This window comes from Trachurus japonicus, chromosome 2, assembly GCF_045865225.1.
Source record: "Trachurus japonicus isolate A0001 chromosome 2, Traja_1.0".
In the NCBI taxonomy this organism is placed as follows: Eukaryota; Metazoa; Chordata; class Actinopteri; order Carangiformes; family Carangidae; genus Trachurus; species Trachurus japonicus.
The window spans coordinates 8,953,738-9,096,579 of record NC_140908.1 but is presented as its reverse complement, the minus strand read 5'-3'; the positions used below and the strand labels follow the sequence as shown (position 1 = coordinate 9,096,579).

General features: G+C 44.4%; 7 protein-coding genes and 1 long non-coding RNA gene across 15 annotated transcripts in view; 2 read left to right on the top strand and 6 right to left on the bottom strand.

The window, feature by feature from the left end:
• LOC146990785 (uncharacterized) overlaps positions 1-605 on the bottom strand; it is a 2,552-nt gene extending 1,947 nt beyond the window's left edge. The window contains exons 1-2 of one of the 2 annotated variants that reach the window (XR_015037942.1): positions 366-605; positions 1-238 (exon numbers count right to left, since the gene is read on the bottom strand). The exon at positions 1-238 is cut by the window's left edge and continues 74 nt beyond it. This is a non-coding gene — a long non-coding RNA (uncharacterized LOC146990785). The other variant, XR_015037941.1, reaches the window with a different exon arrangement.
• Positions 606-3,864: 3,259 nt separating this feature from the next.
• gemin8 (gem (nuclear organelle) associated protein 8) lies at positions 3,865-6,366 on the top strand. 2 transcript variants are annotated; one of them, XM_085799262.1, is made up of 4 exons: positions 3,865-3,933; positions 4,230-4,316; positions 4,614-4,944; positions 5,172-6,366. In XM_085799262.1, exons 2-4 carry the CDS (start codon positions 4,314-4,316, stop codon positions 5,429-5,431), a joined length of 594 nt encoding a protein of 197 aa, XP_085655388.1. In that variant the 5' UTR covers positions 3,865-3,933; positions 4,230-4,313; the 3' UTR covers positions 5,432-6,366. The 2 variants fall into 2 exon arrangements, with proteins under 2 accessions (XP_085655388.1, XP_085655397.1); XM_085799271.1 differs by lacking the exon at positions 3,865-3,933 and having other exon boundaries at positions 4,254-4,281; positions 4,591-4,944.
• Positions 6,367-7,118: 752 nt separating this feature from the next.
• On the top strand, positions 7,119-37,388 carry LOC146990783 (neuronal membrane glycoprotein M6-b-like). 2 transcript variants are annotated; one of them, XM_085799332.1, is made up of 7 exons: positions 7,119-7,251; positions 32,319-32,505; positions 33,164-33,323; positions 33,794-33,962; positions 35,531-35,604; positions 35,713-35,778; positions 37,142-37,388. In XM_085799332.1, the coding sequence occupies exons 1-7, from the start codon at positions 7,248-7,250 to the stop codon at positions 37,292-37,294; spliced, it is 813 nt and encodes a 270-aa protein (XP_085655458.1). In that variant the 5' UTR covers positions 7,119-7,247; the 3' UTR covers positions 37,295-37,388. The 2 variants fall into 2 exon arrangements, with proteins under 2 accessions (XP_085655458.1, XP_085655453.1); XM_085799327.1 differs by lacking the exon at positions 7,119-7,251 and adding an exon at positions 17,245-17,534.
• A 4,712-nt stretch (positions 37,389-42,100) lies between these two features.
• On the bottom strand, positions 42,101-42,824 carry LOC146990782 (ras-related protein Rab-9A-like). Its single transcript, XM_085799252.1, has one exon. It carries the CDS (start codon positions 42,736-42,738, stop codon positions 42,133-42,135), a length of 606 nt encoding a protein of 201 aa, XP_085655378.1. The 5' UTR covers positions 42,739-42,824; the 3' UTR covers positions 42,101-42,132.
• A 4,811-nt stretch (positions 42,825-47,635) lies between these two features.
• Positions 47,636-50,373, bottom strand: tceanc (transcription elongation factor A N-terminal and central domain containing). The gene is made up of 2 exons (XM_085799239.1): positions 50,161-50,373; positions 47,636-49,952 (listed from the first exon to the last, which is right to left on the bottom strand). Exon 2 carries the CDS (start codon positions 49,945-49,947, stop codon positions 48,973-48,975), a length of 975 nt encoding a protein of 324 aa, XP_085655365.1. The 5' UTR covers positions 49,948-49,952; positions 50,161-50,373; the 3' UTR covers positions 47,636-48,972.
• Positions 50,374-77,685: 27,312 nt separating this feature from the next.
• LOC146990780 (thymosin beta-12) lies at positions 77,686-80,291 on the bottom strand. Of its 2 annotated transcripts, none has more exons than XM_085799388.1 (3): positions 80,233-80,291; positions 78,808-78,932; positions 77,686-78,707 (listed from the first exon to the last, which is right to left on the bottom strand). In XM_085799388.1, coding segments are annotated over exons 2-3 (114 nt in total). In that variant the 5' UTR covers positions 78,920-78,932; positions 80,233-80,291; the 3' UTR covers positions 77,686-78,705. The 2 variants fall into 2 exon arrangements, with proteins under 2 accessions (XP_085655514.1, XP_085655504.1); XM_085799378.1 differs by having other exon boundaries at positions 77,686-78,716; positions 78,820-78,932.
• A 2,309-nt stretch (positions 80,292-82,600) lies between these two features.
• Positions 82,601-89,408, bottom strand: LOC146990779 (ribose-phosphate pyrophosphokinase 2). The gene is made up of 7 exons (XM_085799226.1): positions 89,113-89,408; positions 85,864-86,047; positions 84,619-84,717; positions 83,600-83,724; positions 83,318-83,491; positions 83,065-83,224; positions 82,601-82,694 (listed from the first exon to the last, which is right to left on the bottom strand). The coding sequence occupies exons 1-7, from the start codon at positions 89,232-89,234 to the stop codon at positions 82,602-82,604; spliced, it is 957 nt and encodes a 318-aa protein (XP_085655352.1). The 5' UTR covers positions 89,235-89,408; the 3' UTR covers position 82,601.
• A 3,907-nt stretch (positions 89,409-93,315) lies between these two features.
• LOC146990778 (histone deacetylase 4-like) lies at positions 93,316-141,455 on the bottom strand. Of its 4 annotated transcripts, XM_085799178.1 has the most exons (26): positions 141,106-141,455; positions 128,993-129,061; positions 120,631-120,974; positions 115,831-115,981; positions 114,075-114,198; positions 112,145-112,263; positions 106,410-106,538; positions 106,181-106,290; positions 105,303-105,437; positions 105,017-105,209; positions 102,847-103,070; positions 100,270-100,506; positions 99,155-99,350; positions 98,924-99,057; positions 98,705-98,807; positions 98,521-98,567; positions 98,298-98,405; positions 97,894-97,949; positions 97,508-97,595; positions 97,281-97,400; positions 97,033-97,130; positions 96,494-96,612; positions 96,216-96,349; positions 95,579-95,663; positions 94,904-95,048; positions 93,316-94,398 (listed from the first exon to the last, which is right to left on the bottom strand). In XM_085799178.1, the coding sequence occupies exons 1-26, from the start codon at positions 141,125-141,127 to the stop codon at positions 94,359-94,361; spliced, it is 3,330 nt and encodes a 1,109-aa protein (XP_085655304.1). In that variant the 5' UTR covers positions 141,128-141,455; the 3' UTR covers positions 93,316-94,358. The 4 variants fall into 4 exon arrangements, with proteins under 4 accessions (XP_085655304.1, XP_085655298.1, XP_085655320.1 ...); XM_085799172.1 differs by lacking the exon at positions 141,106-141,455 and having other exon boundaries at positions 128,993-129,107; XM_085799194.1 differs by lacking the exons at positions 128,993-129,061; positions 141,106-141,455 and adding an exon at positions 128,349-128,450.
• Positions 141,456-142,842: the final 1,387 nt, after the last annotated feature.

Here is a 142,842-nt window from a genome sequence, read left to right as displayed (position 1 = left end):
TCCGCTGGTGTTAAACCGGTCAGGTTTAGGAACACAGCCTGGGTATCTGTCATAAGTTTGAACCTGGAGTCGCATCCACTCTCAAATTTCCGTTCATGTTCATACAGCAGAAGACACTCTCGTCCCCTGCTGCTTTTTGTGCTGATCTTACATACAATCAGCGTGATGAGGTGCAACGCGGCAGTGGTGCACACTGGAGTAACATCTTGTTTTTCACTCGTGGTTTTCACAACAACCTCTGCAACCAGAGGAGATGTTTTCAACCTTTGAATCAACTGCTTGTAATTTCCTAGAGTGTAATAGAAAAGGAAAATGCAAGGAAGTGTAATTGATAATAATAATTTTTAAAAGTAGCAGTACTCTACCTTCTGTGTCAATACACAAAGACAGCGGGAGAAGCACAACGAACCACAGTTTCCACTGCTCCATAGTAGCAGAAATGTCCAGACAGCAGAACGGTACTGATGTCAGAAAACTATCAAAGGGAGGATGGAAAATGTTCACGATGAAATGGCCTGAAAAGGAAGTGACATGTCCGCTTGTATTTCCTGTTAAAACCTGTGATTGATGCCTAGTTCTCTGAAAAGCATCGTTTTCACTCAAGCACCTGGGCTTCAAATAAAAAAAGAAAGGGAAAGTGTTGACATTGTACATAAGCATGAAGAGAAAATAAAACATACCTACTCAGTGTCAACTTTCAAGAAAGGCTGATGACTTATATATTTTTATATTTCACTAGTCATAGTGAAATATATTAAATATTAGGGTGTTATGAGGCAAGAGTTGTTTGCTTCAGGAATAAATGGTATAAAAATAAATGCAAATGCTGAGCACCATAGATTAAAAAAAACAAAACATTAAACAGCGGAGTTTGAGAATGAACGCAGATAAAAACAAATGTATGTGATTTATTTGTTTGTTTTGGGGTTGAATCAAGAACTATTCATTTCGCGAATAATGTCTTTCTCGGTCCAAAGCTCAGTTCCTCAGCTGCACTGGAAACTGGCACAAAAAAAAACACCTGACAAAAACTGAAAGCACACCAGAGTCAGGAGGTCGTAGAGAAAGATATAAATAAATGGGGGTTTGCAGGATTTCAAACAGGTCCTCACAGATGCAGACTGTTTTGATATCAGCGGCCAGGACTCTGAGCTTGAAGGTGAAGGTTGAGGTTGAAATGCCGCAAAAGGTTCAAGTAAATGATATATGAAACCAGTCTGAAAGCTCCTACACCACAGTCTTCTGACAAGTATGAAAATTTTACACGGCATCGTCATTAAGCTGTGGTGTAGTTTCATTTCTGTGGTCAACCACCAATACAAAACCAAACAGTGATTAGTATAGTATACATGGTTGTCGACTGGTTACAAGCATATATGATGTGTTGTGTCTGGGGGCAGATTTGCCTGTACTCTATCTCACCCACTGCAAACCACAACTGGCACAGATCAACAAACTGAAACACAGAGACTCGATGAAACAATGACATTTCTATCATTTAGCATTGTTTACAATAAACTGCTATAACAAGAAAACAATAGAAATAAAGCGTATAGAATGTGGATTTCACTCTCTGCTGCTCATTTTTATATGCAGCTTGTTAATGCATGTGGGAACTCAATCAGTATTAGATTATGGGTTATAGCCTCCATTAGCCTGGCAAGAAACAAAACAGATATAATGTGGCTGCTCAACATGATTGCAAAGGATTCATCCTGTGGCAAGGTTCAAAGATGCTCTACTACTAAGTGTTGTCTGTGATTCTGCCAGCAGAGGGAGAAGTACAGACAATTGTCCTGCCAGGACATTAATAGGTACCATAAATGCACAATAGCAGCACATAAATCGTACCAGTAGCCATTGAAATAATTAAAAAAAAAAAAAACAACCTTTGTGGATTGATACTCCCGGTGTAAAAGTAACTTCTCACTAATGCAATTTTCAAAATTTGTCAGACTGCACAGATAAATAAAGAATGAAACGTGTATTGCACGTTGTGAGTTGTGAAAAATACCATGAGTATGAGATGTAGACCGACCGACATGTCATTAAAAGATCGAAAAACAAAAATATAAATAAAAATTGTGTGTTTGTAGTTGTTCACATACTGTTCTGCCCAGGGTGGGTGTAGATCTTGATATCACCATCACCTGGAGACAATCCGGGTCCTCGCCATCTTTAAAACCGCTACAGAACAGAACAGAAGAGAAAAAGTGGTTATGAATATATTAGGGCTTTAATACGTCTTGGTATAAGTGTAAATCAAGACATTCATATCATGTACTGAGTAAGATTTACATGTAAATCTACATGGAAAAATGTTTACACCCCAACATGGGGTTGGACTCAAGGAAGCCATTAATGATTTACATGTGAAATCCATGAAAAGGAGAAAATACCTCATTTATTTTTACCCGGATTTTACAGTATTAATGCATCCACTCAGACAACACAGAGGGGGAAATGTGTTTTCAAAAGCCACATCTGTCTTTTCGCATTTCCTCTGAAAGCTTTGCAGCCTCAAGCCAACGTGTGACCCAGATATACAGTCAAACATGTGTCACCACTCAACTCTGCCCAACTATTCTCTTTTACTCCACCTTTCCTTGAATATGACAATGTCCTCATTCACATTAGACTTGCAAATAAAAGATGTAGTTTGTTGGGATATAAGACCCTGACAATGGCAATATCTTCAAATCTAATCAATCAAATCAAATAAACTTTATTTGTCCCACCATGGGAAATTTGTCTTGGGCAAGGGAGTTATGACAGCTGCCATGTAGGCTACATGCAAAACATCCATCTTGTTTGTCAGTTATGTGGAGTGCAATTGACACACAGAAAATATGACCTTTACCCAAACTCCAGTCTTTATGATTGACATAAAATGACACTGCACCATTAGGCTAACAGTTTAAAACAGTTTTCTGTGTTTTTTTTTTGTTTCTATCTCCTCTCTATCTCTTTCTCTTTTTCCTTCCTTCTCTTTCTCCACTGCACTTAATCCTCACTTCACTCTTATTTAATCCTAAATAGTGCAAAATACCTTGGTGAAGATATTGCCATTGCTTGCCTCATTTTTGTATTTCCTTGTTAAACATAATTAATTAGTTTCCCCAGTCACCCTCCTCCACCTCCTTCTGCTTTCTTCCTATCCTGTCTCCCTTCTGACCCTTACCCTGCAGGAATTTCTTCTTTTTTAAAAAAAAATTCCTAATATGCAATTTCTAAATTATGTTACAATCAACCTCACACCTGTTGAACAAATCACATACGCACATTATGTAATAAAAAATATGTCCTACTACATTTATAGGCGAATGTAGAAGCAAGCACCTGACTGTTGGCCCTAGGTAACCCCACCTCTGACTCTCACCTGGATCATCCTTATCCTCCTCCTGGCTGGAAAAGACGTTTGTGTTGATGTTGTGGAGGGTCCATTTGATGGTTGAGTTTGTGAACACATCGAGGTTTTCCCACATGGTGTTTGTTTTCGTCCTCTTCTTTGTTTTAAAACAAGCTGACAGGTAATTAGCTGTAGAAGAAAGGTGGTAGAGTAGTTAGCTAGTAGCTCCCGCTTGTGGACGAAGACGAACACGACGCAAGACTTCCAGCTGCTATGGTAACCCAAAACGGGAAGGTGAACGTCGCGTAAAGTTATGTAAAATTCAGTTTTGTTTAATGATAAACCCAGGGTCCCCTTTATTAATTTTAATTTTTTATTTTTTTTACTTACTTCGAGGCATTTTCCGCTGAGAATAATGTAACTTTTCAGTCGGACGTGGATGTCTGCGCAGTGTACACAAGATGGCGCCACCTCGCTGGCAGTTTTTTTTTTCTTTCTTTCTGTGAGCTCAAAGGCTGCTGGGAGTTTTTTTCTCCAGGAAGCATCATGGGAACATAAACAACCAGTCATCCGGCGAAACAGAGGTGCATGTTTTCTAACAACCGGCATTCTCCTTGTAAACAAAACATCTTATTCTTTCAATGTATGAACTTTGTGTTTATGTGTTTATTTGTGCGATGTTGTTTATTGTGTAGCTCGGTGAAAAACATCTGCTTTTGTGTTTTTTTAAGCTGTCAGCAGCAGCATGTGCTCTCGTGGTTCTTCACCCACTAACAGCCATAAAGGGCTAATACCATGGCTAATGTAGTCGGACTTTAACCTATTTTTAATTAGTTGGTTGTCAGTTTAGCTTTATTTTTCTGTTGATTTGTCCATACAGGTTTGCAGACGGTTGGACGTTAGCTGTTAGCAGTTAGCAGCAGGGAGATCTACTTAAGTTACAGAGGTGCAGGCAGCTCCAAACATGGTAAGTGAATTATGATGAATTGAGTTTTCAGCAAGTAATGATGCATTAAAACTGCACAGGAACTTATTATCTAGTTACTTAACCACAGTCTTGTAGTTTTAACAGAAAGATTCAGGAAATCCTTCATTCCTGCTGCCATCAAAATGCACAGTGCCTTTTTTCAGTGCACAAAAGTGCTCAGTAAACCTCAATATTGATCTAAAACCAGCAGATTTCTCATAAAAAATAATTGCAAAGAGAGAGAGATTTCAAATAATGTTAAACTAAGCTTAACAATATGATCTTTGTCATTGGCAGGAGGACATAAGCGCAGTGATGTCCTGGTTTTCCAGCCCCGTGTACAGCCGCTATTGGCAGCACTACCAGCAGGCTATGGCCTGGCACCAGAGGCACAGGCGTGCGTACCGAAAGGCCCTGGAGGCCGCCTACGGCCCCAGCTACTGCCAGGAGCAGCATCCCAGCAGGCACCGGCGCTACACAGACTGGCAGGCCAGAGAGAACGACAGCGAGGACGAGGGCGAGGAGAGCAGCTCGGACAGCGAGATAGAGTGTGACGTCAGCAACATGGAGATCAGCGAGGAGCTGCGGCAGTACTTCGCCCAGACGGAGAAACACAGAGAGGAGCTGAGTAAGAGAATATTGGTTGTAGGTGTTGAGATACACAAGAGGGTTGCGAGGTTAAAAGTTTGTCATCAATGTCTTGGATACAACTGAAGTCTCCAGCTTCACTTGATCAGTAAACATTTGTCCTGCCTTGGGATGCACAGTTGTAGTTAAATGCAATGTTATATATAAAAAAAAGACACAAAGGGAGGAGACTGTGTCTAAAAATAATCTGTTTTCCTGTTCCTCCAGAGAAGCAGCAGCAGATGGAGGCCGAGCAGCAGGACAGCTACGTGCCGGCCGACCAGGACTTGCACACCGTCTCCTGGCGAAGCACCTTGGCTCCTCCCTCGGAGCGGCCCGGCGAGAGACGAGGGGCCGAGATGAAAAAGCTGTATGGGGAAGATGCGGCCAAGATTCTTGCCATGGAGGCGGCAATGCAGCTCACATTCGACAGAAACTGTGACCTGAAGCAGCCAAAGTACTGGCCTGTTATCCCACTGAAGCTGTAACAGCTTTTGCGCAGGGCTGAGTTTGGAGGAGATCCCTGCCCTGATCTCTGGGAGAGACGGCAGCTTTGTCGTGTAATGGATTGTGGCTGATGAAGCTGCTGATGTGGAACTAATGGTTTGGGTTAGCTGAGGGTTAGAAGTTATTTTAAGCACTAAAAAGTTGCATAAATTAGCCGAGGTTCAGCTAAGCCAGACACTGACCTGTCAGCTGCTGCAGCAAGTGGAAACTTATGGTTGTGATGGAACGTAAAATGTTTTTAATTTACTGCATTTAAGCAGAAGCACAAAGCACTGCCCCAGATTTCTAGTAGTTTTCTCAGCCCTATATGTTTTTAGGATAAAAACCTCAAAGTAAAAGTCAGCTCAGAGTCAGAGGTACAGTAAAACTGCCCTGCAGGGTGATGTAAATGATTTTTAGCAACATGTGCCTGGCTGTTTCCTCCTGATCTGTTTTTGTTTACCCTCCAGCTCTGTTGATGTTTCATGCAGCAGTAGCTCCTCTTTATGTCTGTCATCTTGGTTTAACCGCAGAAACATTTTCCCAATTCAGAAGCGTTGCTGCACGGCTGCCTGCTTCTGATCTCCCACTTTTCAACATGCACAGTGATTTGTTGTTGTTGACTCTAAACTGTGGCTCTCTGACTCTGACATTTCATGGAGTTCAAAGCCGTTTGTGTGTGGATTATCAGGAGGGTGTCGACTATTCTCTTTTATATCTTGTGCCTGCACCCTTTTTTATTTTGGATTTAGGGCTGTATATTTTAATATAAGTTCTGTTTATAATAAAGTATTACATGTTTGGATAAAACTGTTGTCAGCTCTGAATCCTTAGTTACCTCTTTGTGTAATGTGCTCTTGATTACATAACTGCTGCTGCATCTAAAAACTGGGCCAATATTGTTTTTTTAATGAAGTTAAACATTAATTCGTAAGCTTTTTGGAAAACATGTCTCACTCAGGTCAACACTTGATTTGCCTGCAGTGCGCTGGGCAGAAATGTATCTCGGCTCAAAGAGAGTGATATGAAGCTTTTGTGGTGTGTAAGGACAAGTGAGGACACTGACAAGCAAATGTGAGCGCGGCAGCTTTACTTGTGCATAAAAGAGGACACTGTGGTGAACAGGGTGAGGCTCACATGGTATTTTCATCTGAGGTCACTGCCCTTCTGACCCTGTGAAATGAGGTCATGGCATGTGATTTGTATTTTTATTTCATGAAAAATAGGTCAGACTGATGCTTGTGCTCACAAATCTAACAGGTTTATCTGTTGTAAACCAACATCGCAGACTCATTGGATGTTAGTGAGGATGCATCTTACCTCCTGCACATATATTTACAGTAGTGAGAGAGAGACTAAAAGCATATTTGGTATCAATTAACTGTATTCTGCACAAAATACCAGGAAATACAATGTATTAGCAGCACAGAGGAGTAGAAATACCAAAATAAAAGCACTGCAAAGGGAAACTCAAAGAGCTCAAAGGAATAAAAACATAAAATCTGAACACTGACAATTGAAATTACTTGTAAACATTAGAAACAAATAAAATACTATTGCTCTGCCACTGAGTACAAATAAGGACACTTGTTTTGTGTGTGTTTGGATTATTGAAGTGTGATCCATTTCTAGCCCCGGTCGTGACGTCACTCCTCGCCCTCCAACCCCCCCCCTCGCTCTTCTGTTTCTCAAACAGGACGTCCAGTTGTTTGCATGCAGCCCCCCTCCAGACAACCTGTGGACAGCATCTGGGAGTTGGAGCTCATTTCTTCCCCCCTCGCCTTCTGACTCAGGGCCAGTTTCCACAGGAGCTGAACAATGGGTACGTGAAGTCATCCTCATTACATTTTCCTCTCTCGCTTTTTTTGTTTTTTCCTTTTTTTTAATCTAACACTGATGAAAAGGAAGCGCAGCATTTAAAGGCCTGTGCTTGTCTCTCTCCTCCTCATTTGGATGCTGTCTTTTCCGGGTGCGTAAACGCTCCGTGCGGCGCAGGGGGAGGCTGCATGCCGTCGCTGCCTGCGGTTGCCTCCACTTTGCATGTGTCTGCTAATCAGTTTAAAGGCTCAAAACGAACAGAGTGTGGCAACTTTCACCCTGCGTTTCTGTTGGTCAAGTGATGGCAAAGAGAGAGCGCGTGAGTGAGAGAGGGAGGGAGGAGGTTATGGGCTATTAGTTATGGCCATAATGAGAAAGTTGAATATATAAATGAAGAGTGCAAGATGATCTGTGCAGGCTGCAGAAAAAGCACATTTCAGTGCATTTTTTCCTACCTGATTTCTTTGTGTGCACGTGTTTGTGTTTGTGTGCTTTGCATGTCAGTGGTCTGAACAGGGTTTAAAGATTTTCAAGATTAAGACATGAGTCAAGTCTTAACAAGGGATGAGGAACTTCTTTTCAAAATATGTGCATACTTTTTGCATGCTTTCTTACATTTGTAACATTACCTCAAAATATCTTTTTTTTAAAAAAGCAGTTTTAGTGGTCAATCATGTGAGAATATTTTCAATGTGGTAATATGTGAGCTCGCCTGACTGCAGCTGAACCATAAGGACTCACCTCGTTCCTGCCCATGTCAACTCCTCATGTGAGAGTTGGTGTTGATTGGATTAACAGGGAATGATCCGCTCCCTCACTGTGGATTACACAAGGCTGGACAAGCTTGAAACACGGAAGACAATTGCTGTTGTGTTCACAGGCGGATGTGTGACGCAGGGAGCGGGAGTGTTTTTGCCGCCGGGGAGAAGTTTTAATTCATTAAAGGAGATAAAACTTTTAAAGTTTGGGCAAAGAGCAGCACTGGATATCATTCAGAGACACAAAACCAAGTACAGGGGAGATGATGTGTAATGTATATTAAACACATATTAACTCATTGGTGCACACAGCAGTTCTTGCATGTAAAGAAATAACCAGCTCAGGCCTGGTTCCTCCTGTGTAAATGAGAAAGCTCTTTGTGTCGGACGCCGTTTCAAAACTTTTCTGTGATGTCTGTGATCAGAGAGGACAGAACACTGGTTCCCAGTTTGTTTTGGGAAGCTGTAACCAGACCAGAATGTCTGGGCAGAAGTTCAGCACCGTCTGTGCCACCGTTTCACTGAAGGCTGACCTGAGGCCAGTTAGCATTCATTCTGATCTCATTAGGCCACTGATGCAAAAGGCGCCAACTTTCTCAAGCATTTCTCTGTGTATCCATTCCTGTTCTCCTCATACCCTCCTCCACTACATCTCTTTCTCTCTCTCTCCCATTCACAACATCTGTTTCCAATAAGGCAGCAGGACTGTTTATCGCCTTCAGGCCGGTGAGAAGTTGAGAACAGACAGGATGTAGCCAAGTGACATGATTTACTGCGATGGGGGGACCAGAGCCATTTTTCTGCAGGGAGCCATCGTAAACTTCTCTTTCCTCCAGCTCCAGCGCTTCTTTGCCTCTTGTTCCCCCAAACTGCTACTTTTGTCTCATCATCGTCAGCATCATCATCCCATCTTTCATCTGCATCTGCTTCTCTCATCATCTCCCCGCTCATTGTCTTCATCATTATTCTTTCCATTTCCCCTCTCTCTCTCTCTCTCTCCCTCCCCCCCACGCGTCCTCCTTCATGAATTCGCTCTTTGTGCTCCCCCCTTTTTTCTTTTTCCTTTTTTTCCCCCTCTCTCTCTCTCTCTCGCTGCAGTTTGTCTCTGCTTGTATGTGGAAATTCATATCCTCTTGCATCCTCTCCTGTGGATTTGCTGTGCGACGATCTGCAGAATAGATTCTGAATGTAGCAGCCATCATGCAGATAGACTTCAAAGGCTGCAGATTGTTTTATTCTGAAGGAATAAATGATCAATCAGCTGGGTGAGGGGGTAGTGCAACGATCCACTGACCTGATTAAAAGAACAGCGCACCAATACTTACACTACAGTCCTGTTATAATAATTGTCTGATGGGCTACTGCTGAACACAACTGCTTCGATTTTTATATTGAGTTTGGAGAAGATTTTGATCCTTAAAGCCTGAAAAACTCACTGCTGACTCAATGCACAGTCCCCAGGATTAACTGAATGATTGATTCATTGACTTAAGGTTGTGTATCTGTCAGTAAATAAGGAGAAGACTGTGCAATATGCAAGAAACCCCATCCAAAAGCAAAGGGAAGGCTTTGTGCATCCAGATATGATGATATGTGACATAATTGCTTGGCTAATTAGTGAACCACTGTTACAGGCAGCTAACATCATAGTTAGCTGCTATGCTCTCCTGGCTTTTTATTCTGGGGTTTTGTATCCAGCATGGCTTAATTCAACAGAATTATTGAAGACAGAGATAATCAACTCCACCTCCTGTCTCATAACCAAAAAATAAAAAAATAAAAAAACATTCCTCTGCTTCCGGCTAGAGTGATTCACAGTTTTTATATTTCCAACATTAATCTCCTCTTTGAGAGAATGTCAGCTTTGAGTTTTTTTTATAATTTCTCTGCAACAGGCAGAAGTCTTTGCTTCCCTGCCTGCGTCAGCTCCAACCTCTGCAGCATCTGTGCTTCATCTGCTCATTAGTCACTGAATTGATTTGTCTGGTTTTTTTTACTCATCTCTTTCATGGTTTAAACTATATCACAGCCCTTTCCTTTGCTTTTTTTTTGATTGTCAGAATGGCTGTTTTGTAATGTTTGGAAAGGTTTTGTCTTGTGCTATTGTGCCATTGATTCATCCCTGACTGAAACCTGTGCACTTTTTTTTTTTTCCCTGCATGTATTTGAATCGTACATCCACTCCTCACACCCACATTGCAACCTCATATATGCTTTCATATCTAGGCTGCAGTCCAATTCCCCTTCCCCTTCCCCTCGTACTGCATGTGAGCATTTTAAGCTCAGCCCAGGGGCTGCTCTGATGTGTCCGAATCAGACGTCGTTGAGAGGACCTGTTGCCATGGCGACGCAGCGATGCACAAGATGCTCCGAGCCAGGCATCCTTACGAAAAAAAAAAAAAACCCGGCCGGCACATGGCGGACCGTCGTGCATCTGATCACACAAGCCCACGCAGGCAGAAAATAGGCAATACATAAATATATCTATATATTTATATATGCACACACACACACACACACATGACCCACAGACAGTAGTGAACTGTCGCTCTCCCTCACCTCCTACTGCTGCTCTACCACCTCTGCAGTGATGCTGATGATGATGATGATGGTGATGTGCCCACCCCGCCTTGCATTTCCTCCACACAGTGACTCATGGTGTGCTTGCATACTGTAGATAGAGGCTTTATTATCCCACACTGCTGCCGGCGAGTGCTGCCGTTCAGTTCAGTTCACTACAGTACAGTTAGGTCACAGGTGCAGCAGCTCCTGAGTCACATGACTTCTGAATCTGCAGAGGTCACAGGTCACATGATGCATGTGGAGCAGGGTGAGGGTACATATATGTCGTCGGGATGGCGAGGACAACGTAACACCATGTGGAGCAGACTGCGGTCCAAATCTGGGCCAGCGGGATTAGCGGCTCGTCGGATAAATTGCTGGACAGAGGGGTGGGGGGTGGGGGGATGGGTGTGTAGGCATGTGTGTGTGTGTGTGTGTGTGTGGAGGTGTGTGTAGGTTAAGCCATTTGTATAAGTACTGTCAGGAAGTCAGATATTGACAATATGGAAAGATACATCTCTCACTTCGATGTGCTTCATACTTTCAGTGCAGGGTGTGCGTTCAGTCGGGGCTTAAGGGTTTGTGTGTGTGTGTGTGTGTCGGTGTGTGAGAGAGGCCGAAACAGAAACACTGCTGATCAAATCATCCCTAAAACCACAAAGCATAACTTTGCACGTGCAGGTGTTTGAGGCCGCGCAGATGCCACATGATGATGATGATGAGGATGATGAATAAGCACGTTGGAATTCGTTTGCTTGAATTTGCATCAGCGCTGCCTCCGCGTCTGCTTTGTGTTACAGATGTCACAGAGATACAGAGTGAATGAAAGAGGAAAAGAAAGAAAAAAAAATCCTCCTCTAACAGAGAAATCTCATTCTGCATTTCTTTGGTATGTTCCTTTAAATCTCCAAATCACAATCAGACTGACTGTAACTAGGTAAAATTTCCCAATACGCTTACTTTAGATTGTTCGAGATTAACCTTCGTCAGCATTGAATGGTTCCGTTCAGGGATGAGAGGCAAGCGTCTCCTTGGTGACTGGCGGTTGAGGGCGGGGTGGGTGGGGTAGTGGGGGGAGAGAGAGGTGGGGGAAACTGGGTCATCATCACCCCCACAGATTAACAGCCCGGATCTGGGCACACACACACACACAAACTCTCTGGTGCACAAAATGCACAAACAAACACAATTGTGCTCATTATCTCTTTGGAGAAATTAGTAGAAGTTAACAGGTGAGAGACGAGACGAGGCAAAGTGCAGCACTCTCTGCCAAAGGTTTCCCTTTTAGAGGAAGCCAGAAGCCCATTAAAATGGCAAGGATTAGACTAACGCAACAGCGGGAGGCTCATAAAGCCGCCGCTGAGACACTCTGCTTGTTCCAGTGTGTGTTTACATACATCTTTGTATGTCCATGTGATGGCCTGACTTCAGCATCTCTGATAAAACACTGTATTTGACTAATGGAGGCAGATAAATCAACACCTGAACAGGCTGAAACATACAGCTGTGATGCCTCAACTGTTGCACGCAGGAGAAAGTTGGACTCCTGTAAGAAATAAAAAACGTACAGAATGAACCCTTTCTCCATAATATACAAGTATGCTCTGCTTTTCTTTTTCAAGGCTGCATGCTTTTCATGCTTTCAGCTGCACTCACGATTGCAGACGATGAATAGGAGACTGTTGGACTGTGTGTGTGACGTAGTGAAGTTAAGATAGCAGCAGTTAGCCAGGACAGGTGCAGCAGCAACAAGCATTGAGATTTCAGTTCTCAAAGTGCCACTCTGTGACCTCGAACCCCAGCGTTAGACAGAGCCCGACACGAATAGCTTTGAGCAGCGCGGCAGTGATTTCCCCAAGGCGTGGGACAGCAGATACCGTTTAGGTCGCGGCGAGGTCAACCTCTGGGATCAGAGCTCAGAGCCTGATAGTCGGTGTCAGCGCTCGACGAAAGAGATGCAAAACGGTCTTGAGCGGCGTGTCAGGGAGGCAGTTATGAAGTCGATCCGACCCCTGTAGCGAGGCTGGAGGATCACAGGAGAAAAAAAAGGAGACGACGGAAACAGTAACTATCATTTAAATAAGGTTAGTGCTGCTGGATGTTACATATCCTGCAGCTTTTAGGGAATGTATGAACCAGTAGCTTGAACACCACTAGGTAATGCATTGATGCACTTTGCAACAGGGAGTCTGCAGCCGTGTTAACAGGCTCTGTGAGGCTTGAGATAAATGCTAACATGCTTACACTAACACAGCTAACAGGCTGATGTTAAGCAGGTATGTTTGCGCTAAATACCAAGTAGAGCTGAGGCTGATGGGAGCATCTTGTTTGTCTTCGGCTCCATTCACAGGACACAACTTAGCCTACTCATGTATTCAGGGCCGGCCCCTGGCATAAACACTCTATGCGGTTGTTTAGGGCCACAGCCGTTAGGTGGGGGGCCACATGATCAGAAAAGTACCGGGGTTCATTCAAGTCATTTAAACATCCTGAGGTCTGCACGCACGCTAGTATATGTAATTTGAAGTCAATATTCAGCTTCTTTTATCTCACATTTGAGACATTTTGTGAAAATAGAATGGCAGAATGACAACATTTGTGCTCAAAAAACAATCTTACAAAATTTCATTTTAGACTTGTTTTCTACACTTATATATTACTGTATTCATATCCTATTTCAAGCACCAAAACAGTTCATTCTCATGACTGAAGGTGTGTTTTCACAAGGGATTTGAAATTTTTCAAAAAGCAGACCTCAAATTTCCAGCATTTGGCCTAAATTATTTCTTTCTACAGTGTTCTAGGACAAATTGGCCTCAGTGTGCTTACAGCGGAGGTTCTAATATTTAGACATAAAACACTTGAGTATTGTTACATCTGCAAGTATCTTAAAAAGATCAATTTAAGAAAATATGTAAAAGTCGAGAAAATGGCCTCAAACCTCAGAGGGCATAAACATGTCTGTATTCAGTTTTAACCAGTGATTTGGTGTTTGCGCTTAGAGTGGGCCACAAACAAAAATCTTGTTTAGGGGGCCACCAAAATCCTAGGGCCGGCCCTGCATGTATTGACAGCCCTCTCTGACTGCCCACAGGAGGATTCACCCTTTATTTTTTCTTTTCCAGGCAGCAACACAGAAAGCTTGAAACACACAGGCTGCATGTCAACAACCATCGCCTGCAGCGGCACTGAGACCGCTGCTGTTGACATGCTGGAGTCCAAATCATTTCAGTGACGACACATTGATTAGATTTCTTTCCGTCTGTCTTATTAATTTGCTTTTCTGTTTTCTGGCTCTCGGCGGATTCGAGCTGCTACGAGGGCCACGTGAGAAGTTCTCCAGGAACTGATAGCATCGCTAAAAAAGATCTGAATCAGTGCAACCGGGCCTACTGGCGGTGTTGCACGTCTCCATGGTAACAGCAGAGCCTGTATCACTCTGAGATCTGAGAGCTCGGATGTTGAGGATGTGACCATCACGAGAGTTTTAGCTTGATGTGGAAATTGAAGTTTGAAATCGATTTAAAGCCAGTTGGGACGTCTTCTTTTCAGAGGTGTCCAGAGACGGTTGTGTCCTCTTTACTTCTCCTTCTTCTCTCGCATTAAATCCACTTCCACATCCATCTAATGACATGAAGGAGTTGCAATGTCCTCATTAGGCCGGGACGACCCCATTCGGGCTGCACTCTTTCTTCTCTGTCTCGCTGTAATGAGGGAAGACAAGCATTCAGCAGACTCTCCCTTTAATTGAAGCCAAGAGTTGTGCGGGCAGATAGGAAAGTTTTTTTTTTTTGGAGCCGAGCCGGAGCGCAGCAATTTGGTTTTTAGAATCAGCCGGAGCGCACGGGTCAGCTCTGAACATGAGGCTTCGAAATGTGACAGAAAGTTTGGATTGGACGCACACGCGCACACACAAAAACACACAATCTGGGTTTATGTTTGGTGTCCTGTGCCTCAATCTGTTGTCATTCATTTCTGAATAATAACACTCCACACAGATGCAGTCATATAGCTGAAGGGGATTAGATATGAATACACAACCCTCACTCCCACCACTTAACACACGCACCACACAGTTTACATTCCTTTAATATGAGGGGGTGTGCAAAGCTAAATCATTTTTCTGGCCCTCAGTTTCAGAGCTAAATAAGGCAAGTGTGCGTTTATGTGTGTGTGTGTGTGTCTTTATAAAAAAGTGCTGCTATTGTGCTTGCAGGTGTGGCGTTTCCTTCGGGGATGTGCTTTCCCACCATTTATTTGTTAGTCAAACAGTCTGGTGACTGCTCTGATATCTTTGCACACAAGTTATTGGTGTATACTGTACTGAGGACCACACACACACACACACAAGCACACAGACACGCACACAATTGCAATTCAGCTTTGTTGTGCAGTGAAAGAATTTGGGGAGAAAATCCCACATGGAATTACAACTTGAAGAGACTGTGTGCTGTGTTGCGTTGCGTTTTTTCGTCAGCAGCGACTTTCTGACGCCTCTGGAACGCTGCATTAGCAGGAGGTTTGGGCCCGAGCCCGAGCAGTGTGTTTTGGGAGTGTGTGTGGGACAGGGGGTTGGGGGGGGAGGAGGGGGGGTGATGGTGAAGAGCGCCAGGGAGCACTGTATCTCATCTTCTGGACAAGTCCTTAATCTGTGTGACCCAGCAAGGGATTATGGGAATTCTGGGAGGAAAAACGGGGCTTGAAACTCAAACTTGGAGCCTGATAACTAACAATTTGGAGCGTGTGGAGATTTTCTTTTTTATAGCGTAAGAATTATGTCATTAGAAAACAAACTCATGTTGGTTTCCTTTACAGCATTAACACAATCACTATACTATATTATACAATCATAAATGGCCAATTAAGTTCTGATAAGCGGCAGAATCCTTCCTGCTCTATGTAAATGTGTGTGTGAGAATGAGTAATGGTGGATTTAAGGGGTCATAAAGGCCAGATAACAGCTGTATGAAGGCAGACGATATTAGAAACTGTAGCCTATGTCCGCAACAGAGAATTGAAAACAAAGAAACACTTCCATCTAGTCCCTCGTGTTTTTAAAGGTCCTATTCCCCTTTTTAAATTCTTTCATATCCTCTCAGACAGATTCATTTTCTATACAGGATCGTCAGCCACAACCCAGGTGACAGTGTTCATTCAGCGAGGCGGCTTTTGTGTTGGTCATTTGCCGCCGCACTGGATCAGGTTTCCTCGTGGCTCAGTATCAAAGAGACATCTAAATGTCAAAAAGTCAGCGTGATGGGCGACCCTCTTTGATTCACCAGCATATGGTGCAGAGTGGGTGTTAATTTCAGCCCTCGGGGTAGAGGGACCCACTAAATGTCATATATGTCATGTTAGCTGTTCTGGTGTCTGATGAAAACATTAGGGGCTTGTTGGGGTGGAGGGGGGGGTCACTATTGTCTGGTGTGTGTGTGTGGGTGTGAAGGGGGGTTCCTAGACTGTTGTGCGGGCTGAGCTTTGTCTAAAACAGGGCCACGTGGACCTGAATTAAAACCTTATTTAAGAGGATTCAGGGCAGATGGCGTCCCATTGTTTGAGGATGTGTTTATTATTAGAAAACGGGGTTTATCCCACCCCACCCCACGCCACCTCTTCTCTTCTCTGGATAAACACACCACACCCACTTTTAACCATTTCTCAGGGGTTCCAGGTCTCACCTTGGTTGAGATCCCATTGGTGTACAAGACCCTATGGCTCAGCCAATCGGCGTCCTCGGAGGGCGAACAAAGGCTCCCCTCTTAAGTAAAGCCTGGCACATGGCTGTTTAGCAGTAAAGACGCTCTGATTGGTCAAATGTGATCCAATCAAAGCTCAAATCAGTTTAAGTGAAGCTGTTTTTCCACAACAGAGGAAAGTGTACCAGATCAAAACAACAGACTGAGTTATTTATTTATTTTTTTTCACTATTCCAGTGGGAATAAAAGCTTTGGACATGAGTGTTGGATCACACACTGCAACATCACTCACTGACTCACAGTGAACATCATCATCCAGTAACACAACACTGAGTGGCTGCTTAAAATAACCAAGTGTTAATTAACTCATGAGTGTTGATTTTTTTAAAATATTATTCTCAAGTTCAACTTAAATTCAGGCCAGTTTGATGTGGAAAGAAGCCAAAAACCACGCTCACTTCTTTCCCAGCTCCTCACCCACATTCATACTTTTATCTTAATACTTACACTCTCTTACAGCCCACCACCCACCCCTCCACTCTGCTCTTCATCTCCCTCCTTTCCTCCCTCACTCTCTCTTGTGTCTCTCTCAACTCACCAGATGGAGAGGGGGCGGTGAGTGTGTGTGTATTTGTGCATGCATGGTTACCCATGAGTTTGCATATTTACATCCCCTGCACATTTTGTCCTTATATCCTTCTCTGCTTCACTGAGGCAAAGAATAGAGAATATATAAAAGAAAAAGATCAGAGACAGGAAACAAATGATGAACACAGCAGGATGTTGAGTGAATAAAGAAAGATCAGACAACCCTGTTCCATTTGGAGATATTTTAGAAAGTATATGACACCACCAGCACAGTTTTTCTCCACAGTTAAGAGAGGTTTTAGGGGCCAAAAAGCGTTATCTGGCATCAGCTGGGGGGCGGCTAATCCGCATGTGCGAAATAAATCCAATCTGACAGAGCGTTTGCATCTTGAAACTGGATTGTCAATATACACAGAGACAGTGTTAAGCTTCAACAGGGAGAGGAGAGAGAGAGAGAGAGAGAGGGAGAGGGAGAGGGAGGGTGTGTGCAAGAGAGAGAGAGAGCGAGAGAGAGAGAGAGAGAGAGAGAGAGCATCAAGTCACCGGGATAGGCTCCACTATTCTCACAGTGTAAGGTACAAGTGCCACAAGGAGACTATATTCCTTTACAATAATGGATGGGACAAAGCCGGCCATGGAGTCCAACGCGGAGGAGACTCAGGACGAGGGACAGGAGAGCAAAGGTAGCTACCCTCGATCATCCGCTGACATTTGCGCGTTTATGTGTCTTTTCTTTGGAGACATTTGCGTCTGCGCCAGCCCGAGCGGTTTAACCTACTTGCAATGGCTTCTCGCCTGTGCGCGACACAATAGCGGTGCATCCAACCAACCAACCAACCAACCACCCCCTCCTCACCTATAGCCTTTCGAGGGCGATTTGATTTTGAGGGGTAGGATAAGCAATAGCGGTCTTTTCAGCACAGGTGATTGGAGATTATTCCCACAAATCCACAGTGCACAATTGGCGCGTTCTGGGTTATTATCGCGCCTTCAATCGGGGGATTTGGAGGCTGATGGAGGAGGAGGAGAAGAGGGGTGGGCGGATTGTTGGCTCCGGGAAGGTGCACGGTCTGGTTTTATGGAGCATACTAATGTCAATTTGTCTTTGCGATGCTGCACCATCACGCCTAATGAGCGGCGAGATAAGGAGGCTGTGCGCTTCGCTTCGCCGTGCCGCGCTCCGTGCACGGCTGCATTGTTTCCCGTCAGGTGTGGAGGCGCCGCAGCCGCTTCGATCATCATCGTTGAAGCCCCCCTCCCTCCTCCTCCTCCTCCTCCTCCTCCTCCTCCGTCTCCCACCCTCACACAGAGGCTGGGTGTCGGATGCGTTCAGGGGCGTGATTAATCGACGGCGATGCAACATATGAACATGATCATGAAGCTGTGCGCTGCTGTGTGCATGGCCGCAGTGACCAGGTGCGTGAGATAAACAGGAGGGGAGCACTTGACGCAGAGGGATGGCCGTGTCCATCAGTCAGACATGTTGATGTGATGTGGGGTTCACACACAGACACACACACAGGTCTGGCTTTTATTAAAGCTCCTGTTCTATATAATAAAGACGACGCAGCATCAGTTTGAATGCACACAAATGCTCCTTTAATGTCGAGTCTTTGCAATGCGCATGCAAAAGCAACAATGTTTTATAATGTGCACACAAATTGGTCTCTTTATCCAAAATGACGCCAAACTGTTGCTGTCTTCTCTGCTCATCCTGGACGTGAGTGAGTGGTGTGTAGGCGTGTCTTTGTGCGTCCCTGCACTCGACGCCCGTCCAGATGTGGATGTGACTGATTTATTTGCAGCGCGTCTTGGTTGTAAAAAGACAAAAAAAAAAAAAAAAAATCCTTCATCCCTCAGTTTGGAGACAGCAGCAGTTGTCAAAGGAGCAGCTAGGCTGTTCATCACCTGCTTCAGTATGAATCCACAGCTTTCACACGGCTTCAGGTTGATGTATAGATCATGGAAACTGTGATGTGTGCTCATCATGGGTATTAAAAAAATGGGGGTAAACAAACCATGATGATGATGATGATTGGGTGTGTGTGTGTATGGGGGGGTTGACACACATTTCTTATTTACAGCTGTATTAGTCAGGAGCAGTGGTGCAGCAGATCTGGCAGAATGCCTTTTAGGCCTCTTGGCTGTTACAGAGCAGGGTAGTTGATACTGAGTTGAGTGCATGGACCTGAGGGGCTGTAGTGTACACACACACACACACACACACACATACACACTCAGCTTCACGTGTGCCAGTGTTTTAAAATGAAGTCTGAAAAGACGGATTTTGCATAAAAGGGAGTGAGACTGTATATCATATAGACTTTAAAGGCACCATTGTGAGTGTATGCGCTGAATGATGTTTGCAATCACACCGCCACAGCACTAGTTGGCGCTGTTGTTCCTGAGCCAGTGTGTGTGTGTGTGTGTGTGTAGCTACTTCAAAACGATGGCGGCTGAAATTTGAGTGGGTCATGTTCGAGCTGCAGCTGGAAAATGTTGAAACATCATGGCGATGGCGTGTGCAACCACTGTGCGATGCTACCAAATCGACAAATTTGGTAGTAAATTATAAATTTTTCATGTTGATTGTCTGGATTTTTTATCCCTGAGTCAGATTTTTATGACATCAGGATCTCAGTATCAACCCAGTGCGTCCTGCAGCAGCAGTTGGACCCTGACACACTGATATCACTGGGTCAGTGTGTGTGACGTAACGCTCAGAAGAGTGGGGTGTCCCTCAACAGTGATGTTTTAAAAAAGACATTACATCATCCTCTCCCGGGGCATGCTGCTGCTACACACAGGCCGGCGTCCGCTGAGAGCCCGTAGTAGGCAACGGAATGGAGGCCGGCCATATTTATCACTCAATGGATTCTGAATTCTTCATCACTATTTTATATGGAAGCAGTGAAATAACCAGTGCAGCATATTCAACCTCTGTTGTGCTCCAGGTGTGATGTTGTGCAACCGCATCCACCCACACCAGCACCACCGAAATAGACTGAATTTGGAGGCCGGCCCATTTGTCAGTGTAATCATTTGTGTGTGCGCCTTTGACATCTGGAATGTGACCATCAGCTTATAGCATGCATCAAGCAGCTGAAGATTTACAGAGGGGCGGGAGGGAGATGTCATGTAAGGAGATTGTGTGGGAGTGTGCCAGCAGCGTGGCCTCTTCAGCCCCACGGTGACATGCATGGTCCTCAAAGCAGATGGAGGAAGTGTCCAGTGATGGAACTAACTATAGATAAAGTCTTTAGGTGTTTATAAAGGGAGATTAATCAGAAAGAATCAAATCCCAGCCTGTCGCTATTGGGAAATTGCGCCTTAAAATGAGCCGTCAGGATTTCTGTAACTTTGTGATGTCACAACAGACCAGTCCACGCATAATTACCAACTCTTTGTATCTGATCAGTTTAAAGCACAACAATGAGAACCCCTGTATAAAGTATAACAAAGAAAAGAAGAAAGAATCAAATCCCAGCCTGTAGCTATTGGGAAATTGCGCCTTAAAATGAGCTGTCAGGATTTCTGTAACTTTGTGATGTCACAACAGACTCTATCTTATCGATTTAAAGCACAATAATGAGAACCCCTTTTGTCTTAAATGTATAAAGTATGATAAAGAAAAGAAGAAAGAATCAAATCCCAGCCTGTCGCTATTGGGAAACTGCGCCTTAAAATGAGCTGTCAGGATTTCTGTAACTTTGTGATGTCACAACAGACCAGTCTACGCATAATTACTAACTCTTTGTATCTTATCGGTTTTTGTCTTACATGTATTAAGTATGATAAAGAAATAAGAACTGTGTTTTCCTTGCACAGTTTTGCTTCTACAGCACATGAGCTGCGTTCACAGTTTTGCTGTAAAGAGCACGCTGATTAGCCGCGCTGTAATTATGGTAAACAGAGGCCATGTTCTTGATTGCACCTCTGTTGTGTCTCTCTGCACGACTTTGAGCTGAGAGTAATTACACACCAGAAAGTGAACACGCAAAACATGGGCATGGTTTATAATCCGGAGGTGCTGGGTATGGATTGATCTTTTTTGTTGATTGCTTCCTATAATCTCTAATCTGTATGTCTGTGGACGTCCGCCGTGCTCAGGACTCTGATAACGAGACATCAGCGTCGCTCTCTGAGGTGCAATTAAATCTGATTTCATTAGGATGAGACAGAGAGAGCAAGTCTCCCATGTGATGTGTTTATTTTATTTATTTTTTGTACCTTTAATGCAGCTCAGTAAAGCGGCTTTGAGTGGCGCTGAGTGCATTTCAACGTAACCTTATTGCATCTGTCTGTCCTCGCCTTTTGTTTTAAATGATCGGCCTGTTCACACACACCTTCCTCCCTCCTCTATCTCTCTGTGTGTGTGTGTGCTCTTATATAACGCGTCTCTGGCTCCCCGTCCTTGGCTATGATGTTCAGATCAGAACCGTAAGAGATTACATCACCGTCTGGAGGGGTGCAGGTTTTGTTGAATTTTCTGCATGGAAGGGCAGAGCTACCGCAGCCTCCGAAGGACAAAAAGGCTTCCTCTTAATCAGCGTGTCGACCTTTTTGTTCCCACACGGTCTAATCTGTGATAAAGATGTGGAAATATTTTCAAACATATCCCAGCTTCATCCTCATCCTCATGATCCCTGATCCAGTGCTACCCAACCTTTCAACACTCGCCAAGGGATCATAACGGATACATAGACAGGAAACTTTTTGGATATTTTTAACATTGTCAGGCTTCTGGAAATCCTTTAAAATGAAAATGAACTGTGAAGGGAGATCCTATCTTCAAGGAGTTGTAAGAGGATTTATTGGTTTCTATTAAGGGGTCAAATAGGAGTCAGAATGGTTGGGAACTACTTTATTTGAGAGTTGACAGACTGATAATGCAAAGTATTGTTTGTTGCACACACACTAGGAAGATCCAGTTTGAAACGTCTCTCAGTGTTGGTTTGTGTTGCATATAAATATCAAACTGGTTCCCTTCCCAGCCTTTCTTGCTCCCACTGTATATCAAGCGTGGCATGTTTGATGTTGTATAAAACATGTCGATCCTCCAGCTCTGGTCACCTGTGTAAGCTGAATATAAAACACATCACTGAAACATCTAAACATGCGCTACTGATGCAGACTGTTGAGTAAATATTAGACCTGGGCCAGTGGAAACTTTTGCCTGTTTATTTTTTTTTGAATGAACTTGTGCTCAGTGTTATTCTGCCTTGTAATCCACACACACACACACACACACACAGATCCTAAGAAGCTTCTTGTCCACACTGTGCAAGCAGTAAGAGTTTGCAGAGAGACGCTCGTTATTAAGCTCATGTGTATCTAATACAACTTCAGGGCAGAAACATTCATCACTTCGCCTACACACACTTATCTTCTCTTGCTCTGCTCAAGGCAAAGTTGTGTAATATCCAAATGCTTTCCACTCTTTCCTCAATGCCAGTATTAAAAAAACTGTGATGAACACAGGAAGTGGTTTGTTAATAAAACCATGTATCGCTGGATGTAATTCTTTGAGGCCCACATTTGAAGTTGACTTCCCACTTTTGGTTTTCAACCAAAACTTTAGAAACTGTGCATCAACCAGCACCAAATTTCTGTCTAGTATTTCAGAAATTCTACCCCCAGCGGAAACGCCGACTGGTGTAGTTGCTTATTTGGGCATTTTCAGCTGACAAACTATCATTGTACTGCTGCTTTCCCCTCTCACTCACACCCACACACAATTTTAATGCACAAACAGGCTTTTATTGGACTCCACAGAACCACCGCTCTCCAGTGTGGCTGTTTTTCAATGACTGCAGCTCCCACACACTGAAACTGATGCCTTCAAAGTGTTTGACCACCAAGGTGCTTATATAGACTTCACCTGATTCTGCACAGGTGTGGAAACCAGGTGGCACTCATAAAGTTAATTGCATCAGTTAGTGTTGAAGTGAAAAATATTATCCAGGGTGTGTAAATTAATCAGAGCAGGTATAAAACTGCAGAGTTAAAATTTGTAAATTTGAATTTGTAGACCGCTGATCTCATAATGGGGTCTTGCATGATGAGGTTTTGCATGTAGGAGATGTAAACCACCAAAAACTCATGACAGGTCGTTGTGTTTCAACCTGTGTTGCCCTCCAGATCTCAGTCTTCATGCACATTGAGTGATTTATTCCCACAATCTTCTGTTTTCTGTTTCCCTCTTCTCCTCTGCATCTTCTCCTGAGTCCTCTACTTATCTCTTCTCTCCCCCATACACCCACACACACACCCTTCTCCTATTCTCCTCTCACCCCTGAGGTGTGTGAGGTTGTGGGAGCATGTGAAAGCCGTCACACAGGGAGAGGCTCATGTGTTCCTCATTTGAAGCCATTTGCCCAAAGCATGCTGTCAGCCTCCATCTGGATATGCGTGTGTGTGTGCGTGCATGCATGCATGCGGGGCACTTGTGTGTGTGTGTGTGTGTGTATGTGTGTGTGCGCTGGGTTTTGTTTACGTGTCAGTGACCAGGAGTGGTTGAGGGGATTGTCTGTGTCGGCGCTTGCACTGAAGGAAAAGCTCTATTTTTGTGTGCACATGTGTGGGCGAGACCGTGTGGTGTGCTGCTGTGTGTGTATATTCAGCGCTTTCAGTCCCCACATGTGGTCACAGTTACTGTATATTTAAATCAGCTTTCTCTGGTTGCATGATCACCAAACAAACAAGCGTATCGCACCATTGTGTCTTGTTACTATTTATTGCATGTTACAAAGAGAGTTCTGTTTCAGTGATTTTTAGTGTCATCCACCTTTAAAAACCTGCCCATGGATAGGGAAATGGTCCAAACACTGCGTGAGCCTCACTTCCACAAACAGAGAATTAAAAAACATCAATAAAATGGGTGTAAAATTCAAGTAGGAAGAGTTTAAAGGGATAGTTCAACATTTTGGCAAATTGGCACATTGCCATAATCCTTATAGTTTTTAGAACGGAGGAGCAGAGCCGCGAGCTGCTCAGAGCTACGCTACGGAGGCTCATGAGTTTTCTTGGTTTCCCCTCATCAAACTCATCAAATACACAATCCAACAACTCCAAAACGCTCTGGTGGACAAGTTGTGACCTGCACATTCAGAACGTTACGAGACAGAGTTGTTTTAGAGGTAAATTCATGCAAAACAGCTGATGCACGTTCCCGTCGGGGGCAATTTTTCAGCAAGCAGTCTCTGCATTTGCCTCTAAAACAACTTGTTCCGTTATTATCTCATAGCGTGGTGAATGTGCAGGTCACAACTTGTCCACCAGAGCGTTTTGGAGTTGTTGGATTGTGTATTTGATGAGTTTGATGAGGGAAACCAAGAAATCCCATGAGCCTCTGTAGCGTAGCTCTGAGCAGCTCGCAGCTCTGCTCCGCTGTTCTAAAAATAGCTTGCACCGAAGGTAACGAACCTACTGCTATGACTATAGGGATTATGGCAATGGGCCAATTTGCCAAAATGTTGAACTGTCCCTTTAAATAAGTATTGGATCACCTTTAGTTTCATAGTTTCAGCCCTGTTTCTGAGAAATCCCATTTTGTCACTGTGCACTACAAAGACTACAGTTGCAAGTAACTTGTTTTGCACACAAGATATCACAAGACAGTAACCTGAAGGCATCGTCGCCCATCAACATGTCTGTGTCTCTGTTGTGGTTATATGAATAGCAGCAAGTGGCAGGTTGGCCCAGCAGGTCCTGTTCCTGAGTGGTGCCAACCTCCTCTGGCCTCCCTCCATCACCCACGGACGCTCAATCTGCTCTTCTTAACCGAAGCCGATGCTGATTAGCCCCTCGTCATGTTTAGCCGTGGCCGACATGGAGAGATGACTCCGCCTGGACGTTGGTGGGGTTCACGGGGTCTCACTTCTCAACCTAACAGGGGAAGAGCAATATAATCTAAACCCTCTGGTGTCTATCTTAGTGAACAGCACATTATTCAATCCCCACTGTTTTTATTTCTTATTCTTTATTTGATGAATAATAAAAGCAGAGCCAACAGTTCTTGTTACAGTAAATGAAACTCTGCAGTAACTCATATTTGAGAGTTCATGCTCAGTTGGACCCTTGTGCCAGCTTCACACGCACGCACGCACACACATGCACACATGCACGCTGGATGTTAATCGAACCCCCGAGGCTGCTGGAAAGTGAATCTTCATAATCACATCAGGGAGAGGAGGAGAGGAGGGGAGGAGGGGGGGGTGAAGGGGCCAGGGGAGGGCCACCGACTTCTTTGACATCTCAGGGAAAGCGACATTAGCCAAGTCGGTTGCGTAACCGCTGAGCCACTCAGCGCGGTGGCAGCGCACTTATAGCCACGGGGGCCATTTTACATTTTGGTGGAACAAGACTGGAGCTAATAGCGCTCGGTGCGCTCGGCTGAGCAGCTCAGGACAGGTGATCCCGCTGCTGTGGAGGAGGAAGCTTTGAGAGAGGAGAGTGCTGTTTTCCCACTCCCTTACAGCAGCAGCTCCCCATTTCTCTGAGCTGTAATTTGTTTCTCTGCATCGATGTGTGTTTGCAACAGAGAGCATCCACTCTCATGCGTGTCCCATCTGGTTTGTGTATGGTTTATTTATTTTTTCTCTCTGTACATCCTCCGTTTGTGCCTTGGGAGTTGTGTCTCTCACCCAGCTGTCAGAGATCGAGGGAACAAACATCCAGCAGCAGATCAGCAGCGGGGTACAAGAGTATCGATCCCCCAGCAGAGCGCCGATAACAGGGTTTTAGAGCCTTCCAGTCCATCACGGTCAGTTACACCGGGCCAGATGCTGACCCTGTGGCCTTCATAATGCTGCATAACCAGACAAGGGCTTCTCATAAATATAAGATTAGGGTCAGTTATGTACCGCGGGAATAAAAGAGTTCTGGTTGGGGAACAGAGGCCACTGCATCATCCTCTTACCTGAGCGCCAAGCATAGGCTACACTCTGCTCTTGATCAACGGCTCAAACAAGCCGATTACTCCAAACATTTCCCAGAATCAGCAATTGTTAACAATTTCTCCGTCCACCGAGTCCTGTTCAGGAATGTGCCACATCCAGACCCTGGTTTCTTTTGCAGCTTTTACTGTGCAACTATTGAATTAACGGATTAATCGATCGTGAAATAATTTGTTGTTTCTGCAGCTTTTCTGCAAAGAGGGATTGTTTCCTGACTGAGCCGCTGATGTTTGCCGTGTTCCCGGGTTTCCCTGTCTCGCATATCTCGTCGACTGTTGATTTAAAAACGAGACAAAAGTAGAAAAATAAAGCACCTGAGTTGTCACAGCTCAGAATTATATCCTGCCTTGTTTTGAGCATCATGACAGTGCGGTTTGATGTTTTCCTCTTGGTTTTTAAAAGCGTTTCCTCAAAGCTCAGAGGAGCGTTTTATCCTACAGCTCAAGTGCAGAGATGGAAATCTCCCCATGCTGCAGCTACACACAAAGAAATGATGGGTTGTTTTTTCAACCCAACTGCTAGGTTGAGCCTGTTGGTTAATTTAATTGGGTTATTTTCATTGAATTGGGTATTCTGAGAACACAATTCTGGGTTATTTCTGTTGGGAATGGAGTTATTAGCTGTTGAGTTGTAATTTCTATAATGTTGTGTTGGTTTGTTTTGGACTACCCAACACATTGGGTTGACGTTCGGTGGGAGGAGTTTCCTAGCAGTGTGTTTGGGAATATAAGTTTAGGTTATTTCTGTTAAATATATAATAATTGTTGTATTAAGGGAATCAACCCTTATATTTAACCCAGTGTGTGTTCTGTCCAATATTTAACCAGCGCTGGGTTGGGAAACTACCCAAATTGGGTTGTTTTTAACCCAACATTTTTAAGAGTGTATGAGGTTAGGTGTGTGTGTGTTTGTGTGTGTGTGTGTGTGTGTTGTCGTCTGCTGCCATCAAACAGATGGGGCTTCTGTTTTATCTCAACCAGAGGAGCTGCAGCCATCCATCCATCCATCCATCCATCCATCCATCTCTCCCTCCTTCACTTTCCCACACCTTTCTCTCTCTCTGATGTCCTCCTCAACTCTTGTGGGAATCTACCCATAATGCACTGTGAGGAAATTGCCCCATAATGAATACAGCACTTCTAAATTGGAGTACAGCCGCGGGCAGGGAGCAGACCGGCCGCTGAAATATTCACAAAGCTTTATTAACGCTGTTATTCCTGGCAGATGCACTGGGCGTCCTAACAGTTGGCGATAATCACGCTGTGCCACTGAGTTTTACAGTTTACAGCAAATCATTAACTATCAGCACAGTCGATGTGATCTCTCTCTCTCTCTGTCCTCTGTTTAAACCCCCTTTATAGCCATGGCAGCGAGGAAATCAATTCCACCAGGTTATTACACCACTGAAATACTGGCAGCATCTACTGCTACTAAAAGACAAGTATTTTGAGTCACTAGTACATTACTTCACAATGCTCTACTTAGATCCTTCAGTGATAATAATGACGTCTGTGACGCAGCAGGATTATTTTATAGGGAAACGCTCCTCAAAGGAAGTCGTGGGCGTCAGGTGATTGACAGGAAACGGAGGGTAATCACAAAAGATGTCAGCAGCTGGTGACAGGTTTTGTCTCCAGAGAAAGATATGTACTCCACAGCCTGCAGCACGCCTCATTCATCCAATCACAGAGCCTGAAACGCTCTCCAATCCAATAAAAAAAGACCTGAAATATGAATGCATGGATTATCTGCAGCTTTTTTTATTATATATGACAATCATTCACCATTCACTTCTGCCTTAATCAACATTATTATCTTTGTCTGACAGTGCATGGGCTGTAACTATGCATGCATTAATGGAGTGAATTTGAAGACTTAAATGCATCATATTGTGAGGCATCTTGACAATAGACGTTTCTGTGGCAGGCAGCAAGTGGTATGAATTCTTTACTTCGACCTCCAGATATAAAAAAAAGAAAGAAAAACGCCTCTTTCCTCGCTCTGTTCCCCTTTCATGTCAAATAATACAATTTGTGTTTGACCCACTTCCTAAAAACCTGAGCAGAGAAACATGGATGGAGCCTCCTACTTCCGTTTTTTTTTTCTTTTTCTTCCAGTCGATGCTTCATTTATTTTCACGTTTTGATCTTAGTTTGTTGTTTTTGGCTCAAATCTTTTGCACCGATGTTTGGGCCACGATCACGGTTGCATCACTCCACATCGGTGCATGCATGTGTGTGTGTGAGTGAGAGTGTGTGTGTGTGTGTGTGTGTGTGTGTGTGTTAAAGCAGCAGCAGCGAAGGACTACGCTACTGCTGAACTGGGTCGTGGGTAACACGTTGCTATGGCAACTGCTATTTGCCGGCCCTGGGGCCAAGCGCTGCTTTTTCGCTTACACTTTCTCTGTCTTCTTCTTCTTCGTCTCTTTGGTTCCCTCCTCTTCTTTCTGCTCTTCCCTCTGTTCTTCTGCTCGCTCTCTATCGATCTCTCTCTCTCGAGTCGCTCATTCACCTCTTGCTTTTCTTTTTCCTCGCTCATCCTCCTGGCTTATGGCTTCATTCCTTCTTACATTTCCTTCATCTCCCACCCTCATCCCCCTCTTATGTCTTTATATGTGGGGGAAAAAAAGAGAAAAAGAGCAAGCGGCTATCATCATTCTTAACCCTCATGTTGTCCTCCTGGGTCACGGAAGGAAGGACAAAGGGAAGGAAGGAAGGAAGGAAGGAAGGAAGGAAGGAAGGAAGGAAGGAAGGAAGGAAGGAAGGAAGGAAGGAAGGAAGGAAGGAAGGACGAAGAGAAAGAAGGGAGGAAAGAAGGAACGGAAAAACTAAGTAAAGACAGATGAGGGAGGGAACAAATTGGGTCAAAGAGGAAGGAAGAAGTAAGGACGAAAGGGAAGGAAGGATGGGAGGAAGGGAAAGGGATTGTGGAAAGAAGGAAGGGAAAAGGGAAGGAAAGATAGATGGAGGGAGGGAACAGATTGGGTCAATTGGATCAAAAAGGAAGGAAGAATTAAGGATGAAGGAAAGGAAGGAAGGAAGGAAGGGAGAAAGGATTGTGGAGAGAAGGAAGGAAGGAAGGAAGGAAGGAAGGAAGGAAGGAAGGAAGGAAGGAAGGAAGGATTGTGGAGAGAAGGAAGGAAGGAAAGAAGGAAGGGGAAAAGGATTGTGGAGAGAAGGAAGGAAGGAAGGAAGGGAGGGAGGGAAAAAGGATTGTGGAGAGAAGGAAGGAAGGAAGGAAGGAAGGAAGGAAGGAAGGAAGGAAGGAAGGAAGGAAGGAAGGAAGGAAGGAAGGAAGGAAAAAAGGATTGTGGAGAGAAGGAAGGAAGGAGGAAGGGAACAGATTGGGTCAATTTGACCCAGAAGGACAACAGGAGGGTTAAGCTTAAGTCACCTACAGCTCCTTAATGTAAGGAACATTTCTCAGTTCATCTGGAAGGCCGACAACGTCCACCATGATGTTGATGCTTCATTGCATTGCCCTGTGAAATCATTTCCACCTTCACACACGGTCTGTAACATGTTCCCACAGACTGATGCATGGCCCTGCATGGCTGTGAGATCGTGGAGATGATATACGACCCAGCGTTGTAACAGGGGCTCGACATATTGTCTCAGCGATTAACTCCAGCTGGCTCACACACTGTAAGTACAGCGCGGGCGACGGGCGTGCAGTCATATTTCAAAAGCAGGAGCAGCGGAGAAGAAGAAAAGCAGGGCAAAGGCGGAGATGGAGGTATAGCGAGAGGCATTGAGGTATAAAATGAGAGCGATGGGCCGACCTCAGTGTGTCACCTAAATTCTACCCTAATGAATAGCCCATTGATTTCCATTAGGACTGGCTGGAGATGACTGCTCCGGCCTGTCTGTTTCCCATTAGCGCACTTTAAAAACTGAGCTTGACAAACAGTCATAGCCGGAGGGCCGACCGGATGAGGATGTTTAAAAGGAACCTATGGATTCGTCCGTGAAGCTGCATGGGTCCACGGAGAAGAAAGAGTTAACAGAAGAGTTGATAGGACCGTTAAATGCCAGGCATGCAGGCTGGGAATTTGTCTCAAAGTCAGGTTGAAGATAATCGTTGAACTCCAAGAAGATCAAGATGGAAATTCATGATTTGCATGTGAAAAAAGCAGCTTTATCCCGTCGCCCTGACAGGTTTTGTTCTTTTCTCTGCATAAAAAAGAAAAGACAGGAAGACTAACCTACTAAATAACCTGTTGAGGTTGACCTTTTACAGCAGGATGGAGTGTCAGAGCGGAGCTGCTTTAAAAACAGCCTCCCGGTCATTATTGACCCGAAGGCCCCCCCGCCCTCCTCCTCCTCCTCCTCCTCTGCCTGGCCTGTTTCTCGGCTCAGGATTTTAGAGCCACGCAGTCTTATCAGCTCCACCTCTCCATCAGCCTGCCTCCTTCATTATCATTAATAGGATTTGGATCTATTATGCAACTCCGCTGCATTACGCAAGGCCGAGTCTTCATCAGCAGCAGCAGTAGCAACGCTGTGTCTTAGATTTATCGCTTCTTCTTTTTTCTCCACTCAGACTTGTGTGTGTGTGTGTGGGGGGGTTTTCAATATGCGCCGGCACGTGAACCTTCACTAAGGTCAGCAGGTTCACACTATTGCTCCATACACAGTGTTCACATTTACATACCAGACTGGGGAGTATGTTGCAAGTTCATTAAATTGAACCCACTGAAGTCAGCATGTTAACCAGCCAAGCCAACCTCAGCCTGTCTGATAGCGACTCACTGGTGCAGCCCAAGCACCACCAGTTAAAGATAATATTGCAACGACAAAAAAAAGCTTCACATGTTCAAGTTTTGTTGAATTAAAAACACGATTTCAGTGCAGTGAGTTGTAATTTTTCCTCCAGCGGTGATTCTATTGATGTCTCCTCTTCCCCCTCAGGGAGGCTGGAATCAATCGGCTCTTTTAGGATCATCAATAACAGCTGTCCACGGGCTTGTAACACGACCTGGCCTGAGCGGTCGATTTCAAAAACAGCTGGGAGTTCAGTAGTAGGCGAGGGTTTTCATTTCAGAATAAAATGACTTTCCTGTTGTGCTTCGATGAGGTTGTGGAGTAGTGCGAATGTGTGTGTGTGTGTGGTTTAATTGCTTTCTGGGGAAGGATAGCACCTCACGTCATCGTCCGTCAGACTCTGCTGTGTGAGCGTGATGTTAATGGTAGCTGTCAGCGCGGCCTGTGTGGATGTTAGAGCGAATCCCATGTCCTCATAGGATCGACTGTCATACACAGTATATATCATAAAGGACCATTGCCACCACCACCAAGTGTGTGTTGCTCTTTAATGCTCGTTTTAACTTGAGAAGCAGCGGTTGCAGACATGTAGACATTTTAAACAACACACATAATGCTGTTCATTCGACAAACTTATCGACATGAAATAATTATGCTTCAGAGTTGCCAATTGGAGCAGGTTGTCATGGAAACAGCAAAGTGGCACACACACACACAAGACGATTCATTTCGCCTTTTTTTTTTCCCTGAGTAACTTCCGGCTTTGCCAGAGGAGCTATTTTTAACAGGCATTATATAAGACGCAATTCTGGTGCTCAATACAATGTGTGTGTATATATGTGTGTTTTTCCCCCTCCTCTTTATTCCTCTGGACCGTGATGGGAGCAGGATGCAGCGTGCAGGCGTGCACTCTCCCGTACCTGCACATCTTATGCACAGAAACAGAAGTCACAGGGGCAGCTACATGGCTGCAGTACATGGAAAACAGAGTTACTAATTCATCATCATCATCACCACTGTGTAGAGAAGGATTCTTTTGGAGTTAAACTGTTCAGATTTGTCTGTTTTTAATCATAAAAACCACTAATAAATCAAGCACATGTCTCTCTCAGTAAGTGCCACTTAAATGTAATTTCTCCAGTGCCCCAGAAAATGGCTGGAGTCATTTATTTTGAAATGATTTATTCAGCATTAGGTCTTAACTTATTCATGCAATCTGGTTGAAAGAATGAATAAAAACTTTTGAAATTCCTTTTGCTTTAACGACAAAAAAGAGAGCACGTTTGGAGCGGGGCGTAGGACGGATGCGAGCATGTGGCGCAGCTTTCCATGTAATATTCAGCAGCCCCAGCTGAGCTCAAAGTGAAGGCGCGCTAACTGTGAAAGATGCTATGATTAGCCTCTCGACACGCCTGACAGGGAGAAGTGTTGTACTTCTCTTGTAGACTCGCAGGGACGAGCGTGACGCTCCCCCAAACAGCTTCCCGCAGGTTTTCCACGCGGCGGTGATCAAACAGCAGTGGACAAAGTGTTGCACCAGTGTGTCATCACCACAGCTGATTGAGCCACTTTGCGAGGAAGTCACGTTGCAGAGCGCGGGCCGGGCCGTTCGCCATTTTTCTCCCCGCTTTCAGATCTGACCTAGATTGTTTTCCTGCATCTCTCTTCAATTATTTTTAGCTAAATGCAACAGGAAACTGTTTCCCAGCTGTGAGTGAATCCGTCCTCTCTCTGTCTCCCCGTGCAGGATGCTTCGAGTGCTGCATCAAGTGTCTGGGCGGGGTGCCCTACGCCTCCCTCGTGGCCACCATCCTCTGCTTCTCAGGCGTGGCCCTGTTCTGCGGCTGCGGCCACGTGGCGCTCACCGGCACCTTGACCATGCTGGAGAACCATTTCTCCAGGGTCACCACCGACCACGCCACCCTCACCCTGGTGTAAGTTCAAAAACACTAGTGTACGTACTGGTTCTACTGTAGAGATGGGATTTATGGCTCTTTGAGGGGAGCCGGATCTTGGTGAGCCGTTCCTTTCAAAGAGCCGTTCAAAAAACTGGCTCATTTGACTGATTTTTATATTTATTAAGTTTTAAGAAGCCAGCCTGGTGGTTACTCATTTTATCTTGGAAATAATGGGGTGAGATTTGGAACAAAATAATATAAAATTAGATATCCCACTAATATCTGAGTTTGAATTATTCTGAAATATTGATTATAACCTCATTTGATATGTGTGGACTAGATTTTAACGTCTGAAATGGATTCATTGTAAATATTAAGACCGTTGTTCTATGTAGTTTTTACCTGTTGGAGGGCTGCATAGCGGCGCATTGAGGAAATAAAATAGACCAGCTGTGCAAAACAACAACGCCCGCGCGGGTGCACGCCACTTATGTGGCCGGTGGAGCAGCTTCAATTGACTGCTATGAACACACAGAGATGTAAAAAAAAAAAAGAACGGTTCCCAGCTGCGAGTCGGTTCCCATCGTTCATGTTAACGAGCCGTTCAATAGAATCGGTTCGTTCGTGAACGTCACAACACTATTCTACTGGTTTGCTGTCATGGCTCAGCTTTTGAACCTCTCCCCTCCTCCAGGATCCAGATCTTTCAGTACATCATCTACGGCATCGCCTCCTTCTTCTTCGTCTACGCCATCATCCTGCTGGCCGAGGGATTCTACACCACCAGCGCCGTCAAGAAGGAGCTGCAGAGCGACTTCAAGACCACCGTCTGCGGACGCTGCATCACCGCCTTTGTATGTCAATACACACTCACGTACAGTGCACAAGCAAGCTGACCCAGTTCACTCCTAATGAAAGCCTGTGAATGAGATGCAATTACTCTGATGTGCATTTTATAACGTTCTTGCTTAAAATAGAGTTTACAGGCTCAAAATGAACAAAACTGTCATCAATTAATGCTCTACACGCCCGGACAAGAGTCATCTTGAAAGTGTTGCAGAGGCACACACCTCCAAACATGCACGGACACACACATACGACACAGAGAAACACAAACACACTAACGCTGAGATCCCACTCCAGCCTTGAGGGGAACTCTGGCACAGTTTGTCCTTTCTACCCTGATTACTCTAATTGCTGCAGATGTCCAGTAGCATTAGCAGTGGATGTGTGCGTGGTGGTCTTTAAGGAATAATATTAACCTACTTCTCAAACTATGGGGACAAAGTAAGGGGCTGACAAAAGAATCTAAATCTCTCCTCAGTTCATGTTCCTGACCTACATCCTCGCTCTGGCCTTCCTTGCCATCTTCGGCTTCACGGCGATCCCTGTGTTCCTCTTCTTCAACATGTGGACTACCTGCGCCGCCATGAAGTCTCCCGACGCCAACATCACCTCTCCTGACTCCATCTGTGTGGACGTCAGACAGTATGGTAATTAACACACACACATACACAAATCCAAATACCTTCGGTTTCAGAAAAGAGGAGCACGACGAGGCTTTAATGTGGAGGCCCAGAGCGCTCATATGCAAATAGACACAAAAGAATGCAAATTCTCAGGCACGTGTGCTGCAGGTTGCAGTGCACTGAACTCTCAGGGCCACCGCTCTTTAAGCAACTCTCAGAATGACCTGCAAAAACGGGCGTGTCGGACTTAAAGGGATAGTTCAACATTTTGGCAAAGACTGCTTGATGAAAAACTGCCCCCGACGGGAACGCACATCAGTGGTTTTGCATGAATTTACCTCGAAAACAACTCTTTGGAGTTGCTGGATTGTGTATTTGATGAGTTTGATGAGGGAAACCAAGAAATCCCATTAATTTCCGTAGCGTAGCTCTGAGCAGCTCGCAGCTCTGCGTTCTAAAAATAGCTTGCACCGACAATTAAAAGGTAACAAATCTACTCCTAAGACTAGGGATTATGGCAATGGGCCAATTTGCCAAAATGTTGAACTATCCCTTTAATTATAAAATTATTTGCTTGAAAGATGAAGCAAAACCAATGGATAACAAATGTGTTCCCGTTGCAACATGTTGCATGTCCCCGGTGCGTTTCGATTTGGAGCTAGAGCAGACAGGATCAAGTCGCAGGCTGTGTTACACGTCCTTGAAGTTTAACAGAAATTCCTCTGATCAAGGGAGAGTGAGCTCAAATGCGCCGGCTGGCCTCGGCAATAAAAGCTTTTAAGTTTGCACATAAAAAAAAACCCAGCGTGCTGCTTCTTCTCACACATGCGGGCGGCCCAGACTCACCTGCAGCGGAGCAAAGCATAAAGAAGAAGCCATCAGAAGCTTTAACGCTCTCCAGCTTCATCTGCAGCTGCTTTAAATGTCATTTTCTATACGACAAGAGGTCAACAAACACATTTAGATTATTGAGCCTGATTGGATCTGTATGAAAATCCACCTTCCTGCAGTATTACAGCACAGCAACGCTCTCTTGTGATTGCATATCTGCTTATCTGTTTGATGGCCTATAATGTACATGATGTGACCCACATTTGAAAGACAGCTGGCCCGCTCGCAAAAGTAGGATGAGACTCACATATGCTTCACTGGCAGTCAAGCTCAGTATGAAATATTAACCCCAATTACTGGTGGTCGTTAAATGATCGTCAGCAGCAAGCTGATTCATCAAGGATGTGTTGTTGTTTTTTAATCGCTGAAAGAGTCAAATTTATTATAACTTTAAGAATTATAATATTGAGAGGAATTTATACAAGGCAGGAACAGCGAGTTAAAAGAGGTGAAAGTCGAAAACTTCACAGCCTGTGAAATTTGTTTTGACAGTGAAGAAGTGATTCAAAATAATGACCCATATTTTTCCATGTAGGAGAGGCTCAGAGGCTCGGACAGCAGCAGCAGAAGCCGTGTTTCCTTTAATCTTTATCCGAGCCTAATTCATAAAGCCTTCAATCATACAGTCAGTCTCGGGGGAGGAAAAAAGCTTCTTGTCTCAGGCGAGAGAGCAGTGACGTTTCATCTCTCTGATCCTGCAGGTATTATTCCCTGGAACGCCACACCAGGAAAAGCTTGTGGATCCACACTGGGAGACATCTGTAACACAAGCGAGGTGAGAGGAGACTGACTTGACCTTCTTTCTTTTCTTTTCTTGTCTTGTCTTTTATTTTTTTATTATCTCCTGACCCCTGAGCTAATTTCTCCTCTCATCCTCCCTCAGTTCTACCTGTCCTACCACCTCTACATCGTTGCTTTAGCGGGCGCCGGAGCCACCGTCATCGCACTGGTAAGCTCGACACGATCGCACTGATGTGAAATGTGCTGCTCAAAATATGCACGTTGCTATGCCACTCTGATCTGTTGCTGTAGCAACCCTGCCTCTCACATTTATTCACCATGCCACAGTATGGGTTGAAATCTCATATGAGGGTCAGTGTTTTGGCTCTGAGAGGTAACACTAACTCAGATTATAGTATCAACAATCAAAGATAAAGAAGCGTGTGTCCATGCAAGGTGGACATGTCCTTCACTGGTTTGTTTCGGAGACATAAAATGTGAATTTTCATCTTCGCAATTTGAGATACGGCTCATTTTGTGCGCTGCAGCATTTATTATTTAGATCAACTGTTTGTTTGTCCTCTCTCCTTGGCTTCATTTAAACTGTGCTGCACTCCCCTTGTTCCTCCCACCACAGTTGAGTCCACTCATCACTAATTAGACCTGCAGCCTGTGGCCATAACGAGCCCAGCTCCATTCTCTGCACTGAATATGAATTTATTGTAATAATAAGTGTAATGTCATATTATTTGTTTAAAGCTCTTTGGGTATCATCAAAAGTGCGATATAAATCCAATCCATAATACAAGTCCCATGATAATTATCACAGTTACCCATCGCTCTGTGGAGATTTATAACCTCTGACATCTTGTTGTTTTGATTTTCTGGCCCACAACGTCACTGATTTGGTTCAGTCTGACTACTCTCACTGTACCCCACCTGTCCTGCACAAAACAGAACTGAAAGAGAGTGAATTATAATTATTACAGTATCAGTTAGTTACCTTTAATTGTCGGTGCAAGTTGTTTTTAGAATGGTGGAGCAGAGCCGTGAGCTGCTCAGAGCTACGCTACAGAGGCTAATGGGATTTCTTGGTTTCCCTCATCAAATACACAGTCAAACAACTCCACAACGCTCTGGTGGACAAGTTGTGACCTGCACATTCACCACGCTATGAGATAATAACAGAACGTTACGAGACAGAGTTGTTTTAGAGGTAAATTCATGCAAAACCGCTGATGCGTGTTCCCATCGGGGGCAGTTTTTTGGCAAGCAGTCTCTGCATTTACCTCTAAAACAACTCTGTCTCGTAATGTTCTGTTATTATCTCATAGCGTGGTGAATGTGCAGGTCACCCAGAGCGTTTTGGAGTTGCTTGATTGTGTAGCTTGCGGCTCTGCTCCGATGTTCTAAAAATAGCTTGCACCGACAATTAAAGGTAACGTATCTACTCCTAAAACTATAGGGATTATGGCAATGAGCCAATTTGCCAAAATGTTGAAATTGCATTGACTTTCCTAACTGCAACAAACTACAACAGCATCCTCCTCTGGTTCCTATATGAGATGAAGCAAACCTCTGTTTCTCTTCAGATCCACTACCTGATGATCTTGGCGGCCAACTGGGCCTACCTGAAGAGCGCCGTCTCCACGCACGAGTACCAGGACATCAAGACCAAGGACGACCAGGACCTGGAGGCCGAAGCGCGCTCCAAGGACGGCCAGAACTCCTCCTCCTACTCATAAAAGGACAAGAGATCCTCTTCCGCCGCCTGCCACCCCATCTCCGCTCCACACCTCAACCACCCACTCACCCCCACTCCCACCCAGCGCCCACCCCCCTCCCCTTCTGTTAAAACAAACCACCTCGGTCATGTTTGATAGCCCCCCCCCCCCCCCTCTTCCCCAGCCTCCTGATTCTCCATCCTCTTCCCTTCCCCGATGTTGATTAAGAGTAGTGGGGGGTGTTCCCGCACCAGAGGGGAAGAGAATCGAGGGTCAGGAGAGGCGGAGAAAGGCCCAGACGGGGGGCAGATGTTTCAGAACGGGAGAGCTCGCCCCGCCCCGCCGGGGTCGAGCTCAGGTACCGGTCCATCAGTTCAGAAGCGTCTCGTCCTCCCCCCCAAACCCCCTCACCCCCACTCCCCCACCCCCCCGTGCTTTTGGGGGCGGCGGCGGCTCGTGAACGTGGCCCGGCTGTGATGGCCTCGCGCCCTGAGCCAGCACAGCCTCTCGACACACAGCTCCTAACAGCCTAAAAAAAACATTGTTCACTGTCAGCTTCAGCCACAGGGAAGCCAAGCAGCGACCAACTTCCTCTGTTTTTTTGGTGTTTTATATGCATATATATATGAATATGAATATATTGTGCGAATGTGTATGAATGTTGTTGTTTTTTTAATACTCTCTGAAAAGTATGCCAGGTACTATTATGATCTTTTTTTCTTCTTTATTGTTTTGGCGCTCATAGGTTTTTTCTCCTTTCTCTCCATCTTTATCTTTTTATTGCTAATGCTCGATATGTGTTGCACTATTTATGAAATAAAAAAACAAAGAGTGAAAATCCCTCAGACACGAAGCACCCCAACCCACCCACCGCCACCCCAGTCTCTCATCGGTAACCTAGACGACTCAAACCATGTGGTATCTCAAGGATTAATTGTGCATTTACATGATAGGAGTTGATTTATCCACCAAGGTATCAACAGTTGATTTGAGACCAGAGGTGCAGCAAACTTTTTTTAAAGGAATAGTTCTGCAAATTATGCCCAGATTTAGAATAAATAAATACATAAAAACTAAAAACAGGAAGTTAACCTGACTCTGTCTGAATCAAAAATGATTTCTTTTTTTCTTTTCTTTTTTAATTTCGCACAAAAACCAAAGTCTAAAACAACAAGTTGCGGGTGACTATGTTTTGGTTAGCATTAGCCGAGGCTCTGCTATAATCATAACAGATAAAACCACGCCTTTTTTTTTTTATCCATGAGCCCTGATCCTCCTTTCTAAGCCTGGGCGAGAAGGTAAATATTCATTTGCAAACTATTCCTGTAGAGATCTTTTTGGTTTTTGCTCCCCTCATCATTAGCGGCAGCAGAAATCAAAGCTAAATCTGTCCGGGTCTTTTTACGCTAAGAAAACACATACACACACCTCAGGTATCAAAATAAATCGGATTTTAGTCGGTTTGATTCTTTTCTAAACTTTCACCATCTAAACACTGACCCTCACCGGATTAATACATTGTCCTTTGTGAATTAACAGTTTACACCTGTTCTCTCATTTTCTAAAATTCTGAATGAAGCTCACCTGTAAATAGCCAAATCACCCTAAAAGATCCCAATCTACACTTATGTCTCCCCAAAAAGGGGGAGAAACACAATCAGTGTTCTGCCATGCTCTTCTATTATTATTTTTTCCACAAATATATGTAAATGTACCCTTTGAGATATGTGTTTAGCACTCAAATACTAGTTCTGCATTTGATATAATAATTGTAATGTAACATCTTAAATGATATGTCGTGAGAGGGATACAGTGCAGTCATGATATGATATGATATGATATGATGGATGGAGGTGATTGTGACGTATACATTTTAAAATGTGAAGAAAAAAAAAACAATATGGAAATTGATTTTTAATGTTTGATCAGTTTTAGGCAGCTGGGTTCTTCTTGTGATTCAGTAACAATGATTTTTATGGAACTTGTTTGTGCTTCTTTTTCAATGACCGGCCAAATGAGCGAGGAAACTGTCATTTTGTTTTTCCTTTTCCTTTTTTTTCCTTTATTTTTTTCTTTTTATTGTCATGCCTCTCACATGAGCCACAGAGACTGTTTTGGATGTTTACACTCAGAATAAAACAAGTCAGGAATTTTCATACATTAATTTTATAATCAAATATTGTTTAATAATCATAAACTATATTCTATATCGATCATCACTGGTTAGTTAACCCTCAAAAAACACTGAAGAAGACAAAATTTTTGATCTTTGATGAGATGAAGCATGTCAGTATCGTCCATGTGTGCAGCTGTCTATTCTGTATAAAAAAGGACTATATTGCCATGTGTGTTATGTTTGATAAATATACGTGCTTTGCCGCCAGGTTGATGTAAAGGCAAACTTCAGTTTCCTATAGGACGATGCGTGTCAGGGTGTTGTTGTTTCCTCGTTATTTGCATGAAGGAGACATGACAGTGTCTTTGCAGTTTTTCAGGTGATGTGTAGTCAATTGTACTGACAAACTATGGTAGGCGGTGTTTGCCCCCTCTCCTCCACAAACCCCCCCTCCCGTCCCCTTTCCACCTACTCTTTTCTAAAGAAAACTCCATTGTACTTTGATGGCATTGTAGTCCCTGTAGGTGTTTCATTATGGTTTTATTTTTTAAGTTGGAAATAGTTCTATGACTCCTATATAGTGATGATTTTTGTAACCTTCTCTAGTAAAACCGATATTTTTTATTATCGTGACACCGTTGTCTCCTGCCTCTTTCTTGTGTTTGGCTCTCTTAACTGTTTTTCTAATGTACAAATGTAACTAACAATTATAATTTTACCATTTATTAACCTGATGATTATTTTTTTAATCAAATCTGCAACAGAAAACTGTGGAAAATGCCCATTTAGAAGCTGGAAACATTACATTTTTGGTCTTGTAAATGTATAAATCAATTCATATGATCATTATAAGTCATTTTACTAATTTAACTACAAGCTAAAGTTCAATAACAGGCTTTTAATTGATAGTGAATAAAATCCAACATCTCCCAGCATTTCTCTGTCACTGCTGCAACAGGTGGGGCCGGTTAGCTGCTGATTAGTGACTCAGCGAAATGGATCATTTCTCATTTCCAAGGAAAATTCTTGTTTTTTTGTTTTTTTGGTATCAAGTTTCTGGAAGATGCCAAATAACACGATTCATTTATTTCTGTGGTAGTTTCACATCAAATCAGGATGTGGTTTCAATCGCGTCAGTGCAGCTGCAGACTGGATTTCTCTGAGGAAGTATGGAGAGCACAGAGTCACAGTCCCCACACACACACATACACACACACCCACACACATACACAGGTGTTTTCACTCATGCCTGATCACATTGATACTGTGAATCACAAACTGAGGGGTTGTCACCTTGATTTTTGATCCAATGGCGCAGCCTTGTGGACAAACTGGAAACTGCCCTATAGATAAAACATTTAAATATTGTCAGTGGTGTCTGTGATTTATTTTAGGTACCTTCATATCTCTTTGTAGTAGAAAGAAAACTAGTATTTTGTGTGTCTATTCTCTTTAATTCTAAATACCTTCAAGAATTTAAGTTGGATTGTATTCTTTTGTGTTTTTAAAAGACCTGAAAATGTGTCTTCTCAGCTGCATCCAATCCTGTATTTCAGATTTTGTGTGTGTGTTACTGAGCTGTTTAAGGACAAGCAGTGCTTCATATTTAGTTCTTTGCTCCTTTGCTTCTGGAGGCAGAGAATAATCTGAGGACTTCTCTTGGTGTGGGCTGAAACTTCTGACCAACAGTGACGTCAAGGCTGCTTTTCTTTTTCACATTAAGCGCATGTCAGTGCTACGTTTAGAGAACTGTTACTAGTTTGACTTTTCACCAGAAAGCCACTGCAGTACATTGACCTTTCTATTTAAACTTTATTAGATTTCAGGTATTAACCAATCATTCAGTAATAACTGAGTTTTGTCACTAAATACATATAAATCTATAAAAATCTGCAAAGATATATAAGAAATGTTATTTTATCCATGTTTTTTTTTTTATATGTTTGTTATAAATTAATTATGAAGTATCTCCAAGAGGGACCAAATGTAAACTTGTCCCGAGGGCGGAAGTTTCTGTCCCTGGTCGGTGTGAAAGAACTGAATATTGTCAGTTTTGGTCTCAGATATGTGAAGATTGGTTTAAAGGGATAGTAGCATTTTTTAAAAGTGGGGTTGTATGATCTACAAATAGCCCCTAAGTACTTTAATTGCAGTAGAAGACTCTCTGCACTCCTACCGTTAGCAACGCCAGCCCATAGTCCTGCCCGGAGATTTACAACATACATTGTTGTGAATGGACCCAAAGAAACGGCCTATTTTCGTGTCCTAAAAGAGCTTTTACCTGAAAAAAAAAATACACAGTTCCATTGTTCGCTATAATATAATTTTTTCCAGCCCCTCAAAGTGCAGGAAAAACGCAGTTTTTATTTGGAGCTAACCAACTGCTGATCGGCGGGCGCTAACCCTGGGCCGGAGGGATATGTGAGTCGGTTGGGTCCAAATAAAAACTGTGTTTTTCCTGCACTTTGAAGGGCTGGAAAAAATTATATTATAGCGAACAATGGAACTGTGTTTTTTTTTTCACGTAAAACCTCTTTTAGGCCACGAAAATAGGCTGTTTCTTTGGGTCCATTCACAACACTGTATGTTGTAAATCTCTGGGCAGGGCTATGGGCTGGCGTTGCTAACGGGAGGAGTGCAGAGAGTCTTATACTGCAATTAATATAACATACAACCCCACTTTAAAAAAATTCTACTATCCCTTTAAGATAGTTCCACCAGTTCTACTGCCTGGTCGCTGAGCTCAGCAGCAGGTGGGATCGGACTGAGTCTTTTTCTCCAGGTCCACTGTGTTGGTGTGGATCAGATGATCAGCTCTGTCGTCCAGCGCCAGGATGCGCCGCACCGCCTCCTCGAAGGCCGACGCCACATTTGTAGCGTCCTTGGCGCTGGTCTCAAAGTACGGATGCCCGCCGTTGTCGCGGCACCACTGTCTCACATCCTCACCCGACACCTGACGCTCTGAGACGTCCAGTTTGTTGCCCAGAACCACAAAGGGGAAGCTGTCCGGGTCTTTGACGTCTGCATAATACGCAAACTCCTTCTTCCAGTTGTCCAGGTTTTGGAAGCTCTGTCCGTCGTCCAGGCTGAAGGTGAGCAGGCAGCAGTCGGAGCCGCGGTAGAAAGGCGTGCGGAGGCTGCGGAAGCGCTCCTGACCCGCCGTGTCCCAGATCTGCAGGGTGACGTGGTTCCCGTCCACCTCCAGCTCCTTGTTGAGGAACTCCACCCCGATGGTGTGGAAGAGGTGAGAGTCGAACTTGTTGGTGACGTAGCGGTTCATGAGCGACGATTTGCCGACGCCGCCGTCGCCCAGGAGGATCACCTTCAGGAGAGCCGACTTGGACATCATGGCTGCACGAGCCGGCTCAGGGCCAGAGCTGCACCAAGGGCTGCACAAGAGTTTGTAGACACCAACGATGGAGAAATGACTTTTACCTTTGGAGGAGCACAAAAAATTATATTAAAGGGATAGTAGCATTTTTTTAAAAGTGGGGTTGCATGATCTACAAATAGCCCCTAAGTACTTTAATTGCAGTAGAAGACTCTCTGCACTCCTCCCGTTGTCAGATCCAAAGAAACGGCCTATTTTCACGGCCTAAAAGAGGTTTTACCTGAAAAGCCCCTCAAAGTGCAGGAAAAAACACAGTTTTCATTTGGACCTAACCAACTTGCGTATCCCTCCGCCCAGGGTTAGCGCCCGCCGATCAGCAGTGGTTAGGTCCAAATAAAAACTGTGCACTTTGAGGGGCTGGAAAAAATTATATTATAGCGAACAATGGAACTGTGTTTTTTTTTTTTTCACGTAAAACCTCTTTTAGGCCGTGAAAATAGGCCGTTTCTTTGGGTCCATTCACAACACTGTATGTTGTAAATCTCTGGGCAGGGCTATGGGCTGGCGTTGCTAACGGGAGGAGTGCAGAGAGTCTTCTACTGCAATTAAAGTACTTACGGGCTATTTGTAGATCATACAACCCCACTTTTAAAAAAAATGCTACTATCCCTTTAACTATGAAAAGCAAGAGAGCAAAAACAGAAAACACTGAGGGGGGATTTGAAAACTCATAACTGTAGCACCCTCTGCTGGATAATACACATAATACCTACTGAATTGTTAGATTTGCAGCTATTTAGATAATCAGTATAATTAATTCATCAATTATTTTGGTTTAAATGAATAAAAGCTGAAACAAAATAGAAGAAATAATCTGATTCAGATTCAATAACTTGTTTGAAACTCAAATCCAAACTCTCTGGCTGCTTCATGTGACAGTAAAGTTTAAATAATGGAGTTACAGCAGGGGAGTTGTAACATAGGAAAGTTGTAAAACTTCCAGTTTCTCAATTCAGGAACAAAGTTATGAATCATCTGATTCACTCTGTCTATGCCCAGTTTAGTCCTTCTTGAGGAAGTAGCACACTGTGGCAGACACAGACAGTGTTAGAAGGAAAAAAACTAATTTTGAGGCAAAAAACTTTTTCTTTTTTTACTAGATTTATTTTTCTGATAGCACTGCCTCCTTTGTTAGTGCTCATGTTTTAGTTGTTGGCTGTAAGGGAAGCTACTTCATGGCTCCACGAGTCTGGTTAGTTGTAACAACAATGAAAAATGTTCACCTCCAACTCCAACCAAATTTTTAATTGCATTTATATGTTTTCTTTGAATTTCAGTTATGTTAAAAGGTAGATTAAGTGTTGAATAAAAAGCTGTCAATATAAAGTTTTTGTCATAATCCTTATTTAATAATGTTACTGCATCTGTTACAGCTAACCCAATTGTAACATTTCACTTCTTGTGTTTGAGACTAAACTATGCATTCTGTTTGTGTTGCAGAGTTAACAGCTACACCATTTGATAGCAGACACATGTAAATAGTTTGTATCACATTTTGAACACATTGGCTTAAAAAAGCTCCAAGATACAGACAGAAGTATCAAAAAATGTTACAACCATCCCCAGTCTCACATATAGGCGGAACAATCTGATGTTCGGCCTTCGTCAGCGCTGGGTGTCGTGTCGTTCGTTACCTTTGCCCTCACAGATAAAGTTGCTCCTGAGATAAGAAACGAACAGAATCTTAATAAAACTTTCACTTTGCTGTAAAGCCGTCACACTCAGTGTTTACATGTTGCCTCGTACTGGGACTGAGAACTGATTGAAGTCAGTCGACTAGCTAATCCTATTAACCAGCCACTGCCCCCTCATTACACCGCAGCACTAATGAACGTCCTCCACTGCGTCTCGGACGTTATGCATGAAGCAATCTCAGCAGAGCATCACATGGATGCTGATCACAGGACCAGTGAGTCGTCCACAACAGAAATAAGATTGAAAAAATCAATTTCTCACCCGTTACATCCGCACACACTCGGCTTTGTCAACAACCTGCAGGGAGACAGAGAGAAAGTTTTTAACTTCACGGATCACAAAGTGGCCAAAAGACTTCACCCACTCACAGGTGCTAAGCTGCTAAAAAAAAAAGTGACTAATGAGGATTTCAGAGTGAGTTTAATCCTGTGCAGCACATTTGCATAGAAGTTTAGGGCTCACGGCGATCCCTCCTCCTACACCCAGAACCAGGCTCTCTGGTGTTAGAGGCAAATCAGGTTTAGATGAGAGTGAGTGGGAGCTTTTGTTAGATGAAGAGGATCAGCTCCTCCAGATAGGAAGATGGAGCACCATCGCTCCATCACTGGCTCTGGTGGTATCACTGAGTGAGCTTGAGAAGTTGTAGATAGCACTTTATAGAAGCCCACACAGGGGGAGGATGTATGATTCATGAATCAATTCATTGTTTCTAAGCAAACAAGACAACGGGCTCAGGTGGTTTCCACCATTTCAACCAGTTAACTGATTTTATTTCTGCTTTGTTTACTCTCCGGCGTACAAATATCAAAACCTTGTAGTGCTATTTTGATTTTTTAAGCACAGGGTGATGATTTTTATATGCAATTATAATCTATCTATCTATCTATCTATCTATCTATCTATCTATCTATCTATCTATCTATCTATCTATCTATCTATCTATCTATCTATCTATCTATCTATCTATCTATCTATCTATCTATCTATCTATCTATCATACAGGTGATGTGGATGGATCCAAGTCAAAGTTATGGTTCCATATTTAAACGAACCCAAATCTGATTTCCTCCTCCTCCTATGTGTGCATTATATGCAGCCAGTTAACAGAGCAGATCTGCAGCTTATAGGAGAAGTTGAGCTCCTTTGCAAAATTTAAAGCCTGCAGTGGGGAGTTTAACTGCGGGGCCTATAGGCTTGGACTGTCACATGAGCAGGCAGCAATGCACATTTTCAGCCCAATCGGGTAAATGATGTCTTTGTCCATGGGATCTTTAAACTCAGACTTTCCTCAGGGGGAAGCATTAATGATTGCAAAACTATAAATAAGTAAGTACAAAAAAAAGGGGGCAATGCAATACTGAAGTAGGAATGAGGACACACGTGAACACACACACATGCAGTCACACACTCAGTAGTCATGTGCTTCATTCAGCAGAGGGCTGCCATTTACCCAGGAGGCTTTCTCCTTTTCTTTTGGATCTTTTCCTATAAATAAATGAAGATTTCCTCAAAACAACTCAACATACAATCTGATTTGATCCTAAGCTACAACTTTTAATATCTTTTATGTGTCTTTTCTAAATCCAACTGTGTTAATTAAACCAGCAACTACACAAAAAGACACACTTTAATATTACATGATCATTACAGGCTTGTTTAGGCAAGTGTTTTGGGGACAAGCAGCCAAACCAGGGCGCGGTTGGCAACAGTTATTCTTCTTTTACCAACACGTTGCTCTCTTTCACTACTACTGTTGTGCACGTTTATTGAAAACAACAAATGAAACAGATACAGATCCATATAGGAAACCGAGAATAAAAGGTGAAACTGCAACTAAAAGCGACTGGAAGTTGCTCGAGTCGTGCCATATAAGCCGAGCATTAGCATCACCGCTCCGTTAGCACAAAGTAATCACTATAAAACACACATTGATCACCGTGAAACTGTCACACACATCCACCTGCATGCTTTAGCTTTGATTTATGTTGACTTGTGTTTGATCGCTGTTTGTATTTTGAGGAAATGACGGGAAAAGCCGAGTTTGTCCGACAATGGAAGCCTTCCCATAGCTGTCCGATAATGGGCGCATTTACATTTACACACTCGCCGCTTTACTTGTCGATAAAAAACAATGAAAAAAAATATCTTCGTGGTGTTATTGATCGTACCTGTCGGTGTGGTGGTCAGTGCACCCTCATCCATCCCGGCATGGTGCTGCTGTCTGCCGGGTGTCACAGCGCCCTGGTGTCCCCGCTGCTCTCTGGCCCCGCAGCCGCTGGTGACGCTCATATGACCCGCAGTGTCACGCCTCCTGCCATCATGCGCCTTCCTGGATGCGGTCAGTGCATCCACGCTCCTACTGTAGGTTTCATCTTTGCAGAAGAACTCATTTCTTTGTTCCTCTTCTTTTGCACGCGTCACTTTTCGATAATAATGCTACTTTAAACTGGATCAAGATCAGGGAGGTTACTGGGTCAAAGCAGTGGCTCCTGGGATCTTGAGATTCCTAAATAAATATTCTGTTGATCATTTCCCAACTTTTTTTGTGTGTGAATTAAAACAATTTCACTGTAAAATATTATTCAAATTAAGCAGAAAGAATATATTTTGTGATGAGGGGTATCATGTTAATACTGATTTATTTTAAGAGGTTGCAAACAATAATATGCTGCAACTACAAAGGTACAGGAGACTTTATTGATCCCTGCAGGGCAATTCAGTTTCTACAATCCACCATACACATACAGTCAATCACACACAGCCTAACTTTTTTTTTTAACCTTTATTTAACCAGGCAGACTCAATTAAGAACAAGTTCTTATTTACAATGATGGCCTGACAAGAGGCATAAGCTTCTTGAAGGGGAGGGGGAGGGGGGCTGTGAGGGAGAAAAGATAGGTTAAAAGACAATAGCAAATATGCACAACTATACAAACATTCAGCAGAAAACAAGGCATAAAAGTTAATAACAATGATATTCACACACACATAGCAGGGGTAGCATGATGGAACGTAGGGATGTACAAATGTAACTCATAGGCTATCTAAAAGTATAAATAAAACTCGTAACACACGAGGCAATGACGACTGATAGCCCTCCTTCAAACATGTAGGCTATCTCTGCAGAAACTGCATTAACAGGCCCCAAACCACATAATTTAATTAATAAAAAACTATACTTTGTTTGTTTGTTTGTGTGAGGAGGAAGTGCAAGGAAAATGGCCACAGAGCATTGATTTGACAGGCCGCCGTGACTGAGAGGGTGAAATCCTTAACACAGACAGAGAGACACAACACAGAGAAAGGCCACAGAGCCGACAAGATAGCTGAGACCATGACATGGGGGATTTTATCTTTGGACATGGCTTGTTTCTCCTTTTTAAAAGCAGCTGCACATGTTAAAAAGGGCAGAAAAGATTACAATTTCTTCTTCTTTTTCAATTTTAACAGAAAAATGCACACATCACTCACTGTGAGTTCAGAAATTGAGTGGTTTTATACAACAAAAATGAGATATCCAGTCATATTATGGAGGGAGACAGAGCAGACAAATCAGCTGAGAGTAAAAGTGAGTGATTTCAACTGTTTTTTTGAGACTCCTCAGCGTGATGTCACCATGACGTATCAATGAGTCACTGTGCCACGTCGACTTTCTTTTCAGAGAGTGGACCATCAGGGGATGTCCACCCCTCGCGGCTGCTCTGCAGGGCAGATTACTGACTCACATGCTCGCCGTTTTCTAAGGTCACATGTCTCATCCACAGGATCCAGTTTGCTCCAAATGAATGGGATATTGTAGAAAGCCAGGAGCATGTTCTGGTTTTCTTTTCTTTTTGTATTCCAAAAAAGACTGACTTAAAATAACTGCAACAGAATACACTTATTTCATAAAGATTTATAAAATTATACAACAGATCAGAAAGGAGAACCTATGACTCTAAAACAGAAATATATAAAGAGAGAGTGAAGCCAGGAAAAGCAGCTGAGTGAGCTTCAGTACTGTAAGGAAAGATAAACTGACAGGCAATTAGAGAGAGGAGACAGGAAATGATTCAGCTGGGAGAAGATGACGAGAGCTACTTCTTGAAAAGTGGTGGTTTCAGTCTGCAATAAGCTGTGACTTGGCTTTTCTGCCTCCAGTTAGAAGGTGACCACAATTTTAGGCTTTTAAATTACACACAGGAAAAAAAAAAAACAACATAGAAAAATGCCTTGTTCGAACCACAAGTGAATGCATCATCTAGTAAGAATGCTCTGTCCTCTGTTTCCACTCTGCATTCCTAACGCCATGTTGGAGAAAGTATTTAACAGGCCACAGGAATGGCCTGTCAGCACTTCTAGGTGAAAGCTTTTTGCCATTTTAAGACACAGTGAGCAGCTCAAACTAGACCACGATGTTTGCAACTCTTTCCAAAGTGTTGCAAAAAAGGTTGTTACGAATGTTTCTCCATTTTAGAATAAAGAAATAGTTCAGTTATGGTGGTGAAATTTGGGGGTTTAGAGACAGATCCAGCCACTGTGGTACCACTGCTGCCCACACCCGCTGCAGGTCACAAAGGTCATTGCGTCCTCATCAGCTCCGCCCCGTCTTACCCACGCAGGCAAGAACAGGGCGCCCCTGGACACCTGCGTCACCCTGCAGTCCGAGCCTCCGCATCTTTTGCAGCGGATCTTCCGTGTCTGCGTCCCATCTAACCCCTGAGGGAGCTGCCTCTCGCTCACGCCCCTGGAGGAGAACTCCTCTCTGAGCTGGCGGAGGTCCGGGCCGGCCATCTCCTCCGCCGTCATCCGGGCGAAGGCCTCAGGCGACAGGGAGCCGCCCAGCAGGCCCTGACGTAGATGACTGTTTTTAGGATTCCTCAGGTTGGCCACCTTGCTCCTCACACAGGTTTTGTATTTGATTCGATTGAGTTTGTGGAGCTCGTAGATGTGCTGCTCGACATCTCCAGCCAGCTGCGCGGTCGCATCCTGATCGGGGGGTTCAGGGCGAAGGGCGGCGAGGAGGAGCTGAACACATTTGCTTCTTATAGATGGGAAATCAGAGGATGCAGATGCTGGAGTCTGGAGGCCATCTTTTCCCACTGTGGATGGTGCTTCTTCTTGTGCAGCATCCTCCACATCAGCAGAGTGGGAATCCCCCCGCTCGGAAACTCCTCTCTCCTCAACTTCACGTGATGAGGAAAGCATGCGAGATACTCCAGGCTCCTGGCTCTCCACTGTGGCCTTCACTCCTTTGCTGAACTGTCTCTTCCAATTGGACAACAAGCTCTTAATTCTCCTCTTCACACTGCTATCTGAGCAGGTTTTCATGACTTTATAAAGAACTCTGACAATGTCTGTGTTTTCCAGCTGCTCTGTGGTGACCTGTGACTTATCAAGGTCACCGAGGAGGGTTAAGATGTTCCCATAGCTTCTTTCTGCACTGAGTTTCTCCATCTGCAGCGCACAGTGAACTATTTCTTTGGTATCCATGGTGGCTGCAGAGAGATTTAATAGTTAGCATTCACATTCTAATAGATACAGACACCTAATATGTAAGAACAACACAAATAAAGATAAATATGCATCTTAACCTACAGATCTTTGCCAATGATTTGCAAAAGCAACATGGTGTTTTCCTGATGCTCTACTAAGCAGCACACAACATATTAAAATCATCCTTTCTATGTGTTTCTATTGGTTTACCTGCACTCCTTCATGGTTTGCGATTTCTTCTTCCTGCAACAATCCCTGAACACGTCTGCATGGGAGCAGCCATGTTGGATGTGCCTTCAAAATAGCAACATGACATAAATTCGCCTCTAGGTGGAGCCACAGCCTCACAGAATCACACCCATCATCAGTGGGATCAGGCTGAGCTTGCAATCAAGACTAAAAATATTCCCCTCTGCTTATTCCACCTTTGTGTTTTTATTTGTTGCTAGATTTACACACAAAGAGCAGCAGAACAAAACTCAGTGGAAAGTGGAGCACGTGCCGAGGGAACCGTTACATTTTGAGGCAGATCCAGATAATTTCAATAAATGTTGATGTTTTTTTTTTTCTTCTTTATAGTCTGGTGCATGATGTTCAGCACCGCCCTTGGTGGAGGTCTGCACTCTCACTTCCTCTCCAGTGTATTCAGTTTTTATTCAACCTCTTATCAACCTCTGTCATATCTGAATGACTCTGAATTCCATAACGTGAGCATCATCTTGAATCCTACAGTGTTTTATCTGTTATTATATACACACAGTGAGGTCTCGCACTGCAGTGGTGCTGTGAGTCTGTGATTTGTCTAAAATGTATTGCAGGATTAGCTCTTCATGTAAGGATTTGTAGGATTTAGGCGTGGTGACGACAGGTATCCAGGAACCTGGATATAATTATGTCTATTTCATAACTCTTCTGTGTGAGCTGAGCCGGATTAACTTCTGCGTGAATGCATAGGTCGAGCTCAGGGTGTGACCCAGCATCCCATGGATTAAAGTAATCAATAAAGAGATCTTTTTTTTTGAATGAATGTTGATGGATCAATCTGTGAGATTATGACTGTTCTATACTGTTTTTCTGGAGAGCTGGACTGATTTGCATGAGCGATCCAGCTGAATGTTTGGGTTGTGCGTGCAGAAACACGCAGTCCCGTCATACAAACAGCCAAATAGCTGCCATGCAGGAATTCAGGGGCGGAAGGTATCTCACAACAAGACGGGGCAAGCCTCCCAGCTGTTGTGCAATTACATGTTTTGAAGGCGGAAGATAAATGAGTGTGTGTAGGATAATTCTGGGTTGTGGAGTTACAACATGAAACTTTTCTGTGAGTTAAAAGCACAACAGTGGACAGACCAGTTAGCGGGTAGTTGTTGTGAGTAATGTGAAGCAAGCAGGAGCACTTTAGCAGCAATAAGTGCAACACAGCTACTTAGCTACAGTAGCTTTCTCAGCTCTGCAGCATTGGTAGATGCAGTATCGGTCAAGAGGTGGAGTCAAAGTTCACCAACGTTGCAGAGATTCTGCCTTTATGAGTCAGTTTCAATGGATTTTCCAATAGATATGAACATGGATATAAAGTGTGAGTGAACAGAAAGTTGTATCAGTGCATTAAAATAAACATAAACTAGACTAGAAAGTTGTTTTTTGTATCAAAATCCAGCACATTTAACAGCTACAGCACATTTCAAAGCACGCTGCTGTCAAATTATATATAATGTTATTCACGCGCAGATACCTTCAGGGCATAAATAGATGAGCAGGGTGCTATTATGTAACAGACCATATGACATCGTTCTCTTAACCTTATATTAAAAAAATGCTTTCAAGATTCAGCCAGGCCAATAGCAGCGAAGGCCCCGGGGGAAAACTGATACAGTCTCTTGGTGTAATAGCTTCTGGCTCCAACAGCAGCTTTTAAAAAGTTAAAGCTTACAGGAGGCTTTTAGCACAGTTAATGTCTAACTACTCTTTCCAAACACAAGTGTGCTCAGGCTTGAGGAGTTTTCTGTCAGCAGATGTGCCAGACTGCACTGCAATGCTTTCAACATGGATCACAACATGGAAGTTTCTCACAGGTGTGTGCGTTGTTTTCTGTTTGCACGTCCAGGTCAGAGGGAAGCAGATTCTGTCGACCTTTACTGTAAGTCCCTCACCACAAAGTGTGTGTTGCCTCTATGTATGTGTATGTGAGAGAGAGTATAGAGATGGGTGGGGTCCAGCTGAACATATGTTAAAGAGAGAAAAAAAAGCCCCTTCCACCCTCCCCTCGCCGAGGAGCCCACGCCTTTTGTCTCTCCAGACAAACATGGCTGGAATTCCCGAAAACACTCACAAGGCCCCCTTGGATCTTATCAAATAATTTCACTGCGGCCTGTCTGCACTTGTGTGCTCCTTATCTGTGGGAATGGAATTTTACCAGCACGCCACACGGCCGTGACACGCCGCGACCAAGAGGTGGCGCTCTGTGCACTGTGATGATGGGGATGGAGCTCTATGAGGAAGTGAAGTCCTGCTGTATCACATCCTGCTTTTGTTGTCTCCGCCTCTTGTGCAGACCACGCCACACTTGATGGCGTGTACGCATGAGCACACACACACGCACGCACACACACACACACACACACACACACACACACACACACACACACACACACATGCACACACTACCCCGCCCTGAGCTTGAGAAATCCTGAGGAGGAGGGAGGCTTTCTTGTTAAAGTGATCAGTTTCTTCATGGCCAGACATTCATGACAACATGGTGGGTCCCTCAAACCCCCCCACCCCCACCACCACAGGCTGAAAACACCCCCAAGACTCCAAGCATGTGTGTCACACGTGTGTGTGTGTGTGTGTGTGTGTGGTGTGTGGGTGCAGAAGACACAACATAACAGAACAAAAGATATTCTAAAAAACAATCAGAGCATGTGTGTTTGACCCACTGTTGCCTTATCAGCGCAACCTTCCACGTATATTTACACAAACAGGAATGTACAAAAGGGAAAACCCCAAATTTATTTGTGATCCTACCGTAGGACAATTAATAAACTACAGAAATCAGTTATCAAGTTGTTTTTTCCGTGCACAGAAAGCCACAACAATGTGTGTTTTTGACAACAGCGTCAGCGATCCTATCTCTGTTTTGGGGGATTTATTTTTCCCATTACATAACAAGTTATCGCCACGTTTCCTCCTCAACTTTCTACTGTATCAGAATATGATCAAACCCTTAAATACATTTGGGTTTAAGTTGAGGTTAGGGTTAAGTTCCCCACTGATTGCCATATAGTCCCTTAGTGGATTTCTTTTTTACTGTGTTGTTATTAATAAAGATGCTGATTCTGAGGATGGTCATTTTCTATTCATGTCTTCTTTCTTCTTTTTTTTTTTTTTAGAAATTTGCAATGGTTGCAGAAGCACACACACACACACACACACACACACACACACACACACACACACACATGGCAGACAGTATGAGAGCAAAATCAACCTCTATCATGCATCTGTGCTTAATGCTCTTGACAGTGGGTGTGTGTGCATGAGGAGGGGGGGTTGGCTGCTCCCTAACCACCACACCCAGCCACTACACCCACTATCCCCACCCACCCATCATGACCTCCAGTGTGATCACAGACGACTGGAGTGAAGGTTGCTGTTCCGTCCTCTGTCTGTGTGTCTTTTCCTCCACAGGGTCGATTCTGTTTTGACTGACACTCGGCTGCTCGACTTTCTATTTCGGGGGGTTGAGACCCAGACAAAGCGTTTTGCAGTCTTGAGCGTGTTGCACTTGCAGGAAATGGGACTCCCCACACAATCAACCACAAACCTAACAAACTGTTCTGTGCTGTGTTTGATCATAATATTGTCCTCTTCTTGATAGAAAGAAGCCAGAAACAGTGAGGAAGCTCCACGATATCAGCTTGTTTTCAAAGACAGAAACATGAGATACAGTAACACTTTCCTCTGATTGTTGTGAAACAGCACAGTATGTGTTACTTCTTGAATTTCTTAACCCTTTTGGGTGATGTGATGCAACTTCTCTGCTGGCAGCGGTTCAAAGAAAACAGCGACCTTCACATTTATCCTCGGAAATCTGTTTATCCACAGAAAAGCTGGATCATTACACCGAGGCAGCGACCTGAGATGTCAAAGAAAACAAAAAAGATTGATTTGCAAAAACCATTCTCACTCACATGACTGTTCAGATCTCTGTGGTCATGACCATATGTTCCCTCCGGTGCACAAACAATTATCCACATTGATTCATCACATTTGTTTTCCCATGAACCCCCCCCCCCCCCCCCCTCCTCTTCCTCGCCCTCCCACACACACACATGCTCTGCCTCATGGGAAATCCGCCACCAACAGGCCCTCCTTGGTGGATTAGAAATAACCACATCCTCCCGCTTTTGCTCGCAGTTGTGCAGGGTTTTTATCGGACCACCATTTGTAACGTGATCACCAGTGGAGTGGAGTGGAGGGGGGGTTGAGGGTCCGAGTGCAAACTGAGCACAGGTGTGAGGGGCTGTTCGCTGCCCATTGGGTGGGGTCAGCTGCGTGTGAGAGACGATGCTGGACTTCAAGCGGCTCCTTGCTGATAGCGCAAGTCCAGAATGACCCACATAATGCAAGGGTTTATGGGTAAAAATAGATATGCTTGCTGATAACCTGCAGTTGTGTTTAGAGAACAAACACATGACTCATAGTCACCTGTTATTACTGGATATCAGATATCTGTCCTGACGCAAGATGTTGGCAACAGTGACAAATTAGCAGACTACCTGGTCAACAAGTTTGTGGTAACACAACCAACCAAAGTAGAACATAAAAACACGGCAACATCATAATATCATATTATATTTAACCAGACTTTGCTTTGCCTTATCTTATTAGACCCATTTTTATGTTTTGGCATTTAATTAGCATTTAATCTGTTTTTAATATACATTCGATAACCCTGGGATTTAATCATTTGTATCTCTTCTTTTGATTAATTGAAGTGTATGATGTGTATATGTTGTTATATTGTATTGATGTTGGTTTATGTGACTTGTTGACTAAAAAGCACTTTGGTGCAAATGCTCTTTGCTTTTGAGGTGCTATATAAATAAATTAAACTTAAATTTAAAATTATCTAATCTAGTCTAATATCACCAAGCATTTCAAGTATCCATACATACAAAACTTCAATTTTCCAAAATTCAAATTCCAAGTCTTTGTAACTTTGTGTTGAAAAGTGCTATATAAATAAATGTACCATTACTTATTGTTATTCTTGCTACAATGGAAGGTCCTATCAGCAAAAAGGACAACATGTAAAGACTGCAGGGCGGCACAAGTGCAGGAAATGAAAGGAATAATTTCATAATTATAAATGCTACACTGAAACGTGCCTCAGGACAGACAGCAATCATATCACACGACATATATACTATACTACTGCTCCACAACCCTTCACTTAGTTATAGATCACATACCCTACACATCAACACTCAGGTACAGTATAGTAGAGTATAAATCTCACTCACTTCATCTGTTCTATCTATATGTTATATCTTCTGTGTGTTGTGTGTGTGGTGAGTTATATATATGTATTAAGGGTTGTCTAACTGCTCCATCCTATGTGTTTGTCGGTGTTCAGCTGTGGTGAGTCTTGTGCTGTGGTGGAATCCACATCACAGCTGAAATGTGGCTCATGTTCGGCCGTACATACAGTACTGTGACTTCCTTTGTTTCTCTCACCACATTACAGGCAGCGCTGCACACACACACACTGTTAAATATCTACCTGTGTGACGAGGTTTTAACAGGTGCGATAGAGTAAAACTCGCAGATAAGAGAAGAAAAGTGCCTTTGTCTGGAAGGGTGTGTAAGTGAACTTACACACTGTAACAGAAGGCTTTTGTGTAATGTCACCTACTCTGCAGCACCGTGCCGTCTCCTCTTGCACTAAGACGCAAACGCAGGATGTGAATTTTCTTGATTTATAAATTCTGTCAATATTATTATTATACAATAAATCACGTGACAATGGATCAGTGAAAGTTATGTTACAAAGTATTTTTCCAAAACGGAAAGGAGAGAGGCAGCATGTACTGTCCTTTTTAATCTCCTCCTCCTCCTCCTTCTCCTCCTCCCCCCACCTCTCTGGTCATTTCCGTTGGGTGATTGAGTCTGAATTCCAGATATCCCACAGTTAAGATTCATGGGCCTGTGGTGTGCGTGTGTGTTCGTGTGTGGACAGGACACTTCTTAACCCTTTTCATCTTTCATTCTCCTCTCCTCTACTTTTTTCCCTCCTCCATCCTCTCTTTCTTCTTTCATTTCCTGCTCTACACCTTCCTCCCCTCTCTTCCTCCTCCTCCACGTCACTCCCCCCTGCGGATTTGCCAAACACATTCCTCCTCTCCCACATCCTCCATTTCTCCTCCTGAGATTCAGAAATCGCCCCGCTCCTGCTGCACGAAAGGAGTTAAAATCAAGACAGAAGAAAGTGTGAAGGAAACAGTGAGATGAGGTGTGTTGTTGGACTGTGATTGGGCGAAGCCACGGGAATGCGTTCACGCTCGCAAGTGCTCCCACAAATTCCTGCGTGGTCATGTGGCGAAGACATCAGCAGCCAACTGAGAGCAGCAACCACCCCACTCTCCCTGCCTTTGAGTAATCAATAAAGGAATGCACGCACACACATATTCACACACATATATTCACACACACACACATGCAAACCTAGGATGAGAGAAAGCTGTGAACAGTTTAGGTGCCAAACGGGTGCAATCACACCCACAGTTCTTTGCTCTGAGCAAAAATAAAAACAGACAAATCATTGCAGTTTTGCATTGACTTCCAGTTTAAAGGCAGACGAAGAAACTTTACAAAGAAGAAATAACAGAATCTAAAAGTTGAGGTTAGAGGCAGTAAAACACATCCGATCACTGATTTTATCATGACCCTGTATGACCTTTAGCATGTCTGCTTATCTATAAACTCTACACAGACACTAGACTTTCATTAATGAGTTTATGCATTGACCTTATGACCTTTTGAATTGGCCTGAAAGGGGAACTATGCAAGTCCTGTCGCTTTTTCTCTGCTTTGGTCGCATTTTTCTCTACGGAGCTCCCCCTACAGTTTCAGAGTGCATATTTTCACTGTCATAAAAACTCACCACTAACCCTCCTCCCTCCCCAACTGGCCATGTGCATTTGTTTTTAACAAATCTGGGGAGAAGGCAATCCATGGAGCGATGTCTAGCGAGCGAGGTGGGTAAGGTCAACAAGAGATTAAGGATTACTGGGCGTGTACGTTTGTGTCGTAGCAGTGAATGTTTCTCGTGAGACGAGATCTATGACACCAGGTCGTGGGCGATGATTTTGCAAAGTTGGTTTTCTGCCAAGAGACAGAAGGCAGAGAGCCTCCATTCTCCCTGTAAAAAAAGCACTAAGCTGTTTAACTACGGTGTAAATCTTGCATAGTTCCTCTTTAAATGAAGGATTCAATATAGTCAATGGACAGTGTTGCTTTAATGACTGAAATTAAAATGACTAAGGTTATAACTAAGGTAAAAATGTAGCATAGTTAAGGTAAAGAGCCTGCATAGTTCCTCTTTCCATTAAAACATGCCAACATGCTCACAGAGACGGTGGCGTGCTGTTCGCCTTTAGCACCAAGCCAAACAAACTGCTTCATGTGGTCTTCATGGCAGGAAGGAATACAACGACAAAAAGGAGTGAATCCTTGCACCGCAGAGGTCAACACACGCCCAGAAATCATCACTCGTCTCTAACACCAGACATCACACCCATGTGATGAGTGGCCATCTGAAAGGTGGAGCTTATATCTCTATTTTGCAAATAGTTAACCTCGGACCTGCTGACACCAACCCATCGGCCACTGATTCTCGTCAGCAGCCTGCAACTCCACCGAGGGGATGAAAGCTGACGCGATGAAACACACAAACACACAGTCTAAGTGGGGACATCTGAAGGCAAGAGCGCAGGCAGGTCATGCTCTTTTCATTCCCTCTGGCTTTGAACTGGAGGCCTTGATGTGAGGTGCACCACAACACTGCGTCTCGTTTCCTTTTCGGCCAACATTTAACACTTGTTTCGTTTCCAAAGGGGAACTTAAGAGTTGTAAGAAAAACATATACACATTGTGCTGCTTCACAGATTAGAGGAAGTAGCACTGAGCTGGAGCCGTCACGTAGTCTAGCACAGAGGCCTGATGGTTTGTTTTTTTTTGTATGTGTTTGTGCAAACACTGTTTTGCAGGGATGAGATGATTGCACCATTTTTGCACTTTGTCAAAAATTTAACATCAAAATAAAAACCTAATTAAAGCGATCTGCAGAAGAGATGCTAAAAAATGTTACTTCCTGCATGGGTAATCTTTGCACCATCAGAAGAAAAAGCGGCAACATGTGGTTTAAAAATGTGTGAGTATGATTTAGTGAAGTGTCAAAGCATAGACAGCCTGCAGTTACATCAGCTGCATGGTAAATGACCACTTCAGGCCATTTTAGTTTCTGTGACTGAACATACGAAGTGCTGAGAAGTCCAGAGACTGATGGGTTAATTGTGTGTATAGTCTGATACTAACAGTTGGTGAAACACAGCAGCTGTGGTCAGGGATGGAAAAGGGGAAATGTTTTCTCTCCGTGCAGTGCAAAGGTTCACAGTCTCACCCTGGCTGCCTCAATCGAGTTACATAACATCGAACATGTGAAAGAAGAAGGGAAAAAAAGGCAGGGGACTGAAAAACGAGAGGAAAGATAGAGGAGAGAGAGAGAGAGAGAGAAAAAAGAGGGGAGGAGGGAAAGAAACCAGATGATGTCATGTGTTTCATAGTAAGAGAAGGGGATAAAGTCAGCAGGGCAAACACACAAATATCGCTCTTCTTTTTTTTCCTTCTCTCCTCTCATTCTTTCAGTCAGAGCGAAAAAATGCCAAGACGCTGAGCGACAGCTACGATGCAGGCCTCGAATTTCAGCAGATGTGGCAAACTGACCTTATTTGGCATCACGGGGGAAGAAAAAAAAAAAAAAAAAAAAGGGGAAGGAAGGAGGAGGCGAGGGCCAAAATTCCACATCGGGTTTTTATCAAACCAAGACTGATGTGGAGTCAGCAGCAGCAGCGGCCTTTCAGGCTCCGTTTGACTGCTATGAAAGCAGAATAACAATATCCGGAGTCGGCCATCTTGAAGTCTGTCCTTTAGGTAAACAAAGCAAAGTTGTATTCTCTCTTTAATTGTTCAAGGAATTGATGGAGTGATGCCTTTTCGCTGCAAAAACATTGATCAAAGGAGGCCGTGTAGAGGCGTCTTTGTCCGTCACTAACTCGGCGCGGCGACCTCAGAGCACAAACAGTTCATTTTGACACATAAAGACACATTCAGCCGCTCACATCTGACAAAACAACCAACAGGAAACAGAACAGACACCTCCTTGTCTGCTCCGCGCTCGACCGCTTTCAGAAATAGCCGCCCCCGCTGTTATCAGGCCTGGGTCACACTTCCTGTCTTTCTGCTGGGCTTGAATTCATGCAGGGGATTCTGGGTAAGGAGGTACAGTGAGTCCCAGTTGCCTCTACCCTCTACCCTCCCGCCCACCTTTTGGTATAGCAGGAAGTCAGCGCTCCCACTTCCTCCTTGGCCAGCGCAAATGCAGAAGTGGAGATGGTTCAGGCAGGAGAAAGGTCGCTCTCAGTTCTCTTTCTGAGCCTCTTCATCATCATCATCATCATCATCATCATAAGCAGCAGGACAAACACTATTCCACTATGTTTTATATTCATTCATTAAATAAACATCTACTGCAGGAGAATCCACTCTGCACGGTGCGTTCCTTCCCTCCGAAGCCTAAACACACTTTGCAAACACAGTTCAACAAAGCTCCATAACAAAACATAAAAACAAGAGAAAACAGCTGCATTAGCGTTTTGGGGTTTTGGTGCCAGTGAAACAGCCTCTCTCTCCCTCTCCAGAGTGCAGAGCAGATGCACGAAGAGACACTGTCGATGAGCGTGCGACTTTCTGAAACCGATGATCCAACATGGACGTCCACTTCCTGTCGTGTCACATCTCATCCCTATCGTCCTCATACATGGTCTGTGTACAAACTAGCATCGTCTGACCTTTAGTTTTCCGCTCCGGTATGATGCAAAATGGCGTGATGTCTCTTTTTTAGGTAGAGTAAAGATTATTTGACCATTTTCTTCCTTATATGGTATAATACAGATATATCTAGTGAGTATTATACAGTTACAGTGTGGATAAAGGAGGGATTAAGAAAATAACTCCTGCTTCCTGGTATTTCCCTCCTGACAAACACAAAAAATTTGATTCAGCTCAACGACTTTTGGACCCAGAGTCAATGTCCTCGTCTTAATAAAGACACCGTCCCTCCCACATTCCTGACACAATGGCTGCTCTCTGTACCAAAAACAGTGGTTCTTCAGCTCAAGGCCAAACAGCAGAGGGAAAAAAAAAAGGAAAAAAAAGTCCCTCTTGATGTGGTAATGTATTGTCCTTGTAATGGGCAGGTTATCTGGCCAGTTTCAATGTAAGAGAGGAAGAGACGGCCCACATTCCTTAAAGCTGACCTCATGCTTGCAGACCATTATGGCTGCTCTGAATAACCCAAAAAGTCCGTAGTAGCCTATGTCGATCCAGAAAGCAGCGGAGAGTGACACATGAAAGATAAATGTGGTACAACACAGAGCCAGAGTAGATTTTGACGGCTTAAAATACATCAAATCTTAATGAGGGTTCCTGAATCCAGAAGCATGTCATTATTTATTTCTCGCTTTCTTCCCCTTCCTCCTCCTCCTCCTCCCTGAAGGATGAAGGTCTGAGTGTGTTTTGTAGGTCGTAGCTTCAATTACCAGCCACGAGGAGATTCCTGAAAATGAGAGTATGTTCATTCGTGTCCAAATATGGTTTCACGCTGGCAGTTGGCAAACAAGAGAACAATGAGGTAAGAGCCACAGATTTGAGCTCATGTGTATGTATGTGTGTGTGTGTGTGTGTGTGTGTGTGTGTGTGTGTGCTCCGTCATTTTTGGACGCCCCTGCCATGAAAAGAAGAGAAGGGACCCCTGACCCGAGGTGGAGCCTCACAGTGAAAAGACAGTGATGTGTCAGTGCTGGCTGCACCTGCTGTTCACAAACAGCCACAAAGATGCCCTCACACTCTTTCCCCTCCAGTCTGAGAAGTCTCATACATATTCATTTTCCTCCTTTTACTTTACCTGCCACAGTCAATTCATCACACATGTGCACACACACACACACACACAGTGAACAACAAAGGCTGCTAATGAGCAGGAATGCCCAGATCAGTGAAACGGCACGACAGCTGTCGCAGCAGGGGGTCCTCTCACTGGTCGTCTGTTCTCTGCAGCCAACGGTGCCCCCCTCCCTGTCAGACAATGGCACGCCTGGCTTTTCCCGCCACGGGCGTGTTAATACTGTACAGTGAGGGAGCAGAAGGAAGGAACGGGCCAGAGAGGAGCAGAGGGGAGGTGAGCGGTCGGTTGGAGGGGGCTTAATACTGGCCGGCTATCCAGAGGATGACAGCGCTCGTCCTATCTGTAGATAAAACGTTGCACACTGTAGTTATGAAGACCACTTCCTGCTGTGGTGAGGGTCTCATCAAGTTGTTTTTATTTAAAGGGATAGTTCAACATTTTGGCAAATTGGCCCATTGCCACAATCCCTATAGTCTTAGCAGTAGGTTTGTTACCTTTATTAGTCAGTGCAAGCTATTTTTAGAACGGCGGAGCAGAGCCGCGAGGTCACAACTTGTCGTTTTGGAGTTGTTGGATTGTGTATTTGATGAGATTGATGAGGGAAACCAAAAAATCCCATTAGCCTCCGTAGTGTAGCTCTGAGCAGCTCACGGCTCTGCTCCGCTGTTCTAAAAATAGCTTGCACCCACAATTAAAGGTAACAAACCTACTGCTAAAACTATAGGGATTATGACAATGGGTCATTTGCCAAAATGTTGAACTATCCCTTTAACTTCATATGCTAACTTATAAGAAGGAAACACAGCACATGACCACTTCTACTAATAGAAGTATAAGTAAACATGCTGGAAAAACTGGCTTCACACTCACTGGGGCCGTAAAAATCTATGAAACAATTTTAATCCCCCTGCAGTGTAATAAATAGACGTGTTACTTTCCACATTCACCATCACACAGCATGCCCACTCCATCGCAGTATTAACAAAAAAACAATCGTAATAAATAACATCCCCACTGTCCAGAGATTTTTACGTCACCATTAATTCACATACAATGCGTGTGATGACATAAGTGGAACAGAAGCGGTTACAGTAATTCCCATCTGCTGCAGCGGCCCGGTCTAATGTCTGAGGAATTCACAACAGGCAGGAGACGTTGGCTTGTGGAAGAGGAATGTTTGCAATTATAGCTGCTACGGGTGGAGTGGACGTGTGTGTGCGCGTGTGTGATGTGTGTGTGTGTGTGTGTGTGTGTGTAGGAAAGGCTGAAAGACTGAAGGACAAAAGACGGCTGAAATCTGTCTTGAGGAAGAAGGGCAAAGAGGCCAATGTGTGTGTGTGTGTGTGTGTGTGTGTGTGTGTGTGTGTGTGTGTGTGTGTGTGTGTGTGTGTGTGTGTGTGCAACCACTCCTCCACAATTTGTCTGCCTTCATCACCATGCCGCTAGATGGATGCAGGGATTACATAAGATGAGGTCTGATTGGCTGCTTCTAAGCATGACAACTGGTCCAGTCTGCACAGATGCATCCCGGTGGATTATGGGTAATACTGGAAAGTTGCATTAGGGGCAGACTGTCTGTCTGACTGACTGACTGTTTTCTCTGGGCTGTATTGATATTCATACTCATATTAATACAGTGGCAGGGCTGTGAAAGGAAAACAAAGAGACTCATCTTTGTTTGTGCAGGAGATTTCAAAATAAAAGCCCCTGCTGAGTTTATGGAGAAATTCATAAACACAGCACAGAGAAGGAAAAACAACCAGAATCAATCATGGACAGTTCAAACAAGATTACATAAGGTTGCGTAAGCGCATGGATATTGAAATGCATTTTTGAAAAGCTATTTCAATAGAAGACAGGAGCCCAGTTGGCTTGATTTTCATAGACAGGTCATTTTTAACAGTGCAGATGATCTGATTGGAGGAGATACTGTATATTGACTATAATTGCATTCCAGTTGTTGTGCAATATTTGAACTTCATAGGATAATATTGCATTGAATGTTGAATCCCTCACGTATGAACAGGTTTTTACAAGATGCATGAGGAATACTGTTGGCATGGATTCAGAGAGTTACAGATGAACTTTTTCATAGGTTGAAATCATCCTAATTGTGCATAAAATTAATTAAAACCACTTGTCGGAGTTAATTATTACCTGCACAATTCAAGAAAAAGCAGAGTCAGTGTTTTTATGACCTGTTCACACAGATGTTGCACGGATCAAAGTAATACTGAGTCCACCTCCTTCTGTCCTGACTTGTCGGTGGCAGAAGAAGACACACTGTGGAGATCAGTGGTGATAGTGGCAGGTCTGTGCATGTTGCACCCTGTCTTATACTGCAAAGATACACACACACACTCACCAGTGAAAACACAAGCTGAGAGCGAGTCCAAACACCACACACACACACACACATACACACACATACAAACACACCCCACCTCCCTCCTGGGTCTGAGGCAAATCAGCGGATCAGCTAGTTTGAGTCACAGCCATCGATTTCTCGAGCCATCTGCTCCATTTTGGCCTCAGCCGAGCATTTCCATGACAACACAGTGTTGATAAATGGAGGAGAGTCTTATTTAAGTCTGCAATCTGTTCATGTGGTGAAGTTAATTCTCTACTGCTCTCCTTTGTATATTTATTAAAATGACTGTCGGTGGCCGCTGATACGGGCCGACAGATATGAGCCGTAATCCTGGATCAACATTTTCATAACAGAGCGGCAACTTGCTGAAGCTGGGAACATGAGCTGGTATTCTTAAACATTATGTCTTTCAGGAATGAAAAACAACTCGTCATTAGACACAAAAGGGATTACATCAGGTAGTGAAGGAATCAAAGGCACGAACCTCAACCTGATCTGAGGAATTCAAACATTTAAGACTAAGAGGAAGTTTACTGAGTATTTTTGAGAGTGCATCTCAAAAAAACAGTGAACATCCCCATAGCTGCTCCAGTTCCCATGAAAACAGGTTTCTCCCATTGTGTGCTTGGAGATCCTCTTTCCTTTGACCTTTTCTCTCATGTTTAAACCGTGAGTTTTCAATTCCTCACTGGTTCGTCCACTCCCACTGCTTTATTGTTGCTTGTTTTATTCCCACATTACAAACCTGCTGAATGAGACACTGTAAAAGTGTCACTGAATGAAAAGTAAGCAGTGGCTGTTTGTTTAAAACGCTGTGAGATGCTCAGGTATAAAAATCTCAGACAATAAATAGCAGGGGGGAAGTTTGTCTCCTGTTGCAGACGGACCTAATAGTGGGTTTGATCTGCCGTTAATTACAGGTTATATATTTAAAGCAGAGTGTAAGAATAAATAAATACTGCAGCTCTTAAACGCCTGATGTTGTTGAAAGTACTGCACTTCAAAATGCTGAGCAAACTCATGCAAATGTATTGTATTTGTGTATTTTTGCACTTCAATTTGCAGCCTGCACAGCAATTTTTTTTTTTTTACTATATACAGTCGTGGCCAAAAGGTTTGAGAATGACACAAGTATCTGTTTACAGTTACACAAAGTTTGCTACTTTAGATGTTTTCGTCAGATGTTACTGTGGTTTACTGAAGCATAATCAACTCAAGCATTTCATAAGTGTCAAAAAGGCTTTTATTGACAAAAGCAAAAGATGCACTCGAACCTGATCCACGCTTGCTGGACTCCCTTGAAGGGATAGTAGCATTTTTTTAAAGTGGTGTTGTATGATCTACAAATAGCCCCTAAGTACTTTAATTGCAGTAGAAGACTCTCTACACTCCTCCCGTTAGCAACGCCAGCCCATAGCCCTGCCCAGAGATTTACAACATACATTGTTGTGAATGGACCCAAAGAAACGGCCTATTTTCGTGGCCTAAAAGAGGTTTTACCTGAAAAAAAATACACAGTTCCATTGTTCGCTATAATATAATTTTTTCCAGCCCCTCGAAATGCAGGAAAAACGCTGTTTTTATTTGGAGCTAACCAACTGCTGATCGGCGGGCGCTAACCCTGGGCGGAGGGATACGTGAGTTGGTTAGGTCCAAATAAAAACTGTGTTTTTCCTGCACTTTGAGGGGCTGGAAAAAATTATATTATAGCGAACAATGGAAATTTGTTTTTTTTTTTCAGGTAAAACCTCTTTTAGGCTGTGAAAATAGGCGTTTCTTTGGGTCCATTCACAACAATGTATGTTGTAAATCTCTGGGCAGGGCTATGGGCTGGCGTTGCTAACGGGAGGAGTGCAGAGAGTCTTCTACTGCAATTAAAGTACTTAGGGGCTATTTGTAGATCATACAACCCCACTTTTAAAAAATGCTACTATCCCTTTAAACCTCCTGCACAACAACTGAACCTCCCTCCTTAAGTCCATTTTCATGACGGACTTTGCAGTTATTCATAACACTCTGGAGTATATGCAAATTGCAATAATAAAAACCGAGGCAGCAGACTTTGTGACTATGTATATGTGTATCATTCTCAAAACCTTTGGCCATGGCTGTACTCTGTGCAGCTCCAGCCAGGAGGCTTCAGTTCAGGACAGTAAAGTCCAGTTATTTTACTTCTACTTCAATGAACCTGCAGCAAAGTCACATTTATTCTTGGCGTTTTATTTCAAGCACTGTGACGCGCCCTTGCCTGAACCTCTGTCTGCTGACACAGCATTTAGTTTGCAGTGGTTGACAGCTCTTCCCTAACGTATAATGACAATTCTTAACATGCAGGTGAGTTATGTTAGGCTCAGCTCCGGCAGCGGCGGGTAGGAGACAAAGTTGAATTGTGTGGCCCCGAGGTGCCTCAACCATCGTCTGTGTGACTATCTGTCTGTCAGGAGTTATGTAAGCTGCAGCCTGGAGACTCACACACACACAAACACACACACACACACACAGGCACAGACAAACTGCGAGCCTGACAGGACCTGCATGTCTCTCTGAAGAATCTGGCAACACTCTAGTCTGTCTGATCAGCATCTTGTCATGCTGGATTAGAGTGTGTACGTGTGTTTGTGTGTTTTCTTTGACAGTGTGGTGGCTGCTGGGGGGGTTGGGAGGGACGGAGGTGCCAATTAAGACACTTTGCATTAACAAGAACTGAGATTTCTTCGACGAAATTCAGAAAACAAAAACCAAAAAATCATTAAATATCATTAAAATTAGCATTTAACTACAGAATTCTGCATTGCAATGAGAGTCTATGTTCGGTTTTGCTGCCAGTGGGTGAATATGCATGAAAACTTCAAAACACTTAAAATCTTCTTAACCATAAAAGCATCCTAAGCCCCTGCTGCTGTCAGGAACATGCACCAGCATGTCCCTTCTATTGAAAGTAATGAGAAAAATGCACGCCGTCGCTGTGCAGAGAGCTTCCCGACGTGCAGCCTTTACTGTAGCCACAAGCACCAGTTGTCCTATTTATCGGCACCGGGCCCGGCTTCGGCCTCGCAATCCAACTAAACCATTCCAACCCTCTGGCAACCGTGCAGCTCCTGCAGCCGAGCCCCGATATGACATAGATGTGCAAAAGAGGGAATCCATTTAGCAGCGTTGTTCCCGTCACCGTGCAAATTGATTAGCCTCTAATGGCTCCGAGCTGCTGTGTATGGGCCGATGTGTCTGGTGGATGCAGGAATGTGAGAGGCTGCCAGTCCCTGACATTAGCCTATTGTTTCTGTATCAGATGCTGTCGAGCTGATAGAGGCCGCTTTGTCAGGAAACTTGTGGCTGGACTTGAGCAGTGTCTAATCTTATCAGCTAGTTAACTTGGTGGAATGCAAATGTGATGTAAATCAGTTAAAATATGATTTCTACTGTTTAAAAGACTCAACAGTTGGTGCTTTATCTGCCACTTTAGCTCCAGGCTGCTTCAAACTGCCCTTGTATTTGTCTCCATTTATTTACATGACTTCAAAGGCACTGTATACACTCTGGAGTGGTTTTTCCATGCTACGTTTCAGCGATAAAACCACTTTGTTTTGTTTAATAGTAACTACTTAGCTGAACATGGAAGGCAATAAACCTAAAGCAGCACTATCTAACATCCTATTCTGCCTGAAGCTGCAGCAGTTCAGGTAAAGCAGGAGCATTAGGAGGATTTTTACCTTCCCACACTGGATTAGATAAAAACACACATGCATGCAGCATTCATGCTTCTGCATACATGAACCAGGCTGGCACAAAAACAGGCAAGTCTGGTTCCTTAAAAGAACAAAGAGACAGAAAAAGAAAATCACTGGAGCACATTTCATCTCGATTTTACACACGCAGACAAATCTTATTCAAAACCAGGAGCCGTATCTGGGCCAGAGTCGACCCACATTTGGCGCTGCTGTGCCAGAGCCGAGCTGGAATCGGTGCGCCTGGCGAATTCACTTCAGTGAAATTAAATCTTTGGTGAGTGCATGTGAATTTTGCCGTGACACAAACATTTTGTGACACTGTGAACTGTTGGCTGAACCGAGACACGGCCCAAACTGTACTTTTTCTATACACTGCCACTCACAGAGGTGACCAAAATAGAAACAGTGCACCTGATCGACAAAGTGTAGAATCAGGTGCACGTTAAATGTCTGTGACCCTTGACCTAAGGTAGGCAACAAAAACAACTTCTCTCTCACTTCCCGTTATCAGCACAGAGAGTTTTGTTATGATCACAAAAGGATGACGGTACCTCACGCAGACTGAAAAAACTCTGCAGGCAGCACACACACATACACACACACACACACACACTCCTCACATACACTTTCCACATTCTGTGGCAGTGTGGAGCCCATCCAGCTCAATCAGGCACAAAGCTTTGTGGCTCTCGGGGCTACGAGTGCTCTTGTGTTTGGGAAGATTTGTTATGGAGAGACAGAGATCGAGGGTGGGCCTGTTTCTGAGAAGTAACCCAGCTCTGACCTCTGAGGGGGAGGGGGGGATGGAGGAGGAGAAGGGGGGATTCTTTGGGATGGTTGCAGCCCTCTTTCTCAACACTGACTCCCTCTCTCTCTGTGTTTCTCATCTTAATCCTTTGCTATTTTGTCTCTTACTTCTCATCGGGGCCTGTGGGCTAAATAATGGAGCCAGAGCGTGGAGAATATTCTCCACTTTAATCCAACGAAAACAACACGGAGATCAAGCTGGGATTCACTCAGCTGACTCTCTGTGGTCAAAGTCTTGGCTACAGGAGTTTCATTTTACACATCCTCCTCACACTCGGAGCAGTTCTTGGCTTCGCTCTGTTGTTGATGTTAGGAGTGAAATATCCACCAGTTACCTGCACACGTAGAGCCTCGGATCATCCGGCTATCATCTCTTGTTGTGCACAGATTTGTTATTCCGGCATGGCGGGGGCGCTGTAGTCCTACATCGACCTCACACGGTTCAAATTCCCTCCCTTCCCACCTCGAGGATTCCCGCCTACATCCAGCGAGATCCAAACTACATCGGAATGCTAATGCATTGTGCAACAGATGGGATGAAACCTCGGTTGCCAATCTAAACATTTACATTCTGACGACAGCAATTTCAGAAGATGGGGGCCTGTATCTGGGGTTTTTAACTTCTTCTCAGATGTGGTTTACCACTTTTTCACTGCGCGCTTACACGTATACCGCTTATATCCATCCACGCAGTGAATCAGATGTTGTTCTGGCTCTTATCAGAAAGTGAAATCAGCTGTTTTGTGAGAGGTGAGCCATGATATTACCCAATCATGTCATTTGAGGCCGAGCCTTCATCAGATCTTGACATTTGTGGTAAAAATAGATGATCTTTCTTGTTTTATCAGTGCATTCATGTGGTTTTGCTTTGGGTTAGTTAGCGTGCTATTTTGTGAGCTGCAGTGTCAAACAAACATTGGGTTTGGAGAAATATGTCCTGGGCTAGTTCCAACAAAACCCAGCACACATGGTTTTCACCTAATTGCAGGAGGCAACGAACATGTCTTCAGAACTTATGATCTACAGCGCAGCAGCGAGACGGATAATTAAGACGTAGCACAGTAAGTAAATGTGGATCTCGCTGCGAAGTTGTTATGAGGAAATGTGTTTTAATGCCACCAGACAAGTCCGCACAGCGTCAACACTGTGCCAAAGCGGTTACGGCACACATAAGCACTGACGCCATTGTTTGTTGTCGTGCCCGTCTTGGCAGGGCGCCTACGTCGGGGGCGAGGGGAGTTTTTTTGGGGGGGGGGGGGCACAAGGGACAATAAAGGCGGTGGGCGGCGCTTGGAGCTCGGCCCACGGTGCCGGTTGCCAGAAGGGGTCACATGTGCCAGATCTGGAGACAAAGAGGTTGAGTTGGTGCTCATCTGGGCAGGAGTCCAGTCGAGGTTGGATTGGGATGGTGAAGGGGGGGTGGGGGGATTGAGGGAGTGTAGGCACACGTCTGACCAATGGCTTTATGTAAGGAGGGGGCCTCAACGGACAAAAAAGACACAGGGACCGGGTGTTTCTCGCTGCAAAGACGGACGGCCGCTGAGGCATCTGGGATTCTATTCACCCAGCAACGGCTCAAATCTTTTAAAGTGAGCGTTTGGGGGAATTACAGCAGCGTGCAGGAAGTCCTATCTGTTGATTTACACTCCAGTCACATGGAGCCTTGTCTTAGTCATCTCTTACTTCTCAGTAATTGTTTGTTTTTCTTTTTTACGGTGGTGCGTAACCTTAACCAACCTTTAAACTTTGTCCCCTTTGGATTACATTCATGGGAAATATCAGCCACATAAACAAACTCCCTGTGCCACAAACCTTCATAATTCATTAATCCAGGCCTCAGAACAAAGTGGTGTCACCTTTGGGCCTCGGATGGAGGAAACTTGGCAGAAACGCGCACAGCTGGGCCAAAGTTTTGCACCCAAAAAAACAGGAAGAGCAATCAGCTCCTTAACTTCCTAGTGCAGGCCCTGCTCCATCAGGTCTCCACCAACCTGCGGAGAGACAACTCCCCCGGCCGATTTGTATTTGTGCTGCACACATCAGGACACATCCACAACACTGCTAATCTGTCCCACACAAACACACACACACACACAGTTTTAATCCCTAGAGATAAACAGCCTCAACAATAGCCACCGACTGTACCTCCAGAACTGAGATTACGAGCCTCTGTACACCGCGAGCGAATCAGGTCTCGTTATCTTTATTGATTGGGTGTTGACCTAGATTGACCACACACTATCGGTGAGTCACAGTCTGGGAAGTCAGAAAACAGTGACTGATTGCAGTTCAATCATCTGTTTTGTGATACCGTAGATCAATAAATAACTGACCCCTGGTACACGGTGAGTAACACTTCCTTGTTGACAGAAATGGGCAGGATGCACATGCTGCACACAAAAAATCTTAATGTGCAGTTTCCACATTAGTCTCCCCTCCCTTTGTTCTACAGTGTTGGATTGGGTGAAACACATCTATTGTGGAGCAATGAATGTCAAAAAGAGACAGACTGCATATCATTTTAGCTGTGCATCCATGGTAACCTTATAGTCGTTGCTTATATCATGTGACAGTAAGGTGGTGTAAATATTGGTTCAGTTTGGCCTTATTAATGTGTACTGTACATGAATCCTATGTTGTTATGAATTCATGTCTTTTTATTCTATCGATTCATTTTCTGGTCATCGCTGTTTACGATATCATCCTGAAACTTTTTACTGACACAATGTGAGAGGAAGTGAAGTGCAGCCAGACTTCCCTTTTTTGGACAGAGCAAGCAAACAAAAGAGTTTATTTATTAAAAAAAAAAAAAAAAGAAAAAAGAAAAAAAGAGTGCTGGAACGGCATGCTGGGACATTCAGGAGGCAGAGAAAGCTGAGCAGATCTTGGCAGTGATCGGGGGCTCGTTTTCCTCCTCATGGGATAAAACCCCCTGAGGATACTGAAGTGGACTCGGAGCAGAGGAGTTGCTCTGGGTTCAGGCTGAACTCTAAAGCTCTGGAAACTTCAAATCAGACGCATCACCATCTGCATTTCGGTTGCTCAGACATATAGGAAATCGAACAGGAAATCAATTTTGCAAACTACTCCCGCGGTAATGAGTCTCAGAGTCAGTTGATCTCTGTCAGGAGATCGGATGTCAGTGCTGACCACAGCAAGGTCAGAGGTCAAGCTTAGTCAAAGACTTGAGGAAGGTTGAATTAAATTTCTATGTTATTGTTCTGACCTCTTCAGAGCCTCTAATGTGTCAATAACATCTTCATTCATTAGCGGGGTGATGATGCGTTGCTGCCAACATTCCTTTGCATTGGAATAACAATTGTGTTTTGCCAAAATTAGCATTCTCAATGGGACTATTCACTTCCTTTTTAGACAAAACATGCGCTGCAGAATTCCTCACATACCTGGTAAAATAAGGTTTTGTGTTGTGCTGACATCCTTGACTTCGCCGGATGGTTGGCAGCAAAGGCTGCAGCCGACCTTGAACGCAACGCAACAATCTATCGACAACTAATGGCTTGACAGGAATTACAAGTTATTGTTTGACTGGATAAAAACAGGATTTAAAGGTGACGTTCACTTTTTTCCAATTTCACTCCTCAAAGCTGCTGAGGAAAAAAACAAACGTACTATGTAGGCTACGTCACCATCAGCTGCACCTGAGCATACAAGACTCAAATTCCATTGTAAATCAAAGGGTCGGCCCTTTAAAATTAAGCGAAAGCCTTCACAAACAATGAAATTCCAGACGCTGCTGAGAGAAAAGTGAACAGTGTGGTATCAATGACATCATCATATTTCTCCACACGCGCCCCCGGCTTCTTATTCTCTGATGCAAAAGCTCCAGTGAATCTCAGGATGAGGGAAAACTCAGCGTTAATGAGGACAGTTCTCGCTTTTCGAGTCTCCTGACGTTCATCAAAGTGTGTGAACGTGTGTGTGTGTGTGTGTGTGTGTGTTCAGCCAACCAGCTTGGCAACCATTTTTCCCCAAGGCCTCATCTCAATCCATCTCTGTGACTACTGCTGCTAAATATAAAGATATTTTTAGGCGCCTGGAGAAAACAACCACTTAAGTTATCAAATCGACACTTTTTTTTTTAAAGGAGCAGTTCCATTTTCTCTTTTGAAAACACACCGAAGGAGAAGATCAACACCACGAGTGCGCTGCTTTGTTGTTGTTGTTACCACGGCTTCGTGCTGACCTTGGCCTGGTCCGACTCGCGGCCACGCTGGCAGGCGTTATCGCCCCTGTGCGCTGACCTTGCCAACGGGAAATAAAATAATAAACACTAGCGTCAGGCAAACAGTTACAAGATATGAGGTTAAGTGGATTATGGGTGGTGCGAGATTCAATCAGATCTGTGATTGTGTCTGAACGCGTTTGGCTTGATATAATATAAAATTCCCCCTGAGCTCTCCCAGTGTGTGCATGCTTAGCTCACACCATTAAACACATGATTCATTAAAGGCTGTGGTGACAGCATCCTGAGTCCTGAGAGGTGTTGCACAACCACGCCTTTAAGCAACAGTGTTTGAGCAAGTCTCATGTCACACTCCATATGATGTAACATCATGAGGAGGTTTTATAGATGGCCTCAGGATAAAAATGAGGCAAAGAGGTCTTGAATGCTATCTGTAGCAGCGCAGTGTGAGCATGTCATTAACCTCGGGGCCTCAAAACAAAGATAAAGAGTTGATAGAAGGAAAGAAAGCCCCTTTTCTGTCTTTTTCATGTTTACTGTACCAACTCTTCCTGCAGGCCATGCAACAAGGCCGACAAAGAAGTAGTGTTGGGAAATTAACGCAGACACACACACAGGCTAAGATTCAATTTTAGGTGCAACTCCACCCTAATGATACAGACTCAAACTGACTAATGTTTGCACCTCTACTGAGAGGCGCTGCTCAGTCCTGATTTAATCTGTAGCAGCACGAGGTCGACACCGTTCCTCTCCATTACAGCAAAAGCGCAGCAACTTCAGCTGCTCCGAGATCAAGTGAGGACTTTTATTTGAAAGGTTCAGGCGCTTTTCCAAAACGCGATCTTCAATCAATAGTTTTGCGCGTGGTTGAAAAGACGTCCTTGGGCGTTTCAGGTGTGATAGTAAATCAGCTTGAGCCGTAGTCGCTGCAAGCTGAGGCACATTCAGGCTGAAACGTACCTGGAATTTTATCTATCCACACATCCATCAGTTACACAGCGTGGGCGCAGTGGCAGCAGAGGAAAACAAAGTTGCCTAATACACGTCAGGGCAGATGCTAATGCAAGTTCCTTTTCAGGGGTCACTCATGGCAACAGGTGCCATTAATCAGATGCTAACAAGCTAGCATCCAATGCACCATAATGCTAGCCTAATATGATGTGTTGTTGATCAGCTGTCAGAGGTCAGAGGTCAGGCCTGAGGAGCTGAGAGAGTCTCCGGTGGTTTTCTGACCTGCTCTGTGCTGTTACATGTTGCCGTTATGCTGATTAACACAACTCAAATAGGAACTTGACATGATTAAGCTTGTTATTAACAAGGGGGCAGTAATTAAGCAGCTCTCTCCTGAGATGCCGGGGCTAATTACCGCTCATTATCACCATGGCACAGGGAGTTTAAGTACGCCACACTTCTCTCAGGTTTCATTTCATAAAGCAGAGATATCTATATCTATATCTGTGCATACTCAGTATAGAAACTTTCTGGTTTGAAATGAGAACATAAAAAGCACCAAATGTGGTTGTCTGGGGGTTTTGGTGCAGAAAGTACCACAGTTTTTTATCATGTGGGGTTTGGTTAAAGAGAAAGCAAAAGTGTCAGGTGTCTGCAGGAGCAACATCATCTTCTGCAAGGAGGAAGAGGCGATGCAGAGTGGCCCAGATCTGTGCCTGCAGCCGGGGAGGAAGTGTCTCCTCTGCAGCGAGGCAGCCGCAGCGGAGGAAATGTCAAAGCTGTCACTGTGCATGAGCCCTCAGGAGAGCAGCCACCGAGAGCTCCTCTGTGTTTACACTTGACCGACCACCAAGGTGACGCATGGGGGGCGGGAGCATCAGTTCCTGTGATTTTTGCTCTTCTCTGCTCACATGCACACACGCATGCACAGCTGCAGGAGCCACACTCACTCTTTTGTTTGCACTCATCACCTCGGAGTGCATGTTTCCCCTGAACGCCTCGTCCGGTCACAGCCAGTGGACCTGACACACTGTGACGCGCCGCACTGCACTGCACTGTCTACTCTGTGCAGCTGCATCGATTCTCTGCAGTGCTTCGGCTAATGCATTTACAAACAATGGGGAACGTGAACACCATTTAGACAGCATTGATCGGGGCCCCACCTGGGGCCAGACTAATAGAGCATGTCTGGGATGATCAACCAAAGCTATAGACAGGCCGCTCAGCCTGATGCTGCCTGTAATGCAGGACCACGCCCGCTCTCTGATTCTTAATAAGCCCGCTCTGCTTTCATGCATCAGTTGATGGTGTAATTAGTGGTCATACAACTGTTTAACGGACTTTTACCAATCCACCGGATCTGATGTAATTATCATTTATGCAACACGAGCACCAGCACTGACATTATAGGTGGAGGACAGGGTTTGAAGCTGTTACTGTGTGTGTAGCCAACACCACGCCTGCTCTTTCTAACATCGAAGTGTTGGCTCCCTTTTATTTCTCAGCCTTTGTGTAGAAAAGTGCCATAAAAATGTTAGTTCCTGCTTCTCCTGCCAACTCCGGACGCAGAACAGCACTTATCTGTAAACACCCTGCACAAAGAGGACGTGACTGATGAGACACTTCGAGGCCCGCACTGTTGCATAAAAACATTTTATACACAGATCGGCCGTAGCAGTAAAACAAGTGACTGGTTTTATAGTTGTTGTATATCCCAGGCCTGTTTTAAAACCCCAGTTTGAATCATTAGTGATTTGATTTAAAACTTATTTGTAGTTCCCTCTAATTTCCAGTAAAGTGAATTCTTGTTCTGACAACCTCACAGATCCTCTTTCAGACAAAACTCAGGGAGATCCCCATCAGGAAGGATCACAGAAATAGAAACCATCTCCCAGAACTCAATGTAATATTAAGCTAATGGAGCGCATTGCAGCTGCTGCACAGATACCATGCATCTCCAAATTAGGTGATTCTGAACTGTACTGATACACTGGAGGATTTTAACAGGATGTTTTAGTCACTTTACTAAAAGTTTGTGTATTATAATTAGAGATACATGTTTTTGTAAAGATTCACTCTACAGCCCAACACAGTAAGAGTCTGTCTGTAATGGACACCATTATGTAACAGCAGTGCATTATGGCTGTTGGATAATCTCCCTTAAATTCAAACCTTATTTAGTTTAAGGACTGCAGGCAGCTTCATCCATATGACGCTGTGCTGTATTAAATTACACTCTGAGGTCACATCCCTATGAGCACACACAGGCCTTGATCCTTAAAGCATGGCTGCTCACATGTTTGTCATCGCCATATGTCGATAGAACAACACCAGTGCTGAGCATTTGTTCCTGATGGCCTTTAACACGGCAGCAGAGGAGGAGACAAATGTTGCGTATTTTCAGCGTGCAGAAAACTCATGTTCTCTCTTTTTTCCCTTCCTTTTATCACTGGTCTCTTGACAGCTGAGACAACCAGCACCCAACAATACAACCACAGACAATCTACAGAGATATGGTTTGGACAGGAAACCATAATAATGACACAAACACGCTGCACACAAACATGTTTTTCCTGTTCAGCCCCTTCTCTCTGACGCAGAGGTGGTGAATCTCTCTCTAAAGCGAAATGAAAGAAACTCATCAGGTGTTTAATGCGCAGTCGATGGAGATGCAGCTCCTGGGTGGGTAGTTGCCATGGGAATCCACGGCGGACAGGACACAGGGTTTGTCTGTGTCAGCGAGCGAGGGGAAGGACAATTGCCTGTAAATCAAGCTGCGTTCGGAGACGACATGCCTGCAGTGGAGACAGATGGTTAAATACATCTAAATAACATCATAATCTCCAGAGCGCTCCGAACACGCCAACAGGACGGGGAGAGAGACAACTCCACCGGGATAACAGGCATCCGACGACTGCCCAACCTCAGGAAGTGACTCAGCAGCAGCAGCTGTTGCCATGGGTTACCAGGCAGGCAGGCAGGCAGGACACCCGTAGGATCTCAACGAGCTTGGTGCTGACACATCTGACAGCCAACCCCCCCCCTCCTCTCCCAAATCCTCCCCCTGGATGGCAGCTCCACCCCATCTGCTGCTCCACCTTAAATCCTTGCCACACACTCTTGAAGGGCTCTGCTGCAGCCATGCAGCATGGCAGACGAGAGGTGGGAGGGGCAGAATTGGGGGGGAGAGATGGGAAACAGGAGGTGTTAATCCCATTTGAGGGAGGACCTGCAAAGTTCTGGCCCTGCGCTAGCCCACTAACCTCCACGTTGACACATCCACCCCTCCTCCTCCTCCTCAATGCAGATTAATGCCTTATTAAGAGCAACTGACTTAACACCAATCCACTTACACTAACATGTTCAGATGTGCAGACTATTACGTAGCCTCAGATCAATCACACCACCGGCCCAGGTAGAAACAGCCATGTGTTCTGCCCCTCTGACGGTAGCTAGTGCTACACCACGTTATGCATGAGTGCAGCATCACAGGAAACATCTGTAACAAAGATGCTCCACCTCCAGCTCTCTTCCTCTCCACCCAGAATGGATTGATCTCCACGTCCATGCTGACTAAACCGATGAGGGGATGTCCTCTTTAAAAAGCCCGGTCATGTTTGAGTTAAATGACAGTGCAGCTCCACGTCGGTAGCCATCTACAGGAAATGTCAGCCTCGTCATGCTAATGACATTAAGGCTTTGGAGGCAGTGGCTAATTTAGGACGGTGGCAGTTCAGGACGAAGGCCGGAGTAAATCTCCCGCTGAGGCTGCACCCGGTTCTGGGTCATGGCACGCGGTCCCATAAGCCACTGTTCACCTATGCATTAAGCCAGCTCATAGATACATGTGGAAAGTTACTGATTCACCCTTTAACGTAAATAGCACAGCAGAGAAATGCTGCAGTGCATCCACTGTCATGCGCTTGTATTAAATAAGACCTTCTGCCTTTAATTTAGCTTAGAGGAGCCTGAAATGATCAAAGCTGCTAAATCCGGACTGTCTGCTTCCTGGATTGCAGTGTAATTACCCTCCATGTTTTTAGCCTCTCTGCAATAATAATTGGCTTTAAAAGTGAACTTCTTCGAGAACAGACCTCCATGACAGGTGGTTCAGCAACTTTCATTTCAATTCCCATCCACACACTTTATCTCCTGTGCCGGTAAATCCCCCTGCGAGGCTCACCGTGGTCACGTTTAAGCCTTCCAGTCAAGCACACAGCCTCATCCCTTAAGTAATGCTGAGGGATTGTTTGGCATCCGAGTGTCAGATAGTGTGAAAAGTGGGTTAGACTAAGACGAGCAGCGCCGAGTGTAAGCTGCAGCAATATTACATAGATGTTCGGAAAAAGTGTAAAATGAGGCTGAGTCCACCTTTAGAGTGCGGTTTGTGATAAGAGCGTGGGATAAACATCTCGAGGCAGCAGCACACTTCTTTAGTAACAAATTCTTTTTTATTACAACATTTCACGGTTTTCCATTTCTGGTAATGGTTTGTGGCAGAGTAACATGACTGCTGGGACTTTTACAAAACTCCAAAGAATTTTGATCTACGGTTGAAAGCAAACACATGGAATCAATTGCCAGTAACATTTTTTTCCTTTTCATCATTTTGAGACAATTCAGAGACAGATTGCAACACGACAGTTATCCCGAATAAGTCATGACAAAAAGGGGCCAAAGTATGGTACAATTTAACCGTAAATAAAAAGGTCCATTTGAGCATCTCCCAGATCTAGATGGAATCCGTTACACTGTTTTCCAATCCTTGTGTACATACAAAAGAAAAAACATTGTGACAGATAACAGTATCAATTTTTGGGGCATTTACAATTTGGCCAGCGTACAAACAAAGTTGTGCATTTTCCGAAAATTAGAAGACGAAAACAATAAAAAAAAACAAAAAAACAAAGCTTGTCGCCTCAGCTTTGGCGCAAAAGCAGCCACACAGGAAGTTGGGTGATGGTGGTTTTTTTGGGGAGACGATGATGAGCTTCCTGGGACGCAGGCCACGCCCCGTCCCCCGGGCCTCTCCTCTGCACGTCAGTGTTGGTGGTTAAGGTGTTGAAGATGAGACATGCACCTTTAAGGACTGTCTTCTGCAGTCCACCACCCCCCCCCCCCTTTCCTTTCCTTCCTCCTCTCCTGCTCTGCCTCGGACGAATCTTCCTCATCTCCCCGACAGAAAGACAAGCGTGAAGGGCGGTGGTGAAGGTGGCGTTCGCTGATGGAGCCGCGGTGGGAGTGGGAGGGACTGGGGGGCCGCCCGGCTGCCCTGACGAAAGACATCATCCGTCCACAGGCTGTGCAGCTTGGTTATGTTTGTCGTTTCATAATTTCGGTTACAAAGTTATACAGCTAAAAGAAGTGACTGAAAACAAGGCAATGCGGGAGGAGGGGGGTGTACAGTGCATGACGGGAGGGAGGGGCTTCACGACGTCGCCGCCTTCTCCTGTTCAATGGCTGGAGAGAAGAGAGGGAAGATATGAGATCCCAATGCAACAGCACTGAAACAGTTAAAAATATGATGTAATGCCTCAACACACACACACAGAGCCACACTTACTTTCTTTTGAAGGCAGGGGGTTCTTCTCCTGCGTCTCTGTCTTCTTCAGCTTGCTCTTGTCGAAGCTGGTCACCTCTGAGATGTCGGGCTTGTCGCTCATGGTTGCAGAGAGTCTGGAAGGAGAGGAGGAAGGAGGAAGGAGACGGTCAGACCTGCAGTCCTCCCCCTCACAGGCATTCATGTGCAAAGTACAAGTACTGATCACCTGTAATCCTGTCTCATCAGAACAAATCCATAAATATAAATATATATATATAGAGAGAAAGAGATATATTCACCTAATGTCAAATAAACTGGTTGTTAAATGTCAAGATGCTTTAAGGAGATAAAATAACAAAAAAACACCATGCATGTGGTCTATACTGACTCCAGATCAGTCGAAGGGCGTTGCCTAAAAATCTTAGTGGTAAAAAAAAACAAAAAAAACATTTGTCCAAACTAAATGCGCAACCGCAGACGACTTCTCCGTCTAAATGTGCGCCTTCTTTTGTTCGCATGCGGTTCTAACCCAGCATGATTTGCCTGAACGATCCAGCCCCGTTATCCAGACGCACACAGCCCGGGATGCTGCACACAGGGAGGGAGACTGCTCCAGACAATGCAGCCGGGTTCAAGGCGTTCAAATCCGACATTTACATAACAATAGGAGTTCCCATGCTGGGCAGAGAGGGGAAAAATATTTCTTTAAAAAAGAAAAAAGATAAAGAAATGCTGCGTATGTGCATATTTTCTGTAAAAAATGAAACTAAAACTATAAAACAAAGCTGATCACATATGATTGATTATTAGTGTCCACTCTGGGGCTTTCCACATGGACGCTGTGCAACATCCGCATTCACTTGTCACGTACTTCTCCCCTTGGGGCGCAATCTGTAGGAACCACCGCCCAGATTTGGCATTTTGCTCACTCATCCTGGTCGTGAAAAAAAAAATCCCAAGTTCATCTCCGCAAATTTCAATACACCCACCAAAAAGAGAGTAGAAAAAAAAAACATTTAAAAAAAAAAAAGGAAAAAAAAGAAAAGTGCCGTGAACGCATCATGGCATCGTTTGGGGACCACCAGACGCATGCAGCTCGAGCGCAAACGCCAACAAAGGGAACAGGCATGATGTGCGTGCATGTGAGACAAAGAGAGGGCAACACATGTCTGCCCTGCTGTCACATCATCTCACTCTGAGCTTCAACGACACAAAACCAAGCTGCGTTCACTGGAAAAACCGAAAACAAATTCACATCATCTCGTTTGTTTTTGCGCCTGGTTTTCTATTTGGCACCTCTTCTCCCCCCTCAAAACTCTGCCCCCACCTCCCCTCATACGCACATAACATTCATCACATTTCCCCACACTCATCTGTCAGCTCCACTGTGTGTTAAAGCTGCAGCAGGTAAATGGCTAAGAAGTGGGTTCTTACCGAAGCGTTGGCTGAGAGGATTTCTGGAAGGTCTCTGGTCAGTGCGGTGCAGCAGTAGTGGTGCGTCTTTGCGCAAGCTTCAGATATAGTCAGAAATATGCTAATGACGCTGACATCACCGGCTCTCATCCATCCTCCTGTGTCCCCCTGCTGGACAGACACAGGCCCTGCATCCTCACATTGAATGCACAGGACTCCAAGCTCCATGCTGTTATCATCCAGAGGGAAAAAAAGGGAGTTTAATGTATTTATTGTGCGTTTTTAGTAAAAGCCACATGGTGCTCGAGGCTATACTCATCTGTTATTTAATCCCTAATACACATGAGCAGCCACTACGTTTATATGTGGCATTATCGCAGCTGTTTCACTTTAAATATTCTACTTATGGTTCAGCATTTGCTCTGAAAATGACTCTAAACAAGCACAAAGTGTTTCCTTCCTCTGCTTTCATCAGAGGCTGCAGATTCATGTGGGAAGGGCGCCGCCTGGTGGCACTGTATCACCCTCCTCCCTCCCCATCCCCTCCCCTCCCACCCCCAGTGGATGAATCATTTGTTTGGTTTATTATTCAGCAGACGAAAGGCCAGTCTGTGCTTCTATTGTTTATCTACTGATAGATTTAGATTTGATTTAGAGGTGGAGAAGGAGGCAGCTGGATGGGTTGGGCTCATCCAGGATAAATCTGAGGGCTGAAATTAGACTATTTCTTCATGACATAATGGTTCGTTTTATTTTTAAACCAGAGGGAAATAAATATTGAGAAAGCTGTAAATGACTCAGACACATGAAAAAAGCATCTTTTTCTGTCTTCTACTAGCATCACTTCCTAGTTTTAAATGATTGTAGTGGAGAAAAATATACAATTCTTCAGAAAAATAGAAATATTCAGGTGCAAATACCTGAAAACTGGATTTCAATGTCATCTTATATCAACAAACTTAATCACTGGTTTGACAAAAATAATTAATCAATTAAAATAATAACGCATCAAGGTCAACTTACTGGAATTTTCCCTCCACTACATCTGGTGAGATCACTTGTTTAAATCAGTGGCCGATGATGTCATGATGATGCCACCGCAGCTATGTCATCTTGCACGTGTGCCGCCCAGGTTGCATCATGGGAGGTGTAGGAATGTGCCTTTTTGAAGCCACTAATGTGGACATCTAATACTAAACAAAGAGGATGCAGGACAGTGTGTCTGTAAGCCATTGTCAAAGCTTTATTGTCAAGGAAACATCTTGTGTTACATATAAAAAAAAAAAATTAAATCACTTTTTTCACCAACTTGTTCTCCACTTAGTGAAACCTGCCTCATCACCCACTACATCTGTGACAATTAAACTATCTTTATGACAAATCAAGGTTGAACTCTTAATAATACTAGAACCAAGCATCAGGCTCAATTACTTATGACCTTTTGGAAAAAATGGGCAAAACCACCCACGAACACCTCGCGTCAACAACAGATCTGTCAGAGAGTTCGGACAGTTGATATCAGATTTTATTCATTTTAGCAGAATTAAAGGGATGTTAAAGGAGGAGGATGTTATACAGATGTGCCACCACTGGGTGACAGCAGCCTATTGGGAGAAATGACACTGCAGAGGGTGCAACAGCAGCACGCTTGGTGCAGCTCATGAAAAACCAAAAAATATAAATTGTGAATCAATTGAATTCATCTTCTAAATTTACTTTTCATCTGTGGTCACCTCAACACAATTCAACTTGTGGTCCGAGTCCTGTTACAGACCCCATGATAGCGCTAAGCATAAATTGTTATTACAATCAAAGTCCATAGAGCTTTAGCGAGTTAGGCTAAGAGTTAGGCTATAACTATATTCAATACTTTTAGCAGCTGTTAAAGCAAACACTTGAGGGGGAAGGTGCACATTTTCACATTTTGTTTACTAATTTTTTTTTTTTTTTTTTTACTTTGCAAAGCAGAAAAGGGCCAAAATATAAGGAATCACATGACATGGTGGAATGCCTCTGTTAAAGTGAGGTTCAAATAATACACTATGTTACATAATGGACCCTTTGGTTGAAGTGAAGGCCAGGCCTCTGCTAATCGAGGCTGGGAGAAGGGGAAAAAAATGAACAAGAGGAAAAAGAGAAAGACAGTCATAAATACAAAGTTGGTCTTCTTCAGAGAAGGAAGTGATATTTCGCTGTCTCCCGGGTGAAAATGTCAAAGAAAACGTGTGTGGGCGACCGTTAGACAGCCGCGTGTGGTGGAGCCAGAGACAACCAGGCTTCTTCCAGCCTTTCTGGAGGATATGTGGCCAACGGTGCAGCCTGAGTGACCTGAGGGAGGGTGGGAGGGGTGGGGTGGGGTTGTGGAGAGGGCCGTCGCCCCCTTTGGGTCTTTACAAAGGTACATGGCTGAAGAGGTAGGACACTGACTCGCCGTTGTGGGTTCTCCTGATCGCCTCCGCAAGGATCATGGAGATGTCGATGACCTGGAGGAGACGATAAACGCGTCACGTGAGGAGAATAAAACTTTGTTTCTCTTCTGAATGAACCGCTCATTCAAGTTTAAGAAAGTTTTTGAATTGAGGAAGAAGGAAGGATGCGTCATATGCATTTAAAAATAAAACTTTATAAATAAACTAATTCACTGCTGCTGCTTTTTGTACCAGATAAACTTGATCAGTTTGATTTTCTTGCTGCACCAGCTGAACACACAGTAGATAAAATGTGTCATATAACAACGTCAGACCAAAAGGTCAAAAAGAAAAAAAAAAAGGGAGCACACTGGAGCAGCTCCAGTGTTGGTGCGACCTTGTAAAGGAAAACCAAACTGTTTCACATATTCATCAGAAGGAATACCTGAATTTTCGGGCACGCCTTCATCTTCTCCTCCTGTGGGATGGTGTTGGTCACCACCACGGCCTCGAACGGGGCGTTGTTGATGCGAGAAATGGCCGGACCGGAGAAAATGCCATGTGTGAGGATGGCGTAGACTTTTATTGCTCCTGCATCTATGAGCCTGGAAGTTGAAAAGAAAAGAAAAGAGATTTTAGAGATGAAGCACTTGTCTACTATTATTTGACGCAGTTTTCGTCTATAAAATGACACTGACTTGTCGGCGGCGTGGCAGATGGTGCCGCAGGTGTCGGCCATGTCGTCCACCAGGATGGCCACGCGGTCCTTGACGTCACCGACCAGCACCATGCGGTCCACTTCGTTGGCCTTCTTCCTCTCTTTGTGGATGAGCGCAAACTCCACGTTCAGACGGTCTGCGATGGACGTGACGCTGGACAGAGAACAAGGCAGGACAGTGAGGATCTAAAACAACCCATGTGTGTGTGTCTGTGTGTGTGTGTGTGAGAGAGAAATGCTGTTTCTTATCACTGTATCTTACCGTTTCGCTCCACCGGCGTCCGGGGACACGATGATACAGTTTTTCCACTCAGGAATGTTTTCTCTGATCCACTGAAGAACAGCAGGTTCTGCGTACAGGTTGTCTACAGCGATGTCGAAGAATCCCTTAAAAAACAAAACAACACAGTCACTTTCTTGCACTCTAACTCTGAAATGCACATTACACACATCAATCAAGTTGTTTATTTAACTTCAACAAAACAATCTGCTAAATTATTCATAGAAAAATCAACACCGACACTGAAACAAAGCTTCTGTTTACATCCGTTGCTTCTCATCAGTACCAGTAACTGTATTTTCTTATCTTTACATCTTATGCACAGGTACGACAACAAACAAAACGCATGAAAATTATTCACATTAAAGCAGAAGTAAGCGATCCGGTCGTTTTGGCTAATGCTGCGTTCCAGGCAGGCTTTTGAAACCGTAAATTACAGCTTCACGTCACGACTTACGACTTTGTAGCGTTCCAGGCAACCCACTCGTGTTTTTCCGACCTGTTTTACCTGTGAAAGTCACTATAACGGCCACTCGTAACTTCCGACCCGTGAACTCGTACCAGATCGAACTGGTACGACTTCACAGGTCGGAAAAACACGAGTTACGGGTTGCCTTGAACGCACCATAACGTCTTGTCTGCCGATGGAGTTAGCAGCCCCCGCCCTCGTCATGGATCTATTGGTCCTCGTCCCTACGTCACCACATTCACGCGCATCCCTCGGCTGCACACACAGCCCTTCATGCCGTTCTCTCTCCTCATTGGATAAAACTTGTAGGATACGAGAAAAGTTTTCTCCTGGGCTCAGAGCAGAGTAGAGGGACTGAGAGACCCGTGTTTCGGTCCAAACACTCTATGTAAGTGATTGCTGTCGGAAGATATAACTATTTAAGACTTATATTAACACAAAAATATCGCTTACTTCTGCTTTAACGCTACCAGAGGCTGTAACCGGACGCAGGGATCTTCTTCACCAGTTGTGTAACGCTTTGTGCACTGACCTGGATCTGTGAGGCGTGGAGGTCCATGGTGATGATGTGGTCGGCTCCGGCCACAGACAACATGTTTGCCACCAGCTTGGCCGATATGGGCGCTCGACTCTGGGACAAGCATCAAGACACAGCTTGAGGTGAGTGAGTAAGAGGAGAATTCAGAACTTTAAGCACTGCTCAGTCGGAGAGATTTTATTATTATTTTTTAGACAATGCTGGATCTCATTCAAGCCACGACGCCTTTCATGGATCCATTCCCACTCACGGTCTCTTGAATCATAATTCGCTTTTGACCTCACGACAAACAAATCCGTTTGTCTCCATGTCACTTAAACAAATGCCTGGTTGCTGTATCAACACCTCGATGGAGGCGTTTGCTGTCAGGGTTTCACAACTTCACCTGTAACTGATCCATTGTGAGTCATTTCAAAAACCTTGGCCCTGCTGCCGCCTCCAGCTCGCTCTGTTTCGCTGACGTGTTCTCTGAAGAAAACAAAAGCCCACAGCGGCGTCGATGTGCGCGTCACATCAGGCGCCTCGGGGGCCCTGTTGACAAAACACTCGTCTCCCCGGAAAAGATATGTGAGCTGCATTCAGAGGAGCCGAGTGTCGGAGAGAAACCTGAGATAATCCAGGGTTATTTAAAAAGCCCATTCATGATTTTCTACAACGCTTAAAAACACTTGTAAAGCTGCATTGTGAAGCCTGTAACCGGCATGTTTCACAAAAGCTGAAGTCTGCTCCTTTAGTCAACATGTGGATGAGGTAAGTCCAGATGTTTGCAGGGCTTTGAGCCTCCTGAGGCATTTAGTATGTATGTACAGAGCATTGGGTCATTGGAAACCTCAACCTATAAACCACAACTTTCCTTCCTGCTTCACGTGGACCTGATTATGCAGCTGCAGTTACATTAACAACTGAGGCAACATAGGATAATGATTTACATGATAACAGCCTCTGTGAACCAGTTTCTCAGCCTGCTGCAAAGCTTCGTGTGTCAAATGTGGATTTTCTGATAGCAGCGAAGACTTTAATGTGGAGTTTCTCATTAATAAAGTGAGTTAACAGGTCAACCTGCAGCGCTGGAGGGAAATAATAACACTGAGTGCTGATTAATAAGTGAAGCTGCGTTGACCTTATTTGTCAGATTCATGACTTCTTGGAGTCAAAAAACAAAGAAAGAAGGATGCAGACTTGCAAATGTCCAGTAAATATTATAAATAGATTTAGGATGGTGTGTGTTTGTGTGTCTACCTTGTCCTTCTTGTCCTGCCGGGCGTAGGGGAAGCAGGGGATGACGGCGGTGACGCGGGACGAGGAGGCGATCTTGCAGGCGTTGATCATGATCAGCAGCTCCATCAGATTGTCGTTGATTTCGCCACAGCCGCTCTGCACGATGTAGACGTCCTCGCCTCGCACGCTCTCCCCGATCTCCACACTGTAGAAGGACAGGGGCGCCGTTTACTACACGGGGACGTGTCAGCTGAAGGATTTAGGCTTCAAACTCGGGTGAAGTTTCATCATCAACGTGATAAATACTGACATTTTCTCAAATTAAATGTCATATACTGTTTTTTATGACGCATCAGAGACATGTCTGTAAGCACTGCAGCATCTCACTCAAGCCCTGTATAATAAAGATCAAGCATAACACAACAGCCTTGAATGTTTAAAGGGATAATTCAACATTTTGGCAAATTGGCCCATTGCCATAATCCCTATAGTTTTAGGAGTAGGTTCGTTACCTTTAATTGTCAGTGCAACGCTATTTTTAGAACGGCGGAGCAGAGCCGTGAGCTGCTCAGAGCTACACTACGGAGGCTAATGGGATTTCTTGGTTTCTCTCATCAAATACACAATCCAACAACTCCAAAACGCTCTGGTGGACAAGTTGTGACCTGCACATTCACCACACTATGAGATAATAACAGAACATTACGAGACGGAGTTGTTTTAGAGGTAAATTCGTGCAAAACCGCTGATGCACGTTCCCGTCAGGGGCAGTTTTTCGGCAAGCAGTCTCTGCATTTACCTCAAGAACAACTCTGTCTGATGAGTCTTTTCACTGATCTGAAGATAGTTGGAAAGGCACACCGCACACACTGGTAGCGTGAACCTGCCGGACACTGAACCCAGAGGAGGGGACATTCCTCTGTGGGAGACACCGGGTCAATCCCAACCTCTGTCATGTGATCAAACACCATGTACAGTATAACTGTTTAGGGTGAGAGTCCAGTGAGAATGGACTCATCTCGAGCTGCAGCTACTAAAAGAAGCCAAAGCCGCCAGATGACGAAAACTCTGCTGAGTGAAAATGTGTCTAAAAGTGGCTAAACACAGATTGAATTCAGGAACTAGCTCATGACAGAAAAAGAAAAGTAACTAAGATAAGTCACTGTTATAGCCATTAGAAAAGAATTCTGACACTTATTTGGATATTTTATCACTCAAATATGTCACAGTATTTTTTTATTTCATTGTAAATTGTAAATTGAATATACCTTTGGGATCTCTGGAGTGACTGTAAAAAGCTGTATAACATACATTAGAGCAGTTAACCTCTAAGCCTAAGCAGCTCTCTGTTAAGTAAATCCTTTATTTGGATATTCATCCTCGTGCAAATCCAACAAAAAGCCTTCCTGCAATTTCATTCCCAGGAATTCACTGTGTCTTGGTATGTAACCTCTGCAGGTCACCTGACCAAAGCCTGTATTGGAGCTATGCTATCAGTGTACTCTTCTCACCTCCCTGCGAGTGTGTGAGGATGAGAAAATAATTGTTTTGCACGTTGTGTCGCCCAAACAGCTGCAGTTCCCTAGAGAGAAACCTTGGCATGGATAATCACGAGTTTGCCCTGGATTTTGGATGTTGTGGGTGGAAACATGACCAGCAGAGAGGGTCTTATAAAGAGATAAAGAGGCCGCGGCACCTGGTAAATCCAGGGAAAACAGTGTTGGAATGCAAACGGGAGGATTACAAAAACAACCTACGTAGTTTGGCGGAAGCAGGATGCTTTTAGTGCATTACAGAAAGCATCAGTGACTGAATCCAGAGGGAATGAAATACAAGCCTGACAAAGTTAAAGCTGGGCTCGCTGAGACGCCGCATCACAAAGCACATTAACGCAGTGCATGCTTTTCCCATTACTGAATCACAGAGTAACACGCACTCCATGAGATGAGATGAGACGGCTGGAAAGCTGAGGGAATCGGTTCCTAAGCCATGAATACAGACAAACACAGTTCAGCAAACTTGTGGCCAGGATGAGACCCAAAGGTCACCCCGCAGGAGGCCTCACACATGACCCCTGACCTTAGCTATTCAAGGCCAGGCAACAACAAAAGGCAGCTTAACTAATAAAAGTCCTTTGCAATGCTATGGTTAAAAGAGGCAACTGTTCCCATGCACACTGATTTATTGAACATGGCTGATTTGAAAACGTACACAAATTAAGTGCATGTGATCTAGCACTGTTCAGTGGCTTCCCTTGCAAAACAGCCAGTAATGACAACCAAATGTTATTCTAGCCCGTGCAAATTCATCATAATAATTTAAATGGCAGTATTTCCAACTCAATGTCTCTGAGCGAAGTCTACAAGAGCTGGGTTTGTTTATATTATGCAATGTAACCCAGTTTGACGCTTGTAGGCTAATTGCTGTGAGCCCTGTTGTCGTCTGTCGTTAGCCAGATAACGCACCGGTAAGTCCAAAGTAAAATGACACTTACATCAGCCTGCACCCATTATCGGACAAGTACGATAATTGATGAAATATTTCATTTGGGTAAAAAATTAAACAACATATGAAGCCAAATGTCAGTTTTTATACTGTTGCATTATAGATATATGTATAAAACCCACTATATTTACTGGTTTCAGGGAACTCGCGGGCTAGCGAGTAAGTTAGCCACCTAGCTTGAGGTGTTACGTCAAATTTTGCACACCCCTCACAATCGGTTTCTACTTCAATATTAATAATGTTTTCCTTCATAGTAAACACTATAAGGGGGTATAAACAAACGACTATCCCTCTTTTTTTAATAAACGTAGTTCCTCTAAATAGTGTAGGTCATTATATTGGGTTTTGGGAACACTTTTCACAACAGGTAGCCTATAAATTTGCACTTGTTCACTTCTTGACACCGGAAATACACGTTAGCGTCATTAGCACGAAACACAACAACCTAGATAGCTTTGATTTATGTTGTCGGCTACGAAAAAAAAACAAAACAGAAGCAGGTTATCTAATGGGAAACTCAACGAGAAGAAGAAGGAGCAGTCCAGTGTTGGACACAGTGACATTAGCCTGCTACAAGTGTGCTAGCCTGCTGTGTTTACATGTGGCTAGCGAGTCACGTGTAGTTAACTATTGTTAGCTTCGAGCTAGCATACGCACATGGGAGGGGGGGCTGCCACCGCCGCGGCTGAAGAAACACAAGCTTTACCAGCTAAAAAAAAAAACATGCACATCACCTGTTGTATTTAAATGCCAGTGTCTACTCACCATGTCTCCTGGTTGCTGAATTTCTTCGTGATCACTTTGCCCAGCTCCAGCCCCAGCCGGTCGGCCACTTTCTGGGACAGGTCGTGGTGAGAGCTCCCGCTAAAAAGCACGATGTTAGGCATGTCCGAAAAAATGTGAAGCAGCTTTCCTCGAGAAAAGAAAAGAAAAGAAGGGTAGAAAAGAAAGAATAGGGCGTGTATCCCCCTCTAAAGGGTTACAAAAATTGTAAATAAGGTTGCTAATGTTGCAGCTTGAGCATTGCACTGGTGCAGCAGTTGGGGACCGTCGGCAGAGAGGAAATATGAGACCTGTATTTGCATGGTAGAAGGGAAGTGCCCTCCCCTCATTGGACAGTGTAGTAGTAGTCCCACTGACACATGCACACTTAACTACACAAATGCCTATTTCTAATATTAAAGGCTATTTGAAATATGTGATGATGCTCCGTATTTAGTATTACGATTCACCTGGGTGTAGTTATGTAAAGCACTTATATTATTTCATCATCATCATCATCATCATCATCATCCTTTCAAAATAAAATGTCCTATTTGTTCAGATGTCAGTGCAAACTAAATAGCCTATTCCTTTCTATTATCAATCACAGCATAAACATACATAAATGAGCTTTACGTTTAGATTTGGCATATTAATTACATAATTGACTCAATAATTAATTTTCTCATCTTTTATTTATATGTATCCCTGTGTCTGCTGTCTATTCTGTCATTTGCATGTAGCTACTAAATGTATCTATTTTTATTTTTTAAAACTGGTTTAGTCTTCTTTAACATATTTATCTGATGGTTCTCTTTCTCTCTTATGTAATAAATGTAATATATTTACGTTTTGGTGGTTTCAATCTGGGCTCTTGGAAATAAGAAAAGGGAATTTTACACCATTTAGTAATATTTTAGAAAGCAGACCAACAGTAAAATACTTGTGTTGGTGTGGCACCTTGGTTTTGAAACTCATCACATGAATTTCCAACACATTCCTGCTACCTGAGGAATCAGATAAAATCTACGTTTTTTTAGCCAAAACGCGTGCTAAAGTGCCCTCTTCAGTGGCAAGGACGCGCTATTAGGTGCCCCTTTTTTTCCTTTTCGCCCCTGCCCTTCAAAAAGTCTGTGCACGCCACTGCACACACACACACAAAAAGAAAACCCCAAAACAACAACAAAGGAGCAAATGGCCTGATAGCAGCTGCTCTGGACCTTGCCTCCAATCCAGCGTGCACACTTGTGATATTGCATAATTAGATTTCCCACTCAGAGAGAAGTCAGCTGAGACTTTGTGCTCCTCATGTGTCTCCTCAAACCAAAGACCTGCCTTCTTCACTCTGCTGACATACTTCTGACCATCATTACTGTCATGTGCTGGGCGGCTAATTTACTCAAATCTAAGAGAAATCGACTGGTAGACACACTGGAAATAGCCCATGAGGGATGATCATGGTTTCCAAGTTGTCCATTCTTTTACAATACGTTGCAGGAATTCCACTACGACCAGAACTATTGATTATTTACACTGGATTGTGCTAACATGATGGACTTTGAGTCATCGCTTCGAGTTGATAACCGCAGGTTTTCTGTCATCAGTCAGATAATCTCTCATCAAGAGCAGATATACTTAAAATGTCCTTAAAACTGATAAGAGGATTGAGTGAATTGACTTAATCCAGACTCATTATTGATTAAAAAAAAAATCCTGAAATGGCACCAAACCTTCTTCAGTCTTGATGGTACAGTATTTAACCCCTCAACAGATTTTTTATGTATGTTAATTAAAAGTATATATAAAAAAAGCCAATACAACCACAGATGTTTGTATTTTTCAGAAATATATTTTTATAGATGATGTCAGAGATGAAATGTCCAAAGCGTAGGTCCCAAAGAAAGATAACATTTTTCATCAATAGAGACAAACAACAAACAAAAAATAACTTTTTAATCCATTTACATGTAAACCAAGAATTGCTCTTGAGCCACAGTGGTTATATATAGAGAGAACTGGCCGAGGTGGGTGTGACAATCAAACGACGATGCCCTTTTTTTTTTCAACCAACTGATATCCATCACTTCTCTACCTTTAATTGTGCCCGTTTAAAAACCCTTTGAAAGAGGAACATTCTTTGGGAGTCTTTTAAGATGTGAACGTAGCAGAGGTTTGGCAGAGCACATTTCTCTTAAACACAGTCTAAACAAGTTGTTAAGTGCTGAATCTTGTTAAAATCACTTATTGGAAACGATATTCAATAAGAACGATATCAAATGTTTCTCAGTGGAGTCATTTGGACAAAAGTCTTTTGAATCGTTTGAACACCAGAGAGGAAAGAAAACCGTCCCGCCTGGTGCTCTGGGGGGAGTTGCCGTGGGAGGTTTTTGCTTTTTAAGTCCTCCAGTGTTCATCTTCTATTGTGCAAATACATTTTTATTACATAGACAAGCAGGCATGCTGACTCACAAACCATGCAAAGAGTTAAAGTTGGCGCGAGCAGACAGCAAAAAAGAAAAAGTAGTATTAAAGTTTCTACAAAAAACCTCAAATTCATATTTAAATAATAATAAAAAAATGTTAGGCCAAATTAAACAAGTAACAAGTGGAATGTTTTGTTAGAACATGGAAAAATATCAACTTAATGTCAAAATTTACAAGTTTATAAAATATTATCAACTTAAAATAATCATGATAGTCATCTTTAACCAGGTGTTGAACAAAGCAGTTGAGGGATGGGGGTTAATTCGAATATGATTCGATTTACTAGTAATGTCAGGTTAGCTGGATTCAAGCAGGAAAAGCGAAGAGGCTAGCACTGATGTTATGGACAGTCAAAGGTGACAGTGCAAAGCTGCAGTGCTCGGAGAGACTTTTTAAATTATCAGCTGATGTTTTTCCTGGTAAAAATTCCACTTTTCTTTTCATCCGTGTCTCCGTCTTTTCTTTTCCCGCGGAGGAAAACCTAGGTAGCTACATAAAACGGCCGCTAAACCTCTTGTTTTTTTTTTCTTTTGGGATGTGTGATGTCGTCACAGTCTAAAGGTTAAGTGCATATCACCCATGCACAAGAGGAAAATGTATCGATTAGGCAACAAAGTGATCAATTGTCTTATTCTGAAGGTTGTTAAAAAGTCAATTGCAGTGCCATATAATGACCACGGTTCAGTTAAGGGCAACAGTGCAGTTGATGACGAGTTAAATATGCTGCGTTTTTTTTTTTCTTTTTTCTTAAAGTTCATGGAGTAATATCATACACCATACTGTTTTTCGCTCACAATATCATAGCTGTCATTAGTTAGAGTACATTTATAAATTTTCCATATACAAATCTCCTATAAACAGTACATGTTATAAATACACAAGAGATGAAAATGCAGAAAGGCTTAGAGAGCCGCAGAAAGAAAGAAAGAAAGAAAGAAAGAAAGAAAGAAAGAAAGAAAGAAAGAAAGAAAGAAAGAAAGAAAGAAAGGAAGTGTCGCTCCTTAGTTTTGATAAATACAAGAAAGAAAGAAAGAAAGTTTTTGAACAAGAGGTGACAATAGTACTAAATATGTGAATGGCAGCCCTATAACTATCCAGAAAACGGATAAAAACACAGAACAAAATCTATGGATGAAAAAAGTTAGAAAAATAATCTTGTACAATAAAAAATAAAAAGTGGACACGCTTACCAAACACATTTCTGATATTGTAAATCGACAACTTGATGTGGAAATCATACATGTAGATACAAACAGGCAATACTCCGTTACTGCCTCTCAAAATATATTCAATTCAATGTACATGACTAATGTTTAGCTCACACCAGTAACCAAGGTAGTTGCCAACCGGCAAAACATGGGAGGTCGATCAGCACATGGAAAGAAATGCTCACTTCTGTGAAGGATTAAATTAGTAAACATTGAACTGGGTACTGGGAGCCTTTATCTGCAAGGGCCAGTACGAGAAATGTTTGTCACCTTGCCAGCTTAGTGGAGTGAAAGTACTACTGTATATGCAAACTCATGCTTTGGCTTTTCTTGCTTGGCTTTCTCTTTTGGATAACATTCAAAAATCTTGCAGAAATGTCCGGTCTCTCTGCTCAAACGCATGCTTTATGTGTTTTACAAAGCGATGACTTCAGTTAAAGGGAAGCTACATTAAAGGCTAAACCTTTTTGACAGTGTTCAATCTAATTTCCTTGTTTGCAGGTCTCCACGTCTGCACCTTTTTCTACTGAAGCTGGCAACTACCTTTACAAAGCGTTTACTGTTTTTTTGTTTTTTTTTTACAGAAAAATAGATCCATCCAAAAGTAAAGTAACTCTTCAAGAGAGGCTGTGAGAGACATAAATCTTGTCTTCATCACGATCCAAGTAAACATGCTGAAAGATTGTTTTCTTTATTTTTGTCATTCTCGTCCCCGGGGGGGGACTTGAAACTCTCCGTCTCCCGCCCTCGCACCGTTCACTCAGCGCGAGAAAAATCTTTTTATCTTAAGGCAATCTTTTCCTGAACAATCCTGAAATCCAGCGGACCCTCCCCAAGGCACTCCTCTCACTCGTCAACCCTCAACGACAGGCTGGTCCAGCACGGTGACAGTCTCACCGTCAAGTCTGTGTAAAAGCCTACTCAAACTTCGGCCGACCAAAGTCCACAGTGAATGCATCATGTAAAATATTATCTCAGTTGCCGCGATGCCCTTATTTCGTAGGGAAAAATAGTAAAGAGAAAAGAAAATCCCCGAGCTGCGTTCAACAGCCGGGGACGTCTGCTGTCCCTGGTGTCCATACCGAACGTGGTCAGCTGTGTAAAGCACCGTATGTTTCTGCACGGAGGTGTTATCACACCTTTCTGTGGCGAGACCTGATCTCGCCCCCCCCGCCCCCCCCGCTGCAAACACACCCGCCCGCTGCCTCGGTCACTCGGTTAGCCGCTTAGCTGTTAGCGCTAACGTGGGGGTGCGAAGACTGACAGAAAAAAAATGAGTGTCTCTCTTAGCGAGTGCCGCCAAAGCAACGCTGTTATGTTTAATATGTTTGTTTTTTTTCCCAATCCAGTCCTCTGTCTCCTGATTGGCTCCCTACTCTGAGGCTGAGCCCACCCCCTCTCCCTCATTTTGGCTGAGGGGCCGCCAATCAAGGTGACTGACGTGGTGAGTGGGGTTAGGGGGACTAAATGAAGGGATCAGTCGAGACTCTTCGCAGCTCAAAGAGGCGTTCTCCGGAGAGGTCGATAGCAACAGTGTGACACCCTCGTTTCCCGCCGTTACAGTGGTTCCTCCTCCTCCATTGGCTCCTCCTCCGGCCTGGCGGGAAAATAAAACAGATATTAAACCCAATGCTGGACCACACACTCTGTGATCTGACGTCTTGCCCTGCAGCTCTGCTTTTGCATGCAGATAACCTCCTGAACTTCATGGACTTGGGACTCACAACCCGCTGTGTGTTTGTTGAGCCTGTACACAAACTCCAAAATATTCTTCACCTTTAACACACTTCGGTTTGGGATTATAAATGCAGCTGCAGGCGCAAAACTCTAAATTACAGACGCAGTGTTTGTGAAATGAGTCACCCTGAATCCATTTATGCTTTTAATCAATGAATCATTACCCATTTCATAAGTTGATTGGTCTTGTGTTATGTGAATCTGTTGCGTATTTTAATTAGTAGCCGGAGATGCAGTGTCATTCTGTCCTTTTTACTGTTTTATTCATTTAAAGACACATTGTGTGAAATTTTATCCCATCCAGCAGTGAGGTTTCAATTCTTTATGCTGCATTCACGTGGAGTTGGGCATTGGTGATGCTTTACCTCTGATCCATGGCGTTGGTGTTGGCCACGGACAGAGAGGCCATGGCGCTGACGGCTTCCGCCTCCTCCGAGTCACCTCGTTTGGCCTCCAGCAGGGAGAAGCCGAGGCATGGCGAGTAGCGGTGCACCGAGCGCCAGTATTTACCTGAGGCGGAGGAGGAGGAGTGGTTAGAGGAAAGACAGAGAAGGTAAAAGGGAGGGCTCATGTGTTCTGCTGCTTAAAATATGTTTTTGTATGATTTAAATATCAAAATAAAAGATTAAAAAGTGAAGAGAGACTTTTGTGTATTTCATTTAATTTGATTTATTTGGAAAATAGACAAAGAAGTACAGTGGAAACCGCTTATAGTGATCACGGATATAGTAATCTATACATTACCGTGCTGTATGTGTACAGAATTTGAGTTATGTCTGCGCAGTAATTAAATTTGCATGGTGCCTCTTGAAAAGCATTTGAAACAACTGTACCATGGTTGAAACATTAAATATAATTCAGTAAATGCTGAAGCTGTCCGTCTTGTTACATTTTTCTCATTGAAAATCTATACAAATGGCATTTAGATGATGTTCTGCATAAAATGAAGTGAAATAATTTTAATAAGCCGTTTCCACTGTATAGAAGGACCTGTGTGTCCTGTGTGTGTGTCAGTGCCATGTTTCTGAGGCTGAACTCACTGTGAGTCTCTAAAACTTTCTCCAGAGAGCGCACGGCGTTGGGGTTGGGCCTCTGCTCGAGGACGGCCTTTGGCAGTGGGTCCAGCTGCACAAGGAACGAACACACACAAAGAAATATGTAAACAACACAAGCATGTTACCAGGATGCACTTATAATTCTTTCCACAAGGAGTCGACCTTGAAATATCGAACCATGAGTTCATTCCTCTCCCAGTATATCCTGCTTTGTTTGCCTAAATAAATCAAGATTTCAACATGTTTACAGCAGAATTGGTCATTTCCTGATTTAATACAGTAAAATATTAACATGTGAGTCTTCTGTTACAACACCTGACTCAGTAAGATGAGAGCAGCTCTGTCCTCACCACTGTATAACATCTTCTCTGTATTTTATTTTGACTGCGTAGCCAAAACAGCAGATAAACATGAGATTAAAAATAGATTAAATATCTACTTGTTAAAATGACTTCACATGGGTGTGTGAGGCAGATTTTAACACAAGAGATGCCTGGCTAACACCCACAACCCAACGCTCTGCTTTGTCCCGTTTCATTTCCAGCTTCAACCCTTTGATTTTAGCATAATGAACGTTAATTAGGATTCAGATCTTGTGCGCTGGCAGAAGTGACCTCCGTACCTCCTGGCCAAGCAGGGCGGCCACACAGGCCTCGGAGGCGTCACAGATGGCAGTGAGGTCGTGACCCCCTTCCAGAGCCAGGACCACCCGGCCTCCAGCGAGGGTCATCAGCTGCCTGGTCAGATATCCAAAACCTGGAGAAAAGGTTACAGGAAGGTGGTGAACTTATGGAAATGAGCCTGACAGCAGTTCAACTTAATCTGCATTTTAGCAGTTTGTGTTTTCTTTGTGCTGGAGCTGGGAGATAACAAACACGCTCCTGACAATCTCACACTCACATTTGGACGTCAGCGTGTAGCCGCCCAGAGGTGGAGGGTGTCCCTCCACGGCGTCGAAGCCTGAGGAGACCAGCACGATGTCCGGAGCAAACTCATTGGCTATTGGCATCACCACTGACCTGAGATCGGGAGGGCGGAGGACAAAGATTACACAGGGTTGGAGCCAATATTTCAATGTGAATGGAGAAGATATTCAAGAATAAAGATGAGATTATTATTTATTTTATGACCTAGAAAACATTTTTTCCTGGAGGAGGATTTGTCTTAGTGGTTTCTTCTTATCATTATTCATGCAAATATGCCAAACAGCAGCCATTTTCTTTATTATATTGTCTTATGAGCTAATAAATTAAATATCTGAGTGTTGAAAGGTAAGTCAAAGAAAACAGGCCTTTAGGAAATGATGATGAATATGTTTTACAGTTTAATAATTTAGTTTTAAACACACTGTTAGTTGCATCCCTACTAATAACTCTGGGAAGACCAACTGGTTTGTATGTGTGTGTGTGTGTGTGATTTGTCCAGTGTGTATGTGGTACCTGAAGGCAGCCAGGTACTCTGCATCTCCCATGGGAGGGTCCAGACCTCCGGTGAAGGCGACGTTGACATTGAACCCGACTCCAGGACCGCTGCCCACCTGCAGAGAGAACCAGCGTTGTTATTATTCATTTACACACACACACACACACACACACACACACACACACACACACACACACACACACACACACACACACACACACACACACACACACACACACACACACACACACACACACACACACACCTCATCAGGTGCCCCGCTCCCAGGGAAGAAGTTGCCATCGTCGTAGCGATGCATAGACAGGTAAAGGACGTTGGGGTCATCGTAGAAGGCCTGCTGGGTACCGTTGCCATGATGAACGTCCTATGGGAGCATAGCACATGATATATATTCAAAATACGCTTTTTAAGAACATACGCCATTGAAATAAAACCTCACACACGACACAAGCGGCGCCTGAGGAGACTGACCCAGTCCACGATGAGGATCTTGTTGACGCTGAGTCTCTGCTGCAGCAGTTTGGCCGCGATGGCCACCGAGTTGAAGTAGCAGAAACCCCTGAAACGGCAGCACACAGACGGAGGGCTGAGTCGTCCTGTTTGTTATGAAACGCGGCCGTGCCAAAGCACTTTCCTGCTCCATTTTCATGTTTTTATAGTGCACTTGAAACACGTTGTGAGAGGGATATGAAAAATAAATAGAGCAGTCCTTGAAACAGCTGGCAGAATAAAGGCACTCAGTGCTTTATGTGCAAATAAACTCAATGGTTTATGTAATTTCTATTCCAGACGCCGGGTATTTGTATATGCATAGATTAAGTGTGTCCAACTGAGTGTGGTGACGGCTGTGGCCTTACATGGGAGTGCTCTCCTCTGCGTGGTGTCCAGGGGGGCGGACCACAGCGAAACCGTTCTGGAAAAGACAGACAGGCACTGATCACCGCTCAGTGTTTCCTCAGCGTTTACTAAGTAGTGGCGAACCACAGCTAAAAACACTGTCATTTAGCCAAACACAAAGATGGGAGGAGGGGGGGGCTGCAATGTTTAGAAATACTGCTTCTGAATGGGAGCGCAGCATCGAACCTCACACAGCAACAACGCGCAAAGTCGTATGAAGTTTTAAAAGCCCTTGAACATTTTCTAGGTCGAGATAATTGAAATAAATCCATAATGTTCAAAGGGGACTCTTCATTATCTGCTGTGTTTTGCTCTGCATTCGAAGAAAAAGGGGCTTCGGGTTCATGTAGACCGCGGTACCAACCTTCAGCTCTCCGGTCGCCACTTTGAAAACAAGCTCCACCACGGAGCCGACGGCGAGACGGGCCGCGCTGGAGGAGTGGACCTCGTTCCAGATGGTGTCGCTGTCCACCTGCCAAAGACAAACACTCAAGTTTCTCACTCATATTTCATTCTTATTTTTACATTTTACTTCATTTAAATGTGGCATGTTATCATTTGTGTCAAAAATCTCCAGCTCTACTTACCCCCACCCCTCCGCACGGTAGCCGTACAAACATAGGAGTGATTGAACCTGCGGAACAGGAGATGAACATTAATTAACTCAGTGAATACAAAGGAGATTGTGTGTGTGTGTGTGTGTGTGTGTGTGTGTGTGTGTGTGTGTGTGTGTGTGTGTGTGTGTGTGTGTGTTTGTGTGCGTGAGCTTACAATCAAGTTTCTGTCGGAGAGGGTTGGTTCCGTACAGCAGGACGTGGGCTTCAGAGTGAACCGTCTGCAGCTCTTCCAGAGTGGCCTTCCTCCCACGGATACACTACACACACACACACACAGACACACACACAGAGGAATACAACTCTCATAAACAGTTTACTACGTTGCGCGATGTTGGGTTCAGAGATATTTTTCTGCTCTGGTCTCTGGTCGTACCTCACACTGCGCTCTGAGACCGGTCTCCTGCAGCCGAGACCAAATGCTCTGGATCCGTCCTGCGTGCTCCGGGTGGCTGTTGGTGTTTCCACACATGCACTGGTGCTTCTGCATCAAAGAGTCATACACCAGACCTGGAGGGGGGGCACGCAGGATTTAGATAAATAAAGAAGTGAGGATAAAAAAAGCACACAGATAAGCAGGCATGAGGAAAACCATGGCGATGCTGACCTGTGGTGAAGCGAGGTTTGACTGGAGGGTCAGGGGCCGGGACGCTGATTGGAAAAGAGGAAGCTGACGCCGGGGACGACTGGGCCCTGGACAGGGGCCGGTGTCCTGGGAAGGAGATGGACAAGCCGGCAGCCTCCATGGAGGCCTGATAGTTTCTCAGCTGGTGAATCCGCTGCTGTTCCAACAACAAAGCCTGCTGCTCACACACAAACACACACACAAAATAAAACAAACAAATGAGATTAAGTCTCCAGTTGTGATCCTGCTGTTGTTCAGTTAAACACATAAAATGTAGAAGGAAGGAAGAATTACTTTGACATATTTTACAATGCAAGTGCAACTTGCGGCCAAAAGATGGCAGCCAAAACAAATGATGCGATTTTCCCTCTGTATTTAATCATATGGATGCCATGTGACACAGAGCAAGGTTTTCACAGATTCAGGGGTGCAGCTCCGATGTCAGGATTGGGCGGGGGGGACGAAAGTGGTTTTTTTTTTTTTGTTTCCTATGCAACTCATACCATGCCACCATAAATCACAACTTAGTAGAGGCTCTTCATATCATTCAAAAAGTGCTGCACAGGGAATCATTTACTGTGCTTCCCTTTCTTGTTTATTTGTCCTACAACAGCCAACAGCGCGTATCACTGCTTACTGAACTGTTATATTAGTAAATCATCATTTTAAGGGTCCTAGTGTATGGGACGACTTTCTGAATGATAAATTGATATGGATGAATATTAAAATATGAAGCCCTAAGATTGAGGGGGTCGTTTTTTTTAAGCCCGCTGTGTAAGAAACACTGTAGTGCAGGAGACCAGATATTATATACTGTATATATATATTCATCAAACATCATTTGTTCACCATTTCAATCATTCCTTTTTAGATGTGAATCTAAAATGTGAAGAATGTGAAATCTGGAAATACATTTGTTCAATTTTGAATAATTTAGGGTATTTTTATTGGGGGGGTGTAGCAGCCATGCCCAAATTACATTTCTATATCTGATTTTTTTCACCTCTCCCCAGGAACACATGCTGTCATTGCCGAGCAGAGATGGAATCAATGTTGTGATACATGGTATTGATTTTGCGGCTGATGTCTTCCTCTACCTGTCTGAAGAGCAGCTCCTGCTCCGCCTGCCTCTCCCTGTGCTGCTGCTGCATGGCCTCCTCCTGCAGCTCCTGCGGGTCGAGCGGCTCCTGCTTGATGGTGACCCCGGCCGGCAGCGCTCCTCCTCCTCCTCCTCCTCCTCCTCCGTCCTGGTGCTCCCTCAGCTCCTCCTCCGTCTCCTCGGGGTGGCTCTGGTGCTGACGGCCCACGGGTGACTCGCAGGGCTTGGCCATCATCTACACGTACGAGACGACACGACACGGGGCAAGATAGGGGCGGTGAGTCTCCCCCCATGTGAAATTTATTACACAATCGAAAAAACAGGATGTGACAAATCCTCCTCCGATGTGTGAGGCTACATTCAGACAAACAAGAACGACGCTCTTCTCTGAATCAAATTCCTGGCAAATCACTCCTTTCTCTGGACCATTCTTCTTTTAACAAGCTTAATTTGGATTACTCAGTCAGATTGGTGTCTTGCTCATTTCAAACCTATCAGTTTTAATTGAATGTGAGTGGCCGCTCTGCCGACTGTACTCCAGGGCAAAATGTGTCTCGCTGAACAGAGACATTCCACGCTCCCCGTTGTGCCACTTTTCACCGACTCATTCTGCAGCCTGCTGTTCACCGAGCACTGACTCAATTGTCTATTCATTCACTGTCACTGACATGAACAATCCTAAGTGACATTCGAGGCCGCGGCGCGCTCGCGAGTGTTTGTGACGCAGGGGCGAAGCGAACAAGCGGGAGCGGGGGGAGGAGGGGGGGTGTATCTACAGGTGTGTGTATGATGGGGGTGCAGTTGTGTGTGTTGTGTGTGTGTTTCCCAGAGCTGCAAGCCTGTGGGTCCCCTGGCTCAGAGCCACGGGACGGCATTGACGTCAGAGCATTTACGAGCTCTCATTCAGCGCCCCCCCTCCTCCTCTGCTCCACTGTTCTACTCTCGTCTTTGAGACCAAACAAACTCCCCTCTCATTTTTTTCCCTCCTCCTTTGAAACAACCCCCCCCTTCCACCCCTCCAACCTCTCTTTGCTCCACATTCATTTCCTAACCCTATCACAAGCAGTGGGTTCTTGTTGATCCAAAATAAAATATGTGTAAAGTTTTACGTAATTGATTCTTGATTTTTTGATTAATTAATTGTTCAATTAACCAAAAAAGTGAACATTTAAAAACTATATAATAAAAGTTTGTTTCCTACAGTATATGACAAAGATAAATGATAAATCCTCACATTTCAGAAGTTGCAAGGAGTTAAGGTTTGGCATTTGTGGAGGATAAATGACTGAGACGATTTATCTATAATCAAACGTAGCGGCTGATCTTTGAATTGATTACAATCTGCCGTATAAACCTCCTGTAAAACTGCAACATTAGTTTTTTTGTATGGAGAAGCAAACATGAGATGTTATGGAACCTCTGAGCAGAGCCTGTTTTCTGTTTTTACACAATGCTAAGAGAAGCTAAAGTGAGCGACGAGAACTCTCGCTGGTCTCATTGTGTGTTCATCATTGTAAAAACCAGAGCCCTAAAATGCACAATCAAGTAACTGACAGTTTTTTCAGGACATTTTCAGAATATTCATTCTGTAGTGCTGTCATATGAAGAAGTAGAAAAAGTTGAAAGTAGAAAAAACTAAGGAAAATAAATATATTTATTTATTACACCAGTGGACTCTTTGTAAAGTCATTTGGTGCTCTGGAGATAGACAGATGATGGCACCAACCTCAGAGGCATAGCTGTTGAATAACTGCATTGTGTTGTGTTCTGATAAACTCTGTAGACTAAAACAAAGCTTGATGAGGATATGTTTCATTTTAGTCAAAACTCCCGCAGAACCCGTCCTTGTGGAGCCAGAGGCTGCTGAAGAGATGTTTGTGTGAAAAAGCTGCCGCTTGAGAGCTCTGAAACATATGGAGGGAGTGAGCGAAAGAGAGAGAGAGCGGGGGAGGAGGAGGAGGAGGAGGAGGAGGAGGAGAGGAAATCCCTTGTTTCATCCACCCACCTCTCCTCCAGCGAGTACTCTGCTGGAATAGGTAAAGCCATCCAGAGCAGCGGCTGCTCACTTCCTCCCTGACCATATTAGGCAGAGGCTTCCGCTCTGTTGCTATGGCAGCGCGCAGTTACCTCGCAGCCCGTGGCAACTGTCTCAGCCACAGTCACACAGAGATGTGGATGCAAACATTCACACACACATTCACACACATACACACACACTGCTATACATGTTAACCCATACCTGCCTCCTCCTACTCGCAAAACAAAAATACTACAAGAGGAGCAGCGAGAGAGAGAGAGCGGGAGACGAGGGCTGAATAAAAGCAAGGACTTCACACATAAACACAGCTACAACACATTATTAGCTGTGTTACTGGCTGCCGCCTACACAAACAACTACAGTACAGCGCCTGTGCAAGGCCGCTGTGGCCTATAGAGGTAATTAATGATCCGTTTATGTGAAGTTCAGATCTTTGGCTTCTTCTATCTAGCCGCTAATCGAATGTTATGTAACAAAAAAACGATAGCAACAATGTGCAACTTGTGCAACTCAGCTCAGTGTCTCCGAGCCCCTCACCTTGTTGAGGTGGAGCTGCTGCTGCTGGAACTGCTGCTTGTGCTTCTCCAGGAACTGCTGGTGCTGCTGCTGGACCACCAGCTGCTGCAGGGCCAGGGCCTGGGCGTGGGCCTGGGCCGCGCTCCCCTGGGGCAGCGGGGCCGACTGAGTCCTCCCCAGGGGCCGGTGCTGCCGCTGCAGCTTGGCCATGGAGGCGGCCGACGACATGGAAATGCCACTGACGCCTTGGGACGGGGGGGGGAAACACAAGAGAGACGGTGAAACCCAAAACCACAGAGGAGAACAGAGCATTTAGTAGTCTGACACAGTGAAACAAAGACATTCATATTCCTTTAAGTGTGTGTTTTTCTCCGGTTGAATCGTGGGATTTGAAAATTGTTTTCATTCATTTAAAGGGATAGTTCAACATTTTGGCAAATTGTCAGTAATTAATTGTCAGTACTGTTTTTAGAATGGCATGGTGAATGTGCAGGTCCATCAGTGCGTTTTGGAGTTGTTGGATTGTGTATTTGATGAGTTTGATGAGGGAAACCAAGAAATCCCACCGACAATTAAAGGTAACGAACCTACTCCTAAAACTATAGGGATTATGACAATGGGCCAATTTGCCAAAATGTTGAACTATCCCTTTAAGGATTCAACTTCCTCCAACTGAAAAACCATCTTTTAAAGTTTTGTCCCATCTAGCAGAGTATATTTGCATGAGGTACGACAACAATGTTGCTTTATTATATCTCTTTGAGCTTTTTAGGAAAAGCTATGGTGAAAGCTATGGCAAGAGTTTAGATGATGATGTGTCCAAACACCAGAACTTTCAGAACGACTATTTAGACTGAGTGTCATAATGATTCATGGTTGTGTGACTGTACGCTCTGTTTTCGGGGGAAATATGACATCTTTTCCAGAGCAGTCGCCATGGTTTTTACCAGATTTAAAGTCAGAGGCAGAGAGCAAAGGTTCGTGGTGTTCATGTCTGAATGAACAGTTCAAACCCTTCAAACCTTACTATTCCTAAAATCTAAGATAAATACGTAATGCACACATCAACACATGGATTCCTAATTCACTGTTATGGGTGTTGGACCTGAGATTAGTTAGCAGATGTATTTGTGAACCAAATAAAAACTACCATCTGTGCTGCCATACTGTGATTCTCCTATTGTGATGATAGGAGCCAGGAGAAGTGCACGGTGCGTTTACAGAGCACCATCCGGATGAGGAAAGTAGGAAAACAGACCCGAGTTGAGCCTGGGAAATGATCTGAGGAGCTTGATTACTGCGCAAACATCAGAGAAAATGATTAGCAGAGTGTTTTCAAACTGCTTCCGAAAAAGCCTGCTGATACACAACGACCACATGGTGCAGCGGAGTGGAGTTAGAAGAAAGTAGGAGCTGAAAGTTCGAGGTGATTGGATATGCAGAAGTTTCTTTCATGGCTACAGACATGACTGGACTGAGAATTAATTTAATGCATCTGGGTTGTAAAAAGTCACTCTCCGCTCCCTGCTTGTGCGTGGGCGTGCACACGTCCTTGTCTATACGTTTCTGTGCAGACACACATACACATACAGACGTGGACAAAATTGTTGGTACCTTTCCGTTTCTTTAACTTAAAGAAAGAAAAACCCACAAATGTCACTGAATTAACTTGCAACTGATCAGTCACAGGATCAAAAAGCTCCAGTTTTGTCTCATCTGTCCACAAAGCTTCTGGGAGAACATCCTTTAGTCCTTGTGTCAAGTTATTTCAGTGACAATTGGGGGCTTTTCTTTTTCTTTCAGAATCGTACCGACAATTTTGTCCACGTCTGTACATGCATCTGTATTTGCATCACTGTCCATTCACTGCTAATGTCCTGCTGAAAATAGCAGCGAGTGAATGAGCTGATGGGAAAGGGCGCACAAGGCAGTCGTGTCACACTCATACGCCATCATATGAAAGGAGCTCATTAGTTTGGGCTAATGAATGGACGTCTGTCAGCGTGGCGGGCACACAGTGTACCACGGACACACATCTCTGTGAGTGTGCTGATGGTTGTCTTTCTGCGTGCATCGCCGCTGAATGAAGATAATTTTACTCCCAGTCATAGGCTCATTCAATTTGAGAGACGCATTTGTCGTCATTAACTACGCTGCTAGCTTTCAGTGACTGAAACGTGACTACTCTCACCTGTCACCAGGGGGCTCTGTGCCGGGCTCTGCTCCATCAGCACCATGTGTTGCAGCAGCGGACTGTGCGCGCCGTGTCCGCCTGTTCCGGCCCCCGCTTCAGTCAGGTAAGGCGACAGGTGGCCACCGGAGAGGAAGGGAGGGCTGAGGGAGAGGGCCGGCTGCAGGCCTCCATCCTGCTGGGCTGAGGTCACCTGGGAAGGAAAAGAGAGAATGAACCTGAGGCCAGCTCTGAATGGATTTGTCACAGACAGTGCATGCAGCTCGACAGCCGGTTTCCTCCTTACGTTGGAAGCAGCAGTGGCCGTGGCAGTGGCGGGCAGCCCCAGGGTGATGTTGGGTAAGGAGGGCGAAGTGTAGAGGGACAGTTGGTTAAGGGAGCCCCGATCGGCAGCGCTGCACAGTCTCTGAGCCAACGACACCTAGGAAGCACATTTAAAGGACACATATTATGTATGCCCCCTTTCCACAAATTAAAATAGTTCCTAGGTGTCTTAAAGCCATGTCTGAGACATGCTTTAGTCAAAATACCCCAAGGATCAAACATCACAGCTCTTTTCATCCTCTCAAAACAGACCTGTTCAGAACGGCTGGTTTCAGTGCCTGTCCCTTTAAATGCAAATGAACCACTGCTTGCCCCGCCCCTTTACCGGTCCCAGGTAGGGGTGGGATTATCATGCAATTTCGAATGTTAGTTACATCACTGGAAGACAACTGAGAGAACAGCTCGTAAAACCACGTGGGAGGCAAGACAAACACCCAAATATATGTTAAAGAGCCTTCAAAAAGTGATATTTCCATAATATGTCCCCTTTAAATGATCTTACGAAACGGGTAAATGCAAGGAAAGTATACATCCACGCGCGGGGAAATCGTCATTAGCTACTCAGAGCCATTGTACAAAGGAGCGCAGTTCTCTGGCTGCAAAATGCTGCATAATTTATTTATAGTTTTGAAGTGTTGAAATGTACAGTTACTTCCTAAATTATAAAGGTTCCTCTCCTCCAAAGCCTTTTGAGCTGAGGCTGGCTGATATAAAATGAGAACTACTTTGTGTTCCCAAATAATTTCATTTTTTTGTGAGGAGGAAATAAATCAGCAGAAAAACTGTAGAACTGCCTTTAATAAAAGAATGAAAGTAAACATTAGGATGTGTGTGTGTTACCTCTGTGTTATTGGAGACTGACACAGTGATGCCATTCTCATTAGGGATGTTGTTGGAGCTGTTATTAGGAGAGCTTGGGCCTGAGCCAGGGGCACTGCTACACGCAGAGTCTGAAACGCACACATATGCAGACAAGACAAAAAAAATCAAATACACACAGTTGTTATTAGAAAACACAGCAAACTAAAATTAAAAATTAAAAAAAAACTTTAAGCACCATGTCTCTCACCTGCCATGTCGAGCGAGCGTTTCTTGGCGGTGGTGATGGGGCTGTCTCTGCGCCGCAGCAGCGGACTGCTCCTCCGCTCGCTCACCTTCTGCTTCAGCCGAGAGCGCAGCTTCAGGTTGGGCTCCGAGGCTGAAAGGAGGAGAGTGACGGACCATAAAATAACCCATTCATTCATCAAGAATACAAGACTGGCATCTGCAACACTGCTCATGCATCATTTGATCTATTCACCTGGTGTTTCCTTTTCTAAAAGAGGTAAAACATTGAAGTCACTGGGAACTAAATGACATCATTAATTTGTTGTTTTCATTCAAAAACTGCTCTGCTGGAATAAATGATGTGTTTTTAGTCAATTTAGGCTTGAAGTATCGAACTTCAACGTCTTCATCTGTTACTACAACTTCAAACTGGGCGACTTTTGTTCTTGGTGCCAGCTCCAGTTCAGCCGCCAGCACCCCTGTCAGCGTCTGTGATGCTAAACAGATAACAGGCGGCTGTGCAGCTTTGGACAAATCAATCCAAAGGGTGGGAGAGTTACCTGAGCTCCAGTCTCACAGGCTTTCGGCACAAACGGGGGAGCTGCTCGCATTGATCTGTCGTCCCTGCCATCCCTGCCTCCTATTCAGATGATTTCTGAACAAGCCAAATTCTGATCCATTTTCCCAAAGACACTGGGACCAAAAAGCAATTAGCTCTCATTTAGGAGCCATGTCTGATTACCTAAAGGCCTTTTGGTCTTTTGTGTTTGCTGTCACAGACTTGTGAATGGAAACAGGGCAAGGGGAACAGCATGTCACCTTGGCACTGGCCAAAGAGACTAATGCTCTGTGCACTTTGCCCTGCCAATCAGCTGCCTTAGATAATTTCACTATTCATTATACAATTTTTAATCATCAAAGGAGAGCTAAATCCAAATGTGGAACGCAACTAACCATGGTTATGACACAACCAGATTAATCTGCTACTCCAGCTCTTTTATTTGAAAGCTGAAGCTACTGGGACACACTGTGAAAAGCCATGTTCCCCTGGAGCAAACTTCCCACAGGAATTCTTTTAGGGAGCGATCAAAAATGAACTCATTCCCAATAAGTGTCAGGTATAAATAAACGCGTAGGAACGGTGAAGTGTGAACTCTAAAGTGTGAAAATACAGAGTGACAGGAGGAACTCAGTCCAGGAAAATGAGTTAAAAATGGTGACAAATTTATTTCTTATCAGGATTTCTGAAGTCCTTCACCCCAGAATTTAATTTTTTAGATCTTTGGAAATGGGTATAATGGACAGAATCTCACAAAAAATGAAAAACCGTAAATTGCATATTGTGTTAATTAAGTTAAGACATCTCTTTAACCATATGGAAATAACCATACCATTAAAATGTGCACTGTTCTATTAAAAAGCATGGGTAAAAGCCACAGCAGTCCAGAGCTAGCCTCAACGAAAGCTAATTCACTGACTTTTCCCAACCCGTTTGCTCTTACTGAAAAATCAATTTTGATGCTTGAACATTTAATTGTGTTTTACAATAGCACATTAATAAGTCAGGAGTTAAAAACCATAAGATCCTTATGGTGAGTACAGTATCTGCTGATACCTGACACATACTATCCATCCTTAAAAAAAAAAAACTCTGTAAGAAGCCACTTTTTTTTCTCCTCAGATTCTTCTCTGCAAATGTAGTTACTGCAGTCCACTTTTGTGAAAGGATGTTTTTTGGGTTCTATTATTAAAATTAAACACTCATTGCTGCTAGAAAAAAAAGAGGAGAGATCATCCCTTATTCACTCTTTCCAAAAGCTGAGGCTTCGTCCATAAAGGTGAGCCAGGCGCCAAATTTCCTCTGTGGTTAACCTTCTTTTCATGGATGACAAGAGCTTCCTTAAGTCTGGTTTTCTTAAGTGATTTTGATTTAATACTTCAAGGGAGAAAAATTATTTTTGCATTTCCAGTCCACGGGGATTTGAAACGTTCCATCAAAACGTTTCTTGTTTTCTCAGAATCTGATCTGAGGACAGTGACTACGTGAGGGAATAATGAGGAAAAAAGGGAGAGTAATTAGCCTGTTCAAGGAGCAATTAGGTTTTTGGTTGCTATGGTGTGAAAGCACATTTTTTAAAAGGTGAATGATCCAGTATGACGGGATCCAGAGTAATGACAGCAGAAGGTATAGTCAGAGGCAGATGGAATCAATGGAGGAAATGTCAAAAGAGATTTTCTCTGCTCTTTGAGAAAAAAAAACACAATGGTGCTGGTGGTGTTAATAGAAATGCTGCTGCGAAAATACCCATGTTTGAGGAAGAAAATCGAACACTCACCTCAAAGAAGTGATGTGATGTGTATTTATTTACTAAGCTTTAAAGGGATAGTTCAACATTTTGGCAAATTGGCCCATTGCCATAATCCCTATAGTTTTAGGAGTAGGTTCCGTTATTATCTCATAGCGTGGTGAATGTGCAGGTCACAACTTGCCCACAAGAGTGTTTTGGAGTTGCTGGATTGTGTATTTGATGAGTTTGATGAGGGAAACCAAGAAATTCCATAAGCCTCCGTAGCGTAGCTCTGAGCAGCTTACCGCTCTGCTCCGCCGTTCTAAAAACAGCTTGCACCGACAATTAAAGGTAACGAACCTACTCCTAAAACTATAGGGATTATGGTAACGGGCCAATTTGCCAAAATGTTGAACTATCCCTTTAACATGGGCCAGTCAGTGTCTCAGTTTTGTTTTACACTTCGGGAAGAATGAGCACATGTAATCACACATGGTATCAATGCACAAATGGTGCATTGTTGTTTTGTTATAACTGGGCCTCAGAGCAGAGGTGAAAGGTTGTGTATTCAGACAGCGACACGGTGCTTTCTATTCATGGAGCGAGCAGCACAGTCTGGTTTTCAACTGCTCTGTACAGTACCAGTCTGCCTATGTGCCATTGTGTCCATGTGAAGCCCCGACTGCCCCAGTTAGGCTCATCAGTTGAAAGGACAGGAATGGTACACCCTGCTCTGCCCTTGTCAAAGAGCATGGCCGGTCAAAGGGTCTCAAACTTTCCCACCCCAGTGAGAACATGCCAACACAAGGCATACTGTATGTTCATGTGATTCTCTCTCACCCCTTAATTTGCACTGTAGAAGAATTAGTGACTGAAGGCGGCTCCAGTGAGGTTGATACTCGGGCTTTCAGGAAGCATCTCTTGTCACGCGATTCACAGCGAAACGTATTATAAGGTAATTTGAGTTATAGTAGCCGTTACCACAGTTACCACAGTAACGAAGACTGACATCTCGAGGATTACCACTTTAACACCTATACACAATCCATCATAAACATTTAGCTTTCTGCTGTATCAGCTGTGCTATGTTACTAACATGGGATGTGCACAAAAGAGTGCTGTTGCTACCTTTGACCGTTGCTGGGAGCCCTGGGTGCCAGTCCTGTCTACTTTATGGCCAGGCGGTGATATAAAAGGGCCTCTAACCTCTCCGGAGCTGGCATTACCATAAGTAAACCCCGCAAAGCACGTCATCGCTGTGGGCAAATATCAGGGTGGCACAGGTCCCCTCCTCTCTCTGCAGTCGAGCACAATCCTCGGCCTTATAGAAATCAAGAGACGAACTGACACTCCAGGGACGATCTTTTCACTCCCCGCCAACATGAGGCAGGTTTTTCTTTTTTTTTCTTTGTCACATCAGTTCGCTGGATTGAGATGAAACCCAACCTCTCGTTTTGTCATCATCCATTTCTCTGCTTCACGTTCACCCTCCATCCTTTTAATGGTCAGCGATCGGTGCCACCCAAATCTTCCTTTTCCCTCATCTTCCTCCGTCTCTTGCTACCTCCCCTTTCACCACTTCTCTTTCTCAACATCTCTAGCTTCCTCCCACCCTTTTGCTTCTTCTTTTTCTTCTCCTTCTTCTTCTTCTTCTTCTTCTGCTCTCCCAGGGTGGAATGTGGCTGTGTGGGCCAGTGTCAACTGTGGTCTATCTGCTGTCGTATCCAACAGCCTGGAGGCTCAGAGTCAACAGGGCTGGAGCGCTGGCTGTAGCCGCCTGCCGCCGCACTAAGTGAATAATTGGACTGTAAGACGACCGCTGCTTCACAGCTACACCACCGCACACACCACTCGCACTTTATACACACACACACACACACAGAGCCGTACACATACACACACCTGACGAAAAGACGCAGCAAACAGCTGGTTTTACTCTGTGAAAGCTTCTGTACTTTGAGCGCTGAAGCCTGAAAATGTGAAGATTGTCGACCACGAGGAAACTATTTTTCCAGTGGTGCATTCTGCAGAGCCTCAACACTTGTTATGATTTTTGACAAGGTTTGTCACCCATTAAAAGAAAATACTCCCTGCTTCTGAAAAAGCCTATAGTACAGTCTGTAGTTCAGCTACTACTTCCAGCACAACTGTGTCTGGGTTGAAGTGCAGCCGGTTAATAACCTTTATTTGAATGGCACATTTCCCGAAACAAGTTCCCTAAGTGCTTTCTAGCAAGAAGAACAAAAGACAGTCAGCTTATTTTAACAGAGTTAAACTCATTTAAAATCGAGGTAATCGCTGCAAATGTGGCAATAATTGGACAAGATGTGCTTAAATTTCGCCTTAACTGAGCTAAAAGGGGTCAACTGACTTTTTGGATATGAATAATGAGTACCAATGCCTGAAAATGTGAAGGTTTGGTCAAAATTTACCCAAAAAATCTATGGCTTGCTCTTGCAGTGTACACCCAGCTGGACCAGGAATCGGTTTTATGTGCCAGCTACGTCACTAAGACGTTTAGTGACATTTAAATTCAAGACAAAAACCACTGCTAAGATTTTTGGCCTCCTTTTTGTCCAGTTGGACCAGAGCCTTTCAGAACATGCTGCTAAGACATCACTTGTGCCTTGATGAGTGCAAAGTTATGAGTGAGTACACAGAGGAGAGATCTGATGGAGTCTCATCATCATTACGCCGAAAAGAAATATTGCTGTTGTGAGTTTCTTGACCCAGAGGTAGCACATAAATTGAAAACAATAAAGGGCCGAAAATCGAGCCCTGGGGAACCCCGAAACTAATTGCTACGCTGCAAGAGGAGGTGCTCCCAACTGACACAGCCCTCAGGTAAAATCTGTCAGAGCCACTTAGTTTTAATATGCAATCATCAAACAAATTAAACACAGCAGAAAGGTCCAAATATCAGTCTTAAACACAATCTTAAACAACCTTCAGAGAAGAGAAGAGACCTTCAGGACTCTGAGCTGCCTGCTCTAAATCTTGTTTAAAAAGCTAATTTTGCAATTATTAAGACTGTCAGCGCCGAGCCCGGGTCTCTTCAGATTCTGCTGAACGACAGTTGATTCAAAACAACTCCTGAGGTGAAGGAACTATTAAAATCTAATAAAGCGTCAGGTGCTAAAAATGGTAAAACACCTCTCTCACTCTATTGAACTCTCATTCTGTTGAACCTTTGAACCACCTACGCTTACATGCACTCTAACACTCTCATGTGGGGGATGCTGGGAGACCTTGACAGCCTAATGTGGATGTGATTAATGGTGTGGAGCTCTGATGCCATCTAAATTATGCTCGACGTGAGTCTGCATAGCCGCGACTGGACATTACAATTCCAAAATGTGTGTGTGCGTCTGTTTAATCCTCTCCAAACGTGAGCCTGCACAGGAGCAAATAGTCTGCAACTGCCAAAACTGAGTGTGTGTGAAAGTGTGTGTGTGTGTGTGAGACGTACCAGTTTTTCTCAGTGGGAAGTCATCACGGGGGTTGTAGACGCCCAGCACAGGGTGGTTGTAGGTGGACATGCCAGTCTGTGGAGGCGAGCTCTGGTCCAGAGAGCTGTGCTGGGTTTTGCTACAGAACACACACACACATACATACACAGTGTTAAATATGCAGCCGGTATCACAGAATCATATGAAACAAGGCCAAACACTGTGGACATGTGACTGAATGAGTAATCCCAACAAAGTAACTAACTTCATGGCTGTCATAGATCTGTATGATTAGAGCATCGTGCAAATGCCCTGGCAAGGCTGCAGACATGTGCTGCCATCTGTTCACTGCCTACAGAATAAGGTGGTGTTAAGCCGAGCTGGCTTCGACCCAAATGCATGTTCCTGACGAGCGGATGTACACACGCGCTCATCTCTTTTCAAAAACCGAGGGGGCAGAGAGTCCAGAGAGTGGCTAAAAAAAAAAAAAAAGTAAAAAAAAAAAAAAGTAGTGAAGGAGTGAGACAGGACAGAGAGAGAGAGACGCTGCTGAGAGTCAACACTTGTGGGTGTTTCACTGGGTCACACATCGAGATTATGTAACGTTATTTATTTGGCTGTGTTTGCATTTTATGGTTTCAGAGCACTTATGGTGTCAAAATGAAACATATAACCACGCAGAACATAATTAAGAAATAATGTCCAGCACTCGGCGACACTGTTCAAATAGTTTAGGCCTGAGCGAGATGATGTTACAAACCAAGTAGTGCAGTCGGTGCAACCCAACCCGAGTGTTCTGCACAGGCACATCTTCATTTCTTCCTCACCGATATTTAATATAATATTTTGAATGCAGGAGTTTTCCCTAAATGGATTATCTGTGTTTAAATTTGCATAATGAATCTCCAAGGCCACCGTTTCCAGTCGGTGTTTCCAACGCATGTGACGGACGGCGAAGAGGAAACGGCGAGTGTACACACCTGCAACGGGCTCCAGAGATGCTACAATAAACAGTCAAGGCCAGGTCTTCAGTGTTAGAGCCCCTATCATCAGGTTCCAATATCCTGCCCCCACATGTGTGTGTGCGTGCGTGCAAGTGTGGTCCTGTCTTTGTTCTACAACCCTCTGAGTCGGGCTCATATAGTGTGGCAGGTAAAGAAGAGGGGAAGCTTGCTGATAGATTAAGACACAGTCCAATACATTATTCATCTGCTGCCTGTCAGAGAGAGATTTACCCTCCAAATTTATATTTATATTATATTTAACTGCTGGGGTTGACATTGATTTTTTCCATGATGTCAAAACATGCCAGGAGGTTTTTGCGTTACTATGTAACACACACCACTGGCTGGGTTTGCTGCACCACTGTGAGCAGCAGGTACCGTAGATCTATATCAGGGTTCCTACAGCTTAAGCAAAGTTAAATTTAAGACTTTTTAAGACTTTTTTAAAGCCACTTGAAATGAAATTTAAGACTGACTTCATAATAAACACAAATGCAGAAAAAAGAAAAAAAACACCAAATCAATTACATAGGGTTAGGGACGATTTTACCCACTTTCCTATGTGATCCAAGGTAAAGTGACTGCTACATGAACATTGGATTGTGTCTCTTTCCATCTGTCCTTTCAAAATAAATGCATAAAAAGTCCAGAAAAAAAAAACCACTGACTTGGGAGCTGTTGGCGGTGAGAAATTTAGCGTTGACGGCCGCCACTAACTTCTCTATGTCGGAATGTTAACAATTTTGAGATTTGAGACTAATTACAACTATAAAATACCACTTACCATGTGTTAACATTTTTAAGACTTTTGAAAAATTGATTTAAGACATTTTAATGCCAATTAAGGCCTTGTTTTTAGATTAATGAATTCAATGCCTTTTTAAGGATCCGTAAGAACCCTGTATATGCATCTGTTGTACTTATACACAACTCCTTCCTTCCTCACCGGTACCAGTAGGGAGCGTCGTTGGGGAGCCCCCCCTGGTTGAGGCTGCGCTGGGCCAGGGCCTTCTTCTTGTTCAGGACGAACTCCTGCAGGCGCATCTTCACCTCTGTGCTGGCGACGGCACCTGATGTAGAAAGGAACGGAGGAAACGTTATTATATTGAGAATAATCATCTTTTTACAACATGTTTTATATTATTAGCTGTGAAAAAAAACAAAACAGAAATTGGCCACATCAGCTGATAATTAGGACCTTGTAGAAAGTCTGTGCCGGAGTGTGAAAAATAGGCCAAGTTATCATGGACAGTTTTCACATGTTATCCTCTAGTCTGCTGCAAAGATTAAAATGTCTTGCCACAATTATACCGAAGAAGATTCATCTTTATATCAATATTTAGTTTCCCCCGTTTGAAACAAATCCTCCCACTCCCCGGTGTCTCAGCCTTTATCACGTCCTGTTTACATTCGCCGTGTTCTGACTATTCATTCAGGTTATGTGATGTTCGAATGGAAATCTTCTACGTTATCAGTTTATATATATTTTTAGACACCAAAACACTCACTTGACATGTTTGTGAACATTTCCAGTCAGTTTGGCTCACTGCATAGATTTATAATGAGTTTAGTCAGGTTTAAGTGGTTTGGGAGGAAAAACACAACTTTTTTTTTTCCTTTACTACGTCGTAGAGAGCAGAGAGCTTATGGGACATGAAAGGAGAGAGCCGCAGGATGATAAGACCCTGTCTTAAACCCCTGGGCAACCAGCTTGACCCAGTGTGCTCTCATTTTACCGTAATCTTGCAGTTATATATACGACTAATTATAGAAAATGGAACAGAGATGACTCTTCTTGTGTCTTTCCAGCTTGATAAATACAGTTCATGATGGAGCATGAACGATTAGTTGACCGATCAATATGTCGACCGGCAGAATCTGAAACCACTTTGACAAATTCCCCCTCGGTTTTATATAACTGTAAAATCAAATCTATTGGGCTTCAAACACAAGCTGTTTAAAGATGTCACCTTGTCCTTCAGGAAATTATGAGATAAAATAATTAATTGCAGGACAGAGAAATAGAAAATACAAAATGTTGAAAAAGCTGAAGGCACCAGGACTGCACATGGACACACAGAGCAGACACACTGAGTGATCCCTCTCACACACACACGGATGCAGCCTCAGTGTGTGTGTGTGTGACCACTTTCCATATAGTGTGTAAACTGCTCCCAAGGACTCCTGTCCACTCTCTGTCAATGAACTGTTGAGAGAAATCCAGCAGGCAGCGGTAATAACTCGGCTTCACCGCCGCCGCCAAGCCCACCAGCTAATACAACTCACCACAGTACACACACAGCTTCTCCAAGGAAAATGGAAACACACACACACACACACACACACACACACACACACACACACAGAGACATACACATTTGAATGCAGACAAACACACTCTGTGAATGGAGCGGTTCAGACCCCCGGTACATGAGACCAAACAGGCTGATTGTCAAGACAGGAAATTCAGTGATATTCACACGAATAAGGTGAAAAGTATAATTTATATAATCTGCTCTCATTATAGCAGCACTTATTAAAATATTATAATGAGAAGCATGAATGAGAGGAGGAGTAAAACTACAGTGCTCTGTATGTGGTATAGAAAGAATTCAATTTACCACGTGTGAAGATGTGTTTTAATGAAAGAGAACATGTAACAGCTCCAGAGAGGTGAGAAGACTGAACGACAGATGTCTTACTCTCTTGTCCCCTCTCCTTGTTCTTCAGCAGCTGCAGCTTCTGCTCCCTCTGCTGTTTCTCCAGCTCCTGCTCCAGACGGTGGTTCTCCATCTTCCTCTGGTGCTCCAGCAGCTCCTGCTGGTGCTTCAACGCCAGCAGCTCCTGTTGTTGCTGCCGGGGGGGGGGGGGGGGTTAGAGGAGGAAAAACACCGGGGTCACATCAAAGTAAAAAGAGAAGAGAAGAGTGGAGGATGATTGCTGCTCTGTAACTACTTCAAACTGCATGTTCCTGCAGATTCAAGGGCACTTTTTGCAAACTGCTTTTTAGGCTTTTTAAGGTGGAACACAAGATACCATCATTACATGGAGGACACTTCAATCAATTCATTCAATTCTCATCCTTGAGCTGCTATTTGCATCTCACTTCTGGTTTTACCTCACTACAACATCACTGAGTCCAACAGGTGTTTCCAGGAACAAAATAAAACCTTCGCGATTCTCAAAAAACCTCAGGGCAAAAGCTTAAGCTTCTAACTAAATATAAACACTTTAAGTGGGAGATCAAGACACATAAACCAATCTGCTGACTTCCTCATCACTAAAGCTTTTATAGATGCTTGTCACTCTTTTCCTTAAACACAAAAACCTTTCTTCCAGAAGCCGAATATAAAACGCAGAAGAAACAGACTGTCTTGATTGTCTGTCCCGTAGACGAAAGGTCGAAAATAAAATTCAGATAAAAGCCTGTATGTTCTCACCGACGCTTTCTGAAAGTGTCCTTGAACGAGACCCAGAACTCAGTGTGAGTCACTGTGGGCGAGAGAGCATCAATTATACGCAACAAACACACAGTGAAAACACGCTCTCACCTTCTTCTGAGCTTTAATGCATTTTGACGACCTAAGGCACCAAATCAAGAGCCCCAATTACTCTTTAATGTCTCTGTAATATACAATAAATAGGCAAGCTGTCTGTGCTTGCACTCAGCCAGCCACATAATGACCTCTCTCTGACGTGCCAAGGAATCGACACTCGCCCCCTCCTCCTCCTCCTCCTCCTCTCCCCCTCATCATCGCAACCCCAATGGCAATATTTGATCAGGTACTGTAACTGCACGTAATCAACATTTAAACGCTGTAAATAGACGTTCAGTAGCCGGGACATGCACTTGTGTTTGCCGTGCGGGTGAATCGAATGTTTGAGAGAGAGAGTGTGTGTAAATGAGCGGATGAAGGTGAGAGGAAGGTGAGGCGTGAGAAAGGCTCCATCAGCTCTGCAGCTGGCCCACTTCCAGCACGAAGCCTCAATGCTTTTTTTTTTTTTTTTTGCCTTTCAATCTAGGTTGGGGATCTGGGATTGAGTGGGTGGGAAGGCTCAAAGTAACCTCCTCACCCACATACACACACAGACACACACACCCAAAACCCCTGTGGTTCGACAGACCAAAGATCCACACACAAACTTTCCCTTTTTTCTTTTTTTTTGCCTTTCGACTAATGCTCTCAAGAGCATCAGGAATATCTCCCACTCTGTGAGTTTCCTGTTGTTAACATGCAAGAAATGTGTGTGGGTGTGTGTGTGTGTGTGTGTGTGTGTGTGCAGAATGTGCATGAGTTTAGTGCGCTGCTGCCCCTAATGTGGAATCAAACTGGGCAAGAGTGTGACAGTGTGTTTGCTGACATTTGAGAGGGTGTGTATGTTTTAATGCCTGTACAACTACTCTGTGTGTGTGCGCGCGTGTGTGTGCATGTGTCTGTGTGTGTGTACACAGGGGCTGTGAATGGGGCTGATTGAGGCCGGGCCTCCCTGCTCAGGCTGTGCGTCACTGGCCTCCACCTGAGTGGTCCTGCAGCCCCACCACAGGCCAGACGGCCCCGCAGACAGCATCCCTCATCCCTCAGCATCACAACACCGCTCAACAGCAGCAGCAACATCTCACTGCAAAGACACACAAACCCATTAACACTGTTCACCTGCACAAAGTGTGGTGAGATGAGACCCGAAAACATCCACAATTACTTCCCGTATAGATTCTGATTCACGACAGATGCTCTCGAGAGGTGCTAACAAGACGTGTCAAACAAGCAGCCAGAGGCGGAGCGAAAAAAACACAGAGCGAAAGGAAGACAGGAAGGGAGACAGGGAGGAGTGAAGAAAAGAGGGAAAGTGAGAAAATAGAGGAAGAACAAGAGAAGAAAGAAAGAAAGAAAGAAAGAAAGAAAGAAAGAAAGAAAGAAAGAAAGAAAGAAAGAAAGAAAGAAAGAAAGAAAGAAAGAAAGAAAGAAACATGGACATGGAAGGAGAGGGAAGCAAGGAAAGAATAAGGTGAAAATATGAAAAGAAAAAATAAAGAAGAAAGAGAAAGGACTGAGAGGACTGAAAAACAGAGTGAAAGGAGGAGAGAAGGGGAGACAGGGAGAAGTGAAGAAAAGAGGGAAAGTGAGAAAATAGAGGAAGAACAAGAGAAGATAGAAAGAAAAAAGAAAGAAAGAAAGAAACATGGACATGGAAGGAGAGGGAAGCAAGGAAAGAATAAGGTGAAAATATGAAAAGAAAAGAAAGAGAAGATGAGGAAAGAAGGATGTCAAAGAGGACTGAAAAACAGAGTGAAAGGAAGAGAGAAGGGGAGACAGGGAGAAGTGAAGAAAAGAGGGAAAGTGAGAAAATAGAGGAAGAACAAGAGAAGATAGAAAGAAAAAAGAAAGAAAGAAAGAAAGAAAGAAAGAAAGAAAAAAGAAACATGGACATGGAAGGAGAGGGAAGCAAGGAAAGAATAAGGTGAAAATATGAAAAGAAAAAAGAAAGAAGAAAGAGAAGATGAGGAAAGAAGGACGTCAAAGAGGACTGAAAAACAGAGTGAAAGGAAGAGAGAAGGGGAGACAGGGAGAAGTGAAGAAAAGAGGGAAAGTGAGAAAATAGAGGAAGAACAAGAGAAGAAAGAAAGAAAGAAAGAAAGAAAGAAAGAAAGAAAGAAAGAAAGAAAGAAAGAAAGAAAGAAAGAAAGAAAGAAAGAAAGAAACATGGACATGGAAGGAGAGGGAAGCAAGGAAAGAATAAGGTGAAAATATGAAAAGAAAAGAGAGAGAAGAAAGAGAAGATGAGGAAAGAAGGACGTCAAGAGGACTGAGAAGGCAGAAAGCAAAAGGACGGAAAAGAGGAAAGAAAATGGAAAAGAAGGAAGAGGAAAGATGGCAGACAGAGGAAGGAAAGAAAGAGGTAAAAAATGATGAAAAGAAAAAGCGACATCCAGACGTCCAGTCTGAACCAACTTCCACATGAGCAGTAAAAATGATTCAACTCAAACTTGCCTCTCACTTTTATCACTTTTAACTTGGGCACTAGCAAGTAGTTCAGCCGTGTGTAAGATCCGTCTTCCAGCAGAAACACTTGTAACTAAAACAGTGGAATATTTTTATACGACTCCGGCCCCACAGGAGCACGTCGCTGCTCTCACGGGCCCTGATGTATTAAAGCTTCGGAGTGTGGGCGTGCTGATCTAGATTCACTTTGTATTTCCAGGTCACTACGATCTGGTCACATGATCCGAACTTGTTCTGTTGTGTGTCACGTACTGTTCGACTTGTAACGTCTATTTCGTTTCTTTTCTCTCCGTGCCTCCTCCTGCTCTTTCTAAACACACACTACGCGTTACTGGATGCTCATATATCAAGTGAGACAGGTGCATGCGGGTTCAGTTATGCAACACAGCAGCAGCAGTGTTACAAAAGTCCGTCTTTTCGCACTGTATTTTCTGCACCCAAATACATCTTTGTACTTTGCTTTTATCCATCCCTGAATGAATGAAGCCAAAGTGGCTCCTTGTTCTCTGCAGCAAACAAAGTAAAGTGAGGCTGATGGAGCTGCTCTGTCGGTGAATTCACCCTCTTAATGAAGAATCCAGTGGCAGGAGAAATTAAGAGCTGCCTCCGCTTTGTTTAGTCAAATTTTAAATACATTTGGGAGACAAGTCCATTGCTGGGATGATTATGGGGGAATAAAAAGGTGCTCCTGCTCTGTTCCACAGCTTTTACTGTGTTTATCTACATGTTCCGACTGCAGGTTTAAAGGGATAGTTGAACATTTTGGCAAATTGGCCCATTGCCATAATCGCTATAGTTTTAGGAGTAGGTTCCTTACTTTTAATTGTCGATGCAAGCTATTTTTAGAACAGTGGCGCAGAGTCGTGAGCTGCTCAGAGCTACGCTACGGAGGCTCATGGGATTTCTTGGTTTCCCTCATCAAACTCATCAAATACACAATCCAACAACTCCAAAACGCTCTGGTGGACAAGTTGTGACCTGCACATTCACCACGCTATGAGATAATAACAGAACGTCATGAGGCAAAGTTGTTTTCGAGGTAAATTCGTGCAAAACCACTGATGCGTGTTCCCGTCGGGGGCAGTTTTTCGGCAAACAGTCTATGAATTTGCCTGGAAAACAACTCTGTCTTGTAACGTTCTGTTATTATCTCATAGCGCGGTGAATGTGCAGGTCACAACTTGTCCACCAGAGCGTTTTGTGAGTTGTTGGATTGTGTATTTGATGAGTTTGATGAGGGAAACCAAGAAATCCCATTAGCCTCCATAGTGTAGCTCTGAGCAGCTTGCGACTCTGCTCCGCCGTTCTAAAAATAGCTTGCACCGACAATTAAAGGTAACGAACCTACTGCTAAAAGTATAGGGATTATGGCAATGGATCAATTTGCCAAATGTTGAACTATCCCTTTAATAATCGATGATGCTACTTTATCTGGACAGTAAAGGCCGATTACATCCGAGGAGGCCGATCACAGAGATTGCATGGTGAAACGTGACGTACCTTAATGTGTTCCTGCAGCTGGGCCTCGTGCTGACGGGACAGCTGCTCGTGCTGCCGCTGGAACTCTGCGATGAGGATCTGCCGCTGAATCTGCTGCTTCTGCTTGAGGGCCAGAAGCTCCTGCTGAAGCTGCTGCTCGCGCACCGACGCCCCCACCACGCCCCCGCCGGCCTGGCCCGTCCCACCGAGGGGGCTGGGCGACTGCTGACCGGGCGGCGACAGCGAGGACACCTGCTGCTGCTGCTGCTGCTGCTGCTGTTGCTGGTGGTGGTGATGGTCCACGCGCAGGTCCATGGGGATGGCGGCCGGGGGGAGACGCAGGGGCAGCGCCGAGTTGATGTCCACTGACGGAGAGAAAAAGAGACAAGAGGTTTGAAGGCAGAAAGTACGTGTGTCCTTTTCATCTGGTGAGTTTATAATGGCTACGTTTAAACAGGAAACAGATCGAAACACTTTGTAAATCACTGTGACACGTTCATGTGCAACACATTGATCCTCCGAGGCACAGTGGTGTTTGCACAGTTAGTACAAGTGCACGGGGAGACGCTGTGCAGCGGAGAGGACTTAAAATCAAAGCTCTTCAAAGTGTTATTTAATGTGTCTACCTGCACTGTGACAGAAAATTAAGCAGGAGCAAAAAGATGAAAAAATCCATCCTGAAGCATCAAAATCAAATGATTTTGAAAGTAATTTTTCTACAGTTGTTCTGCATTTAAATAAAGGAACTACAACACAGTACATTTACAGCATGTACATACTGTATAGCTGAAATGACTTATCGAAAACCTAAGCCTGTTATCTGATATCAGATGATAAATCAAATTAGAAGAGTTTGGCCTGCAGATAAAACACATTTATAGTCATATGCAAGATGATAAGTCTCTGTCAATGAGAATTATTGATTGTCATTTGAGCAGTGGCTTCAAATCTTAAATATGTAAACATGACATCCATCTCTACTCTGTGTTATATTATCTCACACTAAAAAGGCAGCAGGTCAGTCGCCTTCTCTGACCTCTGACCACTTCGTCCATCCGCATATATGCAAAAAAATCAAAAAAATCTGCTGCATACATCCTACGCTGCAGTTACACATGGAGCCCGGCAACAGCTGACAAAGATTGCATTGACCCCGTCGAGGTGCAGGCCTCGAGCCGGGCCCAGCCACCCACAAATCACTGCACAGGAAACCTTCCAATCACGCGGCTTCCTCCCCATTAAATCTGAATAAATAGGAGTCGATTGGCTGATTATTTACCTACATGTTTACAGAGAGCGCGGCAAGAGCCAGATACTTGCCTGGAACTTAGCTGTGTTATTAAAGAGGCAAACACGCCACCGCTCTGCACACTTAATAGCAGGGTGACCGAGCCACAAACAAACGCACAGGTACACTTGCATGAGGAAACACATTGCGAGTATTATCCTGTTGCAAATGTACACTTATATATTTTTGTCGGTTGCACTCAAGTCTTGAAGAAAATCCCATAAAACACAATGAAAGTGTGGAAAAACCTTCAGGAGGGCTCTGATGATCGTAAATGCTAGTTATATTACTCAACTGATTTGAGGAGTGTCAGACAGGAAACAGACACTTCTCTTTCTCTAGAAGCACCATTATAAGCATATCACTGATTTATTTTCATTTCCACTTCAACTTCTGAGCCGGGGACCACATTTCCTGCATTTGTCAAGCCCCAAAACAGACGCACTCTCTTCAGATTTGATCCATGATACATCACCATCTCAGTCGTGCCACGTCTGACAAGTAAAGCCGTAAAGCATTCATAGGGGATTCTTTAAACTGCAGACATAAGACCTTTTTCTTTTTTCTTCTGCATGTTGTTCTTTGTGTAGATGTTATCGCTTATCGTTGGCCTTCTTTTTTTTCGTCTTTGTGCAGCAGGTGAATTGCACCCTCGCAGTCATAGTCATGCACGCCACGGGAGAACAGAGCAATAACATGCAACAAGTCCTCGAGGACCGCCGTCATGTGTGGGATGACAACAACATATGAGTCAGTAGTTGACGGAAGAGGGTTAGCGACGCGTGACAAACACTTTTAATAAGAAGAGAATCTCAGTTTCAGACTTCTGTGCTCTGATTTAGAAATCTGCTTTGAAGCCATCCAAAGAGGAAATGAATGAATGTGTCATCACCTCAGTCTCAATTTCCCACAGAGAAAAGAAGCTACAAGATCAGATTTTCGACACAGGCTACCAAAGTTCACAGTAATTAAAGCGACAGCGTCTTTTGTCTTTTGTTTTTATGCCACTTAAGACCTGAGGAAAAGAGTCAAGCTTGTTAGTAAACGACTAAATCCTCCAATCATGAGTCTGTAGAGAAGGTTTGCATTTGAATGAGGTTTTTTGGAAGTTGCCTTGTCTATTTCTTGACTTGAAGGGAAGTTCTTTCTTGTGGTTGTGTCTTGATTTTTATCTTCATCACTTCACAGTCTGAGATCCCGGGTCGACGTCTCCCTGACTGTTCAGGAGCTTTGGCTGACGGCTGAAAGCAGCAGGGACTCCATATTAAGTCTTCAGGTTGGGCTGCAAGCTGACGTCAAAGGTAAACATGTGCTGAGACCGGTGACGTCTCTAGGGCGATAGAAAAGACTCATTTTTAACATTCAAACATTTTTTCCCTCGTCTCATCTTCCTTGCACAGGAAAAAGCTGATGTATTAGAGGAGTATTAGAGGAAAAATTAGAAGCACAGAGCAGGAGAGATGTGATCAAGACTGAAAAACTGCACTTGTCAAAGCATTGCAGCTCCGGTCTTGGCTAATGCAAATCCATAACTCATCCACACACACACACACACACACACACACACTCTCCTTGTACAAAATGTTCCTCCACAGCTATTGAGTCCCTGACACAAACACAAACAGCCTCCAAACACTTATTGATAGTGACGCACGCAAATGCACAAAACACACCTCGCATGGCATCTCTGTCACAGCGGCAGCGCTAATTGCTCCCCGCACAAAAGCGGGAGATACAGAGAGAGAGAAAGAGAGACAGAGAGAGAGGTGGGAATCTGTGCTGTCGTTACCCATCAGTGCTCTCCTCCTCCTCCTCCTCTTCCTTTTCCTCTTTTTAGCAGCCTCCTCTCCTCCTTATCACTGCACCTCCTCCTCCTCCTCCCTTCTTCTTCCTTCAGTCTGTTCCAGGGAATGACAGTACGCTCCCTCTCCTGCTCATCGGACTTCTCTTCTTTGCTCTCTCCCTCCGTCACTTTGGCTCTTCGTTCATCCCGTTGCCTGTTTTAACCTGATGGGCGTCTCTCTCTCTCTCTCTCTTTCTCTCTCTCTACTCCTTTCTCTCTCCTCCCCTCGTCAGTCGTTTGCCCAGTGGTGACATCACAGGGCAGTCTCAGGCATGCAGCCTGTTTATTCTGCAGCCCTCTGCTTTTCCAGGAACCAACGTCACACACACACAGAGCACACGCACACACACGGAGCACACTCTCTCGCTCGCTCTGTCTGCCTCTCTCCCTCTCTCCCTCTCTTTCTCCTCACCCTCTCTGCTCTTTTCCCCGCTCGACCTGCTTTCCTTGCTTCTCAGGCCAAGGAAAACCCTCCACGCCAGTTTGTAGTGCTTCAAATGTCTCTGCCTCCCTCTCCAACTCACTTGCAGACGTCCCATTCGGCTGCATGCAATACCCCCTCCACCCCCCCTCCCCCCTCCCTCCCCTACTTACAGCATAATAACCACCTCTCCCACCCCCCCCCTCCTCGCTCTCTCTCTCTCGTGCAGTTTAATACTCTGTGCTCAAATTCCTGGCCTGGAATTTGCCAGCATCTCCCAAACAAATAAAACCACAAAATGGTTTCAGGTGAAGCCGAGTAAGGACTTTCCCCACAGGGAGGCTCCCCAGCATATTTAAATTCTGCAGGATCATAATGTAAATAAGGTGTTAGTATGAACAATAATTATTTATTTCATGTAATACACCTCCAAGTACAGAAGTGCAGAAACAGATGGACGTGTTTGGGGTCACAGAAGCATCTATTCTTGTTTTGGGCTGTTTGTACAAACACTTCATTGACATGCATGGTGGTGCGTACACTATGCAGGTTTAAAACAGCACTGATGGCCAAGGAGAGGTCCTGGCTGCCACTGGACTAAGATAAACTCTGATTATCGGCACATCTCTGTATACAAGCAGTGACGTCAAACACGTACCTCAGTTTACTGATGTGTGACCGATTGGAGACAATATGGGGGCACGCGGAGAAAAGCAAAACAAAGACCAACGTGCCGTCTCGGGCGACAGCGGAGCGGCTTCCTGGGATCTTACACAACTGACAACTTCACCTGGATCAGCGCGGGTTTGATGCGAGGAGTTCATTCCCATTCTGACGGTGTTTCCTCTAAATAAAGTTTCCTGCAGCATCTAAAGGCTGATTCAGCACAGACTTCACAGAGAGGAGACCCAGCGTTTCTGTCCCTGTTCTCTTCTTTCCTTTGACACACTGACAGACAGTCTCCTTAAAGGTCCCACACAGTGAGATTTCCACGTCTTTTCTTATTATAAATATAGTCTAGCTTCTGTATTAGTGCTGTGAACGCATCAAAGCCTCACTCCACAGAGTAATGCACAGAGCCTGTATTTAGAAACAGCCATCAGGACTTCCTGCACTTTGTGATGTCACAACAAAACAGTCACCACTCGAAGCTCCGCCCCCTTGGATCCACAATGCAATCCACCATTTTTCCGAACGTCAAAAACGTGAGCCGGCTTTGCTCTTCCCGTGGAATTGTATGTTTACGTTTCCATGGTTTCAGTAGTTGTGGTAAATGCATGGATCTTTTCTCTCTTTTTTTCCATTGAAAATCTGGAAAACGCATGGATCATCATACCAGCTTTTAACAATGGATATCACACAAATGGGACATCCATTGTTAAAAGTCAGTGTTATAGATCATGGGTTTACCGCAACTATGACAACTACTGAAACCTTGGAAACGTAAACATACAATTCCACCGGAAGAGCAAAACCGGCTTACGTTTTTGATGTTTGGAAACTTGTGGATATTGCAGATTTTTGACACAGTATATCTTCATGTAAAATACCGTATAAAAGGGAACCCATCCGTTTGATATGCAACAGACTGTCCGTTCATGGCATTATTACAGGTTATTCGACTCTTTGGAGCTATTTTCTCTCTCTGAACCGATTCACCCCCCACCCCCCTCTTTCAGCAGGTTCCTCTCTCTCTCTACCCTCTCCTCGTCCTATCCTCCGGCCGTTCTCCGCCGTCCTTCCCCGCTCGGCAGCTCCCTCCCACCTTTCTTCCCTCCATCTCCCCGCAACAAATCACAATCTGTTTACATCCCCTCGGGCACCCTCAACAACTCTTCTGGCTCCAATTGCAGATCTATTTATACCAGACAATGCAGAGGGCTGGCGTCTCTGATTTGAGACTCGGTTCACCGAGTGTATATCCCACGGTCGGACTGCCGGAGCTCCACACTCGTTAGGCTTAATAGATGTCATACTGAGCCTGGAAGAGCAGCTTCAGTAAAATGTGGCGGAGGTCTTTTTAAAAAATAAAAAATACGCACAATGAAGGGGAGATATTCTGTAAAGGGTTTCACAGTGAATTTCGCAGCAGGGCGAGAGGAGAGGCAACAAGTAGCACATCTGCTGATGGTGGAAAAAAGCTGTAGTTGGCTTACTGATTGGTCTCTCAGGGTGGGTTGGATGAACATTGCCGTACCTTACGTTCTCCCGCTGACTCTCACAGCTGCTCTGAATTAGAGTTTCGCCTCTGTGAAAGCTCAAACTCTTGGAGACGATAAGAGCTTTCTCGGTTACGGGCTAAGCAAAAAGGCTGATTGCGATCTCGCCCCGAAATGGCACCGTGACCTCCTTAAGGAGAGAGAGAAAAAAGAAGGAAACAAGACGGAGCTCCTCTGACAGGAGAAGTAAAGGAACAGGGAGGGTGTGACAGAGGGACGTGTCGAGGTGCAGCGAGTCCTGTTCTGCCGAAAGCAAGCTCTGGCTTGTCGCGGTCTCAGTGACATCATACAACAGTCTGCAGCGTCGCGGCTCAAGAGGAAGGAGATGGGTGAGACATAACACACAAGACACAGAAAGGGACGACGTGTGAAGGTTGAGGTGTAGTACGTGCATCTCGGCCTCTGGTCCACCATCTGTTGTGTAACATGTCATTGCCTGGGACAGCACTGGTATCAAGGAGAAAGAACACTTTTTTTACCAAAGCAGTGATCCAAACGCATTACTTCAGATTATAATCAAATTGTCATAATTACAGTTTTTATATGTGGAATAGTTAAGATTAAATAAACTGGATCAACATATTATTTCTTTACGTTTATGCAACATATTTATTGTTGGAGAGTTGGTTATACTTTTACTTTAAAATCTAAATCGTCCTCCTGTATTTTTGTGCTGTCATTTGGATAACCTGGACATTTCTATGAAGAGAATTATAACTGAATTCATTTTTCAAAGAAAGACAACAGTAAGTAACTCATTTTGTCTGATAACAGTCCACAATCCAAAAAATATCAATTGTGCAATGACATAGTACATGCAGCAAATCAACACTGAAAATTACAGAACTGCTTTGGTTATTCTTTTTTTTTTTTTTAAACCAAAATAGTAGTTGATTTATTTTTTCCATTTCTTTGTAATGACACAAAAACAACATTACAAAGGAGAGAAAGCAGTGAAGTCCTCACAGAGAGAAAGACTTCAACAGAATATCTCTTGATTCCTTTTCTGTGCTGATGGATTTATTGCTTCAGCTCTAATTTCACTTTTGCAAGGTGAAATTATTGGTTAGATGAATCATAACAAAAGTTCAAATCAGTCAAAAAAAAAAAAAAAAAGGAGAGTCACTGAAATCCGGCAGTGCTGCTTTGAGTGAAACCGAACTCAGGTGTTTTCTTTGAGTCACGTAACTTGACCTGCAGGTGCAGCAACCACTGCTTTGCATCCATCCAGCGCGTGCACCAGCATCTGATTACACCGAGGTCAGGCCACCACGGTGTTGGAAAACACATACGCATTTTCTGTGAGGGAAAACACTCGGGGCTGGAGTGGAGGGATGCAACAACTACCGGCGCTCTGAGACAGGTGCACTCTCCTCTTCCTGCGAGCGGCGGATCCAAACGGTGCGGGTCACACACACATGCGTGCGCGCTACTAACTCCCCCCACCTCCCCGCGGCAGCTCCGTATCCAAGACAACAGATTTCGAGAATATGTGATGAAGTCACTCTAGTGAATTTCAATATTTTATCAGCCTTGCCGGAGGCGCGCGGAAAATAACCCCAACAACATGAGAGGATGTGCGAGGCCTGCGAAGGTTTAGGACACGAAAGAGAAGACGAGCTGGGTCAAAGTGAAGATGAAACTTTGTTGTGTTTTTTTTTTAAGCTTCCTCCAGCAACAGGCTGGCTGAGATCACTGCTGTGTTTAACAGTACCTGCCTGCTTTCTGCTGCTCTGTGAATTCATACATATCTACAGAGCAGCACAGGCGCTAAATTATGAAGCAGACTTTTACTATTTTCATTATTTTTTAAGGAGAAAACCCAAATTGTTCTCTGTGGTATAAAATGAACAGTTTAAGCGTACTCATTATGGAATCAGATCATGCATTATGCATGTATAACTTCAGACTCATTTCTCCTTCACGTTATCTCATCTCCATCTGCCCCTTTCATTTCTATACTCTCACCTCCCTCTGTGCTGCTTCATCTCTGCTCCTTCCTCTTCCTCTTTCCCTATGATCTGTATCCCCGTTTTCACTGGAGGCAGAGGAAGCTGTTGTACATACAGTGCAGAACAACAGAGACAATACTTGCAGCAGGTGGGGATACAGAGACGAAAATATATAAAAGGTAGCTCGGATTTGTTTTGGGGCCGTTAAACTGTGTCAGAAACTTGCAGCGAACACATCACTGTTGGATATTTTTGGAAGGCGTTCCTCCTGAGACATCCGACAACAGTTTCACGCAAGCCCACAAACAGAGCGTCTGCATTCAGGGGCGCTGGGTTCCCATTCAACAAAATGGCACTGTGAGATAAGTGCACAGGGAGCAAGCGTGGACTCTGCAAAAGACTTATTAACTATCAGTTGCATAAACCGTGTCAGAGGTGCAACTATCACAATGCTGCTGCTGCTGCTGCAGAAGAACACAAGACTGGTCTTCACAGTGAAAAAAAAACACAATTTAATCACACACCAACCGGACACATCTGAGCATGCAAAGTCACACAGGATGTGGTTAATAGTGAAATCACGTAGGTGCACAAACAGGCTTTGGTTTATAGGGGCTAATGCACAGACACACACACACATACACACAGAGAAAGACCAACCTGTTGGGATGTGGTTGAGCGCCGATGTCTTCAGAACCTCCAGCGGCTGCTCCTTTCCCAGGATCCCCTCTGTGGGAGAGAGAGAACACTCCGCTTCAAATATGGTCCGCAACATTGAGACGGGCTTCCTGCAAACCGGGCGGTTAAGAAGACCACAGTCCGAGAGAGAGGAGAAGGGGGCTTCAGGTCATCTGCACGGCGGCCAGCGCATGCCGCGGCGCCTCTACCGCCACCTGAGAAACCGCCTGGTCCATGACTGTGGTTTTTTTTTTTTTTTTCTTTTTGCAGAGATGCTTGGCTGCGGTGGTGCGTTCACATGCGCTCGGAGTCGGAAAAGGAAACGCCGAGGGAGCAGCAGCCTTCTTCCATCGGCTCGCTGTGTGTGCTTGTGTGTGAGTTCGCTGTGCGAGCGGTGGGGATGTTGGGGCTCGACTGATACTGCCTGTGCTCAGCATAGCAAATGTGGCTGGCAGCAGCGGCAGAGAGGGATGGTGGGGTGGGGAGGTAGGGGGTGGGGAGGTAGGGGGGGGGGGTGCAGCGGAGAGGAGGAGGAGGAGGAGGAGGAGAGGGAGGGAGAGAGGTAAAAATAGCTCACCCTTTTGTGTATAGCTGCACATGCGGAGCACGCACAGACGCACACACACAACGCGCACGCATGCAGACACAAAGACACCGTGGTGCTGCTGCACTCCTCTCCAATGTGCGTGTGTGTGCGTGCATGTATGTGTATGTGTGTGTGTGTGTGTGTGCATGCGTGTCCGTGGGTGTGCGTGTGCAAGTGTGTAGGCTGTAATTATAGTGGCAACATGAAAAGGCTTTTGTAGCTGCCGAGCCCTGGGAAGACATGGCTATAAAAAGCAGAGCGACAGAGAGGGTTGGTGGAGGAGGAGGAGGAGGAGGAGGAGGAGGAAGAGGAGGAGGAGGAGGAGGAGGACGTATCGGGGGGAGGGGGGGGAAGACAGAGGTAAGGAGGGGAAAGAGGAGGCTGTGGAAAGACGGAGGAAAAACAACGAAACGGTGAAAAGAGGGAGGAGAGGGAAGCGGATGGAATTGACATGCATCGCGTCTGCACACAAAGCTACGGCTACAACCGACACACATGTTCTCTATATAAAGATGTATTTTTAGTACCCATAAGCACCTGAGCCATATATATTCTGAGCGCACGGCTTAAAGACATCTGAGGCTGCACAAACATGCAATTATTCCTTTGGATGGGAGATGAAAACCCATGTAAAATCCCTTTGGAGGAATAAAAGAGACGAAAACAGTAGAGCGTCTCACTGTGCGTGATCTATTTCTGGAATTCTCCCTGGACCAGACTGGCAAAGACACACACACACACAAACACACACACACACTTAATTAGCCATGAAGCTGGAGGATGCATCACACACTGATTATGTGTGTGTATTCGTCTCGCACTACATTGCATGAATGGCTACGCCCCCGATGCGCCAGTCTCCGCGAGGACCTTGGGTGTGGACTCATCACGTTTGGTCCTGTTCAAACGAATCTCAACACACACACATGCACATGCACGCAAACACGGGTTTTATTTGCCTAAATCCAGATGTATCGCAGCCTGTCTGGTGCTTTTATGATTTTTTTTTTTTTAAACAACCTCAGAACAGGTGCACATTCAAATTGTGATTCAAACTTTTTTTTTGCGAGAGAGAGCGCGCGGGTTTTTTGGATCCGCGGCGGCGCCGGGAAAACGCTGCAGGAGCAAGCGGGAGGTCACGTCCCTGCCTCTCCAAAAACAAACAGATTCCCATCAATGATAGTTGATATCTCTTGATGAGCCTATTCAAATGGCACACACGCTGCCGTGGGGGTTTTGCAATGGAAATGAGCTGCATCTGTGTGTGATGACACCTGTGGCTTGGGGAGTAATCCTACGCCTGTTTTTGCACAAATTGCTGGTGGCAGCTTTACATCTCCAACTTTAAAGTGTGGGTTATTAGCATTGGAGGGAGTGGTGGTGGTGGTGGGGGGGGGGGGGGGGCATCTTTGTCTGTGGTGAATTAGACAAAGTGTACATGCTCAGTCCAGACCGCACGGCTGACACCTGAGACGCCCGTGGAGGGAGCGCAGGTGTGTGTGACTGAGACAGACAGGGCCGTAATGAAGCAGCAAACCACCACACACTTGCAGAGAAGTGCCCCCCCTCCCTCCCCCCCATACCTTGGCAACAGGGTCCATCAATCTTGAATGTAGCCTAGTTACCCAGCAGCCCCCCCCTCCTCCTCCTCCCTCCGGCTCCCTCTTTCCTCCCTCCCTTTCTTTCTCTCTCTCTTCCTCTCCATCCTCCTCTCTTCTTTGGTCCCACTGGGCACGCATCAAGAGACGGCGAGCTATAAATAGCCGCAGCTCGCCTCAGGCAGAGAGTCAGTCAACTCGAGCTAATGCAGCTACCGCTCGTCAAAAAAAACATGCATGTTATGATCGGCCGCTGTAGGATGCAGCAGAGACGAGGCAAGAGACAGAGCTCTCTCTATCTTTCTCTCAGCTGCATTCGCTAAATGTAGTTTTGCGAAAACACGCAGAGACAAGCGGGCTTGACCCTGGAGTGCACGCTGTATGTTGACAGAGGCCTTTGTTATGCAGGGGCTCGAGAATGAGATGTCTGTCCGTGCTGCCGCGGCGTTGACAAAGACAGACGGCGGGGCAGAGAAAGAGAGGAAGGATGCTCCGGCCTCATTACATTCAGTGCACTTCCGTTCTGGCTGCTTCGTCCAGGGTGACTCCAGTTAGCAAGGTGATCCAGACAGGAACAATACGATTAATCAAACACGCCTCTCCTTGAAGAGCCTTTTCCTCTGGGTCGCAAATTTGCTTCCCGAGGGCACGGCGCTGACGTCATGGCGACTGATAAAAGAGAATGGGTGACCCCTGTGCGGGCCGCCACCAGTTTGCATCCCGCAAAACAGCCAGGAAACGACCATCTGACCCTCATTTCATACCGGCAGAGCCGTAGAAAACACAGCGGTAATGTCATTTAGCGCTTCTTTGTGCTTCTCGGTGAATGCCGTCATTTGATTTAAAATCACAAATTAGTTGGAAATTGGTAATTAGGCCGCTGGTGTCTGTTGCGCGTCCAAAACTCGTTTAAGTCACGAGTTCAGCAGATGAGCAGAGGCCAAGAGCTGGAGGTTGAAGCTGGAAGGAAAAGTCACAAAGATGCATGTGAGTGAGCTTCAGAACCAAACTGTTGGTTTTTCAGTGTCAGCATTGATGGTAAATGACTGTGTTAAAGCTGCAGCTCAGATTTATGAATTTAATATGACTGTGAGTGTTGGATAACAGCTCTGTGTGATTTGTTGGCTCATTCAAAATTTAAGGAGTTTAGAAGTTTTAAAAAGCAGCAAAGTTATGGGCGAGCGCTGCAGCTTTGTTGAGAAGATAAAACCTGACACATCAATCCAACGTATTAGGAGTAAAACTACATTTAGACTAGAGAAGATGTTATGATTTACAGCCCTGAGCTGCATGCTGCAGGTTGTCATAAATTACTGATCATTTCGCCACAGTCGATCCTTAAGGGGCGTCCATGATCGTGCTACACTCGGTTGCTAGGAGATTTGTGATGCAACTGTAAAGACTTGGTAGCCTTACCAAAACAAACACCCACAGTATATGAGATGACAGTTGCTCTGCAGCTACTATGCATACAGAGTAACAGGTGCACCGTTTAATACTTTTATGTTTTCTTGACTTTTTCAAGTGTCTCGGCAAAGATCCCATTTTGATCCAGTTGCATAAAGCCAGGGTCTCCGTCGGGCCCAGGCCAGACGTCCGTGCTTCGCGTCAAGCCCTGCGGAGCGCCTCGTCAAAAGGCACATGGATCGGGCTCCGAGGCGGCGGTGTAAACCGTAATTGCCGCTGACAGCTCGTTGGCAGGACACAGTATATCCAGTTTCTCGGCTGGGGCGAGACAAAAGACACGGGGACAAAGGATGCGTCCCGTTCCTTTCATTAGCTCATGCTCCCCCTCTGCAGTCTCTGTCCTACTATCAATTAAAAACAATTTTTCTAATGTACCAGGACATCGGTGCAGGATAATGGCCGTGATTAGGTGTTTGTTTTTGGAGGAGGGTGGGTGCAGCGAGACGAGGTGGTGGGTGCTGCACAAAGGACAAAGCAGAGCTCGCACATGTTGGGGGGGTCAGCCGTTGCACAAGGTTTTGCTCAGCGATGGCGGCCGTGTTCAGCCAAGTCGGCGGCACATGGGTGGCCAGGAACCTCGTCTCTCTGCTCACGGGGGTTCGGCAAAGGAGAGGGAGGCTGCATCACGCCGCCGAGGTGCATTTTGCAATCTGCTCCAAAATGTGGCTGTGTAGCATTAGAAAACAACATGTCAGCACAAGTGGACGCCTTGAAAATTACCCTTGATGAGGGCTCATCATGCTTAATGATGACCGCCCCTGCAGAAAAGGCGCTATTCGTGTCATGCGTGCTCCGTGTTCGGCTGCACGCACGACACACACCGCAACGAGCTGCTCGGCCGTAAAGAGGGGGAATCAACACGGGAGACCAAAAATAATGATTGTTTGTTCGCCATGAATGCCCGTGCACATATCTGGTGTGTGTGCTGCTAAAAATAGACTCAGGGATAAGCCGGGCCCTCTTTATTGCAGTGAAAGCTTTTAACCCCTTCACCCCTGGATTTAAGCAGTCTGATGTGTGATCGCATGCGTTTGGAGGAGGGGATGAAAAGGGGCCAGCGAATGCACATTTAATGCATGAACCATTTAAATATTTTGGTCTTTCTCATATTTTCACTTTTATTCCACTTGATTCTTAACTTTTCAGAAGATGACTCATTATGGAGCTTTTTCGCAGCTCTCCTCAACAGTTCTATGTCTGGCCTGTGCCCAGGGAAACCATAGCCGTACTGTGGCAGCTCAGCTGGGTCAGTTATGAGTTATGCATCTTGCTCAAGGGCACCTCAGTTTCCTCACTTTTACTGACTAGGGGAGGGGGGAGAGAACCTGCTTCTCCTTCACCGGCCGATGCAGGGCAAGTGATCCTCCCGCCCCGTTCCTTAAATCTCCACACCACCACCACCACCGCCCCGTTAATAGTATCTGGCAGGTGTAATAAAAAGCAGATCCATAATATAGACTTATAGCCATCCAGAGATCTGCGCCGGCCGCAGTGTTTATCAAAGACAGAGGTTGAGATGGTACGATGGTCTGGATGAGTCGAAAAGGGCGAATTCTAATTATTCTGGAGGGATCGGCAAGAAATGACAATTCAAAATCAAGAGGAAAAAGGCATGAATGGTAATTTAATGAAGCAGAGTCCCTGACAAAAATAAATCCCTGAGAGGAAATATTCCTCAGTCTGTACCACTCATTATAAAAGTAAAGTTTTAACAGAACTTGCACTAAGAAACCCACACGACTGGATTTTCATCATGACAACAATCACCTATGAAATAAGAGCTAGACACTGCCTGAGGGTTTTTTTTTTTGTTAAATCAACACCTCAGATAGACGACAAACAAAAGTAGACACAACAAAACCGACGAAAGCCCACGAGTGTTTGACAGCTCCAGCTCCAGTCCCGTGCAGCGCGCCGCTCCGTGTCCCCTGGGTCGGTTTTCCCACAGCAGCGAGGGAAGCAGCCTCACACCAGACTGAGTACATGCATGTGTGTGTCACTGCCTTGTCTGGAATACTGTTTACGTCAGCGGCTGTCACTTGCTATCCCTGCCAGATCTCCCTATGATCAGATAATAAAAGTTCACTCACTCACAGACACACACACACACACAAAGACAATAATCAGCAGCTTTATATTTACCACACACACACTGGAGTGGAATTTTTGTGGCCTACTGCTTCTCATTTGGTTATCATATTATTTAAATTCTGGTGGGTCCTTGAAAAAGCCTCTCGAATTACTAAAGTGGGAAACATACAGTTTGTTTCCCTGCAGCTAAGCTGAACACTGAGCAGAGGCCATGTGCACTTCAGACTTATGCAAAGTCCATGACACATTTATTTGGGGGCCAATAAATCATATATATATTTGGCCACTTCCCTATAGTGATGTGACACACATAGTCATTGTTATACACACTTAAAGCATGCATCATTTACAGCTCTCCGTTGCACAGATGGCCACCGATCCTGAAAAGATTTCATCATCACTCCACTGTTCCTGCAGTTATTGCTCTCTGCCTTTTTGAAGAGAGGTGCATTCGTTACTTGCTGCACGTTTGCGTTCTCATATCAGTGCCGTGTGTCGCAGCATGTCCTGCCTACCGTCGATCACCTGACTGACTGGCTCGCTGAAGAGGAAATAAAGTCAGGAAAAAACATCTGGCCACACAAGCTCATACTGTAGATCCTGGTTGATCATCTGTTAACTATTTGGCCATATTATATATCTAATTTCTTGTATATATTATCATACAAACTGCTAGATTTTTTTCTTACATATTTACTAACAACTTATCTCTTGCTATTTCTTCATATTTATCATCTTGTGCTCTAAATTCTTTCACTTTTGCCCGCTGCTGCAACGCTGCGCACCGTAAACTTCCCCATTGTGGGACAAATAAAAGGAATATATCGTCTTATCTTATCTGATGACTTTATTTCCCTTCACTGTTTTTGTTGTGCTTCAAAGCCGTATGGAAGCTGTTGTGCTTGTAACCTAGATACCACTGAGCCTTCGAGGAAAGGAGCACTGTGTCAAGTTCACCAGTTCAAAGCCATAAAAAGGTGCTCACACCCACACAGATGCTGCAAAATAAAGCAGTAAAAGTCTCATCTGAATGCAGTGTATTTACAGCCGTGGACTTGCTTCTTGATAGTGTTCATGGAATATGCTCACTTTTTAACTTTTTCTGCATATAACATAACCGCTCATTCACAAATAGTCGCTTACTATACCTGGAACTTTCTTACCAACTGCTTACTGGGCAGAGTCTGTGTGTGTTTGTGTGTGTGAGTCATGTGCAGACCTTGTTCTTGCTCCAGCGGTAAACACTGCAGACTTTCCTGGAAAGCCGGTTCGCTTCTGACTAAGACAGATGAAAACAAATCATTGCCAGCGAGCGGCATCACCTTCCCGCTTTAATAAGACGCTGTACCACTGTGTGCTCTCTTTTTTAGAAAACTCATCGCTTCATTTTCACCCACTGCTCTTCCTGTCCGCATCAATCTGCAGGTCTCCGCGTGGTCCACACAGTAAAGAATGGACACGAGTGATGGATATGGCTCATTTTTAAGAGCAATACGTGGAAATAATTAAAGGGATAGTTCAACATTTTGGCAAATTGGCCCATTGCTATAATCCCTATAGTTTTAGGAGTAGGTTTGTTACCTTTAATTGTCGGTGCAAGCTATTTTTAGAATGGTGGAGCAGAGCCGTGAGCTGCTCAGAGCTACGCTACGGAGGGGATTTCTTGGTTTCCCTCATCAAACTCATCAAATACACAATCCAACAACTCCAAAACGCTCTGGTGGACAAGTTGTGACCTGCACATTCACCACGCTATGAGATAATAACATATATAAACGGAACGAGGCAAAGGCAGTGACGCATCAGTGGTTTTGCATGAATTTACCTCGAAAACAACTCCTTGAACTATCCCTTTAAAATAAAATGATTTACACGCTGCCTTCTGGATTTCATCATTTTCTTTCCCAATGAATGTGAGCAAATAATTCTTACTTTCTTCTGTATTCATTTAAACTGGCCAGTGCATAATGTGAGGCAGGAAACAGACAATCTAATCTAGCAAATTAATTACATAATTTCTTATCCTGATTTCGTGTAATTGGACAAGAAACTTTGAAGTCCACATTAAGTTCATTTCCTCCCAGTTTTGCATGACTTTTTTTTTTTTTTTAGAACAGAAAAGTGGAAGAGAAGACTTGCCATGTCACCGGGTGTCAATTGCAGTGTGTGTGTGTGGAAAGGAGAAACAATCAGGGAAAGTCATCAATACGATCGATCTGCAGAGATTGTTGGTTGAGTTAACAATCACTGATGCTGCTTAATGTGTATCTTGAGCTTACATAGAGCAACAAAAGATAAATCTTTCGGCCATTGAGTGACTCAATAACGCTATAACAGCTCAAGTCTCTGGACTCTACATAGGAGGTGGACGCCATTCCCATAAGTGACTTGTGGCCCCCTTCTGTTTCTATATGTACTTCCTCAGCTATGTTCTACATGGAGATAGCTTTTTGGTCTCCTCGCGGATGTGGTCTAAACCCACAGGGATGTGGTTTTCTGCAGCCTCCCTCCATATCTGCATGAGGAGAAACCAAGATTATCACCAAGAACTGATAAAACGACCACAACCACAGAGGTGGCGCTGAAAAGCAGAAGCTAATATCTCAGGATGAACCCTGAGTGGAGGCATGTCTGAGTCAAGGATACAGCAAAATAAACCTTGAAGCAGATAATAAAGATACTGACATGTAAGCAGGTAGTGTTAGCTTACTGTCATGGTTGTGGTTGAATATACTGTCTGTATTTATTCCATATTTAGCTTTACTGCTACCAACAAGTGCAATGTGTGATGGAAACCAACACGGTCAATGTGTTAGCTCATCGCTAAACACAAGTGTAAAACAAATGTGGCGGGCTAACATGCTAAAGCGATGGGTACACAGAGTAATCACTCCTGTGCAAACACTGTGACATAGCTGGCTGCTAAAGGGCCGATGTGAAGGCCTTATCAGCCTGACCCCCTTTTGTTCTGAGAAATATAAACCCAACAAAGCGTTTTACATTTCTCTTTTCTAGGAAGAGATTTATGGTAAATGATATTTAATCTAAAAATCCCACTGCTGCTGTAATAAAGAAAATGAGTAAGTCCTGGATCAAAAACACGCGTGCTGGTAAGCTCATTTACAGATTACAAAAAATGGCACATAAGCAGCCGGGCACGCTCTGAAACACCCGCCGGAGCTGCATGAGGTTCAACACACTCACACACACACTCACACACATACAGTATATTTAGGTCTGGTAGATGATTGGAAATAAGTGCAAAGCAAGCTCAGAAAAAAAAAAGTTGGCAGCTTTGAATTACGCAGCAAATAGTGTGCAACAAAGCCGTGCATGTGAAAGTCTCATTGTTCCCCCCCGGGTACAAAGACAATGTTGTCTAATTGCGCTCAATGTAAAACACATTCAATTTAACAGGGGCAGAAGCAGACGACCCTTATGCAACATGAAGCCACAGGATCGATGTCCTTGCATCCCTCTCGCAAAACGACAGATTATTATTATAACAGAGAAATCAACCCGACAGAACAGATCCCACCCTCAGCTCGCCGCCATAAACATGTCAGGGAAAAAAGAAACCACAGGACGAGCCTGACAAGCAGTACAAGGCCAGAGTGCTGCACATTCTTCACATTACATGTCTTTTAAAGCATCTTGGCTGCCGGTTTCTGCCTCCCTCCCTCACTCCCTCTCTTTCTCTCTCTCTGTGCGCCGAGATCCAACAGGACTGTCTCAGAGCTGTCATTCAAATGAGAGAAGCAACACCTCAAATTGACGCCCACACTTGGCAGCGCTCTGAGGGCCGAGTCTGTCTCCTCTGAGGGCTTTTCAGAGGCAAACAAGACAGTGAGGGAGAGAGAGAGAGAGCGGCTGCGGGTATGACTCGTCTCTCCTGGACTCACACAGACACGAAAAGATCGCGGCTCGTCTTGTTTTGGTGCGAGGTGAGTTAACGCCAGGGAGATCCCGAGCGGGCGGGCAGCCCCCCTCCGCTGGGAAACCAGCTGTGGGGATGAGAGAGGGCAGGGTGGGAGTTTAAAAACTGCTAAATCTTGTTATATTTTGACAGGAGCTGGTTGGCCGACACAACCGACGGGCAGAGGAGGCTGAAGTTTCCTGCCTTGGCTGCGTCCAGCTCTGGGCATCCAGTCAATATCACTGTTTGTCTTCTTCCAGCAGAATCGTATTGTGATCAGATAATGATAGAGGAACTCTGTATTATTTCCTGAAATTATTCAAAACAAAAGTTACTGCGTGATGACCTTTTGTCGTTTTTTACACATGAAGTTCAGTTCATTCTTGGAGGCGCTGATGCCGAAAATAAGGATCCAAAATGAGCTGCATTATGGGAAAAGATATCTCAATCTCTGCAGCTTAAATCTCCTTTTTCTTGTTCTTCAAAGCGCCCTTGATGGAGGCTAACAAATTAAAACTTAATGATGTAAACTACTCCAACTATCTGCCTTGCAATCCATTCACAGCTGTAATTTTACTTATCATAACTCTATCCTCGAAGCTTTGGAGACCCTCTTAAATCATAAAACTTCCTCCTAATGAGCTCAGACAGGAATTAGGGGAAGAGTGTGAGAGTCTGCACAACCCGTTTGATTTCATTTCTACAAGATTTCCAAAGAGCGACAACTTCTAACTCGAAAAAAAAAACCGCACGGACTCAAATCTGCAGCACTTAATTTAAATATCATAAATATATTTTAACGCCTTTTCAAAACCCCAACAGAGCTGTATATAAATAAAATCTTTATCACAAAATGAGTTGAAAAACAAGCTAGGAGAGGACTGTGAGTCTGGGTGTCTGGTTTAATATTATAATCACTTCTGGAATCAAAAAAGCGCCTGCAGGCAAATTAGCAGCCTTAAATTTAGATGTCATAAGAGTTTTTTTTCTTTTTCTTCAAGCCTTGTGGATATTTAATTGTATTCAAGCAAAATATTTCTCACAAAATATGCAAAAAAGTGAACAAAGCGCGTGGGCACGACTGATTCAATTTTCTTTTATATAAAAACTTCCAGACTTCCAGGCTCAAGACCGAGGAAAATTAAGAGCATTAACGCTCATAGTTCGCTGTTCATTCACACTTATTTAGAAGCCTGACAGTGTTCAACATGTCGCTGCACAGATATCACTGTCAGAAATCATTTCTTGGGATTAGCAGGGCATTAATTTTTGCCAGTGTTGGCTGCGATGGAGATGAGTGGGCGTGTGGAGGAATTAGAAAAAGCTATCTAATGACCAGTGCTGAGCCGTCCTAATCCAAGGTGGATCTAACAATATAAAGCGCTTGGCCGTGCTTGGAGACAGGGAGAGTGAGCCGACACCACAGCAGTATGTCATCTCAGCGCACGCAGCGTACTGTAAGTCATGGAGCGTCAGTGATGGAGATGTTGGAGGGCTGAGGGCTGCAGCCTGTTCACATCCCATGGGGCCCGGCGGTTACCTCAGCTGCGGTATTTATAGTGCACACACTCCCAGGTGTACACAGCAAACATGGGCGACACTGTCAGGTACAGTACCACACACACCGGCCCGGGCAGGAAGCTCACCTTTTTATCCGCCAGCTGCACGCCAGATTATTTTATCAGCTGGGTAAAGCGTCTAAACTGAGCTTGATTAGGTGTTAAAAAGGAAAGCAGCCTCTCTTAAAGAGGGACCCCTTTTTTTTCCCCCTCCTCGCCCTCTTGAGCACATTCATATTGAATGAGGCAAATTAACAGCCATAAGACCAGATTAAAATGTTTTATTGCGTTTTAGCGAGCGGCAATCTGTCTGTGTTCCTAATCAAAATGTGCACATATATCAGCACGGCAGATGTAGCAGCCCAGAGATTCCTCTTCATGCGACTGTACCGAGGAGCCACGTTCTCATTACTCCACGCAGTTACAGCCGCTCTCTATCGGAGATTCCCAGCATGCAGCAGTGATGGATCGCCGTTTTTTTGTTTTGTTTTTCGCTGAGAAGATGCCACAAAACTACATCGACTCTCTGCCTCCCTGCCGCTTTTTAAAACCCTCCTTGCAAGAAAATTGATTTTATGTTTTATCCTTCACTGACAAATAACTTTAATTTAATTTTTTGGTGAACAGCTTTCACCACCAATGTGACCGACACTTTAGACCTTTAAATGCAGAATCAACTTCCAAAAATATTAGAGAACAGCTGGATGCACTGATCTAACCTTTGCTATTTATAATAATAACTTTATCTATATACACAAGATTGGTGAATTATAGATTTTCAGTCATACTGTGGGTTTGCCCCTTCGTTCTTGTCGGAAAAATGTTCAGCAACTTGAAAAAGACAACGACATGTGCAACAGGAGTGAGAGTGTTCTTACCTTGGTGGCTGTGTGACGTCATGGCCGACAGGTTGGTAAGGTGGAGGTCCACGTGACACGGCGAAGCGAGCACCGGGCTCGGGATGTGTAGTACAGAAGAGATGTGTGCGGCTGATTCACAGGGAGGCCGCTGTCCCGCCAAAACAGTGGATGTGGATGTGGAGTGTGTGTGTGTGTGTGTGTGTGTGTGAGAGAGCACGCTGGCTGATCCAACACTCAGGAGAGTCCCTCAAGGATCCCTCAAGGCTGGAAGCAGGAAGCAGACGTCCAGCAGCAGCCAATCCCCATGAGGCTTTTAATGTGGTTACTCCAATCACAGCAGCAGCTCGATGTCTCACACCGGTACCAACCTAACAGAAGGAAAGAAAAAAGCACTGTATTATTACTTTTCTTCAAGAAATAATATCTAGTTTCTTACATAGTAACACCAGTTTCAGTTTTCATCTGAAATTTGGAGGCTTTTATTTATACTGGTTCCATTTCAGGAAATGAGGATCTGTGAGGAAGATTTCACTGTATGAGCGAAGGGGAGTGAGTCTGTATCCGGAGAGAAAAAGCTCAATATTAATGTCTCTAACACACAGCACGATGCGATTCAAGTTATTTATAGTATTGATTTTTCAGTGACATTAATTTGGAGACGCCAACTGTTGACTGAAGTCTTGGATTAAACCTAACGGTATAAAGCCAACATGCCTTGGCCATCTACAGCTCCTGGAAGAAATGTGACAGTTTTAAGTCCATCAGAGCAATTACATTTTGGTTTGGAACAATGCACCTGGACTATTAGCCTTTTCTACTTTCTCAATAGAGTTTAAACTCTGGTGAGAATAAAATAAAAAGTGTCACATAAAAGCCAGTGTGTACTTTCATCAGTTCAACGGGCAAATTATGTGATGTAGCCTCTTGAAAACAGCAAAATACAGTCACCAGGCAGATTCAAGGCCACATTCAAAAACTCAACACAACCTCGGGTTCGACCTTGTGCTCACACTGCATGAAGCCATAAACCAATCAGGCAATAAATTGCTTGTTCCAGACACGGTTCCTTTTCGACTAGGCGGCTCGGAGATTTAGAAATAATACGGAAAAAGTAGAGTGTGTCACTTTCTCTGTAGACGTTGAGTTTGCTTTAGGAATAAATGCTCTTTTCTTTGTTTCTGGAGGTGACTGACTGGTCATTTTGTTGTGTCTGAAAATAAACGATTGTTCTTTTCTTTGTTTTGGGACAGTGGCTTGAATTCCTCGAAGCCTGGAGCAGGAGTGTCAGATGTAATCACAGCTTGGGCCCAGAGCATCAAGTCGACTTCACCGCCACAAATAGAAAGGGGCAAAACTGCCGAGGGCTAGGTAGGTCGAAGGGTGGGGAGGGGGCGCGGCGTAGGCATGGGGGGGTGCTGTGCATATTCATGCCCTTGTGTGTGTGTGTGTGTGTTGGCAGAGGTCTCAGAGGTCCTCAAAAGCAGGATGCATGCATGCATATGTGTGTGTGTGCGCTTTTGGGGGGTGGGGAGGTGGGTCTCAAGACAAGAGAGACAGACAGTACAGCCGCAGGATAGACTGCCCCCCAAAAAAGTCGGTCACTGCACAGTGCACGCACTCCTGCGCTTTGTGATGGAAAAGCGAGACAAGGAGGGGCGGGTGGGGCGGAGGGATGGGGGGGCGGGGGGGTTACAAACGCGTGTGTAGCTCCACACTCCAGGGGGGCTTCATGCAACACCATTCTCCCAGGGCATC

Coding starts and splice junctions, on each gene's coding strand:
- gemin8 (XM_085799262.1), top strand. Junction 4,945..5,171: donor GAAACACAGAGAGGAGCTGA/GTAAGAGAATAT, acceptor CTGTTCCTCCAG/AGAAGCAGCAGCAGATGGAG.
- LOC146990779 (XM_085799226.1), bottom strand. CDS start 89,234: ATGCCTAACATCGTGCTTTTTAGCGGGAGCTCTCACCACGACCTGTCC. Junction 83,725..84,618: donor TCCACGCCTCACAGATCCAG/GTCAGTGCACAA, acceptor TTGTTTTTTAAG/GGATTCTTCGACATCGCTGT. Junction 83,225..83,317: donor ATCTGCCACGCCGCCGACAA/GTCAGTGTCATT, acceptor TTCAACTTCCAG/GCTCATAGATGCAGGAGCAA.
- LOC146990778 (XM_085799172.1), bottom strand. CDS start 129,107: ATGTTGCGGACCATATTTGAAGCGGAGTGTTCTCTCTCTCCCACAGAG. Junction 98,568..98,704: donor TCTCCGACAGAAACTTGATT/GTAAGCTCACGC, acceptor CCTGTTCCGCAG/GTTCAATCACTCCTATGTTT. Junction 97,401..97,507: donor AGATCCTCATCGTGGACTGG/GTCAGTCTCCTC, acceptor ATGCTCCCATAG/GACGTTCATCATGGCAACGG.
- LOC146990780 (XM_085799378.1), bottom strand. CDS start 78,919: ATGAGCGACAAGCCCGACATCTCAGAGGTGACCAGCTTCGACAAGAGC. Junction 78,717..78,819: donor CCCCCTGCCTTCAAAAGAAA/GTAAGTGTGGCT, acceptor TCTTCTCTCCAG/CCATTGAACAGGAGAAGGCG.
- LOC146990783 (XM_085799327.1), top strand. CDS start 17,465: ATGGATGGGACAAAGCCGGCCATGGAGTCCAACGCGGAGGAGACTCAG. Junction 33,963..35,530: donor TGTGGACGTCAGACAGTATG/GTAATTAACACA, acceptor CTGATCCTGCAG/GTATTATTCCCTGGAACGCC. Junction 35,605..35,712: donor ACATCTGTAACACAAGCGAG/GTGAGAGGAGAC, acceptor ATCCTCCCTCAG/TTCTACCTGTCCTACCACCT.
- tceanc (XM_085799239.1), bottom strand. CDS start 49,947: ATGGATACCAAAGAAATAGTTCACTGTGCGCTGCAGATGGAGAAACTC.
- LOC146990782 (XM_085799252.1), bottom strand. CDS start 42,738: ATGATGTCCAAGTCGGCTCTCCTGAAGGTGATCCTCCTGGGCGACGGC.